Genomic DNA, 144,179 nt, shown 5'->3' on the forward strand with positions numbered 1-144,179 from the left:
GCCTCTGTATCTAGTGGCTGTTCTGTTCTCTGACCCCAGATAAGTTTAGTAGGGTGCACAATATTTTTGGAAACACAATATCACCACACTTGACTTCAAAATAAAGTTGCCCGTCTTTGTGTGTGTGGTAGCGATGGCAGAGGGTGGGGTAGTGTTGGATTCTCAAGACAGTACTTCATGCAGCCCTGGTTGGCCTGGAACTCCATATACATGATCCTGAGTTTCTGATCTTCCTGCCTCTACCTCCCAGCTCTGGAATCATAGGTGTGCACTACTCTGGCTAGGTTGTATTGTCTTCTTGTTAGTATTTCATTCTGAATTATTCTGTGAGATTCAAAAGCAACAAGTGGTAGAACACTATCTTTCTCTATAGTGCACCCACAAATCCTGAGTAACATCAGCCTTTTTCTTTAAGTTTTACAAATCCCTGCCTAACTTTGATACATTATTTTGGGTTACTCTATTACAAAGTGTACAACCATTGTCCAAGGCATATACTCCAGCTTGTTCCAAAAGCCAGAGGCTGATATGGAATCCCTCACAATTCCTAGGAGTAAGATATTCAGACAGAAAGGCTGCTCTCATCCTTAGCCACATGCCCACTATAGCCTTTACCCACTGTGTGTCTCAGCTGACAACCTCTTCAAATGTACACAAGGTCCCTTTACATCATCTTAGCTTAAGCCTTTGATTACATTTATTTATGTGTGTGTTTTCAGGTCAAAGCACAGCTTGTGTGAGTCAGTTCTCTCATTTCAATACATGGGTCCTAGGGATCAAATTCATCTTACTGGCCTCAGCCTCATGTTAGCTTGTGAAATGAACATGGCCACTACCCCAGAAAAAAGGAACCCAAATGGGTAAATAAACACCAAAAAGCAAATATACAGGGTTTTAAAAAATTACTTGAGTCTGGGTATGGTGGCATATGTCTGTGTCAAGCAATTAGACTGAGTGAAAGGATGATAAACCTCGCTGGTTGTGGCCCACGGTGACGGTTACCACATGGAAAAGTCACGGTCACGACAGAACACAGTGTTAGTTTTCAGAGCTTTATTAGGAGGAAAAAGCAGGGGGAGGGGAAAGAGGAGAGCCAGGCCTGGAGAGAGAAAAGATGGTGTGTGTAGGGGAAGCAGAGCGGAGTAGAGAGACAGCAGAGAGCAGAGAGAGAGGGTGGGGTCTGCTCTGGCTTTTAAGGAGCATACGTAGTCACCAGAACACTTTGATGATGTAAGACGCAAGACCCTGAAGTGCGAATGTGCAGTCATGTAGCTGGAGTGGTGAAGAATCCTAACACTGAGGCAGGAGGGTCTTCTGTTTAAGGCCAGCTGGGACTACATAGCAAGAGCCTGCCTCAATAATGTTAACTTTTATACTAGGAAACCTAAGTCCTTTTACCAGCTCACATCTTGACCCTACTTAGAGTAAGCCTCTTATTAAAAGGAAATTATTCGGCTAGACACTAACTTTTGTCTGCAATCCCAACATTCAGGAGGCGGAGGCAAGGATTTCCACAAGTTGGAAGCCAGCCTGAGCCACATGGTGGGACCCTGTTGAAGAAGGAGGAGAAGAAAGAGAAATACAGCAAGAAGGCTCAGTGGGTAGAGGTGCTATTCAGCTGGAGGATCTCAGTTGATTCCTAGAACCCACAAACTGGAAGTTGTCTTCTTATCCCGACACATGCCACACAGGAACTCACACAAATAAGCAGATAAATGTAATAAAAATAAGAGAGAAAGAAAATATTCAAATAAAATCCTCTGTGTGTGTGTGTGTGTGTGTGTGTGTGTGTGTGTGTGTGTGTGTGTGAGAGAGAGAGAGAGAGAGAGAGAGAGAGAGAGAGAGAGAGAGAGAGAGAGATGTGTGTCTCCAGACTCACACAGGTCACCAGCCTTCACAGTGGGTGGTAAGGCTCTTCACCTGTTGAACTATCTTACCTATCCCTTTCAATCAGGCTGGAGCATTCTAACAGGCCTGGGCTGGGCTGGGGGCATAAGCTTATACAAGAATACACACACACACACACACACACACACACACACACACACACACACACACGAGTCAACTGTGATGCCTGGCTGGAAGGATACTTATAGACCAGAGTTTTCTACTATACTTGATCTTAGCCAGAAGAGATGTACCTAGAGTTTTGAGACCCACTTGTGCAACATGGTAATATCTTTGTCTCAAAAGAAAATATGAAAAAAAAATCCCACATGCAAGAATGAACGCACGAACACCGTGCTCACTCTCTCTTCCTCATTCAGTCCAGGGCCCAGTCCATGAAGTGGCACTGCCCACATTCAGGGTGGGTCTTCCCATCTCACCCCAATTAAGACGATCCCCCATGCCCAAGGCCAGCCTAATCTAGACAATCTCTTATAGATATTCACTTTGCTGGTGATTCTACATTGTGTAAGTTGAGCATAGATTTGCTGACCTCTTGTATTCAGGGGGAGATATTATTTTATTTATTGTTTACTATTTAGGTCCAGGTTCTCAGACTTTGACTTTTAGAAGGTTAAATAGCCAGGCTGGTCAATACAACTCATACCTGTAATCCCAGAATTTGGGAGACGGAGGAAAGACGACCAAGGGTTCAGAGCTAGCCTCGGATACATAGTGAATTTGATGCTAGCCTGGGATATACAGACTTGTCTCCAAAACCCAACTAATAAAACCAAAAATAAAAACTGTTACAAGTTATCTTTGGAAGAGATGCAAAGATTTTAACTGAGTAGAAATGCAGACCTCAAAACTATGGTATGGCCTATAGTACAGCAGCTATTTTTTCATGTATGTGGATGTTTGCTTGAATGTATGCATGTGCATCATGGGTGTGCAGTGTCCTCAGAGGTCAGAAGAAGGCATTAGATCCCTTGGAACTAGAGTTGCAAAGGGTTATGAGTTACCATGTGGGTTCTGGGAAACAGAGCCAGAGTCCTCTGAAACCTCAGCCAGCGTTCTCAGCTGCTGAGCCATCTCTCCAATTGCATTCAGCAACTGCTTTATGTCTAAACCAGCACACACATTCCCACATGAATACTTTTCACAGTAGCTCTAGCATCCAGTTTGATCTCTCCTTCTCTGCACACATGCAGGAACAGAAGGAAGGAGATGTGGCCGTGTGCACTGCAGGTGATATAGTGTTCTGAATGTTTCCGAAAGGGTTGTTCTCAGATCCTTAGCTGGTGGAAGATGTGTCTATCTCTCTTACATCATCTCTGTTTATCTCCCTATCTGCACCAATGTCACCTCCATCTCTAGCTACATCATCTCTATCTATAGCAAGACATCTATAGTAATAATACATATGTATGTGCATATGAGGTTCTGCTATTTTACATAGCTCAAAATACTCTCTGAGAGGTTGGTCTAAAATCAACTCACGTTCTGGAAGACTTTGTACTGCAGCTCTATGTCTTCAGCTCTGCTTTGCAGTCAGTCTTAACTCTTTGCTCTAACCTAGTGAGCAGAGAGGAGGCTAGCCACCAACCACCATCCACCCCCTTGTTCGAGCAGCTGTACCATGCCCTGCACCTGTTTGAAAGACAGAAATCTGCACTGCTCCAGACACTGGCTCATTGTGTAATGCTCTGTTTTCTACTCTATGGCAGCGCATGTGGTTACAGCACACCTGCTCCAGACATTCCAGGCAGTGACATGTATTCAAGAGCTAGGCAGACAGAACTTCGGTCTACAGGGAGTACACAGTCTTCATGGGATAGAGAAATGAAAAATTGGGCAATTTGTACAAAATTACAGTAATTTAAATGATTTTGGTGGAGACTGAGGAGATGTCTCAGTCTTTAAAATACTTGCTCCTCAATTGTGAGGAGGACCAGAGTGCATATCCTCAGATATGTGTAATGGTCAGTGGGTGTGGCTGCCTATCTCTATTGCTGGATTAGACATGGAGATATGGGATCCCCAGAGCAAGCTACCTAACAAGACTAGCCACATCAGTGAGTTCTGGTTTGACTGAGAGATCCTGACTCCATGAATAATGTGTACAAGTAACTCAAGGTGATTCCTGACATTAGTCTCAGGCTTCCATGTACACATGCCCCCACCTGTGCTAGCAGACATGAATACATACACACACATACATATACAGACACACACACATGTACATACACCACATACACAAAAATGGGAAAAGGAAAATCATAAATTAAGATTCTTATTTCTTTTCAGACAATCTCATGCATCCTAGGCTGGCCTCGAACTCACAACACAGCTGAGGATGACTTTGACCTCCTGATCCTCCTATCTGTTCCTGCCAAGTGCTATGATTACAGATGTGCATCACTATGCCAGGCATTAGTTTAAAGGTCTTAGTTGGTTTGTTTTCTATTATAGAATGGAGCAAAACTTTAGTTCATAAAGCAGAATTAGAGTTCCTAAGGTCTGAGCTGATGAGGCCAGTTTTCTAGACAGAGAAGAACCAAAGCTATCAAGAAACTGAACCAAGTCTGGCCCAGGCCATTCCAAGGCACTTGCCTTCTAAGGTGGGACTAGAATAACAGAAAACTGACTGACTGCTTAACATTTGATCATTTCAGGGGCTTTAGTTTGTTTGTTTGTTTGTTTGGTTGGTTGGATTTTTTTTGGGGGGGTGGGTTCTGTGTTTTGTTTTTGTTTTTGTTCTGTAATGATTAAAGAATGCAAGAAATAAGGCAGAGGAACCATTGTAAGCATGAACTGAAGTTAGCCCACTGGGGGAATCTGGAAATTACATCTCATTTCTTTGGCTTCTTGAAAGGTCAAATAAATGGCTTAGGATTGATTTGATGACATGGAACTTCAGCATGGTGACTTTCCTTTGATGGTGTGTGTGTGTGTGTGTGTGTGTGTGTGTGTGTGTGTGTGTGTGTGTGTGTGTGTGTGTGTGTGTGTGTGTGTGTGTGTGTGTGTGTGTGTGTTCCTCTGCATGTATGCATGTGTGCAAGTACACATAGGAGCCAGAGGTCAACACTGGGTGTGTTCCTCAACCAATTTCCACCTTACCTTTTGAGACAGGGTCTCTCACTGGACTGGAGTTTTCAGATTTGTCTAGACTGGCTGGTCAGTAAGCCCCAAGGATTCTCCTGTCCCCACTTCCTCGGTGCTGGCCTTTCAGGCACGAGTCCACACTCAGTTTTCTATGTGGGGGCTGGAACTGAACTCAGGTCCTCAGCCTTGTGTGATGAGCTCTTCACTGACTGAGCCATCTCCTCACATGCCCTCTTTTTTACTTTTAGTCTGTTGGACGGCACACAGTACAAAAACATAGTCTAGAACGATGACCTCCTATTGTGATATTTATTTAACAAATTAATGAGCTGATTGTAACTGAAGTTTTCCTGTGTCCCACCTGGCTCATGGCCAGGACAAATCTCTCTCACCTGCCAGTCCTGCAGCTGCTTGGATCCAAGTAAACACAGAGGCTTATATTAATTAAAACTGCTCAGCCATTAGCTCAGGCTAACTATTGACTAGCTCTTACACTTAAATTAACCCATAATTTTATGGTTAGCCACATGGCTTGGTACTTTTTCTCAGTTCTGCCTTCACATCTTACTTTCTCTGTGGCTGGCTGGTGACTCCTGATTCAGCCTTCTGTGGGGCATTTACCCACCAACCCCACAGCTCCCCGAGTTTTCTTGAGTGTGAGCAGCAGGAAATATTAGATAGAAGGATTTATAGTGCGGAGATAAACAGATAGAAAATACAGGACAGCCTCTAGAGGGCCGGGAACCTATTCCAAAGGGCCCTGACTATCTCTGCCCTAGGGTATTTATAAAGATGCCAGGGGGTGGAGCAAAAAAACCTCCTTCCCCAGCACAGCCAAGTGCAGACCATCTCAGACACCTGCACTCAGGCCCATGGCCCTAATCATCCTCCATGCGGACCTGCTGGTCCCCCCCCCCATTTTTTTTTTTTTTTTTTTTTTGTGTGTGTTTCGAGACAGGGTTTCTCTGTGTAGCTTTGCGCCTTTTCTGGAACTCGCTTTGGAGACCAGGCTGGCCTCGAACTCGCAGAGATCTGCCTGGCTCTGCCTCCCTAGTGCTGGGATTAAAGGCGTGCGCCACCACCGCCCGGCCCCCCTTTCTTAATATATAAAAAATAACTCATTATTAATAGCTTACAGCAATCTCCATTGCTGTTATACCTCCCAGTATGGGAGTAGAGGATGATAAAGATGGCATTTTTCTTTTGGAGTAGGTCCAAGGTGACAACAGCAGTCTTAGCTGCCTCAAGCCCTTTCAAACCAAAAACTTAATGCAATCACAAACTTAAAGAATCCCTTAGCTTCATCATTACCATTAACAGGTTAACATAAATATTGCTAGACATAGTCACAATTCTCCCAATCTTACAACTCAAAGCAAACTCTTTACAGAACCATTTGAATTAACATAAATGGTGCTATATATAGTTAACCATTTTCGCAGTCTTACAACTTTAACTCTTAATCACTTGAATTTTCTTGCTAACAGAACAAAGGAAAAACTTCGATGTATTCACATCAAACAAATATTTCCTTAACTCCACAAGCCAGGGTGCATTAATACCAACAGGTTAAACCATTTCTGCAAGCGTAATTCAACCTTGATTCACTCACAATTCCTCCTTTTCTTTATAATTTTTTAAACAAAATCTCAAACATGGTTAGAAAAAAACCAAACTTATACAATTCCTACAAACCCATATTGAAAAGCAATATTCTCAATCTAACCATTAACACTTTGAAAACTTTTAGCAAAACATCCAAAAGCAATTTCTTAAAACATTTTACACTTTAAACTAATCTTAGTATACCCATTTGCATTTCTTACTAACAAAACATAACATTAATTCACTCTAATAAGAAGTTTTTTAATTAAGTAGAGTAAGGAATATTAATTCTCCCTGTTCTTTATAATTTTTTAAGCAAAATCTCAAGCCTAGTAAGAAAACCCAAACACTTCCGTTTAAACACTTCCATTTGCAACACAAAACCAGTTCCACAAATAATTCCATTTTTATCTAAAAATGGAACTGTTTTATGGAACTCTTTAACACAAACTCCTCATGAATCACCAGCATACATGCATACACAAAACTGCATCTTGAGTCGAGGTAGACACAGTAAATTTCTTCATTTAAACAGTTCCATTTTCAACACAAATTCCAGAAAACAGTTCCTAGGACACCACTATAAGTAAATTCAAAATTATCCCATCACAATGAAATCACTATTGTTCACTTCATTTCTGAAGTCCCAAAATTCAGACAATAAATTCTGGTATGAGCCTTCTAAATATGAAGAACTCCATAAGAAAACCCTTTCTGTAGTTTTATCTTAATTTTTTTTTTTTTAGGTTCAAAAAGCTCAAAAAAAGTAAATTCTGGTATCAGACTTCACCTTCCAAACATGAAGAGTCGGTTTACAGCCAAAACTTCCTGCAGCTAACAGTTTGAGTTCCCACAAGCGTCTCTGCAGCTTTCGTTCTCAAGCCAGAGACCTTCTTACTTACAGGGAGATCTTAACTGTTAGCTCAGGGTTTTCTGGGCTGCGTTGACTTTCCACGGATCTCAGCTGCGGATGCCTTGTGCTGGTTCTGGCGTCCGCCATTCTTAGCTTCTTAGCAGCTTCTGGAGCTTTTGAAAATCACTCAGACTGCCTGCTTTGCAGTATGCTAGAACACTAACTTCTGTATCTCAGGGTTTTTGTTTGTTTGTTTGTTAGTTTTTGTTTTTGTTTTTTGAGACAGGGTTTCTCTGTGTAGCTTTGGAGCCTTTTCTGGAACTCACTTGGTAGCCCAGGCTGGCCTCGAACTCACAGAGATCCGCCTGGCTCTGCCTCCCAAGTGCCGGGATTAAAGGCGTGCGCCACCACCATCCGGCTCTCAGGGGTTTTTTTTTTGTTTTTTGTTTTTTTTAAAAGATTTATTTATTTATTATGTACACAGAAGAGGGCGCCAGATCGCATTACAGATGGTTGTGAGCCACCATGTGGGTGCTGGGAATTGAACTCAGGACCTCTGGAAGAGCAGATGGTGCTCCCAACCACTGAGCCATCTCTCCAGCCCTAGGTTTTTTTGTTTGTTTGTGTTTTTTTTTAACCATGTACATTAAAGCATAGATTCACACTCAACATTTACACATTTTTACAAACTCACATATAACATATTAACATCTACTTATTTATACTCCTTAAGGAAACTATAGAACTACTTTAGCAAATATATTTCTTATTACTTCTTATATTCATCTTATACTTCTTATAGTCATTCCATCTTGTTTATTTCTTATTTAAACTTACATTTACAACTAGCATCTTTACTTCTTTTTTTTGTTGTTTTTTTGTTTTTTGTTTTTTTCGAGACAGGGTTTCTCTGTAGCTTTGGAGGCTGTCCTGGAACTCGCTTTGTAAACCAGGCTGGCCTCAAACTTACAGAGATCCACCTGCCTCTGCCTCCCGAGTGCTGGGATTACAGGCGTGCGCCGCCGCCGCCGCCGCCGCCGCCGCCGCCACCACCACCACCACCGCCCGGCAACATCTTTACTTCTTACAAGCTTATTACATGTCTTAAGACTACCTTAGATGCTTCTTGCAAGCTTATATTCTTAAAGAAACTCTATAGATCTGTTTCACAAACTTACATAGGGCTACCATTAGCATATATCCAACTTAGTAAACACCTAAATATTTCTTAACACTTAGAAGAGATTTAACATTTTCTCACAAGACAGAATAATTTTCTACTTCTTACTCTTAATTATCATCACTATCTCTAATAGAAAGATTGTCTTAACTAGACAGAAAGTACGCAAATAATTTCTAAAGTTCAGAGCTTATAGATAGCTTTGATAGTCTCAAAGTTCTTGATGGATTGAAATTAGAGTTATTCTTTAATGGCTCACTCTTAACTCTGGGACTTAGTGACCTCTGTTGCTATCCAGTTCAGGTGTTTTATAACAACTATTAAAGGCTACGTCAGTTTACAGCAAACCCAAAAGAAAGAAGAGAAGAGAAGAAAATCCTTGTAAAGAATACACTGTTTCTGAATCGCTTGACTGGCAGCTCAGTCAATTTCCCACAGAAGATAGTTGTCTAAATTGGAATGGGGTTCTAGACCCGCAGCTTTCAACAGATCTGAGAACATTAGAAACAAAATCTCAAACTCCTCAGCAGCCTGGGGGCCTCTTCGTTCCCCTACAATCCCCAGACTGCAGGAGGGAACCTCAATATTGAGAGATTGATTCAGCTGCTTTTCATACTCAAACTCTGATACAATTTTCCCTCTTCTTAATTTTTTTTTTTCCAGAGCCAAGGACCAAACCCAGGGCCTTGCGCTTGCTAGGCAAGCGCTCTACCCCTGAGCTAAATCCCCGCATTCCCTCCTTAATTTTTTAAAGCTGTATTTGCCATGAGTTCTTGAACAGTGCTGATGTTTCTAATAGATTTTTACTAGCCCAATATTTTCACCCAAACTGCTACTATTCAAAGGAGTCAAGAACATAAATGTATCTTTCATTAGCATTCTCTGAGGAAAAGCATTTTCATGATTTAGTACCCTCACTTCATTAGCTTTAACCCCTGCTGTTATTAACGGCTGTGATATTTAGCATCAATTTTTAAATAAGGAACTTTGAGGTGAAGCTACTATTTTGTAAGATTTTTGAAGTTTGATTCGCATCTGTAAAGCAGACATTTCTTTTTGAATGTCTGTTTCCTTGTCTCCTTATTAGATTTGCAAAGGAATTACTCATTGCAGGCTGTTTGTTCAAGAAAGTTTCTTCATATCTAAAACAACATTCAGAGTATAAACTGCTTTCTCTTGCTTTGCTCTTATAGGTAGATTTTTGTCTGATCTGAGTTCAAGAGGTAAAATTAAGCTTTCTAGCATTGCTTTGAGAAGAAACTTCATTCTGAGCTGAAAAAAAATTGGACAGTAACGCCATCTTTAGCTGAAAAAACTACATTTCCCAGAAGGCATTTCTCTTCATCAGCTCACTGTTACAAGCTAGCTTATGAACTTCATCTCCCATAGTTCTTTTTGGGTCCGAGAGTTAACTTCTAGTTCTTTTGCTTTAGAAGTTTTTGCTTTTGCAACGGGAGGTTTGAACCAAGCGTTTTAAGTTTTCAATTATGGGACATTGGGAGATTTCTGTTCTCTCCTCTGCTGGCTTCCACAGGTATCTCTGCTTTATAGGGCACTGGCCCCGGAATCAGAACTGTATCTGCCTCCTTAATGTGCATTGAGGTGGGCATTCCTTTTACCAACTTCCCTTGGGGCTTGTGTTTGCCTTAGCCAGTGAGTAAAAAACAAACTTTTACAACAGAGCTTTTCTATAGCTCCTTCAGAGAGATTTTTTTCTCCCACTGATTTTATTCTCATTTTGCTTGTTCCTCCCCCCCCCCCCCCCCAGGTATCTGTACCTCTGCTAGCTGCCTTTGGAGGTAGGGGCTTTTTTCTCCCCCGAATCTGCCTCAAATTCTAGCAGCTTTTTCAGGTCATGCATTTTCTGGGGAGGATTATGTCCCTTCTGTTTCTTCAGAGTCTTTCTCCCAGACAGTTCCCACTTTGGTCTCAATTTATCCCTTCTACCCCAGAAACATTTCCCAACGCCAATGACAGCTTTTTTGCTTCTGAATGTAGGGGCTTTAGTCCGTTTCTGTTTTTGGGGTCTGTGTGGTTTGCACACAGACTGCAAATCTAACAAGAGATGTTTTTGCCATTTCTAAACTCCCATTAGGACAGGTGTTTTGCCTCCTCAGGCCTTCACCTGGCCCAGTCCCCCATGGGTTGCATTTGTTTGTCTGGGTGCTCAAGGACAGAGCCTATGCTAGAGGCGATCCCCCCTCAAGGCTACACTCCCTCAGCTCACCGGGAGTCAGTTGAAACAAAGCTTTTCTCAAAGAGATGCTTTCTCTGACAGAGAAGAAAGCTTTACTCCTGGATAGTTCTGTTCTGCCCAGGCTGGGCTCTTTCTCCAGACAGCGTTCTGACTCAGCAGCACAACTGCTTCAGACACAGTTCAGCTTTATTTTTTTCCCGGAAAGGTCCTTTCTCTGGTAGGAACGCTTTTCTCAGATTTCTTTTTGCAGCTGTGAACCTATCAACCTGGGACTTGTAGGAAAGCGGATAACTGTGCCGTTCCCACAGGCTTTAGCTTTGTTTGTTCATTAGCCATCTTCCCCTGGGTCCTGCACCTTCCTGCCTCAGCTCTGTGCTCCAGGAAGTTTGCAACTGCAGGAACCCTGGTATCCCCTGAAATGCACTCCAATTCAGAGACGCTGGCCAGTCACCTCTGGGCTTTTGATCAGAAGCGAGGATACCATGCTAACAGTTTGTATCACTTCAGGGCATCTTTGCGTTAGGGCAATTAGGAGCACCTTTTGTTCTAAAATGTTCACTCAGAAACAAAACCCTTGATGCCTCAGCTCCGCTGAAACTGAAAAGCTTGGCTTGTTTGCTTTTTTCAGGTTTTCGGTTTTCTGCCCTTGGGCTCTGTAGCTCTTCACCCACACTCTCCCAGCGTTTCCCTCAGGGGACTTTGACCCACTGCCTTTTACTAGCTTGAAGAGACAGAGCTTAGCAGAGGTTTTTAGGAACTTGTCTCTTAAAGCTTGAAAAAGAACTTAGGTTTTGCTGTCAAGAGGTTTGTTGTTTTCCCTTAGAACTAATCACAGGTGGTCCCCATACTAATATCTTCAGGTGATTCCAATTTTTGTCCTTTTGAGAAGTTAAAGGCTTTAGTTTTTAAGGATTTTTTTTTTTTTTTTTTTTTTTTTTTTTTGGTTTTTCAAGACAGGGTTTCTCTGTGTAGCTTTGCACCTTTCCTGGAACTCACTTTGTAGCCCAGGCTGGCCTCGAACTCACAGAGATCCGCCTGGCTCTGCCTCCCGAGTGCTGGGATTAAAGGCCTGCGCCACCACCACCTGGCTGTTTTTAAGTTTTTTTAAAGAGAGAAAGATTAAGACTTCTTAGAGAGATTTTCCCCCAAATTTTTCAAGAAAAGCTTTAGTTTAAGAGAGATTTTTTCCCCCAGAAGAGAAAGACCAACTTTGCCCAAAGCTTCCCAACTTTAAACTTCTTGGCTTTTTACACCCACATTTTTGCCTCAGGGAGAACTCACTTTCTCCTGCCGCTTGGACTTAGCATTTCAGCTGTCCCCATGTCAAAAGCTCCCACAGGAAACTTTTTCTTCCCCATAAGCTCAAAGAGCAGCTTTTTTACTACCCGTAAAGCTCAAAGATTTTTCCCCCCAGTTTGCGTTCATAGCCCCCAAAGTTAGAAGACTGAAGAGTTTCTGTCTAGCTGCCTTTTTTTTTCTACACGATCTTACACTTCTAAGTTTTTCCTATACTATATTACTACACTATACCTTATATTTTTCACAGATAGAAATTGAGAAAGGGATAGAAGATAGAAAATTTTGACAGAAGAGAATTTTGTGCTGCAGCATCGGACATCCTTCCAGTCTGTTTTCCTTTTCTCTCAAGGATAAAAGCCCTGCCCCTCAAATATATTATATATATAATAAAACATAACACTGGCATGCCACTTTCCACTGGTAGGGCTGACTCACACTTTCGCCAAAAACTCTGTGATGAAACTATTATTTTCCTTTATGTTTTGTCCCTTATTACTTTGTCTTTAGTCCCTGTTCATTTGTCTTTAGTCCCCTTTTTTTCTTCTCCCCTTTTTTTGTCTTTAGTCTCTGTTCATGGCGCCATTCTGTGGGGGCATTTACGCACTGACCCCACAGCTCCCCAGAGTTTTCTTGAGTGTGAGCAGCAGGAAATATTAGATAGAAGGATTTATAGTGCAGATAAACAGATAGAAAATACAGGACAGCCTTGAGAGGGCCTGGAACCTATTCCCGTGGGCCCTGACTACCTCTGCCCCAGGGTATTTATAGAGACGCCAAGGGGTGGAGCAAAAGACCTCCTTCCCTGGCACTGCCAAGTGCAGACCATCTCAGACACCTGCACTCAGGCCCGTGGCCCTAATCATCCTCTATGTGGACCTGCTGGGTAAAGCCATGAGGAATCCCAAAACAGGCTCCCACAGCCTTCCTCTTCCCAGAATTCTCTCTGTTTATCCCACCTATTCTATACTTCCTGCCTGGCTACTGGCCAATCACCATTTTATTTATCAAGCAAATCAGAGCAACACACATTCACAGCATACAGAACAACATTCCCATCAGCTGACGAGGAAATAGACTCATTCAAGGCCACAGTGCATGTGCATGTGCACATGCATTCATGGTTGTGTTCATCACTGTGATTATATGTGAAGATATGTGTGATTGCATACATACTTTAGCTTGTCTCACTGTTTAATGTTCTGCATGTTGATATCAGATCAATACTCATGACTCAGCATTCTGTTAGATTAAGTTCAAGGCAAGCCATTGGTTTATTATACTCAAGCAAATCATGCTGAAGTTATAAACCAAGTTACCCTAGGAGAGAAAAGAGCCCAGTTCCCAAACAAGGCAGCTCCAGCTGTCACGATAAAGAAGCCTCCTGCATGGCGGCCTTTTGGTTTTGGCTTTCCTCAGCCCTTTTCTGCTATTTACTGTGTATCAGCCTTCCATCTGAGCCTTCTCACTCCTGCCTGGGGGACACCCCAAAAGGGAACCTGAAGTTAGCCTCTCTGTTTGGCAACTTCATACCATTATATACAGATATTTAGGCTTGTCTGTGAATCTGGGAACCCCACCTGAATTAGAACCAGGAAAAAAAACTCTGTCCTGTGGAATCTGCTAGAAACTCCTCAGCAGGTCCTGTAGCCTGAGCCACCTATGAGGTAGAAAAGCCAGAGTGGGACCTAGGACACGTGTCTCCCCAAAGCACCCAGGCATGTGTCCACTCAAGGCACCCAGGCATGTGTCTACCCAAAACATGCAGGCATTCATGTGTCTACCCAACGCATGTAGCACGTGTCTCCCCAAAACATGCAGGCATGTGTCTCCTTAGAGAATGCAGGCATGTGTCTCCCCAAAACATGCAGGCACGGTCTACCTGAAGCACACAGGCGTGTGTCCACTCAAGGCACCCAGGCATGGGCAGCCACAGGAACCAGCCCCCACTTCATCCTGGATTCCTTTACTTTACCCACTGCTTACTTTCTGCCTCTCCACCTTGGCCACAATTCTGGATAAAGACAAAAGTTTTAGTTCTGTTTTTTTGATCCCTAGGAGGATAAGGATGAGCTCATCTCTAAAAGTTTCCTTTTTCAGCCACCTTCAGACCCCACTGCCACAGTCTCATGTGGTCTCAGCCCTCAATCTGGGGAAGACAGCAAACTCTACCCTCTGTTCTCAGTTCCTGCTATGGACACCACTCAGCATGTAGCTCCAGACCCAGGTGTGGTGCTTAGGGATGCTCTGCAGGATATCCTGGTAGTGATGTGGAAACCCTCTGGTTAAGCTGGGCAGCTCACATCATATGAGACATAGCTAAAAACACTTACCCTCGCACCAAGTGCTTCCCAATTAGACAAGGATAGCCTGGGCCTTTCTGGAAAGCTCCTAAGCATGGTGGTGGTGCACGCCTTTAATCCCAGCACTGGGAGGCAGAGCCAGGCAGATCTTTGTGACTTCGAGGCCAGCCTGGGCTACAGAGTGAGTTCCAGGACAGGCACAAAGCTACACAGAGAAACCCTGTCTCGAAAACCAAAACAAACAAAAACAAAAACAAAAACAAAAAAAGAAGTGTAGGGGTTGGGGATTTAGCTCAGTGGTAGAGTGCTTGCCTAGCAAGTGCAAGGCCTGGGGTTCGATCCTCAGCTCCAAAAAAAAAAAAAAAAAGAGAAAAGAAGTATATAATGCTGGGCGGTGGCACATGCCTGTAATCCAGCACTCAGGAGGCAGAGGCAGGTGGATCTCTGTGAGTTCGAGGCCAGCCTGGTCTACAGAGCTAGTCCAGGACAGGCTCCAAAGCTACAGAGAAACCCTGTCTCGGAAAAAAAAACCATATCCAGCAGTTTCCCCCTCAATTACTTTCTCATCTATACACTCCACGCTCTGGCGTTTTAGCTTGTGTTCGATACAGGAAGGCCTGGTATGTGAGGTGCTGTTTATGGGCCTCTGGCCATTCACTGTCGTTTTAACTTTCACAGAGCTGTGTCCTAAGAGGACATCTGTCTGGCTCTTGTCTTACTTGCGTTGTTGGAACCAACATCTGGGATTTTTGTTGTTATTGCATTTATCTAGTTGGGAGGTCAAAGGATAACTTAGTTCTCTCCTTCCACTTTGTGCCCTCGGGGATCAAGTCGTCTATCTCACTGGCCCAGGAGAAGTTACTGACGGTTTGGGAAGTCTCCGTCCGTCACGGCAAAGTGGAAGAACTCACATCATGGACGGCCAGAAGCTCAGTGGGGCGGTTGATGGAGGGGACCCAAGCAGGATGGAGCCCTCAAGGGTGCATTCCCAGCGGCCTGAATCCACCGATGGATGGAGAGGATGGAGCCATCTGTCAGGTCAGAGTCCTCATGAAATGAGCCTCTCCAGGAACTGTTGACAGACACCCGGAGCTGTGCTTAACTGATGAAGTACCTCTCAGTTCAGTCAAGCTGACAACGAAGATTAGCCATAATAACCCCTGGAAAAGAAAAAGCTTAAATACTAAAGACAAGCAAATTCATCTCAGAAAGAGATGGGCGGTGGCGCACATCTTTAATCCCAGCACTTGGGAGGCAGAGGCAGGCAGATCTCTGTGAGTCTGCAGCTGGCCTGGGCTACAGAGTGAGTTCCAGGACAGTCAAAGCTACACAGGGAAACCCTGTCTCGAAAAGCAACAAACAAAACCAAAAACAAATTAAGAAAAGAAGTGTAACACTTACCATAATAGAAAGTAACTGTTAATTCGGATATAAGGGAGATCTAAGCCTAAATTGGAGGTGCTGAAGAAAGCTCTAGAGTGGGTGAAGGCCACAGCAGCATCAAGGAGATTTTCCCTTTTGGAGTAGAGGAGGGCACTGCTGGCCAGTGAACAACCTTCTCCTTCGCCATTTAGAGTGGTTGACCCTGCACCTTGCCAAAGGGACATTTGTGAGGAGCAGTGGGCTCTGCCTCAAAAGACCTCCCCAACAGTCATAACCTGTTTCTCCCAGACACCCAGGCTTCATACACGTGTGTGTGTGTGTGTGTGTGTGTGTGTGTGTGTGTGTGTGTGTGTGTGTGATTGACAGTCTTCCCATCATGCTGGGGTGTCTACAGGGACACAATGTAGAAGTGTTTCTTCATGCCAGGTGGAGTTGGCACACATCTTTAATCCCAGTACTCAGGATTTTTAAAAAAAGTATTCAGTTTTTCTCATGTTCCCCTTTTTCATTTTACCTACACACAGAAATATGCACACAACCCTTGGGTACTTTCCTTTTTTTCTTTTTTTCAGAGCTGAGGACTGAACCCAGGGCCTTGCTAGGCAAGCGCTCTACCACTGAGCTAAATCCCCAACCCTAAGTACTTTCAATTATTAACTAAAGTCATTTGGGAAATTGTCAAGTTTTTCTCTAAGGAATTTAGAAAGGATATTGGGTGGTATTGGCACATTTTAGTCCCAGCATTCAAGAGGGCAGAGGCAGGAGAATCTCTGAGTTCAAGACCAGCCTGGTCTACAGAGTGAGTGAGTTACAGGACAGTCAGGGACACAGAGAAACTCCGTCTTGAAAAATCAGGGAGAGAGAGAGGGAGAGACATACAGACAGACAGACAGAAGAATTTTTTTTTTTTGAACACGTGAACTGAGTCTGGAACTTTGGGTGTGAGCTGGACCCCACGGAGGATGCATGCTCTGCGTTATCATGGACTGCATGGAAGCAGAGAGGGATACTGGCATTCATTAGATGGGTCCAGGGATGACAGATATTACCTGTTCCTTCCAATAGGTGTCCGGAATCGAGTTCCAAATTACTTACCAACCCTCCGTCCATGTGTCTTCCTTCTCCTCATTTGTGTTTATCTCATTCACTGTCGTACCGATGTGGCTAGACCTATAACTAGAACTCCTAAAATCTGTGTGTAAGAATCTCCCTGGGAAAGGGAAAACAGAATAGATTTCTCTGGTATACTGGGAGTGGGAACAGGAGGGATCGTGTGTGTGTGTGTGTGTGTGTGTGTGTGTGTGTGTGTGTGTGTGTGTGTGTGAGAGAGAGAGAGAGAGAGAGAGAGAGAGAGAGAGAGAGAGAGAGAGAGAGAGAGAATGCTGGGAGAAACATCTGGAATTGGGGGCAGTTCGGGGGGTGAGGTAAAAATCTAGTACAATGGAAACCCCATGGAATCTGAAAAGGTAACCTTAGCAAAGACTCCTAGCAATGGGGGACATGGAGTCTGAACTGGTCATCATTTATAACCAGGCAAGGAATCCAGTGGCGGGATAAGGACAACAACCCAGCCGCAGAAACCTTCAACCTGGGACCAGAGTCTAGCAGAATCCTCTGCAGAGACCAGAGAGACTTCCTTCGGCAACTGACGGGAGCAGGTGCAAAGTCCTCCAACTAAATATTAGGGAGTCCTGTGGAGGAGGGAGAGGAAGGACTGGAGGAATGAGGTGGATCAGAGACACTGGGAGAACATGGTCCATAGAACCAATTGACCAGGACTCATGGGGGCTTGCAGATATCAGAAGGCCTGTAGAGGTCTGATCTAGGTCCTCTGCACATGTGTCATGGCTGAGTAGCTTGGTGTTCTTATTTGACTCTCACAGTGGGGGAGCAGCAGCTGTCTCTGATGCTTGCCTGTCTGTGGGACTCATACTGTGCTGCCCTTACAGCCTTGATGAGATGGTATGTGCCTGGGCTATTGTAGCTTGTCATGACATGTTTGGTTGACGTCCCTGGGAACCTGCTCTTTTCTGAGAGGAGGCTGAGGAAAGGTGGACCTGGGGGAGAAGGGAGGTGGGGGGAGGGGAAACTGCAGTCAGGATGTAATATATGAGAGAATAAAACAATACACTTTACATTAAAAAGTTCTCATAATCTATTTACCCTGACAAATGAAATTATGTGTCACATGTAGTAGCCCAAATTACAACTGTATAGCTCAAGATTTTCAGCAAATAATCACAAGGCCACTATTCAGACAAATTATGGCTAGGTGGCAGTAGAGCATGCCTTTAATCCCAGCACTTGGGAGGCAGAGCCAGGCGGATCTCTGTGAGTTCGAGACCAGCCTGGTCTACAGCTTGAGATCCAGGACAGACACTAAAATTACACAGATAAACCCTGTCTCGAAAAAAACAAATAAACAAACAAACAAACAACAAAAACAAAAAAGAGAGAGAGAAAGAAAAACACTTTTTGAAAAAACAAACAAAAACCATAAAGTGTACAGAATGATAGTTTTCCTATTCAGAATTCTAAGACGCCAAAGAAGACTTCAGTGCTGCATTTTAAGGCTGGGCTACAGAGCGAGATCTAGGACAGGCACCAAAACTATACAGAGAAACCCAGTCTCGAACAACAAAAGAAAACAGTGTGTTTATACAACTTGTGGGCGGGCATGTGTGTGCCACAGGAGTGTGTGGAGGTCAGAGGACCATCTCAGGTGTCCATCTTCACCTTGAGACAGGGTCTCTCTGGTTCACTGCGGCACATGCCGGCCTAGCTAGCCTGCAAGTTTCTTAAAATTCTGTCTCTGCTTCCTGTCTCACAGGAGTTCTGGGGTCACAGGCACATGCTACTGCACCGACTTTATGTGGGATCTGGGGACTTGAACTCAGGTCCTCACTCTTGCACAGTGAGAGTTTTGCCTACCGTCACCTTGCCAGCACTTACCATTTAAATTAACAGGTGAGATCCTTACTCTCCTATTTGGTTTATGATTTCTTAATTGGTAGAAATGGTGTGTGTAGTAAGACTCTATCAGTGAGGGCCAAATCAAAGCCACAGCAGTAATTTAAGCAGAGAAAATTAAATTTAAAAAATGGTTAATTACCCAGTGAGTACAAGCGGACCCTAGGACAAGGGTTGACAGGCCTTCTGTAAAGGGTCAGGTAGTATTTTGGGCTTTGTGGGCAAGAGTCACGGTCAAGGATATCACATACTACAACACTAAAAAAAATCCACATTTTTATTGATGAAATTCAAGATAAAATGAATACATGTTTCTAAAATCTGTATCTATTGTGTTGAGGGTACAGGGAGTGGGCGCATATCACACGTGGAGGTCAGAGAACAACTCGGGGGACTTGGTTCTGGATCCATCCACCAATTTGGGACCCAGGGATTGAACTCAGGTCGTCAGGCTTGGCACCAAATGCTTTTACCCACTGAGCCCTCTGCCAGGCCCACAAGTACATGCTTTGAAACACATTTCAATGAAGACATGTCCATTTTGTATCCTTGAGATTCCAATACAAGAACAACATTGTCAGCTCAAGAGTGCCAAGCAGGTGGCTGGCTGGGACCTGCATGTGGCGGTTGGCTGGCCTGGGGCTCCACGGGTGGGGCTGAGGGGGTACAACGGGTGAGGGAGGCCGAGGGTCCTCTCCACAACCTCGGAGATTTAGACTCTGCAGTTAGAACTGGGCCAGAGTCCACCAACAAAGACATTTGCCGAGGTGCACACGCTCCCCAACACCTCCCCATTTTTGTTACCAAGAAAAGGGCAAGCCAGGGAAAGGGGAGGAAAGTGGGGGGGGGGGGGGGGGCTCCTGCCTCTACTCTACAATGACCTTCTAGTGCCATCTACTGGAAGAGACTAAAAGGCCACATAGTGAAACCAGACTAGTGTGGAAGTCCTGTTTTAAGAGGTGATCATTTGTTAGCTTGGATAGGGACACTAAGTGTGATAAAAGTGGTTTTCCCGCTCTGCTTCTTGCCTTTACGAATGTCTCCTGGAAGGCTCATATGAAACAACATTCTGAATAAAAATAAAATAAATAAAAACAGCACATTGCAGGAGCTGGCTCTATCCTTTTACAGTGTGGGTCCCAGGGATCAAACTCAGGTAAGCCGGGCTTATCAGCAAGCCCCTTTACTCCCTGAGCCCCCTCACTCGCCCCATGAAGGTTGGTCTACTCCTCACTACCCTCTACCCACCCAGTTCTTGTCTCCTGAGACCATCCTACCAGACACTCTGTGTCTTTCTGTGTGTGTGTTTAATGCTTACTGTCAAGATTCTAATTTTTAGAGATTTTAGAGCAAAATCTTCTGCTTCACACAAACTCAAACTGTTCTGGCAAATGCATCTATTACCATTTCTTGTTTAATAGCATCTGGCTAATGTATCTTGAACAAAAAAACAAACAAGAAACCAGTTCTCTCTTGGCTGGGCCTGGCTGTGAACGCCTTCAATCTCAGTATTGTTGCTATGGTAGTTTCACACAGCACATGCAGATCTCTGCTCACCACATACCTTGGTGAATGCTAGGTAATCCTGCAGCCAATCTGACTCCGTCTATGGGCGGCAGGGTGCTTCCCATGGTGGCCTGTCAGAAGAAGGCTTGTGATTGGGGATGAGATGTAGCTCAGCGAGAGAACTCTTGCCTAGCGTGCCCAAGACTGCGGGGTGGGGGGTGGGAGGGGTAGGGGTGGGGTGTGTATGCGGCTTGACTGGTGTAGATCTCAACCCTCCTGTCTTCTTTTGATCTTTATCGATAGCAGAGGGGCTGAGTGGATGACAGGGGCAGCCTTCTGAATGGTGCCAATGGCAAAGGTGGCAAGTCCATGGCTCTGTCAGCACAGCCCAAAGGCCTCAGGCACGAAAGGCCCATCCCTGCCAGCACCAGAAGAGCGTCCCCATGCAGACTCCCAATTTCCACACCAGTAGAGCAAATGGACCATGACAGAAGCCTGATATCTAATTGTTTTGAGGTATCTGATCCACCCTTACCAATAGAACCAAGTTGTTGACTTTTGGGACCCCAAATGCCCAAACATCAGGAGCAATTGCCCAAGATAGCTTCATCCCACAAATCCCACTCCTCTGGCTCCTTCTTCTCTCTGTGGGACTGGCGTTTGCTTCTGGTGGGGTCTCTTCCATGATAGTGGGTCCTCTTTCTGGGCTTGGACTTCTCAGTTCCCACTGGCTGTGCTGAGGCCTTCCTTCTGCTGAGGTCTTCTTTGCGGGAACCCCTCTCTCTGTGGTGTTTCCTCTTGGGCACCCCGTGCTCCACACTGGTGGCTCCTCCCCACTCCTGGTGACGGGGCCTTTCCTTTCTGTCTTGACTGACTGGCTGGTTATTCTGATGATGTTTTAGAGAGTCCAGTCTTCGTCTGCAGTGAGGTACCAGGTTTTCCACTGTCGGCCTTCCGCAGGAAGTAGAGGATCTGGGGTGTTTTCTGGATGAGAGAGGTGGCCCCAGCATTGGAGGTTCCGGGCTGACACGGTCTCTTTCTTGGTGAAAAGATTCCTCTGCCGTATTTCTGAAACAGGTCCTTGGACGTAATCCTCTGGCTCTCTGCTTTCTAATGAAGTCTTCAAGCTCATGTTCAAAAGAGTCATTGGTCTGAGGCTTTTCCATTTCACTGACTATGAACAGATTTTTCTAGAAAAAAAATGGGAGAAGACCTTCTGTTAATGCATCATATTGCTGAAGATATTTTCTCTGTCCTAAGAGAGTGTTATGCTATATATTATACAGTAAATAGTGTGTAGTCACTGATGTTGGACATGAGTACTTCTGACGTACTGGGGATGGGAAAGTGTAATGGGGGAGGAAAATTATTGCTCATTTGTCTTGCTTTAAAAAATTTTGGGGTTGGGGATTTAGCTCAGTGGTAGAGCACTTGCCTAGCAAGCGCAAGGCCCTGAGTTCGGGCCTTGCTCCTGGGACTGACAGGTGGTTGTGAGCTACCTTATATATTTGCTGTGAACCAAACTCCCCTCGAGAAGTACATCCTCTTAACTGCTGAGCCATTTCTTAAGCCTGCGTTTTTTCTTTTTTGACATGGTGACTTGGTCCTACTAAGTAGCCTTAGCTGGCCTAGAACTCACTCTGTAGAATAAGCTGGGTTCAAACTTGTGTTCCTATGTCTCTGCCTCCAGAGAGCTGTGATTATAAGCACCTATCAAAGCTAGTGGGAGCTGGGCAGTGGTGGCACACACCTGTAATCCCAGCATTCAGGAGGCAGAGGCAGGTGGAGTTCTGTGAGTTCGAGGCCAGCCTGGTCTACAAATCGAGTTCCAGGACAGGCTCCAAAGCTACAGAGAAACCCTGTCTTGGAAACAAAACAAAACAAAGCTGGTGGGAAATGAGTCTTAAATCACTGCAAATGTTCGGATCTCTATGTATAAATAAATGTAATACATAGCGTGTATTATAATGTAATATATAGCGTGTACGTGTGACCACTTGATTGTGCATTCATTTGTGTGAACTGCATATGTATGTGCAGGCTAGAGGCTAAGCTCGGGTATCATTCCTCAGAAGCCTGGTTTTTTGAGACAGGGTCTCTCGTTGGGACCTGGGGCTTGCCCAGGATGGTAAGATGACTGGCCAGTGACACCCTGGGATCTTCTGTCTCCTCCTCAGCACTGGGTTACACATTCGCCACAGCTTCTCCTGAGGGCGCCGGAGAGCAAACTTGGTCCTCATGTATGCCCTGCAGAGTATTCTTTGGACTGAACCATCACCAGAGCTCAAGTGTGACATATACTAATGGGTAGAAGATTTATCAACGGTTGAGACAGGTTTACAAAATCAGATAATTTGGGCTGAAAAGATAGTTCAGCAGTTGAAAGCACTGGCTGCTTTTACAGAGGATTGTTGGGATTCCAGCACCCACATGGTAGCTCACACCATCTGTAACTCTAGTTCCAGGGAATCCTGTGACCTTTCCTGGCCTCTGTAGGCACTGCATGCAGATGGTACAGAGACAGGCACTCCAGCACACATATATACAAAATAAAAATAATTCTTTTTAAAAAATCAGGTAATTTTAGACCTTTTCTCTACCATAAATACTGTTCATGTATAAGACTAAGACATGCTGGGCGGTCGTGGCGCACGCCTGTAATCCCAGCACTCAGGAGGCAGAGGCAGGTGGATCTCTGTGAGTTCCAGGCCAGCTTGGGCTACAGAGCTAGTACAGGACAGGCTCCGAAGCTACAGAGAAACCCTGTCTCGAAAAACAAAAAACAAAAACAAAAACAAAAACAAAAACAAAAACAAAAAAAAAAGACTAAGGCATTTAAAGAAGAAAACAAAAAGAGAAAACCATGTAATTAAACTAAGCTGCAATTAAGCTGGGCATGTTGTTGCAGACCGTTAGTTCTTGAGAGGCAGAAGCTAGTGATCTTCATGAATTTGAGGCCAACCTGGTCTCCACAGCAAATTCCAGGCCAGCCAATGCTACATAATGAGACTGTGTTTTTTATAAAAAAAAAAAAAAAAAAGTGCTAGGATGAGGGCCAGCTACATTCAATGGGTCCCTGGGGGCCTACTCTGAACCTGACTTCATTTTACTGTATGGTTTTCCTTCCATTTAGCTAAGGTAACTGTTGGTTCTAACAAAAAGCCTGCTGTCGTGATGGTGCCTATCACACAACCCAATCCCTGCTCTTCTACCCGCTGGGCTAATTGTTGCTCTATTGTAAATAGAATTATAAATGCAACTAAGTGTGAAGTCAGATTTGTCATGCTGGCTTGAGATTTGGTCTCTTTCTTCCAAAAACATATAGTCACATGCTACATACCATTTTAATCAAGGACAGAATTCACATACAGTGGTGGTCCTGTAAGACTGTGAGCTGAGCTAGGGGGTGGCGGCGGCGGCGCACGCCTGTAATCCCAGCACTTGGCAGAGGCAGGTGGACCTTTGTAAGTTCGAGGCCAGCCTGCTCTACAAAGCTAGTCCAGGACAGGCTCCAAAGCTACAGAGAAACCCTGTCTCGAAAAACAAACAAACAAACAAACAAACAAACAAACAAAAGACCGTGAGCTGGCTCAGCAGGCCAAGGCACTTGCTGACAGTCTGATGTCAGCAGTTCAATACCTGGGACCTACAAACTGTCCCCTGACCTTCACATGCCCTGTGGTATCTGTGCAAGCATACACACACACACAAACACACACACACACACACACACACACACACACACGTGTCTTAGTTGGAGCACAAGCACTCTGGTCACATAGCATTTCTGGATAGATCATCCTCATTGATAAGCAATGCACAGCTATGCTGAGAACCATTTTCTATTTCTATTTTATGATGGATGCATATAATTAAGGGAGCTGCCTGGCATGATGGGAACAGTTTTGGAATGTGGTTTTATTTTTAACCATATCTCTAAATTTAGGTTATTTGTGGTCTTTAGGTCTTGCTAATGAAGCACCAGTGTTCTGGATACAGTGTGCCATGGGTATAGTCAGGCTCTGGGGCCACGGCCCCCACTCTTGAGAAGGCCTGACAGCCTAACTCTAAAGCAGATAAAGCTGAAGTTCCCACCAGGGACTGAAGTCTTTCTCCTTTCCCACTGCTCTTCCCTGTCCTCCCCCCTTTTCTGTGAGAAAGGGTCTCATGCAGAGCAGGCTGGCCCGGAACACTGTACTCAAACTCCAGCCTCTGCTTCTCAAGTCCTTGAAGGTATGTGCCACCACACTGTCCGGTTTATGTGGTGCTGGAGGGCACACCAGGGGTTCCTGCTCACTACCAACTGAGCTACACCCCCAGCCTTGGGTTTTATTTTTCCTGTGAAGAGATTTAAATGCAGTTCAGATTTGTTGAGGTGAAATGAGTTTCACTGGTCTCAAGTTGTTTCTTCAGTATGGAAAGATGAAGAGCAAACTTTCGGCAGAAAAACCCTTTGTCAGTAATGGAAAGGTGGCTAACACCCTGGTCTATAATAAGAAAAGTGCCAGGGAGAAAAGACTGCCCACATACAGGGGAGGTGCTCCGAAAGCCCGGGTGTGGCTGGGTTTCACTTCCTGATCCTACTCTTAGCCTCGTGGAACAGGCCACACTCCAAGATGTGACTTGTACTCTTGTGTCATATACTCATGCGTCAACCTGCCGGACAGTCTTGTTTTCGGTACCTCAGCTCCTCACGTGGGAGGCCCCCGTGGGTGAGTCAAGCAGGCATTTTATGGTGTGTTTCTGCATGGAGTTCCTCCGAGCCAGGTCCGAGGCTTGGCCTGGAGCACACACCAGAGCTTCCAGTTTTGTGTGATGACTGGATAATAATCGTTGACCCCACCCCAAAATGCCAAGCAAAGGCTGGGGGTGCAGCTCAGTAGGATGTAGGATGGCTACATTTAATCCCCAGAACTGTTGTGGCAATTCAGCAGACTCACTGTATCTGGAGTAGATATTACAATGAACAACCGTGTTTTTCTAGAAGAGCTTTGTCTTGGAAGAATCCGTGTGGAAACTGGTGATTGTTTTGCTGAAGAGGCTTTGCAGCCATTCCATGACTTTGGTCACAAGCCACCTCAGGCACACCTGAGGCTCTTGTATTATTGTGTACTGCAAACAACACATAATAAAGGCCTAGAGTCCTGGGGGCGTGGGAGGCTCTCCTTCAGTAAGACCTGTAAATTAGATTATGGACCTTGACATGAGGAAATACTTTGTGTAACTTTCAATAAATATGCCTTTGGCTGGCTGTTTGGGGTTCAGCCCATCAGAAGAGTCGGGACCTTCCTGCTGCCACATGGGCCTTAGGATTTCACCTTGGAGCCCCCCTTTCTTGAACCGACCCAGCCTTACTGTGCACCAGGACATGGCACTCCCTCCCCAGGCGAAGCAATTCTGATAACAGGAAAGGCCCCAGGGCTGTTTCACTGGGAAGAGGAGAAGAGATAAGGGTCGGCAGACACTGGATAGAGTGCCTATGCCCACTTCTTTCCCTACTAATGACCTTCTTTAAAAAAAAAACAAAACTGCTTAGACATTGGCAGAAAATAGACACCGCAGCTTCACCAAGTCTGGCCTGTCTACCTACTCAGCATCTGGTAGTTTACCTGCTGCCCTCCAGGTTGTAAATCTGTAATTCAACCCAACTCCCCAACCCCCAATTTGTTTTATTGCATTCACCTTTATTTTGTGTGGGTATGTATATACGGGGGAGACATACATATGCTATGGCACATGAGTGGTCAGAGGGACTGTGGGGAGTTGGTTCTTTCCTTCTACCATGTAGGACCAAACTCAGGTCACCAGCTTCGGCAGTGAGGGCCTTTACTCTCTGAGCCCTTTAAAATTGGACTTGGGCAGGGCAGTGGTGGCGCCCGCCTTTAATCCCAGCACTTGGGAGGCAGAGGCAGGTGGATCTCTGTGAGTTCAAGGCCAGCCTGGTCTACAGAGGGAGTTCAGAACAGACTCCAAAGCTACACAGAGAAACCCTGACTCAAAAAGAAAAAAAAAAAAAGAAAATTGGGCCGGGGCCATCCACTGATTCTCGACTTATCCATAGTATTTATCATTTTCACCCCGTTTAGGATCCAGGCTTCTTACTGACCATGAAACATGAATTGGGGTTGTCAGGAGTTCCTATCCCGAGCGCTTGCCTAGTCAAGATAAGCTAGGCTGCCCTCCTCCTGCTTCCCAGTCTTGTGCTCTATCAGAGGGAATACTGCTATATGTCAAGAGAAAGAAAGAGAAGATGCCAAGGAGAAGAACCCAAGAAATACTTAGTTGAGAAAAAGCAAGAAGGGCTAAGAAGAAAATGCCATGTTGAGACCAAATATTTCCCTCCGCTCAGTTTTCCCCGAGGCGGAAGCCCAGGCTGTGCTCACCACAAGGGAATCTCATTAGTCAGGTGCTCCTTCGCCTCCTACCCCAGCTGTCCTCAGGTAGTGAGAGCTGGTGGAGGCTTTTTACTGCTTCCCTACCTCGAGGCAGCACCATCAAGGTCTGATCTGTCCAAAGCTGGCTTTGAACTCACTGGTGACCTTTCCTGCCTCTACCCCCCAAGCACTGGGATCATAGGCATGCACCACCACACCCAGTTTTATGCAGGGCCAGGGCTCGGTGCATGCCAGACAAACGCACTATCAACTGTGTTACACCCCTAGCCCCAGCTCCATTTCCAGTATCCAAAATGCTCCTTCCAGGGTCAAACTGCCATATCACTGGTGGGCTCCCAGCTCCGGCTCATTGAGTCTGTTTCCAAACCCACCCTCAGAATAATCTTTCTAGTTTCCTCTTATTTGCTCACAGGTTTCCCTCCTTCAGAAGGAAGCTCAGTTGTCTACTGGTTGCCCACAGCCCTGTGGTCCCTGCGTCCTCAAGACAATTTTCCTCTTGTTCTGGCCCTCCAAACACACTGCCTCTGGGCACACACAGGCACACTGGTCTCTGAGCCTTTGTGCTCCGAGTCTCTAAGCAAGCACACCAAAGATTAATCATCACCCAGGACTGGGTTGGAATGCTACCTCAGTTCTATCGATCTCCACAACACCCCTCTGCTATCCCCTGTGGTATCACTCCTTAAGCTTCCCACGTGCAATGGGAATATGCCACGTGTGGTGGCACATGCCTGTAGCCCAGCACCAGGGAGGCTGAGCAGGATTTTGAGTTTAAGTCTAGCCTGGTTAGTGAGTCCTTGGCTATAGTCACAAACAGCTTATTCCAGCTCTTCCTTTCTACCCTGCTCCCTGCTGCTGCTGACAGCATTTCTGTCACCTGGGCCACACGTGCCCGTGCCCGTGCCCGTAAGGTCCTCCTGAGCAGAGAGTCTCTAGTCACCGGTTTCCTTACGATATCAATTGTGCCTGCCATCAACTAGGTGCTTCACAAAGAAACCGGTGAGGAAAAGTCCTGACCTCTCCCTACGTGTCGAGCCCCAGATCCGAGGAGCCCACCCTTCCAGTTCCAGCGTCCCTTGCTGTACCGGGGCCATGGTTTGTACTAGTGCTCCAAAATGCCGCCAAACATCAGCGTGAATGAGAAACGCGAGTTTGGGTCAGTTCTGATCTGGAACCATCACCTTGATAGTTTACTGAGAAAAACTGCCGCACACAGATAGATTCCTGGCCTTCTCGAGCTTACGAGCCTTCGGAGTCATTAACGCGGAAGACCTGTGGGTACCACAAAACACCAATGTCTACCTGGCTAGAATCTTCAGTAAGGGCCTCACACGAGTGGCGAATTACAGAGAGCTCCGGAAGAATCCCAGGTTCCCAGCTCCTCGGCTATTGCTGTTCTAGGCTGGCTGCCTGGGAGCCGGAAGGAGGCCACGCCCCTTCCTTTGTCTGGGTTCTGGGGCTTCCCTTCTCCACCTGTGGTTCTAGCTCACCCAGGAAATAAATTCAGTCTTGCCTGGCGGTGGTGGCGCACACCTTTACTCCCAGCACTCCGGAGGCAGAGGCAGGTGGATCTCTGTGAGTTCCAGCCTGGTCTCCAAAGCGAGATCCGGGAAAGGCGCAAAGCTACACAGGGAAACCCTGTCTCAGAAAAAAACAAAACAAAACAAAACCAAAACTCAATCTTTTTTTTTTTTTTAAACATAAAAACAGGTTATAATTCAAAAGTCCAGGGTTATTTGAAACTGGAAAATATTTTCTCTGTAGAAAATAATAAAAATGGTAACATTTCCCAATAAGCCCTTTTAAGCCAAATAATAGCTGAAGTATACATATAAATATTGGTTAGATTCTGGGACACAGAAGGGACCTATCTTCATCTGTTCAGAGAGCTATGTTCTACTTAAGTTGTGTAAGTGAGATTCCTATTCCTCTTCCCCTTCACTGTTTGATTTACAGCAGACATTTTTCTATAGGCTAGTCCATACTCTAAAAAGATTTTAGCCTCCCCTCCTGAAAGTATGGCCAGCATATCCTTTCATCAGCTTGATACGGTACAAATTCTTATCCTAATAGTGAAATGAATAAACCCAATCTTACACCTGAAAGGGACTGAGGAACACCCTCAGTTCTGTAAGGATTCTGTCCTTAATTACATCATCAGCCTGGGATGGCGGCCCAGCCTAAAAAGCAGGCGGGCCCTCTGTGTGTTCCTTTTCTCTTTCTGCTCTCTTCCCTCCACACGGTCTCTCTGGTTCTCTCCTCTCTCTCTCTCTCTCTCTCTCTCTCTCTCTCTCTCTTCCTCCCTCCCTCCCTCCCTCCCCCCTTTCTCTCCCAATAAAGCTCTAGAAAGGTAACCATAGCTCGTGATTCTTCCGCCAACCAGCACACTCCTCCATTGGCACGGCTGCCAGCCACCAGCAGCGTTCGCTTTAACCAACAATTTCACTGCCTGAAAACAAAAAAACAGAATGTAGCCAGATCAACACTAGTCAATCTTGTCTGGAGTCTATCTTGAGAAAGTAAATAAAATATCCAATTTTTAGCATACCCTACTCCCACCCCTGCCAAGTACCTCCCCTCCCTCCTCATCTTTCTCCTATGAGACAGTCTCATAGCCTTAGTTGCCTTCAATTTTTGTTTCTGTTTTTGTTTTTTGAGACAGGGTTTCTCTGTGAAACAGTCCTGGTTGTCCTGGAACTCACAGAGATCTGCTTGCCTCTGCGCCCCCACCCCCACTCCCACCCCCCAGTGCTGGGGTTAAAGGTGAGTGCCACCACTGCCCTGCTGACTTCAAATTCTTTATGGAGGATGATCTTGAACTCCTGAACCTCTCTAGATCCATTTCTTGGGTGTGGGGATCACTGGTCTGAGCCAACAAGTGGATTTATGTGGTACTGGGGATTGAACCCAGAGCTTCTAGCATGCCAGCTAGGTAAGCACTCTTGCCAACTGAGCTGCAATCCTTTATGCTGTACTTTAAAAAATATTGTCAAATTTAGCAACCAATCTTACAGGGTTAATTTTTCTTATTCATCTTTTGAATTATAATTACTAACAATTATAAAATATAGTGGCTTTCATGGTGACATTGTTATTTATGTATGCATCATAATCTGATTCAGTCCTGTCTGTGGATGCCATACTGGGGGTGGCTGTGCTGAAACACTCTGACCTCAGAACAAGGCTATGTTCAGGGCAAAGTTATCTCTGTCTTCAGGCAGGATCGTTACCTAGTCAAAAGAGTTCATCTTAAACCCTAGTTACAAAATGCAGATGCCAGTGTAGGATGGGTGGATGGTCATGCTTGGCATTTCTGACACAGGGCAAGACTCATTGCCTTGGGGCCAGACTACTGCTAGCCACAGGAAATCCCAACTGCAGCTGTTCCGGAACACCGAGACACTGAAACTTGCACTTCCAGCTCAGAGTCCCCTTCCTAGTCCAGCAAAAGCAGCTCTCTGGCCCTCTTGTGCCACAGTGTAGCTAATGAACTCTACTTCGGAGTTCCTCCCACAAACTCACACTGAGTCCGTGTCTCCGGTCTCTGCATGGCAGCACCCCCTTGAAACTCCCCACTTTTGCTCTCCACCCATCCCTTTCCGTATGTGCTGTAATAGTCCTTGGATTTTCAGGTTATCCTTGTTTTGTTTTCTTAAAAAAAAAAAAAAAAAAAACTGGCCAGGCGGTGGTGGCGCACGCCTTTAATCCCAGCACTCTGGAGGCAGAGACAGGCGGATCTCTGTGAGTTTGAGGCCAGCCTGGTCTACTGAGTGAGTTCAAGGACAGCCAGGGCTACCCAGAGAAGCCCTGTCTCGAAAACAACAAAAACAAACAAACAAAAACAGAATTCAAGTATTAAACACAAGTTCCACAAAGAGGATATAAGGGTAATTGCTTTCCTAGTTCTAACTCTGCTGTGGTTGTTTTTGTTTTGGGTGGTGGATGAGTGTATAAAAATATTTGATAGTGAAGTGTAAACTCTAATGTGAAGCTCCACGACTTCTGTCCAAAATGTCTGCTCCAATTGTATAGAAGTTCATTGAGTTGTATAGTCTTTGTGTCTGGTTAAGTTTGGTGTGCGATTTTTTTTCAACTGTTTTTATAATAAAGTTTCAGAAATTAAAAATAAAATTGGGAGTGTATTCTTTGCTTATTTGTATGTGAATGTGAGTGCGCTCGTACCGTTGTGTGCTTGTGGAAGTCAGGGAACTTGCAGGAGTCACATCTCTCCTTCTACCATGTGGGTGCTGGGGATTGAACTCAGGGCATCAGGTTTGGTGGTCAGTGCTTTCATCAACTAAGCCAATTCCCTAGCACCTGGTTTCTTAAACAGGTCTTATTCGGAAGCCTGGAATGGTCTAGAACTCACTCTGACGCACAGCTGACCTCGGTATTGCAACAATCCTCCTTCCTCAAACCTCCAAATGTAGGGCTTAGAAAAACAATCAGCTGGGCAGTGGTTGCACACACCTTTAATCCCAGCACTCAGAGGCAGAGGCAGGCGGATCTCTGTGAGTTCCAGGCCAGCCTGGTCTCCAAAGCGAGTTCCAGGAAAGGCGCAAAGATACACAGAGAAAAACCAAAACAAGAAAAAAGAAAAACATAATCAGGTACATTCCCCCCATCTCTCCCTACCCGTAGCCATACTGATCAAAGTTAGATGGAATCTCATTGTCATTGGATTTGCATTCCCTGATGGCTAAAGATATCAAATATTTTTATTACATATTATTGTCTGCTTGGATTCCTTTTGAAAAGTGCTTCTCAAATCATTTGCCTATTGGTTAAATCACTCATTGTTTTGTTGTTAAAAAACAATTTTATTTGAGAACAGTCTTACTCTGTAGTCCAGGATGGCCCTTACAGAATCCTCCTGCCTTAGCCTTATAAACACTGGGATTATAGGCATGTGCCACCCTGCCTGACTTAGAATTCTTTTAATATTCTGGTCATTTCATTAAACATCTATGGGATAAACAGCTGGCAAAGATTTTCTTATTCTGAAGGTTTTGTCTTTTTTATGCAGATTCTTAACATTTTGATGATATGGTCCTCTTTGCCAGTTCTAGCTTTTATTTCCTAAACTAATGAAGTCCTAGTTGGAAATCATTTCCCCTGCTGAGATCTTGAAGTGTTTCCCCTATGTTTTCCTTTAACACTTTCAAAGTGTCTGGTCTTATATTAAGGCCTTTGATCTATTTTTACTTTTTCTACAGAGTGCAAAATAAGGATCTAGCTTCTACTTTTCTTTTATACAGATATGCAGTTTTAACTAGCACCTTGTGTTAAGGAGGCTGTGTTTTCTTCAATGTGTTTTTTGGCAGCTTTGTAAGAATCAGGTGGCTGTAGATGCATAGGTGTATTTCTGGACCCTCTAGGCTGTTTTATTGGGCTCTGCTTCCATCTCTGTGACAGTAGCATGCTATTTCTGTTACTATGACTCTGTATGAAATGAGGTATTGTGATGTCTCAGCAATGTACTTCTTGTTTTGTTTTTTGAAAACAAAGTCTGTCTACATAGCTCTGGCTGTCCTAGAATTCACTATGTAGACCCAGCCTGTCCTTGAATACATAAAGATATGCCTGTCTCAGCCTCCCAAGTGCTGAGATTAAAGGCATGTGCTACCAGGCCCAGCAGCATTGTATTTTTGTCTCAGAGTCCTTTGGCCATTGGGGTCTTTTGTGCCTGCATGTCATTTTTAGGATTGTCTGTGAAGAATACCATTGACACTTTGGTAGGGACTGCACTCAGTATGTATGACCATTTCAGCAGTATGACCATTTTACAAAATTAATTCTCCCTATTTATAAACACACAAGGCCTTCCCATTGTCTAGTCTCTCTCTCTCTCTCTCTCTCTCTCTCTCTCTCTCTCAGACAGGGTTTCTCTATGAAACAGTTCTGGCTATCCTAGAACTCACTCTGTAGACCAGACTGGCCTCGAACTCACAAAGATCCACCTGTCTCTTCCTTCTGAATGCTGGGATTAAAGGCGTATGTGTGCCGCCACCACCACCACCGCCCAGCATTGTCTAGTTTCTTAATTTTAAAAAGTTGACTTGTAGTTCTGTGTATGTGTCTGTGCATGTGAGTGCATGTCTGAGGAGGCCAGAGGCATCTGGACCCCCTTGTGCTGTACTTAGGGGAGATGGTGAGTTGTCCTGTATAGGAGCTGGGACCTAAACATAGGTCCTCTTCAAGAGCAGTGTGGACATGCTTTAACTCCTGAGTCAACTTTTCAGCCCCTTTCAATTTCTTTCCTCAGTGTTTTATCATTGTATTAAAATGTATCTTTACATTTGTATGTATGCATGTGTGTGCTATAGTGAGCATGTGAAGGTCAGAAGACAGCTTGTGGAGTCTGCCTTTTTTTTTTTTTTTTTACATAAGATTTCAACTTTTATTTCGTATCATTTTACTACAACTTCATAATTCATTCATTTGTTTTTTAGAGGGGGCACACATCACTGGGCATGGCAGCACATGCCTTAATCTCAGCACTATGGAGACAGAGACAGGTGGATCTCTGAGTTTGAAGTCAGCCTCATTACGTAGTAAGTCCAGGCCAGTCAAGGAAACATAGTGAGATCCTGTCTCAAAACAACAAACAAATTAAAAAAACCAAACACACATAAAATGTTATTTTAATTGGGTAACAGCAAGCTGAAAGAACATAGAGACTTGTGTAGCATGAATCTTAAAGAGTCTTATTAATAAAACAAACTTGGGCCAGGTATTGGGGTGACCGCTGGAAGATCAGAGAAGCAGAACAAGCCACAACCACCTCATTTTGCCAGTTCCTCAGTTGATCCTGTTTCCTCAGACTGGAAGCCTCTGAGTCTTATCCAAAATGAATTTCAGCTGAACTGCTGCTCAAAAGCCTAAAAACTTAACCAGCCAAATGCTTCTAGTTTCTGGTCTTCACGCCTTATATATCTTTCTGTTTTTGCCATCACTCCCTGGGATTAAAGGATCACTTCCTGGGATTAAAGGCATGTGTCACTATGCCTGGCTGTTTCCAATGTGGCCTTGAACTCACAGAGATCCAGAGGGATTTCTGCCTCTGGAATGCTAGGATTAAAGGCGTGTGCTACCACTGCCTATCCTCATGTTTAATATTGTGGCTGTTCTCTGACCCCAGGTAAGTTTATAGGGTGCACAATATTTTGGGGAACACATTACTACCATAGACTTGTCTTTCTAAAGGCTGGATATGTAGCTCAGTGTCTGTCCTCTTCTACCTATGGGCTGAGAGGATCAAACGCGGGCTGTCAGGCAGAGTGGCAAGTGCCCTTACCTTCCAGGCCACATCTCCAGCCCTCTTTTGTAATTTTTATTGTAAAAGTCTTTTACTTTTTTGAAAGTTATTCCTGTTTTTAAAGGATATGTTGAATAGGATTATTTTCTTGACTTCTTTCTTACATTACTAATGCATAAAAAATAGGGCTTATCCAGGTGTGCACCAGCACACCTTTAATCCCAGCACTTGGGAAGCAGAGGCAGGTGGATCTCTGTGAGTCTGAGGCCAGCCTGGTCTACAGTGTGAGTTCCAGGACAGCCAGGGCAGTTACACAAACCCTGTCTCAAAAACCAAACCAAACCAAACCAAACCAAACCAAACCAACCAAACAAACAAACAAACAAAAAAGGACTTATTTTTAGTACTATTTCTCTTTTTGAGATCACATCTTCTGGCTATGCATTCTAGGTTTGACTTGAACTCACAATCCTCCTGCCTCAGCCTCCCAAGTACTAAGATTATAAGCATACACCACCACACCTAACAACTATTTGCTTTTTTTTTTTTTTTTTTTTTTTGAGTTGTCTCATGTAGCCCAGGCTGGCATTGGCCTCCTGACCCTCCTGTCTTCATTCCTCAGGTGACAGAATTGCACACCTACCTACCCCTTTGGTCTTCATGTTTTATCCACTCAGACTCACCCTAGACCCATTCTCCAGGAAGCAGACAAAGAAACTTCAGAGTTATGATCCTTTGCTTCTACCTCCCAAGTTCCAGGGTTAGCACCATCATGCTCAGACAATCATGGAACTTTTTTTTTTTATTACTGTTTATGTACTGTATTATGCTTAAATTTGTGTATATTGAGCCATCCTTGCACTTCTAAAACAAAACCAACTTGATCATAGTGTATTTTTTAAACATGCTTTTGAACTTAATTTGCAATCATTTTTATTACTTTTTGCATTTATGTTCATCAGCAATACTGATCTATAGTTTTTTCTCCCCCCCCCCCTTTTTCAGACAGGGTTTTTCTACATAGCCTTGAGTATCCCAGAACTCACGGAATAGACCAAACTGGCCTTGAGATCATAGAGATCTACCTGACTCTGCTTACTGTGTGCTGGGATCAAAGGCAAACACCATGACACCCAGCCTATAGTTTTCTGTTTTTGTGTTTCATTGATCATGTTTTGGTAGGTATAATACTTCACAGACATAATTTCGTCTCCTAACAAAGAAAGCTTGGGACCAGATGGATTTAGTTAATTTTTACCAAGCCTTTGAAGAATCACTATCAATGCTTCTCCAACTATTCTATGAAAGACAGGGAAGGAGCTCACCCCAGATTAATTCTACAAAACCAATACTAAACCTACCAAAACCCGAGAAAGACACATGATCAGCTGGACATGATGAAGCATGCCTGTAATTCTAGAACTTGAGAAGTGAAGGCAGAAGATCAGGTGTTCAAAGTCTTCCTTAGTGCTGAAGGCAACCTCAACTACCTGAGACCCTTTACTCTCTTCTCTGTTAAACAGTTTAAAAATCCCATATCATCTATATCTATCATCTATCAATTTATCATCTATCAATTTATCAATATCTATCATCTATCTATATCTATCTATCTATCTATCTATCTATCTATCTATCTATCTATCTATCTATCATCATGTGTAGGGACAGAAAGAATGAGCAACCTATGAAGATTCTGATAGGTGTAGTTGTCCATACCATTTACTATGACATTCTGTCGCTGCTAAGGATATGTCTGGTGTGGGCCTTCAGGTTATGCTTGTTTAGGGCTGGGTCATCAGTTTCAGACTTTTGTCTTATTGAGTATGAATGTTTTGCCTGTGCACTACATGTATTTCTGGTACCTGCAGAGGTCAGAAGAGGGTGTTCAATCTCCTGGGACTAGAGTTATAGACTGCTGTGAGTCCCCATGTGGGTGCTGGAAATTGAACCCAGGTTTTCTTCAAGAACAAGTGCTCTTAACTGTGGAGCCATCTTTCCAGCCCCATCTTCCATATCCTTTTTTAGGTTCAAGTATTCACCAAAGTCCAGGTGGGACTAGGTTGTAGCAAACAGTCTACAACCTGCCCCGGATTTCTCTCCAGGAGAAATGAGGTAATTTATGTCTCCAGAAAGGATATGTTTGCTGGGCAGTGGTGGCGCCTTAGGAGGCAGAGGCAGTGGATCTCTGTGAGTTCGAGGCCAACCTGGGCTACAGAGTGAGTTCCAGGAAAGGCCCCAAGGCTACAGAGAAACCCTGTCTTGGAAAAAACAAAAAAACAAAACACCTCCCCCCCCAAAAAAAGAAGAAATGCTATATTTACTTCTGGAAGCTTTAAGTCTGTACACTTGGAGGCAGTGTGAAAGCAGGAGCTGTCTCACTGTCTAGAACAAGGTTTGTTAGCATGTGTACCAGTCAACAGGGTACATACTCACTCTGGTGGCCTGCAGTCTGTGTATCTAGATGTGGCATTACACAAACTGGTGGTGTATCCCTGGAATGTTTCAGAGAAAGCAATCAAACCAACTTATTTGACGGAGTTCATGGAAGCCAAGCCTGTTGTGGGATAATCCTTTTGTACACTATGAAGATGTGTCTCTGCCAAGGCACCTTCTGATTGGTTTAATAAAGAGCTGAGTGACCAGTAGCTAAGCAGGAAAGGATAGGTGGGACTTCTGGAAAGAGATAAGAACCCTGGGAAAAGAGGCAGAATTTGATAGCAAGACACAGGGAAATCAGACGTACAGTATGGAGGAGAGGTAAAGAGCCATGTGGCATAATGTAGATTAGCATAAATGGGTTATTATAAGAGCTAGTTGGGAACAAGCCTAAGCTAAGGCCAAGATCTCATAATTAATAAGTCTTTGGACTATTATTTGGGAGCTGGCAGTCCAAAATAGTCTATACAAGCCCTTTGCCAACTCTGGTCTTAGTCTTTCAGACCTAGGCCCTGTGTGAAACCATGTGACTAGTCTTGATTCTTGTCACAGGACCACTGATGACCATGCCCCTTGCTCACTTCCTCCCAACAACCCAAATTCCCCATTGGGCTGGTGAGAGACATTGCTCCTTATCTATATTTGTACCTAAGGGGCCTTCTCCCATCCTGTCACTGAAGCAATATATCTACAGGAACCTTGAATTGTGATTGTTCACTATTTTCTGGTCCTCTGAGCAGCCAGTCTGGGACGAAGTACTTCTGGTGAGCACTTCTCAAGACTGCATAGCACTCTGAGGTTTTGCTGGGCGATGTAACGGACTTCTCCAAAGATGGCTTGTCTGGAGGACAGTTTCAGGCTAATCCTCCTGGATTTAAAAATTTCTAAGGGCCAGTTTTGTTTTTTCCTGCGGTTAGGACTGTAGTTTGATGTTACTGTGAATGGCTGGCACTCTGGCTTACCTTACACTTGTGGTCTTTGGTTCTTTCTTCCTGGCTTGGGGAGCAGGGACAACTAAATTGCAAATTGCTTTGTATATCTTTGCATTTCTCTGTGGTAGTTAGGCTTCTTCTCTTCTGATTTCCAGACCTTTCTGTCCTCTTCATTGCTGATTCTTCTCACTTGCCGAGTTGTATGAAGAATAATACTATTCCCCATCTTGTACTTTGGATTAGCTTTTTGTTTTTGTTTTTTTTTTTAACATGATACTTAGGACATTTTCCTAACTTTTGACCAGGGTTTCTCCACCTCTTCTATTTTGGTTCAAAGTTTCTTTGTAGTGGAGACTGTCCTTTGCACATACGATATTTGACAGCAGTGTCAATGAAGGCTCAGCTTCAGTCAGTTTTACATACTTTGTGTTTCAATGTTGAATGGGGTTGGAGAACAGGACATTTTAGGACAAAAGCCTTCTGTCCTAATTTTTTAAAAATTGTGCTAGCCAGAGTGGCTTCTTCAATATGATCAATACATATTTATAGTCTTCTCTTGTTCAATACCTATGATTTTAGTTAAAATGTTTTAAAGGAACTGCACGACATATTTAGTGTCATTTAATATGCAATTGTATGATGCTAATTGTTGACCTTGAGTCATTTTGAAGAAATTATAGAACCTTGTTGTCTTGGTATTTGTACAGCATTGCCAAGGATAGAATAACATATTCTTTTTCATAAATCCCTCTCATTAGTTTCATTTATTTGGAAAAATTATGGTGAACCACAGATTTTTATCATAAAATATGAGTAAGACGGGTGGTGGTGGCGCATGCCTTTAATCCCAGCACTTGGGAGGCAGAGCCAGATGGAACTCTGTGAGTTCAAGGCCAGCCTGGGCTACCAAGTGAGTTCTAGGAAAAAGGCACAAAGCTACACAGAGAAACCCTGTCTCGAAAAACCAAAAAAAAAAACAAAAAAAAAAAACAAAAAAAAAAAAAAACCCAAACCCCCCCCCAAAAAAAATTAAAAATAAAATAAATAAAATAAAAAATAAAATATGAGTAAGCCTGATACAGTAGGTAAGGGATTTTTACAACTTTTTAGTGTGTTCTACCTCCAAAATCTTTTCTCTTTATTATAGAGTGGTTATTGCTTTTCCCCTACCAAAGGAAAATCACTAGAACAGAGCCACTGACACAAAACAACATCCAGAAGTTAAAATACTTTATTATTATAAACATTTTCAGAATATAAACTGATTTTGTGTGAAGACTCTGAAACTTTTAAAACTATATGTAAGATAAGATTATTATAATGTATTTCACTTTCCAATCCAGAAAATACTGCAAGTTAGATCTACAAAAGGTTATCTAAATTGTTTCATAGAGAAAGCCAGTGAGCATAAAAATATGTGACTCAAAACTAAAACAAACCCAACCAAGAAACAGATTCCACAAAGTCTGTTAATCCTCCAATTTTAAATAAATGATCTCCCAAGGGAAAATAATTCCACTACCACAGCAATTTGGTGAATCAAAGCAGAGCCACTCTTTTCTTAAAGGGAAATTCTATTATATGTAAGAAAAATTATTAAAGCTTTTAGGAAATAGGAAAGGAATCTGCATGTTGGAAAGCAAGCATACTAAATCCCTCACGTTCACTTCATTAGAAGTTGAAACTTCTGTCCACATAGGAAAGTGACATGAACATGAACGCACAGAACCAAGCTCCTCAGATGCTTTCAGTTGAGCCTCAGGAGAACTGACTTAGGAGCTTCAAAATCCAAGGATAGACTGGTCCCAAAGCATCTCCTCCTCTGTCCTTTCTTCGCCTTGTTCCTTTTTCTCCTTTCTACGCTTACGGTCCTCTTTCTTAGAGGACACATCTCGGCCTTTTCTCTCTTTTCGGTTCTTAAGCTTTTCTGTACCGTCCTGTAGAGTTTCTGTTTCTGCCTTTGTTTTCTTTCTTTGGATGCTCCTGTGTTTGTTTAAATCCATTTCCTCTGAACTCCTTTTCCTCTCGTGTTTGGGCCGTTCTTCCTCCTTTTCTCTGCTCTCCTCTAGATGTCTTTTCCTCTTCTGGTGCATTTGTCTATGACTGGCTTGAGGGTCAATGGTACTGTGTCCTGAGCTGAGGTGCTTGTGAACTACAGATTCTACACTATATGAGCCACAGCTGTATTCTTGCTGACTAAGGTTGAAGGGGACTGATTTTTCTGAGAAGCTGTCCCTGGTAAATTGACAGTAGCTCAGAGAGTCTAAGCTCAGCTTTCCATGAGCTGGTAACCACTGGGGCAAGCGGTCTTCTGTCTGTGAACTACTGCATGATCTTGGGTAGGTATGGTTGGTTCCAGATGGGAGTCTTTGATCAAACATGCTATACCTGGGTCTGGAATCAAACTCTTCTCTGTACCCACAGCTTTCCAAATAATCCCCTCTCATTCTTCTGAAACACGTCTTTGGCTCTAAGCCTCTGGCTTTCTGTACTTTAATATAATCTTCAAGTTCATCTTGAAAAGAGTCATATGACTTGTTTGAATGCTTCATTAGGTTGACAAAAAGGGATTCTCTATAGAAAAGATGGGAGAAAAAAATCTTACTAGATTATTTTGTTCTGAAAGATTCATTGTTCTTAGAAAGGTTAAAGTAACAAAAGGAAGACCAAATTAAAACCTACTTCAGCAAGTGCTAAATATTTTGGTACTATATATCAAAGACTAGTATCAAAATGGTCAAATATCTCACAAACCATACACAAATAACTTCACTATTCTTCTACATTGGGAGAAAAAGTATAAAAAGGGAGTTGACACATGGGATGTTTTCATACAGCTGAAAATGTAAGGCAACAGGGATGTGTGAATCACGTCTGTGGCAGTGACCTGATCTCAATATTAGATAATTTCTAAAGCTGTGATGACTCAGTTTCCTGTATTATTGATTTCTAAGACAAGTAACAGAACCACAGTAAAGTAATTTAATCTTTAAAATCCTGTTTACTCAAATAAATGTATATACTTACCTGACTACAGTACTCTAAGGCTTACTAATAAAAGAATGTGATGTTTGTAAAGTGATTTAGGAATGCTGGAGACGATAAAATCAGCTACAAGATGAGAACTACTCTTAGGGATAGGGTGTGAAGGAGGATGAAGGGACAGAATAGAGTTCTGTGGCATCTGTACAGCACTTGGATTCCCCTCTATTACTTCTGACTTGTATAAAGGCATTCTAGAATGCCTTTTGGTTTGTTCTTTCCAAGAACAGTAAGTATGAGGTGGAAACAGAGGGAAGTGGAGATGGACACAAGAGGGACAGAACTCATGTAGAAACATTTCAGAAGAAACTCACACATTACAGAATTTTTATTTGATTTTTTTTTTCTTGCTAGGAGGGATCAGCAACGATTCCTAATTCTCTTTCTTTCCCCCACATCAAAATACATTTCTGGGGATTTATTTTCCCTATAAAATTAGGAGGCAGCAGCAAAACCCTATGTACAATTGAATATTTCTTCCCTTTAAAAAGTACAATCCAACAAAGCACTCCAGAGTTACAAATGTGCAGTGATTATTCTGAAAACAGGAAAATGGTCTAACTGAAACCTATTTTGGTGAATTATAAAAATTAAATTTGAAAAACATAAAAACTCTGACTAGGATAGCAACAATAAACATGACGAAACAAAGGCATACTATGTTTTTTTTTTTTTTTTTTTTTAACCAGAGCTGAGGACCCAACCCAGGGCCTTACGCTTGCTAGGCAAGTGCTCTACCGCTGAGCTGAATCCCTAACCCACAAAGGCATACTATGTTGACACTTCAGAAGAACATGTATACAAATGGTCAATAAACACAGGAAAAGATCATTAGATGTAAAATGAGTGTGAGTTCAAACCACAGTGAAGGATTGCTTCACATTCCCTGGAATGACTGAAAGATTGACAGTGCTTGGTGAGGAACAACTGCAACCCTGACCTCTCAGGCAGGACTGGTAAAGGAGACAATCACTCGGAAAACAGTTCAGCAGCTACCTAACTAAGTTACATACACACCTATGTAATGACCTAGTCAAAGCACTCAGAGGCATTTACCCCAAAGAGAAGGATATGTCTGAACAAGACTTAAACATGACTGTTCATAGTGGTTTTATTTTTAATAGCCCCAGAAAGGAAAAAAAAAAAACAAAAACCACCTAAATGTAAACCAATAGGTAAATGGGTAAAGCAACTGATGGTCTAATTACCTAATGGAAAAAACATTATCAGTGATAAAAAGCAGAAACAGTCCCAGCATCCACCCACTGACAAGTGGACAAAGCAGATGAACCTTGCAGAGACACTATGCCAAGTAAAACAAGCCAGTCCCTAAAGATTTCAGATGGCACATATGTGAGTGAAACCTTACCGTTATCAGGCTGAGAACTTGATGGTGAAATGTGATCATATTCAACCATTAACTGCTTCAGTATTTCAGCACCAATGCTCCACAAAGTGAAGACTACAACAATCAGGGAGCTAAATCTCGGAGTAGAGAATACATCTACTTTTTCTAATACTCAACTCTCATTCACCTGAAACCAAGCACAGTTTTGTCACATAGATTAGCGTTCATACCCAGGCAACCAACACAGATCACCTACAAAATATACCTTTATTGTTTTGTTGTCAGTCTGAAACTTTTTTTTTTTTACATTGTATGTGTGTGCACGCGCATGCGTGCAGAGGTGTGTACACGTATAGAGGTCAGAAGACAACTTGCATAAATCAGTTCTTCTACCATGTTGGTTCTAGGAATCAAACTTAGACTATCAGGCTCCAGAGGCAAGATTCTTTATCCACTGAACCATCTTGCCAACTACTAAAAACTTAGCTTTTGTTTATTTGTTTCACTTTTGAGACAGGGCCTCTCTACATAGTCCTGTTTGTCCTGGAACTTACTATGTAGACCAAGCTGGCCTCAAACTCATAAAGATCCACCTGTCTTTGCCTCCAAGTGCTGGGATTAAAAGTGTGTACCATCATGCCCAGTGAGCATTTTTTTTAAAGCCCTGAAAAAACCATTTTGATTAAGAATGTATTATATCTATTATCATCATCCTTGCCCTCCATTCTGGTTTCTCCAGACTTCCTTAGTCCTGCAGGAGCTCCTCTTTCTAGTAACCTTAATCCCCTAGGGACCTCTGGGTGCTGACCCAGTGTCTACCTGGTTCTTCTCTACCACCTACCCACTTCAGCTATTTCTTCCAGTGCATCTCCATTCCTTTATGACATCCACTGACTTTCAGACTCACTCTCTATTAGGGAGCCCTAGTGGCCACACTAGGCTGGATTCTCAGATCAGAGCACTGCTTTGAGCCTTCCTCTCATCGGAGAAGCTTCTTGCAGTAGATGAGAATCAGCACAGAGAAGTACAACTGGACAATGTGTGGAAAGTGACACTTTGGAGAACTCAGTCTTAAACAGGATGTCTTCATTAAACTCCCATCTTTAAGGTTCAGGGATCAACATGGAAGAGAAGTCAGAAAGACTGTAAGAGTCAGGAGTGAAGGAGGACTCCAGGGAAACTTTCTAGACAACAGCAGGACTGATGCACACAGGAATGCAGACTGCGGTAGCATGCACAAGATCTGCACAGGCTCAAGCCAGATGGGATCTCAGCCCTGAAAAGGGAAAGTGGACATAAAGTTCCGCTCCTAAACAAGAAGCTAAATGTAACTGATACCTGCTTGGAAGGGGAAAATTAGTCTTCTCAATGGAGTGTCACTAGGTGTATCAACCACACTCCATAGCAGGTCTCATGCCCAGGAGTACTTGGCCAATAAAAAAAAAAAAGTCCATGTTTTTGTTTTGGCATTTTTTTTTTTTTTTGGTCACACTTCTTTGTTTTGTTCTCATCCCCCACCCCCCCTTCTCTCTCTCACACACACACACAAACATACACACACACACAGAATGCATGAAGTTGGATGGGTAGGAAGGTAGGGAAGATTTGGGAGAGGTTGGGGGAGGTGAAGAAGATGGTCAAACATAGTGTACTAAAATGTTTAAATGCATTGTCATAATGGTGAGATGCTTCAGTTGGTAATGGTGCTTGCCACCAAGCCTAAGGATCTGAGTTTGATAACTCATATGGTAGGACAGAACTGACTCTGGTTGAGTTCAATTCTAACCTCCACATATTCACACCATGGCATGCATGCCCCCCCCACCCCACATTATGATGTTTGCTCAGTGGGTAATATGTTTGTCACATAACTACAAAGACTGAAGAGTTCAAATCCCAAGAATGCATGTAAAGGCAGATACACTAGCATGTGCTTATAATCTATTAATCCAAAATTTTATTATTATATTCAGAGTTTTAACCAGGTCAGAATGCTATCTAGCATTAAGAAAACAATAATAAATGCTATCAAGGACTTTGGGGGAGGTATGCATTGCTGGTAGGAATATAAGCTTGACCAGACACTATGGAAATGTGTATGAAGCTCTTAAAACAAAAAACCCAAGAAACTAGGAACTACTGTATAACCCAACTTTCCCACTGCTGGGTATCAACCTCTATGACTCAAGCCAACATATTTACTACAGCACTGTCCACAATAGCCAGGTTACAGAATCAAGTTCTCCATCAACAGATAGATGGATAAAAAATGTGGTATATACTGCACAACAGAATTTTATGCAGCCATAAAAAATGAAATGTTGTTTGCTAAAAAATGGATGCAAATTAGAGATCATCACATCAAGTGAAATAAGCCAGGATCCTGGGCAGATACCGTTTCTCTTATTTGTTGATCCTAGATTGGACATATAAAGGCACACACAAAAAATATTTTTTTAAAACATGTATTTTCTGGCCATTATTAGGCAAAATACAGCCATGTGAATAACTTCAGGTTAAAAAAAAAAAAAAGCTCGGGGCTGGAGAGATGGCTCAGAGGTTAAGAGCACTGACTGCTCTTCCAGAGGTCCTGAGTTCAATTCCCAGCAACCACATGGTGGCTCACAACCATCTGTAATGAGATCTGGCACCCTCTTCTGGCCTGCAGTCAAACATGCTGTATACATAATAAATAAAGAAATCTTAAAAAACAAAAACATTAAACTCAGAAGGGGCTGGAGAGATGCTCAGCGGTTAAGAGCTCTGGCCACTCTTCCCAAAGGACTCGGGTTCAATTCCAACAACCACATGGCAGCTCACAACTGTCTGTTACTCCAGTTCCCTCACCCAGACATACCTACAAGCAAAACCCCAATATACATTAAAAAAAAAAAACCTTAAAAAAAAAAACCTTAAAAAAAAAAACCAGAAAGTCAAAGTGACTTGCCCAACAATTAATGGCAAAATTGAGACCTGACTCCAAGTCCCCTAAACCCAAAGCTAAGAAATAACTACAATCTTTTAATCTTTAAATTAAAAAACTTTTAATCTCAACCACATATGAACTACGATGTAGTTTCAGACAAGATAACCAATGGATAAAACCAGATGAGGTGGTTGGGAAGCTGGCTCAGTAAAGGGCACCTAGGGCCAAGCCCAGTCACCTATGTCTGATCCCTGGGAACAACAAGAAAGGTGAAAACCGACTCCAAGGTGTCCCACCAGGTCCCCTCAGTGTACCCCCCCCCCAGGTACACACCTACATGCAAAATAAATATGTATGCGTATGTGGGAACCACTTAGATGAGCTCTTTAAAAACAGCACAACTGAATTTTATGTTTCATTAAAATAAATGTACCTAGTACTTTTGCATCTAAAATACCAAGATAGAGAGATGAAGTTTATCTAGGTCTCTGAACATTAAGACACCAGAGTAGGAAAAGACTATTATACACAGATAGTAGTGCTTAATGGCTATCCCCTATCCCCTGCCAGGACACCATTATACAGACAAGATACAGAATGGAAGCCACACCATCTAAGGGAAAACACTGGACAGGGACTCAGACTTCATGTACAGTAGTGGTTCTCAAACTTCATAATGCTTTGAACCTTTATACAGTTCCTCATTGTTGTGGTGACCCCCAACCATAAAATTATTTTCGTTGCTACTTTTTTTTTTTTCTTTTTCTGGAGCTGAGGACCGAACCCAGGGCCTTGTGCTTGCTAGGCAAGTGCTCTACAACTGAGCTAAATCCCCAACCCCTCGTTGCTACTTCTTAACTGTAATTTAGCTACTGTTGTGAATCATAATGTAAATGTATCTATGTTTTCTAATGGTCCTAGGTGACCTCTGCGGAAAAAAGAGGGGTCTTGACCCACAGGTTGAGAATCACTGATGCACAGGTATATTCCCATCTGTGACTAGCTGAGAGTCACAACTCATCTGGGTCAGTATCTTCATCTATGACCTAGTGGCAAGCCCACTCAGCAGTTCACAGCTCTCTTTCCATGATTTGAAGCCTCAACTTAAAAGGTTATCAAAGGGAGTATCACCTTTACTGTAGTAGAAGCCACTGATGAGGTAGCTACAGCAGAAGAGGTGTGAGGGGTGAGCTTTAGAGACAGGACCCAAGTTTGAGTTTAAACTCTAATTATCCAAATAAGTCAGCACACTTTTTTCTGAGTCAGGGTCTTTATCCACCAAAAGGACAATAACATCTACCACAGGGTTCTTAAAAGAATTAAGTAAAATGGCATAGATGAGGTTTATTTGCTACTTTTTTTGTTGTTTGAGACAGGATTTCTCTGTATAACAGTCCTGGCTGTCTTGGAACTCACTTTGTAGACCAGGTTGGCCTTGAACTCACTGAGATCCGCCTGTCTCTGCCTCCTAAATGCAGGGATTAAAGGCATGCGCCACTACGGCCTGTCTTATCTATTTTTAAAAGCTTCCGAAAGATACAGTCTCTTTATTTTCAACCTATCTCATAATGAAAAATCTTTGATCATTCAAACAGCAACACCACTCCACAGATGTCTTTTATAAAAACCTGTCTGAATTCACTCCTGGTATCTACAGAGTAAATAGGCTGTTGTGTTTTCAATCTTCAGTTGAAGATATTTCATATACTACCTCAAATTTTAATTTCCCAACTGCTTACAAGGTTATAGTAGTAGCTTTTTACTAATGAGAATGTCAATTTTAACATAAAAATGTTATTCAAGCCTAATAGGTAATATGGTAATTTTCTTTCAAACTTAAAAAATAAATTACATTTGTTTATTGTGTGTGTTGGGTGTACATGCCAGAGCAGGTGTGTGGAAATCAGGGTATGTAACTAGCTGGCATCAGTTCTTTCTCCTTCTACCAGGTGGCTCCCAGGGATTGAACTCAGGCCCTCAGATATGGAGGTGCAAATCTTTACCCACTGAGCCATCTCTTAGGCCTCCTTACCTCAGCCTCATGAGTACTTGTAATTATAGGTGTGTACTATCCTACTTGGATGGAACATTTCCTGTGGTCCAGAAAACATCACTCTAAATGAGAAGGTACCTGGAAACCAATGATTAGGCTCTATGGAAGTGGGCTGGGGCACAATATTGAAATATGGACTAAGATACTGAACCTGGGCACTTTTTGGTAGCAAACAATCTCAAGAAATGAAGTAAATTTATTAGTCACTGATTCTAACTACGCTGAGACCTCCGTATATCCCTGTGTTCCAAATTATTGGATTTAATCAACTACTGATTTAAAAAGAACATGTTCATAGAGAGTGAGAAAACTTATTTTCCCTGTCATCATTCCCTAAACAATATAGTTTAACAACTATTTACCTAATATTTATACTGTACTGGGTCACTGGATATTTCAAGTAATCTAGAGATGACTCTAGTGTATAGGAGAATGTATAAAGGCTATATACAACTACACTAATTAAGACTTGAACATTTGTATATTTTGTTACAAGAGGTAAGGAGTCTGGAATCAATTTCCTGCAGATAATTAAATACAACTGTATACTATTAATGTTCTATAAAAATCACAGGGAGGAACCACAAACCCTCTTCACCTGTGGCAGGCAACCTTCTCCTACAGTTGGTAAAAATGTGACCATATAAATTTCATCAAAAATGCAAAGCCATACAAATTCCTCAGGCTAGTCATGTTGTATATTAACTTTTAGGACTTGGGCTAACTTTTCCTTCTTCATAGTAAATCTTGCCTCACTATATTTACATGGTCTACAGTTCAATCATAAGTACCTAACTATTGAAATTTATTTTACACATGCTTACCAGTTTATGAGCAGGACTTTGCTACAGTTTGACAAAGCCCATATTGGAAACTATCCCCAGTACAAGTTAGGTGAAGCCTAATGGGAAGTATTTAGGTCATGGGGTCATCAATTTAAGATTGGATTAATGCTAGTTATAAGAGCTTGAAGCTGAAAGTTTAATTTTTTTCCACATGCAGACTCTTGCCTCCCTTCATTAAGATGGCTTTCACCAGAGGCTGACATCTTAAAATAGAAATCACCAGACTCTAGAACTGAGGAATCTTTTAAAATAAAATAGTGTGGGGCTAGAGAGATGGCTCAGAGGTTAAAAGCACTGACTGCAATTCTGGAGGTCCTGAGTTCAATTCCCAGAAACCACATGGTGGCTCACAACCATCTGTAATGAGATCTGGCGCCCTCTTCTGTGTACATAATAAATAAATAAATCTTAAAAAATAGTGTGGTATTTGGTTATATCAACATGAAACAACTAAGGACAAATGCCAATTATTTAACACCAAAATTGTACTTTATATGCAGGTATTCATTTCTGTTGTTTGAGATGTAGTCTCATCACTTAGCTATTGATAATATGGAACTATTTTGGACAGGCTAGCCTCAAACTTCAGAACTTCCTGTCTTTGCCTCCTGAGTGCTAGGATTATGGGTATATGCTAAAATGCTGCCTTTTATGTACTTACTTAAATTGGAAAAGTGGTGGTGTTATGAAGAAATGTCCATGGCATAGTAAAAGAAAAATGCATATACTTCCAATTTTAGTATCAACAACCCAATACATACAAGAAAAAAAAAATTAAGGGAGGAATTACTGTAGCTGTGTCATGATTCATTCACTTCTTTCCCCAGGGATGGGGGGTGATGGTAGAAGGTAGGTAGCACCTAGATCTGAGCAAAACCCTGAACGGTATTTGCTCAGAGGAAACTCATCTTTAAAATTCCCTTTTAAGATATCCTTGGCCAGCTGGGCGGTGGTGATGCACGCCTTTAATCCCAGCACTTGGGAGGCAGAGCCAGGCCAGCCTGATCCAGGACGGGCACCAAAACAACACAGAGAAACCCTGTCTCGAAAAACAAAAAATAAGCAAAGATAACCTTGGCCAAGGATTACTAAAACATGGCCCATCTCTAGGAGACATAGAACCCTGAAGAATGTCGTAAGAGCTATATAACTCCCTAGGGCACATGGATATACTCACAACCTGTGTGAAATGACCCAGTGAATCTCACTTAGAAACTATCCATTATTTTGGGCCAGAGATAAAAGTTTGAAATATCTTTCACTTCCCAGATACCACTTTATTTCATTTGGGTTTCGAAATGAACTTTTCTTTGAAATAATTACTCATTCTTGATACTAATACTGCTGACTCATGGAAGCTGATTTGGTTCAATCTTTTTTTTTTTTTTTAATGTATACGTCCTTTATTATCAATTTGCTTTTGCAACCTTGGAAGGCGCTTCCTCACCTTCACTAAACCTCGACAGATTTTAAATAATTTAAGCTTTGTTGAGGTGGAACTGAGCCATGACAAGGTGCTAGGAACTGAATCCAAGTCCTCTATGAGTAGTCAGTACTCTTTAACCTCTGAGTCATTACAACAAACTCTTTTGCCTTGAAAAAGTTGTGTCTAACTGGGCAGTGGTGGAGCACACCTTTAACCCCAGCACTCGGGAGGTAGAGTCAGGCCTAACTCTGTGAGCTCTAAAGAGTGAGATCCAAGACAGGCACCAAAACTACACAGAGAAACCCTGTCTCAGGAAACAAAAAAACAAAAAAAGTTGTATCTAGTGCCTAAGTGTGAATGTAGATTGGTGAAGGCACTTGCCACTAAGCCTGATGATCTGAGTTCTATCCACATCCACAACATGGAAACATAGATTTGGTTCAATCTTGTTAGCTATATTTTATTGAAAATAACTAGATATAAAGCAAAGGACAATCAGACTGCAACCCATAGATCCAGGGAGGCTACCTAGCAGAGGTGACCCTAGGATGGCAGTGGCTTATAATAAGTTTTGGTTTTGCCCAGTCACTGGGCAAGCTTTAGTGAAACATTTCACTATTAGGATAAAGAATTTGTACTGTATCAAGCTGATGAGAGAAAATGCTGGTCATACTTTTAGAAGGGGAGGCTAAAATCTTTTTAGAGTATGGACTAGCCTATAGAAAAATGTCTGCCATAAATCAAACAGTGAAGGGGAAGATGAATAGGAATCTCACTTACACAACTTAAAACATAGCTCTCTGAACAGATGAAGATAGGTCTCTTCTGTGTCCCAGAACCTAATCAATATTTATAATTCAGCTATCATTTGGCTTAAAGGGGCTTATTGGGAAATGTTATCATTTTTACTATTTTCTACAGAGAAAATCTTTTACTGTTTAAAATAACCCTGGACTTTGGAATTATAACCTTTTTTTTCTTTTTTTTGAGCTTAGGATCGAACCCAGGGCCTTGTACTTGCTAGGCAAATGCTCTAACACTGAGCTAAATCCCCAACCCTATAACCTGTTTTTAAGTTCAAGCTATCTATTATTTCTCCTACAGCTGTACATAAAATGTTTTTATATTTAAATAAAAAAAGGACAATGTTTTTGAGGGGGTACTTGTTAGGGAAGCTCCAGTGGGGTTCCAAGGGGGAATAAGAGGATGGATATGATCAAAACATGTTGCATTTATATATATATATATATATATATATATATATATATATATATATATATATATAGTTTTAAAGGGATAAATAAAAATTCTATTACCCCCCCCAAAAAACAAAAAACCGGAAAAGCATACCTTGAATGGGGGTCTGTTACATGTATCTGTACTATAGTTTTAACTTTTGCAAAAATGAAAAACTCTGTACTTATGCTGGTTATCTTTAAACTAAGCCTGACTTCCGCACCCGTATACAGGTTTAAAAGGCTTGCTTTAAAATGTGTGCTCAAAGAACTGTGAAGTCAGAAACGTTTTAGAAAGAACTTGAATATACTGTCTTGCAATTACTTTGAATTATTTAAAAATATGTAGTTTAGCTACATTTGACTGTAGTCAGTAAGGTAAAAAGGTTTCCACAACTTCCCTTGATTCCAAATTAGTGCACACAAAGTGACCGTAATGATACTGACTCTTCTTGGGACAGGATTTCACTGTGTTCAAGTTGGCCCCAAACTCATGTGATCCTATTAATCAGCTTCCTGCTTAAAAAAAGGTTTTACTCGTCCAATTTCCAAAGTGAGAATGGAACTGTAATGACTGAGGCAGAATAATTTGGGTTTTTTTTTTTTTTTTTTTTTTTTTGGTTTTTTGAGACAGGGTTTCTCTGTAGCTTTGGAGTCTGTCCTGGACTAGCTCTGTAGACCAGGCTGGCCTCGAACTCACAGAGATCCACCTGCCTCTGCCTCTTAAGTGCTGGGATTACAGGCATGTGCCGCCGCCACCACCACCCGGCCAGAATAATTCTTTTCTAACTTCTGGAGGGGTATCCTAACATGGCCTTACACACAGACCCGCACATACACATTAAGTTCCAAGCATCGCCTTTTTTTTTTTTTTTTTTTGTCTACCAGCATAACTGGAAATTAATAACTATTCAAATATTTTCTTTTTCTAAGACAAGGTCTCACAGTGCAGCCCAGGTCAGCCTTGGACTCCCGAGCCTCCTGTCTCAGTCTTTGAACTGCGTTACATGCCCAGTCTAACTTTTTTAGGGGGTGGGAGTAGGTGGGAGGCAGTCTATGTAGATCAAACTGGCCTAAAACTCAAGAGATCTGTTTGCCTCTGCCTCCTTAGTGTTGGCACCATACCTGGCCCTAGCCTACCTTTTATAGCTATCAAAAATAAAATATATTGAGTTCTAAACCAGGAACAGTGGTGTACTCCCAACACTTGCAAGATGAGATGATTGGCAAGGAGTTCCAAAGGCCTGTAACAGTGACTAGGTAACCTTTTAAACTGTTGTATCTTTGATCTTAACTCAGATTTTTTTGGATGCCATCAAATGGCCATTAAGAGTACAAACTTCCATGTTCTATGATTACTGTCCCAGCACACAGTCACACCATGGAAGAAATACAACCAACAGACTGCTAAAATCAGGCCCAAACTGTAAATCTAATCTACACAGGCCTTCAGAGTTTGGTTAGTGTAGGGTTCCTCAACCTTGACAATACTGTTCTAGGTAGAATAAGTCTGTTGTGTATGTGGGGGTTGTCTAGTGTATTTTAGAGTGTTTGTGGCATCTCTGTCCTATACCAAATAGATTACCTATAGCACTTGCTGACCACATTCTTCTATCCAGTGGCAACAAGCAACAGTGTCTCTAGACCTTGCCAAATGGAGGATGGGGAGCTTGGGACACACATATCGTTGGTTGAGAACCACTGGGCTAGTCCAATTACTTCACTCAGTAGATGACATAACCCCAAACCAAAAAGTACAGAACTTTCTTAGGGTCATACACTTGTAGAGAAACTAGCAATAAAACCTATTCTTGGTGAAGACTCCTCTCTCACCTGTATCATTTTTACCACCTATAAGTAGTACAGAGGTTACTGCTAAGTGAATTATCACTTAGTCTTTCACACATATTAGAGTCATTGAAAGGAAAGTAGATGTGGAAACAGGCAGAAAAGCTGGTCTTGTTTTCCCATGAAGAGCTGATTCTAAATCATCCTGTGATCTGACCTTAGAACTAAAAAGAACTAAAATGTTGACATAAGCTGTCCAGACATACTTGGTGACAGGCAGGAAGTTTTAAAGGCAAAAAAGGAAAAAAAAAAATCAGATTAAAAGCTGGGCGGTGGTGGCGCACGCCTTTAATCTCAGCACTCAGGAAGCAGAGCCAGGTGGATCTCTGTGAGTTCAAGGCCAGCCTGGCCTATCAAGTGAGTTCCAGGAAAGGCGCAAAGCTACACAGGGAAACCCTGTCTTGAAGGAAAAAAAAAATCAGATTAAAAACAAAAAACCCCAACAAACCTCAGTCAGGATATTCTAGGCTGACTGAATATTATTTATTTTATTGTAATAAATTTCCAGTAACATCTGTACTGAATAGAAGTGTTCATAAAAAAGTTTTAAGGATAATACTATTTTACTTCTGTACTATTTCTCCAAAATGAACTGTGTAAAAAAAAGGAAATAAAACACAGATATGAAAAAAGTTACTTTCAGTATTATGTTTACAGATATTCTAGAAAATGGAATCTAAATTATCCTGCAATAATCTGGCTTCTATTATCTTTCATGCTGAAGAAAGGAACAATATAAGGCAACACAGCAAGTGTTAATTTTTTTTTTTTTTTTCTGGGTGTTTTACTGACTCTGGGTGTTTACTGCAGTGGGGATCAAGTGCCACGATATAAAATTGTTTCCAAAACTGCTTTAAACAGCTATTTCACAGGTTCAGGCTGTCTGCAGGTGTGCAGTACCCACAAGAACCAGTATTTCTACTGGGATAGTCAACAACCTTTTGTATTTCGGTAAATGTGTTGGTGAGACTAGACTATCAAAACTCTCCAAACCTCCATCCATATAGTGACTTAACCACAATTTAACACGGCCCCTAGCAGGCTACAAGTCCCCTGCCCCACATTAAGGAAAAACTCTGGCTGTCAAGTTTACTGTTTATTTCGGCCCTCACCTGATGACGGGTCTCTGGTTTCTTTTGTGTTTGTGATGCTCAGGGCCTCGGGCATGCTAGACAGGTGGTCTACCCGTAGCAGAGACCACTCTTTATAACTTTAAAATGCTTACAACCTTACACCCCACCCCACCTCCTTCCCCACCTGACTAGGTAGTGTCTCACTAGGTAGCTCTGGCTGCCCAGGAACTCTCTCTAGACCAGGGCGGCCTCCCGCAGCACCCCCCCCCCAGCAAAGGCTCTTCCGGTCATTCCAGGCTTGTTTCCCACAACTCGGCAGTGCCTTTCGTAGACTATGAGACCATTTCTTAGGGTAGCAGAGGCGCCGTCTCCGTCTCTGTGGCAGGCCGGGCGCCTAACTTCCACAATCCCCAGATGGCAGGAGCAATAATGACTAAGCCTCTGCCCCTTGGCACCACCTCTCCAGTCTCCTTCCTGCAAAAGGCCCGAGTCACCCCGGGGGCACCGAGAACCCCGATCCTCAGCGCCCCCACGTTGGGCAGTACACACCCAAAACTCGAGCCATAACGTCAAGGTACGTTTGTGCTTTTTTTTTTTTTTTTCTTTCTTTTCCAGAAACTTGTCTTCCAGGGTCTCCGGAAGCCGAGCCAAGTCTCGGGGTGAGCCCCTGCGCCTCACCTCTGCTCGCCCCTGGGCAAACGTCCAGCGCTCCCTAAGGGGGGCCCGCCGGGAGGCCTACTCTCCACTCCGCCACACCGAGGCCGCCCCGGCGGGGGGGGGGGGGCTTCCTCCCGGACGCCCGCTTCCCTCGGCCCGGCCGCCTCTCCTCCCGGCCCCGCTCGGCCCTCAGCCTCGGCTTCCGCGCCAGGCGGTGGCGGCGTCCCTGGGCCACGGCGCCGCGGAGGAGAGAGAGGAGAGGAGCGCTCCGAGGGCCGCGCCCGGGGCGTCGGCCATTTCGCAGGCGGGGCCCCCGGCCGGCCTTCCCTCGGCCGCGGGAGTGGAGGGCTGAAGCTCGGGCCGCCCCCGCCGCCGGGCGGGAACTCACCTTCTCTGAGGCAGGGGCGGGCGTCTACTACTACTGTCCCCCTCCCCGCCAACAACGCCGGCCGGGGGTCAGAGGCTGCGGGGGAGGTGGCGGAGAGGCAGGAACGCCGCCGCCGCCGCCGCCGCCGCCTCCGCCGCAGAGCAGGCGGGGCGGGGGGAGGAGGCGGAGACCGAACTTCCTGCGGGGAAGTCGCCGCCGCCACCCGCGGCTGACTGGACGGCGCCAGCGCCATGGCGGCGGGGCGCGCCGGCGCGCGTGCGCAGCAGCCCCCCCCCCCCCCCCGCAGCCTGCCGGCCCCTCCCTGCCTAGCCACGCCCTCCATGTTTGCTCCGCCCCTTCCCTCCGTTTCGGCCTCCGACCCGCTCGGTTGCTAAGAGGAGCGGTGTCTGTCTGGGTGGCCTTTCCTTTCTCGTCTCCCCCGGGGAGCCGGAGCGAGTCTGGAAGTGTTTGGATCCACCGGCCAAGTATCAAAAAAAAAAACCAAACGGGCCAACAGAAAACCCGCACACCTGCTTTTTCTGCTCTTACTAGTAAAGTGAGTGAGGCACAGCCCCTGCTCGTGATACTTTGCCGGGATAGTCCATACATTCCCTGTTTCCCTTTCAGGTTTTATGCGTGTATGAGCACGGTACTCTTCAACGCACGCACGGCATGATTATATCCAGCCACCCCGCCCCTGGATCACTGCACTGGTTTGCACTTAACTTTCCTCCTATCATGTAAATACAACATCTCACGAACACTGCTAAAGTGTCTTTAGCTTTCTTCCCATTTTAACTATTTTGTGTGGAATGGGGTGAGGGTGGGGCTCTTTATACCAGATGCACTCCAGAGGTCGAACTCAGCTACCTGGAGCTTGGTAGCAATCTCCTTTACACAAAGAACCATGAGTGTGGAGGGTCGCACTTTGGCCCAGGCTGGTCCCAAACCAGTGACTAAAGGGTTAATCACCCAACAGCCTCAGGTGGACTCAGAAGCTCAGCGTTAACTCAGGGAGCTTCTGATAAGGCAGCTTCTGATAAGGCGATCCACATTTACCACTTCCTGACTGCAGGGGAACTGACCTGCGGATGGAATCTCCCATCCTCAAAGCTGCCAAATTCCTGTGCTACCAGAGCCCAAAGCCCCACCGCCACTTGCTCCACATGCATAGTCTCACTTCCCTGAGAGACTGCAAGCCCTTCTGATTACACATCAGTTCTGTTGCTGGAGATGCCTGTCTTCCCTTCATTTCCAGATCCCTTTCTAACAGTAACAACCCTCTTCTCTCAGCCTCTCAAGTGCTGGAATTACAAGGGTGAGTCAGAAAGCTCCACTGGGGTTTCTGTTTTTTAAGACTGAAGACTGTGTTTCACTCACAGGCTGGCCTGGGAAACAGGTCCTTCTGCCTCAGACTCCCAAGGGCTGGAATTACGAGCACCTTTACCCACTGAGCCATCTCAAAGGCCCTGATTCCTGTTAACACTATACTATTGTGTAACCCAACGTGCTTCATTTGCTTCCTTCTCCAGAAATTGCCACCCCCTACTTCCTAGTGAACTCTGGTAGAAGGATCACCTAGCCTGCACAGGCAAGCAATCTGTGACTGAATCCATGCCACTTTCATAAGACAGGGACGGAAACTTTTGATTGTGCTGTAATATAGACAGAATATAATGGGCTATTTATGTGAGTACTTGATGTGCATGAACTTTTCTCTCTTCCCCCACCCTTTAAAATATTTATTTTATTTTTGAAATACTCTATTATATAAAACAAATAAACAGAAACATGATGGCCTTAAAGATTTGTTTTTAATCGTGTGTGTGTGTGTGTGTGTGTGTGTGTGTGTGTGTGTGTGTGTGTTTTGGGGGGTATGTGTGGGTAGCCAAGGAGGTCAGCGGCATCAGATCTCCTGGAGTCACAACCAGTTTTAAGTGGTCTGATGTGGATGTTGGGGACCTAACAGGAGGTACATTGCAAAAGCAGCACCGAGTTCTTAACCTCTGAGCCGTCTTCCCAGCCCCTCGCTTTTATTTTCAATGCCCTTATCCCTCTAGAATTAACACTCCTTTATTCAGTCCCTGAACTTTCTTTCTGTGTCTCACACGTTGCTTCTAGAATGAATGAATGAGCCTGTGCGTACTCAGAGGAAAGGAGCTCTTCCGGGCCTCTTTCCTGCTGTCAGGCTTTCTGAGCATTCTATTATCAGACTCAGCAGGGGCAGGCAAACATTTTCTGTTAAAGGTCAGCAGTAAGCACTTTTGGCTCTGCTGGTCGTGTTTTCCATGGGCTACCGTCTGCCACTGTACTATGAACACAACTACGGGAGATAGGTAAACACATGAGTACGTTTGTTTTCTGATACAGTTATGTTTACAGTAACTGAAATTTGAATTTTGTCTAGTTTTTTTTGTTTTTGTTTTTTTGCCACAAAATTCATTTGATTCCCGCCCCCACTCCCCTCACATCCCACCCATTAAAGACAGTAAAACTAATTTTAGTTCACAGCTGTGAAGGGCCCTGGATGTCTGTTTTAAACGAACTTTGGCACCAAGTAGAAGGGAAGTTGGAGGGTTGTCCTTTTCACGAGAGACAATGTAAACGCTTGCAGCTCCCTGGATTTGCCACTAGATGGTAATCTTTGCGAGCGCCCAGCTCAGCCAGCGGGGGGTTGGCAGAGGGGACACATGGTAGGTTTTCCAGGGTGTGGTAGCATCCCTATACTTGTACAGGTACACTGAAAACTTATCACAAACCATATTGGTAAACTTTCCCCTTTACTTCTGACTTCCATACCTATCCATACATATTCCCAAAATTGTGACATATACAATTGAGGAAACACAATCCACGTCCTGAGGTGTCTGAGGTGACCAGTTTAAAGGTTTGGAACAACAACAATGTATATACATAGGGGTCAGTTAAAGCTTTAGGTGCTACAAGAAGCATCTGGAAACAGATCCTATGCAAAATTCAGGTTAGCAAGACCAACTCTTTCGTACCTTCAGAGGCTGTTTACCCAGGAGTGCTGGCAATTCTGGCAACTTGGGAGGTTACTGCCAGAAATCACAAGTTTAAAGGCAGCTTGAACTATATATATTGAGACACCGTTGCAAAACAGCAGCCTTAACAGCAGTAGCTATCTGAAGTCAGGCCTAGGTTTCGTGACGATCTACCCCTCTCTCCAAAACAGGCCCTTGTAATCTTCACACTATCTTTGTCTACTTTTGAGGATATAGTTCAAGCTGGCACCTCTCCACCACCTGCCCGGGAGTAGAGCCAATGCCCACTGTCTCACTGATGTTGGCCAGAGATATTATATGTCCTTGGAAGCAAAGGACCTTAGACAGTGAGGAATCTCTGCTCATCTCCAAAACAGAGGGATAGTTCAGGTAGGTGAAAAAATTATTTAGGGTCACCTGAGTCTAGAATTCTGCTCTTTGATATTTATTTTTACTAATTTAATATTACTTTTGTGTGTCTGTATGTAGTAGATATGTGCACATAAGTCCAAGAGCTCTCTGAAGCCAGAGGTGTAGGATCTCTCAGGAGATGGAGTTAGAATTGGCTGGGAGCCTCTGAACATAGGTGCTGGGAACTTAACTAGGGTCCTCTGCAAGAGCGGAACAGCCCTCTGAACTTCCGAGCCATCTCTCTAGCCTCTAGAACTCTGCATGTTATCACAGGGAAGGCTTTAAAACACTTTAATATATACTGGATTTTTTAAATGGATGTGCCTTCTTGTTGACTAAAGGAACATTAGATTTCTTTTAGTTAGCACCTCTAAGAGATACTTACTGTATCATTAAGTCACGTTCCCCATACAATTCCTCATGCAAGATTTGTGTACCCAGAAGTAACCTGCATTTTTAGCTTTCACTAACATAGTGAATATATTTGGGAGTGCAAAGATCTGGCCACTTTCAGCCTTCTAATGTAATTCTTCCCAAACATGTGAAAATGAGCCCATTTACATCCAATCATCTCTAACATACTTATTATAAGTTAATTTTCATTGTCTTCTCTATTGGGGTAAACTAATAGTTTGTTCTCATTGTGAGCTAGTAAACAACATTCTTTCTGAATTTCATTTAAGATTTGTTTTTTGTTTGGTTTTGGTTTTGTTTTGTTTGGTTTTTCCAGACAGGATTTGTCTTTGTAACAGTCCTGGCTATCCTGGGTTTCGCTCTGTAGACCAGGCTGACCTCAAACACACAGAGATCCACCTGCCTCTGCCTCCCAAGTGCTGGGATTAAAGGGCATGTGCCACCACTGTCCGACTGTTTGTTTTGTTTTGAGACACGGTCTCATTGTATAATCCTGACTGGCCTGGAATTCTCTATGAGAAATGATTAATTATATTCACTGTAACAAGAGACAAATTAATATTTTATGTTAGATTCCTATTGATGGGGTAATAAACTATTATAAACTTAGTGACTTAGAACAATGTAAGTTTATAACCATCCACAGTTCTGGTGAGCAGAAGCAGAAATGGGGTCCCCTTGACAGGGCTGAGTTCCTTTTGGAAGCTCTGAAGTGGGAATCTCTTTCTTTGCCTATTCCAGTTTCCACACGTCTCAGGGATGTCTTGGCTCATGACCCACCCACCCCATCTCTGAAATCATCAGGCACTTTGCAGTGACTCCAACCCTCTTTCCTCCATGATCATCTCCTTTGCTCCTGCTTTCTTCCGATGAGGATCACTGTGATTACATTGGTCCTACTAGGGTAATCTCCCTGAAAGATCCTGATTTAGTCACATTTGAAAGTTCCTTCTGGCATGTGTCACAGTCCATTTGATGATCTCCCACCTGAATATCACAGCTCGGTTTATAAAGAACATGCTTTTCGACTCATGATTCAGAAGGCTGGGGAAGTCTATGATAGCTTGGCTGTATATGGAGAAGTCCTCTTGTTGGTAGGACTTTCTGCAGAGGTCCAAGTTGGAGCAGGACATTGCAGTGTGGGACAGAGCATTCCCACTCACATCTTTCCTCTGGCAAAGCCACAGCACTGTCAGATTAAGGTCCTCCCTATGGCCTCATTTAACTTTTATTACTTTCCACAGAACTTTCAAATACTACAACTGGATTATGTTTACATCCTCTCTATACCTCACGAGTCTATTTCAACATGAATTTTGGTGGATTCTGTAGATAGCATTTGTAAGGTGGCATGTATAGTTCTGGGGATTTGAACTTGGACATCTTGTAAGGGCTGTCTGTCTTCCACCACATCGCTCTCCTGTGATGAGATGAATAGCCACAGACAAAGCTAAAGCTCAGAGCCTTCGTCTTTCATCTCTGTCTCAGGTCGGGTAGATGTCTTCCTTGACCGTGGCTTAGGCTGAACATGTCCCAGTACAGCATCTAGAGTAGGTTTGAGGCCTTGCCAGACTGAGCACTGTCCTCAGAGCAGTTGCTGCACAGACTGTGAGTTACAGAGCAATGTTGATACAGGACATTTATTGGAAGCTAGCTGGGTTAAAAAACTCCTTCATAGTTTCGCTTTCACCCTCTTGGCATCAGTGATATTTAGTTTTTGGTTTTTATTGTCTTTCTTATATGCCCCCTCCTCTTAGAGAGAGGGTCATCCTATTTAGCCCATGACCTCAAACTCACAATCCACCTGCCCTAGCCTCTACAGTAGCTGGTGTGGTGGATTGAATGAGAATGGCCCCCATGGGCTCATGTTGGAGTGTTTGGGAAGGATTAGGAGGTGTGGCCTTGTTGGAAGAGGTGTGCCATTGGGAGTCAGCTTTTGAGGTTTCAAAAGCCAACAACAGACCCAGTCTATCTCTCTCTGCCTCCATCTTGCAGATAAGATATAAACTTTCGGCCGGGCGGTGGTGGCTCAAGCCTTTAATCCCAGCACGTGGGAAGCAGAGGCAGGCGGATCTCTGTGAGTTCGAGGCCAGCCTGGGCTACCAAGTGAGTTCTAGGAAAGACGCAAAACTACACAGAGAAACCCTGTCTCAAAAAAACAAACAAACAAACAAACAAACAAAAAGATATAAGCTCTCAGCTACTGCCCCAGCACCCATGCCTGCCTGCTACAATGTTTCCTGCAACCTGGTCATGGACCAACAGTTTGGAACTGGAAGCAAGCCCCAAATTAAATGCTTTCTTTTTTAAGTTGCCTTGGTCATGGTGTCTCTCCACAGCAACAGAACAGTAACTGAGACAGCTGGGATTGCAGGTGGATAGCACCACACCCGACCATGATGCTTCCCTTTTCAGGCACTAGTTTAAAATGCGTGGAGTTGCTTTGCTTTTTGGGATATATCTGAAATCAGGGAGATTCTCTAGCTCCTGTGTTCCAAGAATCAGGACATGCTGGATGACAAAGGGGGTTGGATGTGTTTCCAAGGCTCAAAGGAGTTTTGAGACATGCAACCTGGCTGAAGATACATTGGAACTTCTGGGTCATCCTGATAACTGGGGGAGGATGTGACAGAATGAAAATAAAGCGAAGTGGCCACCACTGAATGAGTGCTTAGGAGATGCCAAGAGCTGAGCTATCCTTGCACACATCACCCCATGTGATGCTCACCGCAGCCCAGTGCAGCAGAGATTTCCACCCTTGTGTCACGGGTTCCATTTTCAGGTGGTAGAAGCAGGCTCAGCACACATGAGCTACTACTGCGTTTGCAAAGATCTGGGGCAGAGGGTCCTCTGTAAACCAGTGGGTCTTGGTTTGTTTGTATTGCTATAACAGAATGTCAGAGACCGTACAATTTATAATGAGCAGACATTTGTTGGCTCACGATTCTGGATGCTGATGAGAAACCTTCTTGCTGCATCACAGAATGGCAGAAGATCCCCTGTGGGCAGAAGATGTGGTGGGAGAGGCCAAACTCATTCTTTTTTTACAGGAGTCCATTCCCTTGATAATGGGATTAATTGATTTATGAGAGCAGAGCTCTGATGAACCATCACCCTTGAAGATGCTGCCTCTCCAGAGAGCAGCACTGACTATTGTTATGTCCGGAACTCAGAACAAGTCTCACTCATTACCTGTGGCTCCTCTCAGTGCTCCTTCCCTCCCCCCTCTCAGGGCTGGGCTTCCACTTCCCTTCCCCCAGCCTGGTCCTGACCCCTGTCTCTTGACCTCTTGGCCTCTTGCCCTGGGCCACCTCTCAGTCTGGAGCTCCTCTCTTGCTCTCGCTTCCCTTATCTCTTCTCATGTCTGGTTCAGTGTGCTGGCCATGCTCAGCCTGGACTCTTCCCTCTGCCCGCTTCCTCCCTTATGTCCACAGTAACAATCTTCTCCATGCTTCAGGAGCAGTCCTTCCTTCTCATATTATTTCTTTTTTAAAAACATTCAGTTACGTTTTCTGACATTTGAACTTTGAGGGTCAGACTCAAACCATAGCAATCGAGACTCTAAACACTCCTGGGAACTACAAATACTACATGGAAGCTAAGCCACAGTGCAGAATCTGCAAGGGCCTTTCTCTCGACCTCAGTGAGCTCTGCCTGCCGGCCAAGGAATGGTGTTAAATTCGTAGGAATTTTAGAGTTCTCCCTGTAATGTCCTCCCTCCTGGGTGGGAGGAAGGGCAGAACACATTGATATTTTCCTGACAGCAGACATCTGCTTGAGGGGAGTTGGATAGAAAGACAAGGATGGGTGCTGTTAGTTTCAACACCTGCCCTCTCTGGATCCAGCTCTCTGCACCATCAGTGATGTTCTAAGAACGGGGCACCTCTGACCTCCAATGCTATGTGCTGCTATGAGAGACCCAGGAGAAGGAAGCCCCTTGAATCTTAAGAGTTCTGGTATGTATGTGTATATGCCAAAGGCCCACTTTTATTTCTGCTATTTATTTCTTGCCATGGTGGGAGACTGGCGGGGATGGGGCAAGGGGCATCACTTGAGAAAGTCTGGGTCTGACAGCTGAAGGGTCCCAGAGCAGCCAATGTACCTTGCCTCTTCTCTCTGACCATTCCAGTTGTCTGCTTTTGATTGACAGAGGCATCCGGAGGCTAAAAATATCCTACTGACCAAGCGCTCCTGATTTCAGCTCAAGCTGAACATGACTGCAGTCCAGAACATGGGACATGCAGGGAGTTATCCTCAAACAGGTTTTCAAAACCCATCAGGCTGTGACACGAGCCTGTGGTCGTTTCCTTTCTTGGCGTCTTTTCTGGGTGGTGAATGAGACCTTTGTCAGGTCGCTGTTCATTTGCCTTTTCCCTCCAGCAACAGTGGTGGAGGGGGAGGTGAGGGCCTAGCTCCCGAGAGGAGTGGGGAGGGGAGGTGGCCTGTCCATTTATAGACCTGCTCTCTGGGACAACGGAGGTGCTAAATATCACCAAGGACAAGAGGCTTGGCTCAGTGCGAGCCACCCACTGCACGGGCTGACAGAGTCGGAGATGACCAGAGGCAGCATGGAGAATGTGGAGGTCTTTACTTCGGAGGGCAAAGGCAGAGGTCTGAAGGCCACGAAGGAGTTCTGGGCCGCCGACGTGGTCTTTGCGGAGCGGGCTTATTCTGCAGTGGTTTTCGACAGGTATGGCATGCGGGGAGTGGCCTTCTCCACTGCTGGTTTGACTGGTGCCACGCTCAGGTTCAGGTTCCCAAAGTCATCAGGGGAAGGGATCCAGTTCATAGGGTCCTAGATTTGTAATGAAAATTTTATTACATTTATTTATGGGTGTGTGCAGAACACACACATGCCAGAGCGTGGAATACACACCTGCCGCAGTGCATGTGGGAAGGCCAGAGGATAATTTTTGGTGTTAGTTCTCTCCTTCTACCTTGTAGGCTCCAGGGATCGAACTCAGGTAGTCAGGCTTGTTGGCAAGCACCTTCAGCTGAGCCATCTTGCTGGCCCTTCAAATTGCACTTTTTTTTTTTTTTTTTTTTTCCTGAGACAGGGTTTCTCTATGTAGCTTTGTACCTTTCCTGGAACTCACTCTATAGCCCAGGCTGGCTTCGAACTCACAAAGATAGATCCGCCTGGCTCTGCCTCCCGAATGCAGGTATTAAAGGCACGTCTCCACCACTGCCTGGCCCAAATTGCACTTCTGATCACTCTCTGTTGGTATTTCTTTTCTGCAGGGAGTCATTGTCTCTGACTCTCTGTGGCCCCTATCAGAGTGGCAAAGCTGAGCCGGGGCCTCTAGGCACTTTCCTAATCACAGAGAACATGCCTGAGAGGCTGTGAGGGGGTGGGTGTGGGTATGGGGGTTGGGGTGGGTGGGTGTGGTGCAATGGGAAACATTTTCTTACAAAAAAAAAGAAAAAAAACCTTACTTTTAGTTTCTTTGGAAATACAAACAAGGCTAAATAAACCTGTATAAACCCATTATAAGTCTGTATAAACCCATTAGAATATAAAACATTGGTTGGAACTTTAAGAAATTAGTTCTAATTATTAGCAACACAAGAATCCATTTACTTCCAGATATTAGCGTCTTGCCCAATGTACCTGAGGGGTAACTTGTGTTGTACTTCAAATCAACCTTTTCCAGAACATCCTTATGTCATATCATACATTGATTTGCACTGAGCAAACTGGTTAAGCACAGTTTATTTGTTTAGGTTTTTGCTGTTGCTGTTGTTGTTTTTTGTTTGCTTTTATGAAATTCTGTCAGCTTAGAGCTTGCTTTTCCCTTTAAACAATGTTTCTGAATCTATCCTTGTGAGGACAATAAGTGTACAGATACTTCATTTGTTTTATTACTTTAAATGTGCATGTGTGTTCCTGCATGTAGGTGTGCATGTGCTATTATGCACATGGGGAGGTTAGAGAATAACTTTCTGGAGTCAGTTCTCTCCTCCTGCTATGTGGGTTCCAGGGCTTGAACTCAGGTCCTCAGCTTTGGCAGCAGGACCTTTACTGCTGAGCCATCTTGCTGGTCCTGATACATCTTATAAATCCCCAGATATCTAGTTAGCTCAACTATGTGTAGAGCTTTCCATATTGATCCATGAACTACATGGGATATCCTGTAGTAATGCTTATGTAAATATTCCTCCTTATAAGTATCCGTACAACATTTTACTCATCTATTTTCCAATCAAGACACATTTGATGAGTTCTTATTTCTCATAAAGCAAAATATTCCTGCAATTAAAATGTGTTCCAGTATTCACAGGTACACGGTGTGATTCTTCTTTAGGGCATCAGTGCTCACAGGTACACAGTGTGATTCTTCTTTAGGGCATCAGTGCTCACAGGTACACGGTGTGATTCTTCTTTAGGGCATCGGTGCTCACAGGTACACAGTGTGATTCTTCTTTAGGGCATCAGTGCTCACAGGTACACAGTGTGATTCTTCTTTAGTGCATCAGTGCTCACAGGTACACAGTGTGATTCTTCTTTAGTGCATCAGTGCTCACAGGTACACAGTGTGATTCTTCTTTAGGGCATCGGTGCTCACAGGTACACAGTGTGATTCTTCTTTAGGGCATCGGTGCTCACAGGTACACAGTGTGATTCTTCTTTAGGGCATCGGTGTTCACAGGTACACAGTGTGATTCTTCTTTAGTGCATCAGTGCTCACAGGTACACAGTGTGATTCTTCTTTAGGGCATCAGTGCTCACAGGTACACAGTGTGATTCTTCTTTAGGGCATCAGTGCTCACAGGTACACAGTGTGATACAGCATGTGCGCTTAGTACAGGTATGAAGTCAACTAGATTCAGAGTTAAAATATAAAGTCACAGCAACACACAGATGCCACATGCTGCTCTAGGTTTGGTCTCCACCATCGTGTACCTCAAAGTCCCCAGAGCCAGTATAGCCAGATTCTGTCTCAAGACTCTCGAGTTGAGTGGTGTGTTCCAGTAATTTTTTTCTTTTTTTCTGAGATGGGGTCTCACTATGTAGTCCTGGCTGGCCTGGAACTCACAGAGCTCCATCGACTCTGCCTCTCCTTACTGAACTTTGGATTAAAGGTGTGCACCACCACACCTGGCTCTCAGGAGAGAATTTTTATTAACTTGTTGGGCACCTCCTTCCGGCTTACTTCATTCGGTTTACTACAAAATGGTACTTTTCCTAGAGGACTTATTTTTTCCATTTAATAACTCAAATGTCTTCTGTGTTTACCTTTGAGTCTGTGTGCATGTTATGTGTGAGTGTGAGCATGCCATGCCATGGCTGGTGTGTGGCAGTCAGTAGACAACCTCAGGTGTTGATCCTCACATTTCACCTTGTTTGAGGCAGAGTTTTTTTTCTTTTTCTTTTTTCTCTTCTTTCCCTTCTTTCTTTCTTTCCTTCCTTCCTTCCTCCTTCCTTCTTTCCTTCCTTCCTTCCTTCCTCCCTCCTTCCTTCTTTCCTTCCTTCCTTCCTTCCTTCCTTCCTTCCTTCCTTTCCTTCTTTTTTGACACAAGGCTTCTCTGTGTAGCCCTGGTTGTCCTGGAACTTGCTGTGTAGACCAGGCTGGCCTTGAACTCAGAGATCCACCTGCATCTGCCTCCTAATTGCTAGGATTAAAGTCACACCACTCTGGGCAAGGCAGGACAGGGTCTTTTGTTTCCTCTGTAAATGGCAGGGAGAGTGGCCTAGGAGCTTTTGGGGATTCTCCTGTCTCCATCTCCTAGGAGAGCTGGGATTACAGATGTGTGCTATGGCATCTAACTTCATGTGGGACATGGGATTCGAACTCAGGTCCTCATGCTCTGTGAGCAAGCATATTGCCTGCAGTATCATCTCCCCAGTCCTTGTTTTGTTCCTTTTTATTGTGATACCTAAGCTTTAAGCTTCTTTTTTGTTTGTGAAATGGATATGCATGTTGGAGTGTGCATGCATTTGTGTACATGTGGAGGCCATAGGTTGCTGTTGGGTGTCTTCTTCAATTACTCTTTGTGCTATTTATTTGTTTATTTTTTTTGTGCAGTCGTGTTTTGCTGCATGTCTGTGTGAGGATGTCAGGTCCTGGAGTTACAGACAGTTGTGAGCTGCCATGTGGTTGCTGGGAACTGAACCCGGGTCCTCTGGAAGAACAGTCAGTGCTCTTCACTGCTAAGCCATCTCTCCAGCCCCTCTATATGCTATTTTCAAGCCAGGATTTCTCACTGAACACTTAGCTCACCAATGCAACTGGAACTGATTTCTAGGAGACCCCAGTGATCCTCCTGTCTCTGCCTCCCCAGTTCTGGGATTGCAGTTTCTATGGGTGCTTGGCATCTGGACTAAGGGCCTCATTCTTCTGCATAAGCACTTTACTGACTGATCCGTCTCCCCAGCCTCGTGTTTCTTTATCTTAATTTAGTTCCTGTTGCCATTACCGTTCTTAATTTTTCATGCTCAGGAGATTAAGTCAGTTCTGTGTTAAGCATGATGAGAAGATGAATGGTTTTATTTTTAACAATGACTTGGGTGGGAGTTGGGGATTTAGCTCAGTGGTAGAGCACTTGCCTAGCAAGCGCAAGGCCCTGGGTTTGGCCCTCCGGGGAAACAAAACAAACAACAACAACAACAACACAATGACTTGGGCTTTGGCAAGGAGAGGAGATACATATCTCTTTCTCTGATTGTCTGTCACCACCATCACCATCATTATTTTCATCATCATGACCACCATCACTACCTACACCAGCATCACCACCATCCCAATCAGTATCACCACCATCACCATCATCCCAATCACTATCACCACCATCACCATTATTATTATTATTATTATTATTTTGCCAGAGCTGAGGACCAAACCCAGGGCCTTGCACTTGCTAGGCAAGTGTTCTACCACTGAGCTAAATCCCCAACCCCACACCATCACCATTATTACACTCACTATCACCACCATCCCCATCACAATCACCATCACCACCATTACAATCATTATCATCGCTACAAGCATCATCGTCCCCGATAAGGAAGAGCTCATCACTGAACCATTCTCCTGGCTGAGTTTCTCACACTAGACTAGATTTTATGACTTGCTTCATTTATTTAAGAGCTCCTGTGGCTCAGGCTTGCCTCACCCCATGCTGAGGCTGGCCTTGAGTTCTTGGTCCTCATGACTCTACTTCTCAGGTGCTAGGGTTATGGACATATGCCACCACACTTGGCTTATAATTTGCTTTTAAAATTGTTACTGCTTTTCACTCTGCTTTTTACAAATTTTAGCTTATAAAAATATTTAATCCACTAAAAGATGTCAGGCTCCAACGTATTTTCTGGGGATGCCTAGATTCTTTTAAAGCCTTGACACTGAATTTTCATTGCTTTTAAGTGGCAGGGTCCTGGAAGTTCTGTCTAGAGACAAAGAGGGCGATCGATTCTCCAGGCCCTTCCCTATCTGCTCAGGAAGACTTGGTGAGGATGTTGTACGCAGAATCAGGCCACAGAAGGGAACAGACTCACATGACCCAAAAGAGCTTACAGTTTGAAACTCTGTGGGTTGCAGTGGACTAAAGTGTAGCAAGAGAGGGGTGCTAAGCTAATAAAATGGAGCCCACGCTGATTAGTATTTTAATTTAATATCAAATATAAGAAAGGCACAGCGATGATGGCTATGGGTAGTGCTAAGAACCCCCAAATTTCAATTCTCCCTCCCTTTTCTGAGATAAGATTTTACTATGTAACCCATGTTGTCCTCCTGCCTCAGCTTCCTAAGTGCTCTACACCTACCTCAAGTGTGTGTGTGTGTGTGTGTGTGTGTGTGTGTGTGTGCGCGCACACACACACATAAGTGCCGTTGCCCAGGAGGTCAGATGAAGGCTTCAGACTTCCAGGAGTGGATGCTGGGAACCAAACTCTGAGCTTCTGTAAGAACAATAAGTGCCCTCAACTGCTGAGCCATGTCCTCAGTCCTCTCAACTCTCCCCATTAATAATAATAATAATAATAATAATAATAATAATAATAATAATATTCTAGATGTATGTATGCATTTAATTATTTATTTATTTGCCAGAGCTGAGGATTGAACCCAGGGCCTTGCGCTTGCTAGGCAAACGCTCTACCGCTGAGCTAAATCCCCAACCCCAAGATGTCTTTAATTTAGAGTTAATTTAGCCTCTGGTTCTCCATGGATCCTAAGCTAGAGAAACATCCACAAGTGGAAGATCAAGGTTTATGTGGATGTGCATATGTTATTTTTATTTCCAAGGGGAAAGTCAATAGCTTTCATTGCTTTCAAATGGTCTTCAATACAGAAGTAGAGACCAATCGGGTTTGTCTATCCCTCTCTGACAGACAGGGAAACCGAGACCTCAAGGGATATTAACCTTCCCCAGGTCACGGTCACAGGGCAAGCTTGAGTGTCTCCATTGTGTCTTGTCTAAGTCACCACTTCTTACTGCTCTCCACAAACAAGTGTGCTCTAAGCATTGCCTGCTTAATTCTTTCTTCTTCATGTCAGTGCAATCAGTATTATTTAGTGCTAGTAGAAGAAAGGGCAGGTCTGGAGACAAAGTTCAGACAGCGTGCCTAATGTGCAGGAAAAGGCTATCAACTACTAACTTCAGAAGAGTCAGAAGTTGATTCTGGAGCCAGAGAAAGGTTAGGTCCACAAACCAGGTAAGGAATAGATAGGAGTACGGTGGTCAGTGGCATGCCATCTTAGTGGGTCAAGAACTAGCAATGCAAGTCTGAGGAACTGAGTTCAGATTTCTAAACCCAGATGTGGTAGAAGTGTGTCTGTAATCCCATAATCCCAACTCCTCTACATCCAGATGGGAGGTAGAAGCAGGAGTCCTCAGGAGAAGCTCACGGGCCTGGGGTTGTCCTCTGAGCTCCATGGATCTGCCCTGGTGCTTGTGTACCCACACTCACATATGAACACACACACACACACACATACACACACACACACACACACACACACACACACACACACACACACACACACACACGAAAGAGAAGAGAGAGAGAGAGAGAGAGAGAGAGAGAGAGAGAGAGAGAGAGAGAACCAGGAATATACATGTGATTAAAAAGGGGGAAAGTGCTTGTAGTAATAAAATCAATTATAATCTTCTGTTGCTGCAGCAAATCCCCACAACCCGGTGACCTTAATGAACACAGGCTCTCTGTGCATTCCAGGCTTAGGAGTCTAAAATGGGACAGTGACTCTGTTTGCTCTCCTTTGCCAGCTTTTAGAGGCTACTCCTAGATAGGAGGAAGGCTCACAGTTTTCTTTCTGCATCTTTTATATTTTTGAACTTTATGTGTATGAGTGTTTTGCCTGCGTGTATACCTGTGCACTGTGTGCATGCCTGGTGCCCATGGAGAACAGAAGAGGGTGCCAGATCCCCTGGAACAGGCAGCTGTCAGTTGCCATGTGGGTGCTGGCAAGTGAACCCAGATCCTCTGCCAGAGCAACAAGTATTCTTAACTTGTCGTTGGAGAGAGATGAGGCCTCTCTCCAGTTTGAAAGCCCGTCTCCTTAACCACATGTGCAAAGTCCCTTGGACACATTATCAGGTTCTGGGAATTAGGACCTGCACATTTTCAGAGACCTTTTCCAGCCCTCCACAACCATACCTTATTATAGAAATTTTCTAGACTAATCCAGTTCATCACAAAAATATATTAAGAAGAAAGGACAGTTACTGGATTTTTCTTTTAAATTCATTTTTTTATTAAGAAAAATTTTTGTTCATTTTACACATCAATCAAAGATCCCCCTCTTCCCTCCTTCTGCCTCTTTTAAATTCTTTTTCTTTCCTTTTTTTTTTTTTTTTTTTTTTTTTTTTTTGGTTTTTTGAGACAGGGTTTCTCTGTGTAGCTTTGCACCTTTCCTAGAACTCACTTGGTAGCCCAGGCTGGCCTGGAACTCACAGAGATCTGCCTGGTTCTGCCTCCCGAGTGCTGGGATTAAAGGTGTGCACCACCACCACCCGGCAAACAAATCTTTTTTTTTTTTTTTGAGCTGAGGATCGAACCCAGGGCCTTGCTCTTGCTAGGCAAGCACTCTACCACTGAGCTAAATCCCCAACTCCTTAAATTCTTTTTCTTTCTTTCTTTCTTTCTCTCCTTTTTTTTTAAACTGTGCTACAGGGTGAACCCAGTGTCTGCACATAGTAGGCAATGTTATACCACTGACCTATATCCCAGTGTCTGCACATAGTAGGCGATGTTATACCACTGACCTATATCCCAGTGTCTGCACATAGTAGGCGATGTTATACCACTGACCTATAACCCAGCCCCCCACCTTTTTGTTTTGTTTTACCAGAGTTCTCGGTATGGCTCTGGCTGTCCTGGAACTCACTCAGTATATAGATCAAGTTAGCCTCAAACTCACAGAGAGTTTCATGTCTCTGCCTTCTGAGTGCTGAGGTTAAAGGTGTATGCCACCACCGCTCATCATCCCTCCCAAATGACTCTGGTTAAGAATTGAAAGCACCCAGGAGTTGTGCATATTTCTATGTGTAGGTAAAATGAAGAGGAGGACCATGAAAAAAGTTGAATACTTTTAAAGAAATTGCTGTCAGTCAGGCTGTTTTTGGAAATCAAACCAGTTATGAGCTTTCTTAGGCCCAGTGGGGACAGCTGGGCTTTTAGCTGGCGTGTAAACCTGTGGGAGAGACAGGATCAGCCCTGCCATACACAGTAGCACACGTGTGGCTTCTAATCTGGTAACAGCTGGTGAGTGGGTGGGTGGAGGCAATCAATGTTATAAATGGAAATAATTTAATAACAGGATTAGAGAAATTCTTGAGCAATTAGTTCAGAAAATGAGATAAGTGTTTACTGAATCATTAGGTTTTTCTCTTCAGTGTTTAAACTTGTTGAGAATAACTGTAATAGATTTAGAATTATGCCTTTCATTTGGCCATGCTTGAGTATAGAGGCAAGATGTGTTGACATACCACACAAACTGTTGTGAGTTATATTGCTAAACTTTACTAAATCATAGAAGTTTGCAAATAATTGACATTTTATTTTATTACCAGCTTTTAGAGAGAAGTCTAGAGCTCAGGCTGGCCTTGAACTCTGTGTTCAAGAAGGCAACTTTGAGCCACTGGTCTTCCTGCCTCTACCTCCAAATGCTGGGCTTACAGGTGTGTGCCATCATGTTCGGCCCTATTGCTTAATATTTTGAGTCAGGGTTTCACTGTGTAGCTCAGACTGTTGTGGAGCTCTAGATCCTGCTGCATTTGCCTCCCTAGTGTTTGGGGTCACAGACCAGCAATGACTGCCTTTAAAACCTGGAATAAAATGACAAATTCCTGGCAGAATGTGGTCACTTTTCCTCATTCCCTCCTGTGGGTGTGACGTGAACTTAGAATGAGGGGTGTCAGCTGGAGAGCAGAACGTGTCCAGGTGTGACTATGGGTGTGAGCACCATCTCACCCCGTGAGAGCTGTTGTGGAGCAAACACCAAGAACTGTGGTATAATTTTCTTATTTGTGTGTGTCTAGGCATCTCTCTGTGTGTGTGAATGTGGGTGCGTCCATGCCGTGATACACACGTGGGAGTCAGGTATCCCCTGACCTGGTTCTGAAGTGAACTCCTCTGCCCAGCTCTTTCCTGGTGTTTGTCAAGAGGACAGCCTTCACGCACATCTGGTCTGAGGGCTGCTTCTCTGGAAAGCACCTTCCAAAGTCAGCTACTTCTTCAGATCCTGTAGACGGAGGGGCCTGGGGACCACTGCCTTTGGCATGTGTTAGAAGAGAAGGCTTTGGGTTCATCTATATCCTGGCACATTCGGAAAGGATAGCTTTGAAGAGCAACTATTTTTAGGCACATTTTGGGAGAGAGGCCTTCGGTTTTGCCATATGTTGGTGTGTCTCAGAAGAATGGTTCTCTAATACTGCTTTCTGGTTCTCAGAATTAATTTTTAAAAAATATTCATTTTATCTTTATATGTGTGTGGATACCCACAGAGGCAAATAAATAAATAAATAAATAAAAAGGGTGCTAGATGATACCTGGCATTGTGTTTATAGGTGGTTGTGAGTCATCCAGTGATATAAGTGCTGAGAACTGAACTTGGGTCTTCTGGAAGAGCCAGCGAGTGCTCTTAAGTACTGAGCCGTCCCTCCAGACCCACTTAAAACTTTCTTGGTGTATTCCAGAGCAGTGTTGCACAGGCATGACTTTTTAAGGAGAGACTAAGAGCAGATGGCCTCCCGCTGCAGACAGACAGGACCTTCTCTGTGGCTGCTGGCCCTTTCTCCATCATTTCCCTTTCTCTTCATGACGGATGTTCGCCCTTTGGAATTTCGTTGTTTCTTTTGGCTTCTTTGATTTTATTTTCTTCTGTTCTCCCAGGAGCTGTTGTGAGGTTTGTTTCTCTTGCTCCAGCTTTTCTTTCCCTGAACTGTTCTAGTGCACGAGGTCCTGGCTTCCAGGGACTGCTGAAGCACACCCTTCCAGATGAGGGGAGGTGTGTGGTGGAGCGTCCGTCCGTTGAACTTGGTCTTTCTGCATTGTCTTGCTGTAGAGCCTTCCTGGAATTGCTCTGACCTCCGCAAGCGGCCTTTGCCCCTGGACTGCTGTAAGGCTGCTGTGTGGAGAACCCTAAGGCTGGGGAGACGCTCCCTCTGGCTCCTGGCGTCTCTCTTCTGTTCTGGGCAGCATCTCTTCTGAAGCTGCCACTGACATCATCTTTAGTGGCGGTGTGGGAACTCCTAGGAGGCACTGTTAATGAGTTTTTCTGAACTGCTATTTATCTGCTTAGTGTCACTCTTCTGGCTTGTGGAAGTTGGTGTTTTAATAAAAGTGATGCTAAAAATAAATAGTCAGGGATGTGGGGGTGGCTCAGTGGATTCAATGCTTGCTGCATGTACATGAGGACCCGAGTCTGAACCCCCAGCACACAAAGGATGGGGCAGTCATTTGTCTCCTTCAGGGAGTGGAGACAGGAGCATCCCCAGTGCTTGCTGACCATCCAGTCTACATGAAACAGTGAGTTCCAAGTGCACTGAGAAATGTCTCAAAAAGTAAGGTGGAGAACAATAGAGGAAGACACTGGATGTTAAACTCTGTCTTTCCATGCAACACACACACACACACACACACACACACACACACACACACACACACACTGCACAATGCTGGCCATGGTAACACCCACCTATAATTCCAGTATTTGGGATGTTGAGGCAGGAGGGTCACACATTTGAGACCAACCTTGGCTTCATAAGGAACAACAAACAAACAAACAAACAAACAAACAGGGCAAGACTAACAAAGCCAGACAAACAGACTGTCCTTATGTTTGAACAAGGACGCTATACTGCCTAATTTGTGCCTAGGTATATAACAGTTATTACAAACCTGGGCCCAGAAATGCCTCAATGATTGATATAGACCACAGAAAGACTGCATCAGGCCGCCACATGTGCTCACCTACTCTGATGGTTTCATTTTGCAAATATGCCTGCAGTGACTCCCCTTGGCCTAAAGGATAAGGAGGCAGCCCTCAGAGTGGCCGCCCCCAGCCTCTGCAGTTTGGTCATCTCTCAACATCATTTCCCAGAACGGGGCATCCTCTGAGCTCCCCTTCCACCAGGTGCCCCCTGTTCCCAAGCCTTTGACTTCCATCAATACCTCTTCGCAGAAGACCTTGACCTCTCTGGGTACAAACTCAGTCCACCTTTAGACAGTTAGAACAATGCCTCTTTACCGTCTTGTGGATTGAGTTTCTGGATGCCTTGCCTCCCTCCCCCTGGGGGAAATAAAGTCTCCCTTCCTTGATTCTTATTACAATTCACCTCCATCTTCATACATATTTATGTGCCAGCTCATCCTGGGGTCTGCTAGGAACAACATCTACGTGTTGTTTATCTTTAATAACCCCTGTGATGATTTGAATGAGATGTCCCCCTTATTAGCGGACATTTAATTTGGTCCCAGTTGGGGATGCTGTTTGAAGATGCTTAGGAAGCATGGCCTTGCCGGAGGAAGTATGTCACTTGAGGAAGACTTTGAGAGCTTGAAGACTTGCCCCATTTGGAGTTCACTTGTGGTTCTAAATGTGAGCTCTCAGCTGCTGCTCCAGTCACCATGCCTGCCTACTGCCATGCTTCCCACTGTGGTGGGGATGGGCACTTATTGTTCTGGAATGGGCTTTCTGTGTGCTAGACAAGTATCTACCAATTGAGCTACATCTCCAACACCCAGGCTGAGATTTTAAGCATTTTGGAGACACAAAAGCCCTGTTGGCTCCAGGGTATTTTTGCAGGGGTGTTCATCCACCATGCAGACATCTTGTCTGCATCTATCTGTTCTGGCTCGTTATTCCCAGACAAGGAACTTCACATAGCTGCCATTCTTGACTCTGACAGATGACAGACCCCAGACAGGGCTGCAGAGTGAGGAGTGACTGGAGACATTCCTCCAGGGCAGAGAGTACTCCAGGCCTCTATCAAAGAGGTGCCTGCCCTGTATTCTGGGAGCAGTGGCCGGGAGCAGGGGTTTATGAGACCGATATCCCTGTGAAGACAGTGATCACTGGCTCTCTTAAGAGCATATGAGAAAGAGAGTTGCAGGGCTGGGGAGGTGGCTCAGCAGTTAAGAACTCTAGCTGCTCTTTCATAGGCTCTGGGTTTAATTCCTGGCGCCGGCATGGTAGCTTACAACAGTCTGTACAACTCTAGCTCTGGGGGGTCTGACACCCTTTTCTGACCCCTGTGAGTACCATACACATACCTGGTACACAGACACACATGCAGGCAAACATATAAATATACAAAAAGTTAGGACGAATGGCTAGAAGTATCACTTTGAAAACTGTGAAGTTTGGTGAAAATGGGAATTACTACCTCCCGTGAACAGAAGTTAGGGATGGAGACGAGCCTCGCTGAAGGTCACCCACTGGAGTAAGTGCTCTTTCTCCTGGACTCCAAAAGGAATGTGGGAACCTGGTGTCTTTTGGACACTCTCCATCACTGGGGGATAAGGTAGCGGTGGTGGTATTTCTGTCAGGGAAGTGTCCTTGTTCCCAAATAGAGGTTCCCCTACCCAGCTGTCTTCCTTTCCCATGGCTGCCTGCGAATGTGAGGGCCCTGGAGGAGAGAGAACTTGAATTCCCTGGCCCAGTCTTGTCTTGGGACATGGGATGGGCAGAGTGGGATGATGTGTGTAGAACTTGTGCCCAGAGCATGTATGTATGTGTATATATATGAATCACATATATGGTATGTTGTAGCAAATGTAACATTAACTTTTCATCATCATACAAAAATCCATACAAATCCAAAATGTTTTGGAGCCTTATTGTTGCTTCTCTAGTCTAATGCTTTATGCCATGTGGTCATCTTAAGCTGGTGAACTCACAAGGCATGTACTCTCTCTCCCTCTCTTTTTTTCCCCCTGGAGCTGAGGACCGAACCCAGGGCCTTGTGCTTGACTAGACAAGCACTCTACCACTGAGCTAAATCCCCAACCCTAGGCGTGCACTCTTTAACCGTAGTAAAGTTGGCTGCCAGTCATGCTGCTGCTTATATCTTGATGATGGAGGAGACCCAGACGTTTGCTATTTAAGACATGTTTCCCTCAGTAGATCTATTTCTTAAATAAGCGTTGAATCGAAGTTACATATACAATATATTCTAAACCAGAGTTGAGTCACATATGTAGTATGTTGTAGCAAATTTAAATTCCTATGTGTTGTAGGTTTTAACTACAAGCCATTTGCTGTAAGTTTCTAGCCAAATTTTGTTACAGGTTTTACAGATTCTTTTAGCCACACCCAGTGAATTTACAAATCCCAAGATAAAGACACAATAGTCTTAAAAGATTTCTTGAGAGCAAAGGATGGAGAAATCATAGAGATCAAAGTTTGAGAGTGGAGAGTTGTAGAGCCTTAGAGATAAGAGACTTTGGGGTCATTTGTTTGTGTGGTGGCAGAAGTTGTTACAGTCTGCAAGAATTTGGAACTTGAATGCGCCATCTTTGGCCATCAAGCTATATTAAGGTCAAACCATTTTCAGTAAGACAGTGAAGTGAGGCTTTAAGAAAATCTCTGATCCCCCTCCTCACCTCACCCCCATTCTCCCCTGCTCATCAACACCTGAGGCAGGTGGGAGAGCTGGTCCTGAGGTCAGAAGGGCAGGACAGCTGCCTCTACCTGCCACAAGCTGCAACACTCTGGAGAGCAGGCTCTGCACCCCTAGGCAACACAGCAGAGCCAATCCTGCTGGTGGAGGTGGGGGTGAACCGGCTCCGAAACTGTGGGCATGAGAGATCTGTCTCCATTACTCATCTGTCATGTGGCAGCATGGGCGGGAGAGACATGTGTCCCCATCCCCATCAAAGCCTGAGGCAGGTGGGAGAGCTGGCCCTGAGGTCCTAAGAGCAGGAGAGCTGGCCCTGGCCCCTCATCTGCTGCAGCACTCGGGAGAGAGGCCCCCACGCCACACCTGGGCAACACAGTAGAGCTGGCCTTGAAGATGTAGATGCAGAAAATCTGCCCTTGAGGACATGAAAGCCAGAGAACTCTCCCTGACCCTTGCTCACTGATGCAAAGGGTGAACTGGCCAAGGCAATGCAGAAGAGCTCACCCTAGCGGTGAGGACAAGGGAGAGCCGGCAGGCTGACCAAACCCTACAACTACCCAGGCCCAGAACCAGGGCTATGGGTTGGCTCACCCCAATATCCACCCCATGTGTGGTCTGCTGGATCCATAGACCCAAAGCTGCAGGATTTCCACAACACAGGGCAACAACAGGATATCCAAGAAGAGTCCCAGCGAGGGCCCAGTGTCGATAGTGTAGCAGAAACCAGAGGTCTCGAACCAGACCAATGACTCTTTGCAATGAACACTTGCAAGTAAAGGTATATGGACAAAAGGGTTTACTGCGTGACTCACTATGACACACTACAGCCCCCCCCTTTTCTTCTTTTTTCTCTTAAATCTTATCTGGGGGTAGAGGTGCTGCAAGGGCAGAGGGCGGATACACAGGGATGGGAAATGAATCCAGATGCATGATGTGAAAGACACAAAGAATAAATAAAATAATAAGATAAAAGAATAAATAAAAAGTTTTAAAAAGATACTTTAAACATTAAAAAAAAAATCTCTGTGTTCAAGAAAGGAATTGAGTCCAAGGAGAAAATGAGGAAAAGTCACAAAAAACCCCAAAACAACAACAATAACAAAACCAAAAACCAAAAAACTCTGCTATAGGTAGAGTTAAGCAGCTAAGAGACAGAGTGGCCTAAGGGACCAGGAGGAACAAACTGGAACTCCACCCACGGGAGCCACCAGGGGTAGAGAATCCACGCACTAGCAGGCAGCTCCTAGAGGGAGGCAAGGAACTTGCAATGTACAGACCAAAATGAACAAAAAGAGATTGAGCAGGTAGCCCCATGGGGTGAGGGTGGGGGGCAAGGAAAAGACAGAAGAAGACCCAAGAGCCTGTGGAGAAGCTGTGGAATTTAGTAGGCAGCCTCAGAAGAGGTGAGGAAGTACCAGGAAGGAGCGGAGGCGGTAAGTGCCATGGTAACAAGAATTTCAATCCCGGGCATCCCCAAGTGGACTGAGAGACTTGTTAGAGAGAGATCTCTAAGAAAGGCATCCCTTTCCATGTGATCAGGGTTTAGTAGGGCAAGAGGAAGCTTCCTGGTACACCAGTGTGGCTCTCATAGCAACAAAACAAAACAAAACAGGGGGCTCAGTAGCACCCAGCAGAAGGGGAAAGACATGTGGTTAGAGCAGGTAGAGGAGGAAACACCTGGGAGGAGTAAGCGTCTTAGGAAGTAGAATTGCCTGCATGGTGGGGCCCTGAGGGGCATAGCAAGGAGATGCCCGTGTGATGGGTACCCTAAAAGGATGTAGAAGGGAGATGCCCACCTGGTGGGCAGCCCCAAAGGGCATAGTAGAGGACACTTACTGAATAGGTGGGGAGAGGTGGATGGATAGTTAAGGTGGAGGGGAGACGCGTTGAAGAAGCTGACTGTAGAATCAAATTTGGTGGTGGCCAAACCCAGCAGAAGCAAATGATCCACACATACCTTGGGAGAGTCAAGTCAGCAGCTTGGTTCAGAGCAGCAGAGTTCCTTGGGGAGGGAACTTACCTAAGCCATTCCCATGGTTTTGGCAGCAGATGAAGGAGGAAGAGAGAAGAAAGAAAGAAAGAAAGAAAGAAAGAAAAAGAAAAGAAAGAGAGGGAGGGAAGGAAGGAGGAAGGAAGGAAGGAAAGGGAAAGGGAAGGGAAGGGAAGGAAAGGAAAGGGAAGGAAAGGGAAGGAAAGGAAAGGGAAGGAAAGGGAAGGGAAGGAAAGGGAAGGGAAGGGAAGGGAAGGGAAAGGGAAGGGAAGGAAAAAGGACGTGACTGCTCCTAGGTATGGCAGAGAAGAAAGCTTATTATGGATAAAAATAGAGTGTAGGCAGAGGCTGGGACATCTAGGAGAGTCCGGAGTGGTCACGACTGGGCCACGTGGGGAGAGGGGGAGAGAAAGGAGAGGGAGAAAGGGAGAGGGTGAGAGGGGAACCATGTGCAGCAGCCTGGAGGTCAAAGGTACAAAAAGAGTGGGTAACCAGAATGTCTGCATTATTTACAAAAGAACCTCACGGGGAAGGGCAGCCCGGCCCCTGGACTGGAGAGTTCAGGGTAGAGGGTGGGGTATGCCAGCCACACTCTGTAACAGGTAGGGACTGAGGGATGCTGGGAGAATCTGGAAGTCAGGTCCTGTTTGAAACTTAACAATGTCCTGGTTTCATTTCTGCTGCTGTGATCAAATGCCTTGGCAAAAACAGCATGGGGGAGGAAGGGCTTAAAAATTACATCATTTCAGGAAAACCAAGGCAGAAACTCAATCCCATCACAGTCAAGTGCAAAGAGAGAGTAAGCACATCTTTGCTTTCAGCTAGCTGGCTTCTCTTTTATAGTGTTCGGAACCCACCCCTCCACCCCCATTAAGGAATGATATCATACACAATGGTTACGTCTCCTTACATCAATTAATTATCAAGATGTCCTCCACAGACACCCCCACAGGCCAGCCTGATCCAGTCAATTCCTCACTGAGACCCACTTCCAGGTGATTCTGCATTGCTTCCGGTGGACAGTTCAAACTAACCAGCACAGTGAGGAAATACTCTTGAGCTGGTGGGGATCTTGATTCACAGCTTAGTGAGTGACTGCAAATGCTCCCCAGTTTCTCAGCCATGGGTGAGAATCTCAGGGATCTACCTACAGTTTTTTCCTGGTCAAAGTCACTCTGAAGACATTTGGGTCACACAGCTGGAACTTACTTCTAGGGATATAATATAGTGACAGTTTGTGGTAAGCAGATTGTTTTGTAATTGTGCTCTATTCAAAGAGTATTAAGTCAGTTCATGGGCACCTAGAGGCAATGCCAGTTAAGGCGCATTCCTTCCGTCTGTGTCAGCCTGGGAAACCTTGTCCCAGTAAGCCTCAGGTTGTGTGGACCAGAGAAATGCAGGACAGAGCAGGACATCTGGTTCATCCTTGGTACAGGCAACAAGTACAGAAGTCAAAAGCACTTTGTAGTTAGAATAGGATGATCAGAGCTTCAAGGTCATGGGCTGGAGAGATGGCTCAGAGGTTAAGAGCACTGACTGCTCTTCCAGAGGTCCTGAGTTCAATTGCCAGCAACTACATGGTGGCTCACAACCATCTGTAACGAGATCTGGTGCCCTCTTCTGGCCTGCAGTCATACATGCTGTATATATAATGAATGAATGAATGAACAAATAAATAAATAAATAAATAAATCTTTAAAAAAAATTCAAGGTCACTCATGTAGTCAATTGGAGGTTAGCCTGGGCTATGTGAGACCCTGTCAAAATACAAAACAGGAGGTGGAGAGATGGCTCAGCAGTTGAGAGTGTGTACTACATTTGCAGAGGACCTAAGTTCAGTTTCTAGTACCCACATCAGAAGTTCACAAATGCCTGCAACTCTAGCTCCAAATGATCTGATGTCATGCTACCTGAATTCTAGTGCACATACTCAAACAGAGGCACACACACACACACACACACACACACACACACACACACACACACACAATTTCTCAAAAAGCAAAGGTAAGAAATGAGCAGCCCTTGTAACAATGAGAAAATGGGGCTGTAATACTTCTGATTTCCAGCGGAGCATTACAGGTTTGGTTTGCTTTTGCTTTTGACAAGGTCTCACTCACCGGAGGTATGGAGTTCAGAGGACTGGCAGCCAGAGTGGGTACCGGAGGTATGGAGTTCAGAGGACTGGCAGCCAGAGTGGGTACTCCTCTTTTATCAAGTGGGACCGAGGAATTGAACTCAGCCATCAAGCTTATGTGGTGATATATTGTGTACCCCAATAAAGCTCACCTGGGGATCAGAGGACAGAGCCAGCCACTAAATTAGACATAGAGGTCAGGCAGTGGTGACACGCACCTTTAATCCTAGGAAGTAATATAGCAGGATGCAGAAAGGTGTATAAGGAGTGAAGAAAAAGGAACTCGCTCTCTTGAGGCTGAGGATTTTGTAGAGGTAAGCTGGTGGCTGGCTGTTCTGCTTCTCTGATCTTCCAGCTTTCACCCCAATATCTGGCTCTGGTTTTTTATTATAAGACCTTTTAAGATTCGTGTTACAGACTTAGTAGCAAGTGCCTTCATCAGCTGAGTCACCTCATCAACCCTTAAATGTTATTAAAAAAATTAAAGCATGTGTACTGCTATCGAGTTGTGCCCACAGCCCCTAGTATTTAACATCTGAAGCACAGGAACTGATGAGAACTGTGTTCCATAATTTTTTGTTTAGTACAAAATGTAGGTAAAAATTTTAATGTATGCGATACAAATATGTGTATATGAATAAAAATGTGAGGAGATGCTGTTAGAATGTTCTAAAATATCAATTTGGAAATGAGCTACCAGAGCAGTCCTAGGGGGCCCCTGAGCAGATAGATGTGGACTTATGAGTGACGGGCGGCATGGTTGTGCCTACGTCTAACCGGTACCTCTTCGGATCCTTTCCTGGTCTATTCCTTTTCCTTCCTGGCTTAAGTTTGTATTCTGAGCAGGAGGCGGGCACTTGTCCCTCTTCTTTCCCAGCCTAGGTCAGGCTCTCAGACTCGTGCATGACTCCAAGTTCAGAATACCAGTATGAAAGATGACCAGACAGTTCAAAATGACAGGGTGGAATGCCACACTGAAAGCTGCTGGAATAAATGTGAACTTCCTCTTCCAGTTAGACAACCGAGGGCCCTGCGTGGCCCTCTGGCAGGGAGACATGCTGGCTATCTTTTTTTTTTTTTAAAGATTTATTTATTTATTATGTATACAGAAGAGGGCGCCAGATCTCATTACAGATGGTTGTGAGCCACCATGTGGGTGCTGGGAATTGAGCTCAGGACCTCTGGAAGAGCAGTTGGTGCTCTTAACTCTGAGCCATCTCTCCAGCCCCCTGTCTTAATGCAGTGGTGGTCAGAGCCTATCATGGGGGTGGACTGGATGCTTTGTGAGATGGATGTGAGCCTTCAGGGGGCGCAGCAGAGTTCTAGACCTGGCTGTCTCCCAAAGGGCCCACATGGTGAAGGCTTGGATCCAGCCTGTGGCACTGCTGGGAGCAGCGGATCCTTTGGGAGGTGGGGCTTGATGGGAGGAAGCAAAGTCAGTCAGAAGTGTGCCTGTGAAGGGGGTGCTGAGATCCTGGCCACTGTTCTCTGTTTGCTGCCCAGCTGCCAGAAGGTGAGTGACTTCCTCTGCCAGGCACTCCTGTCATGATTTAGTGTCTTGACACAGACCTAAAAGGAAGGGGCCAGTTGACCATGGACAAGAACCCCGAAGCCATGAGTTAAAACTTGTCCTCTTTGTAAGCCTTTCTTCTTTTAAAGTAGATTATTTGGGGGCATTTTAAAATTATGTGTGTGTGTGTGTGTGTGTGTGTGTGTGTGTGTGTGTGTGTACATATGTGTTCGAGCATGCCATGATGTGCATATGGAGGTCAGGGGACAGCTTGAAGGAATTCTTTCCTTCTACTTTGTGAGTCCTGAAGATTGAACTCATGTTATCAGGCTTGGTGGCAAACACTTTTATCCACTGAGCCCATGTCTGCAGCTTATTATTATTATTAATACTGTGCTAGGGATTGAGCCCAGGACCTTGCCTGTGCTGAGCTGGCTACAGCCGAACTGCAATAGCCCACTCCAAATGCATACATGGAGAGTAGCTCTACTGTGAGGTCTTGATTAACCCTTCCTCCTGAAGGCCCCACCTCCAAACACACAGTCTAGTTGTCTCCACTGTCTTAATACTTCTACAAGGGAATTACAGCTCACACATTTAGACTGTGCCTGAACTGTAGCAGAGCACATGGAAAGGGCACATTACTGGCAGATGGGAGACCTGGGTTAGTTCTGGCTCAGAATATGGCCTTTATCATTTTGACTTTAGACTTCCACTTTTCAAAATGAAGTTCTCATTCCAAATGTGTCTTCTAGATGGAATTAGTTCTTGAGCAGATGATTTTAACGGTGGACCAATGTGAATCTGTTTTCTTTCTCATTTTTGTTGTTGAGGCTGGCTTCAAACTCTCCACTCCTCATCTCTGTCTTCCCAGTGCTGAGATTTTAGCTGTGCCATCCAGCCAGGCTAGATCTTTCCTTTATGGCTTACCTAGTTTGTGGTAATGTGTTATTTGCAACAAAATATGGGCAAAGGCATCCCCCTCTTTTAGAAAATGATTTTTAAAATTTTTTTAAAATTATGTGAATGTGTATAGATCAGGCTGGCCTCGAATTCATGATCCGACTGCCTTTGCCTCCTTCAGCAAATTCTACTGGCCATGCGCCACCACAACTGGTGTGAATGTGTGTTTGTGCATGTGAAAGTGGGTGACCTCTGAAGCCAGAGGCAGCAGATCCTCTGGAGCTGGTGTTACGGGTGGTAATGAACCACCGGCATAAATGCGGGGACCTAACTTGGCTCCTATGCAAGAGCAGTATTTGCTCTTAACTGCTGAGCCGTCTGTCCGGCCCGAGCGCTTCTCCTTGACTTCATTCTCCCCTCTCCACTTGCAGCCTCGTTAACTTTGTGTGCCACACCTGCTTCAAGAGGCAGGAGAAACTCCACCGCTGCGGGCAGTGCAAGTTCGCCCATTACTGCGACCGCACGTGTCAGAAGGATGCTTGGCTGAACCACAAGAACGAGTGTTCCGCCATCAAGAGATACGGGAAAGTGCCCAATGAGAACATCAGGTCAGAGCTGGTCCCCAAGGCAGGGCATGGGTGGGACTTCCAAATGTCAGGCTGGGATGGCAGAGGTGACAGCATTCCCAGCCCTCAGGTGCCAGGCTGAGTGTGTATGTCTCAGGTCCTTTATTTCACTGTCTCCTGTAGGTCTCAGAGGGACACTGGGTGTCTTATAGCAGTGATTCCAAATTGTAGCTCCTGGAGAGGCCCACAGGCCCCCGCATAGTTCCTCACTATTTAATTAAAAAAAAAAAAACAAAACAACTGATCTTCCAAACTTTGAAATTTAGACAATTACATGTTGTGAAAAATCAGGGTTTCTGATTTCTCTGGAGAACAAGAATAAGAATGAAGCTCTGAGGAGACGCATTGCAGCTTGACAGCACGAGTCTCTTTTAAGATGTGATTTCTAACTCACTGAGCTCACCATACAGTGGTCTTCTTGCAGCCCAGGCACTCGAGTTGATGATGCAGACCTCCACATGGAACCATTGCTAGGAATCTCAGGACCCAGCACGAGAGTTCCAGCTGAGAGCTCCCAAGTGCTGGTAGCTCTTCTGGAAGGTGTAGGTGCTGGGATATGGGCAGGCGTATAGGAAGTCGGACTGACCTAGGAGCAAAGGGGGTGAGGATACTGATAATTAAAAGCATTTGCAAGGCATACGGGATATGACAATCAAGAATGGAGTCATCTCCTGGGAACTTTTAGGAATCTACAGGATGAAATTCCGTCAGCCCCGCCAGCCTCCTTGTTCTATATACTGGAGTCATATTCTTCAAGACCCTGAATGACTTCATTTCCCAACCTCTTTCCTCTGCACAGCTCCCACTGACCACATCTGTTATTGACTTGACATCTGTCCCCCCTTGCTCTCTCTTCTTGGGACCATATCCCCGGGATTTAGACGCTACTGACCTTTCCCAAACTTTATCCTGAACATTGTTCTCTCCTATGCTGCCTGGGCTCTGTGTAGAAACCTTTTGATTCCCAGGTACCTGGAGAACCTAGAAGGGCACATTTCTAAGACTAATTCTGACCCAACAGAAAGAAATAGGGCCTGCACTGTGCCAGGCAAGAGGAGAAATCTCTCTCTGCAGGAGCATGTCTGCCTGGACCACCAACACCCAGGCAGCAGGTGACAGTGTGACACTAAGGGTCTAACAGTCAACAAAGAAGCCCTTGGGGGTGAGGTATACCCCTCCGTGTTAGACTCAAAGGTCATTAGGGTCCCTCCTGTCCTATTTTGCCTTCCCTCCCTCAGGATTTAGGCCCAAGACCCAGGATGCTGCATGTCTCTGTGTCCCAGACCCCGCGTGACTTGGCTCCTGCCTGTCTGTCCAACTGCCTTCTGTCCCTACTCCTTGTCCTCTCTGCTGTGGCCACCTGAGCTTTCTTGCTCTGTCTGTTCCGGGCCACAGAATAGCATGTCTGCTCTTCCTTCAGGCCTCAGAGCCAGGCCCTCTGTCCAGTCTAGTTACTATTGCTCAGATGTATTTCCTGGTTCACAGCCCTGATGACCTCTCTGTTTCTCTGTCACATCACTCTTTTACTTTCTGCATAGCACTGAGCATGACTTGCAAATGCTCTTGTGAAATCTCACACAGAGCAAGATGCATCTTGATAGAAAGAAGTTCGTCCCGGACACTGTGCCTGGCATGCCATAGGTGCTGGTGCTTGCTGAATGAGTGAGTGAGTGAGTGAATGAATGAATGAATGAATGACGAGTGTGTCTCAGTCTCTCGAATGCTGTCCTCCCCTCTCTTCCCAGGCTGGCAGCCCGTATCATGTGGCGGGTGGAGAGAGAGGGCACTGGGCTCACAGAGGGCTGCCTGGTGTCCGTGGATGACTTGCAGAACCACGTGGAGCACTTTGGGGAAGAGGAGCAGAAGGAACTTCGGGTGGACGTGGACACATTCTTGCAGTACTGGCCGCCACAGAGCCAGCAGTTCAGCATGCAGTACATCTCACACATCTTTGGCGTGGTATGGTATTGAGTCCCCTCCAGCTCCCCTGCTCTGTCCTCTGTGTCTGTCTCCTCACACCTGTCTCCTCATTTTCCCCTTTGGGAACACAGAGTTTCTCATATGGAAGGAACCTACAGCTGCCCTGGCTTCTGTTTCCATGACAGTGGCCGCTAGCCCAGGCAGCTAGAGACATGAAGTCTGTTCTCTTGCTTCCCAGGTATAGTAGGAATACCTACTGCTTCTTCTGGTTCTGAACCCAGAGGCAGACTCCTAAATATCACATTAAAATAAACCCAGAATCTTCCAGTATGATTTCTTATAATAGAGGGGCCACAGTGACACTGGTTATTATCCAACTAAGAAGCTTCCAGAAGCAATCTGGCCAGATTGAGGAGAGAAGGCCAAAAGTCTGGAAGAGAAAGAAACTTAAAATGATGCCATTTTATCCCACCATATTTTTTCTTTCTTCATTTTCCTATCTGTTGACTGACCTATCTATCTATCTATCTATCTATCTATCTATCTATCTATCTATCTACCTACCTACCTATCTATGTGTCTTGCCACGTAGCCCAGGTTGACCTTGAATTCCCAGACTTCCTGTATTCACCTCCTGATTGCTGGGATACAGGTGTGTGCCACCTCTCTTAGCTCAGGGTATTTGCTCTTATTTGCTTTGGACACACACACATGCACCCCCCCCCCACACACACACATGTACACATGCACACCACAGAGCGTGGAGAGGTAAACCAAAATGGAGATTGAAAAGGACTCCTGAGACTAGATATGAACTGAGGAGCCAACCTTCCTATCTGTGGCCTTATTAGGCTGAACTGGAAATGTCCAAGCGGTAGTGCTTTGGTAAACGTGGGACCCCCTCATGGCACTCATCTTGTGGAGCATTTGAAGTCACACAGAAAACAGGAATGGGTTTACAGACTCCGGGCATCTTCAGGATGGGAATGGGCTCTCTCTAAAAACATTTGATCAATTTATTATTTAGCAATTTCATACATGCATATAATATATTCTGATTACTCCTGCCCCACACCTATTATTTCCCTCCTATCTGGGTTACCATCCCCTCTCCCATCCTTACCAGTCCCTTTCTCAGATTCATGACTTTTGGCTCTGTTTTGTGACTCCTTTATTTCAAGCAGAAGGCCCTCTATTTTTCCAACTCTTTCAACACATAGGGTGATTTTCTGTGCTGGATATGTGTCTGTTGACTGCTCTTGTCCTGTCCTCTGGCTAGATCAACTGCAACGGTTTCACTCTCAGTGACCAGCGAGGCCTGCAGGCAGTGGGCGTGGGCATCTTCCCCAACCTGGGCCTGGTGAACCACGACTGCTGGCCCAACTGCACGGTCATATTCAACAACGGCAAGTGAGTGCCCCTTTGTCCAGCTTGTGCAGTGGGGATGGATCGCACACAGTTTTCCACTTGACTTCAACCCACGTCAGACTTCTGAACTTGACCTGCCATAGATATCCAATGTTCAGCGACTCACAGTCTCGGTTCAGACTAACTGTGAGGAGAGGAAGGCCCTGGGGTGGATGTCAAAGGCTTCTACCTGGTCAATTCTTTGAGGCTGCCTAGATGCGTTGGATAAATCATTAACTCCTGTTCTAAAACTTGGGATCATTTACCTAGAGCCAAAGCACTAAAGAAGGATCCTATGCTAGCTAAGGTCTCACAAGAAATTAGAAAGCACGTTCAAATAGTTTACTCAAACAGAATTTAATGAAAGGACAATTTACTGGAGTGTGGGCAGGATTTAGGAAGGATCAGGGGCAAGGGGCTCCTTGCTGAGCACACACTGTTCCTAGACTTAGCAGGCCAACGGAGAAAGCTCTTGCTGCAGCCAGTGAATGTCTGAGCCATGATAAATTTCCTTTGGCTGAAGTGTGCTGTAAAACTGTGCCTGCACAGAAGCTAGTCACTTCTGGGCTTAACAGCTCCAACCGTGTTCTCCTCCTCTTGGCTAACCTCACCCAGAAACCAAAGAGCAAAAGATCCTGGGTGATGCAGTCCAGCCCTTTGCCCCCAGGAAGGCACAAATCAAAGACACGTGGGCAAACACTTGGGTCTTGGGAGTGGGGCACAAGAGGAAAGGGATCAATAAATAACCTGGGGCCTGATTGTGCATGGCTCAGGCTGGAGAGATCTGGAGGGTGGAGCCTGAACAGCGTGCATTGCCTTTACTCATTAAGAAGGTGTCATTACCATGCAAGTCAACTCTGAGCCATCAATCAGCAGCTTTCCCCCCAAAACTTCCTCAAAGCCAGGGACAGTGACTTCTGGGTCTCAGCTGAGAATCAGGTTAAGTGGCAACATGACCAGGATTGTGATTTCTTATTTCCTTTCTGTTTCTGACCTCAGCATCTAGCTGTTGAGAACGATGACAAAAGTCAGGAAAGCTTATTTTGGACTCCGAGAATAATATTTTCTAGCAGATTGTGTTTCTCTGTCTAAGCCTCCAGCACAGTTGACCTAGACCTCATGGAGTCTTTCTGAGAGGGTGTGTTGCTCAGGTTTAGCCCGGTTAGCAGAGTGAATTGTATTTGGCCATGCGCAACTTTGAGATGTCTCTTCTGTAAGTGCCTGTTACCCAGGGCCCCTCTTGTCACTGTGTAATGATCTGGGAGCCTAGGACCCCTCCTTCAGGGCATCTCTGGTGTCTGCTATAGCTTCTTTGCATCTACTAATTGTGAGTGGCCATGTGTTCCCTGGGTTTGTTGGCTTTTATGTAAGAGAGGAGATCATTACAGTCATTGCCTGTCTGCCTACCACACAGGAAATAACCCTGGACATGGTATTAGTGGGCCAATTTTAACCACAACAATATGCAAGCTCTACACATGCAATTCAGAGCTCTCCCCAAGAGAGTTATCCAGAGAGGCCATGTTCATCCATCATGCTTGTCAGTGAGACAGTAACAACATCACTATATTTTTTTAGCAGTCTATTCTCAAATGTGTCATCTCATGACAGCCACATTATGGGAATCTGAGTGGAACACTGAAGCCATGGGAAAGGAAGTCAGTTGTTCAGCTGTGAATCCCTCTGTCACTGCATTTTGTAACTCCTTCCACCATCCCAGTGTGCTTTCCACCGTACCAGGCGGCATCTGGCAGGGGAGGGAGGAAGTTGGTTGTGACCATCAATGCTCTGATTGCATCAACCCAGAATGCTGTGCACTCTTCTGGCTGTGGTGGAGCAGCTGATGGTATTGATTTCCTGTGGGTGTCTGTTTTGTCTTTCAGTCATGAGGCAGTGAAATCCATGTTTCACACGCAGATGAGGTGGGTCAGTCCTCTCACACACCCTGTTTCTCTGACCCATCTCCCTCACTTGCCTGGCTTCCCAGGACCAACCCTTCCTGACTCCTTGGCTGCTGTCATGACGTGGCATGCCCTGCCCTGCAGTGTCTTGGCTTTACTGAATGGCAATTTTTTCATGCCCTTGAACTCACTGCTTCCTCCTCACGCACCTACCACTTGCCTTGTCTTTGCTTTGTTTCCTTTCTCCCACCACCCCACCCCGCCTTTCCCTCCTGACTTCTTTGTGTTTACCTCAAAGTTTGAACCTTTCTTGTTTCTAGTTCATCATTTCAGCCCCAAACTCCATTGTCTCCCTTGAACTCTGCTGACCATGAAACAAGAATGCTTAGTACTAACCCACCAAAGAACTGTGTGATTGTCTGTAGACCCAGCTTTTCATCCACGCCAATAACACCCAGAGCTGTGATATTTTGGTAAATATGTATTCGTAGTATACTTTTTACTGATCAAAACTATGAACACATGGCTTAGGTAACATTTTACTTTTTCTTTAAAAGAAACAAGAGATAGTTTGTTCTGGAACCATTTTGAGTGTTCATGGCCCAGGAATATAGATTTAGGTTACCCTAAATTCCATGTTCCAATATGGTAAAAGTTTCATGAAGTTTTTGTTTTTATTTTCTTATATAGTTTCACAGAATAAAGAAAGTCACAGACCAAGGCAAGTTTAAATTGGTGGGTACAGCAGAGAGGCAGGTATGGTAAGATGGGGGAAGCTTTTCTATAGTCCCAAGATGCTATCTAATAACATTCTTAGCTTTGGGGCTCATAGAAGATAATAGTCTGCTTAGTTTATTTATTAACTTAAATAAAGTCTAAAAGGTTTCTATCTATAAGTCACAGGATATTAGTTCTGACACAGAGGTGGTCAAGGAATGGCTGTTCTGGAGGGCTAAAACTAGCCTAGATAAGGTAATTGACCTCTGGACCTGCCACATTCCAACCGCTCCACAACCCTGGAACTCTACCCAGCCAGTCAGTCTCTGCAGGCTCGGAGTCTTCATTCACGGTTCCCCTTTCTGGACAAGCACCACATTTTGGACACGCAGGGGTGTACATTGTTTAGTAAATATTATAAGGTCCCTCATAGTTAGGACTGCTCATTCCTAGGGTCTGATCTAGATGAGGCTGAGTAATGGGTAGGAGAGCAGGCGTCAGGAGAGAGGAACAGCTGGAAAAGGACATTAAGAAAGAACATCCCTGGATCATGTCAAAACCATTACCCATCATGATCTGGATCTGAATGTTTTTACACTCTTTGTGTCTGACATAGTACTTGCATGTAACATAGGCTGACAATATCTAAAATTAAATAATCAAGAACACAGTTTGGCCTAATAGGGTGAAGGTAACATGGAACAAACATTTCCAAAATAACCAAAATTTACATTTTTTAATGAGTTTGACTATGTAGTCCTCCTTGTATTTACAGTTATTTGTACTCTATGAACTATCTTATTTATATTTAAATTGTTTGAAATTGGACTTTAGAAGGAATCATTGTAGGATTATCTCCCTTTTTATTAGTAAAAAGGAAATATTGTTTAATTAATTAATTTTTTTTTCGAGACAGGGTTTCTCTGTGTAGCTTTGTGCCTTTCCTGGATCTTTCTCTGTAGACCAGGCTGGCCTCGAACTCACAGAGATCCACCTGCCTCTGCCTCCTGAGTGCTGGGATCAAAGGTGTGCACCACCACCGCCTGGCTGTTTAATTATTTTTTAATCCTGGCTAATTGTACTATAAGACATTTTAGATACAAATTAAATCAATATACACCAATACTGAAGGTGTAAACCATGATGGATGTTATTATTAGAGATTGATGCCATTGTCTAATTTGGATAAGAATAGTCAACCCAAATCTTTGGATAGCTCTAGCCAGAGTAAATGGAGTGAAAGTTTAATTTAAAAACTAGATGTTTTGTTTTGTTGTGTCCAAATTATACTTAACAATGAGGATGTGTATATTTATGTTTTTTTTTTGCTTTGCACCTTTCCTGGAACTCACTCTGTAGCCCAGGTTGGCCAAGATCCGCCTGCCTCTGCCTCCCGAGGGCTGGGATTAAAGGCACGTGCCACCACCGCCCAGCCTTATATATTTATAATATATATGTATTTATAAAAAACAATGAAAAACTTGAATCTTTCAAACATTAATTTTGAATAAGGTGGGGCTAAGGGTAAGCAAACAGTCGCAACCAAAAGCATGATCAAATGAAAGAGCACAGTATTTTAACTTCCTTAAAACCAAGGTTAGTATTATTTTATCATTTAGAAATATAACAGGTAGAATAATGGATGTCATAAACAATTTTTAACAACTAATTTCAAAAATACGTAAGAAACATAAAAAGTGAGAGAAATGCTTACTTAGTACCTTGGAGTACTTGCTGGTCAGTGGCATTGGAGATGAACATACACAACATTTTGAAGTCCACACTGATGTGCTCAGATGATGTGGGGAAGCTTCTTGTCTCCTGGATACAGTCCTTGATTTTTATCAGAATGGAGTCTTTGATGTGGTATCTTTTTTTTTCTGATAGAATCATCTAGGTTCTTGTCTTTGCTTTTTGGAAGACTCTGTAATTGATTTTTAATTATTAAAGTTAAATTTAAAAACTTAATTTATTCTCTCATATATTACAAAAGTTATTTTTTTTTTACAATCATCATGCATTATTTGTCTATCTACTAGATCAAGTTTGATTGACCTGGATCCACATGTCATTCCTTACTGACTGGGTCCTGATGGGGAGGACCAGATGATGAGAAGTTAGGAGAGAAAAGCTGGGGTCAGGTGGTCTTGTACAAGCTGTGTCTTATACCAAGCAAGTTTATTAAGAAGTACAGAATCTTATACATAATTTGCAGGAGAAAAATAGCACAGAGTCAGCAGAAAGCCACCATCCAATGGGACAAAGTCAGCAGGAAGCTAATCAAGCAGGGCTGCAGGAAGGGAACACAGGATATCTCCAGGGCATCATAGACCCAGTACACGGTGGCCTTGGGACTGATAACTCCAGTCTCTTTAGGGAGAAAAGCCAAGTTCCCAGGAATAGAAACGTTAACTCCTTTGAGTCTCTGGTCCCAGCCGCAGACTGTACCTTGTTAAGCCTGCCCTTGGGCAAGGACATAGACTAGATTCTTCCTGTCCTGTCATCAGGGCCTCCGAGAAAGGCTTGGGCTACCTGACTCTCAACATTTTATAAACGGATTTAAACATTTGTCCACCAAGACAAGTTTCATAATCACTATTTGAGTTTGGAATATTCTAAATAGGCATAACTCTTGTATATACATACACTTAAAGCAATGTCTGGCTATTCAAAAGCAAAGGCTTCTGACAAGTTAAATCACAGGTTTTACATGTCCATGTAGTAAAAGGATACTAAGAACAAATCAGTCCTTGAAAGAATATCATAGAAAATCAAGCATTAATTTTACCTCAGGGTATTGAATTAATCTTAAAACTTTTATAAGCTTTTATTTGGTTTTGACTAAGTCACAACTATATTTTTTAAAACAACCTTCTACAATATACTTTAAGATTACTACTACTACTACAAGATTTAGGAAATAATTCTAGTGAGGTAATTTTAAATGAAAGTTCAGGAGGCTATAATCCAAATCACAGAAAACATAGGAGATCTTAGATCTCTAAAAGTTATGAACACAGGTAAAGCAAATTGACTGTTTTCTCAACCAAGTTTAAATTAATTACTCGTTAAAGATTCTAGTTATTATAACACGTAGCTTGAAATTTTTTGTTAGACAAGCATTTACTTTTATAAGTGTTTGTGAGGCATCCAGAGCAGGGTAATATAACTTGGGCATCTGTAACTTTAGTATTATTAGTATTATTAGTATTTATTAGTGTTTGTGAGTTATCAAAAGTAGGATAAGCATCCAGAGCAGGGTAATATAACTTTGGCATCTGTAACTTTAGTATTATTAGTATTATTAGTATTTATTAGTGTTTGTGAGGTATCAAAAGTAGGATAAGCATCCAGAGCAGGGTAATATAACTTTGGCATCTGTAACTTTAGTATTATTATTTAAACTAAAAAAAGATGGATAATTTTTTAAAATATGTCATTATGTTGTACTACACTAAGGTGATCTGTAATCTCTAAGAAGTCTGGGTAAGCCTTAAAGTGATTTGTTAAATTAAAATAATTTTAAAGGTTCTTTTCCTTATATAGATCTAGCTAAAATAAGGATCTTGAATAACCTGCTTGTTTATGCATTTGTTTTTAAAGAGGCAGTAATGATCAAAAATATCCTTAAAATGTTTGTGTTCATATATATGTAAATATATTCATATATATAGATATACACACACACATAGAAAAACCATATCTAAAAGAACAAACCTAAGTTATCCTCTTAGAATAAAGAGTTTAGTATTTCAAGGGAAGGTAGTCGTCTACTTGGAAAAAAAATGTGTTCTACAGGAGGAGTAATCACCTCTCTAAGTTAATCTATATATTCAAGTGGTATGGACCATGTATAGAACCAGAATTGGGATAAGGGTCGAGGAAATCACATCTTGGCCAGATTATGCATGGTCTGATTTGTTTGATTACGTAGTCTTGTCTTTAAGAAGCAGATCTAAATTATTTATTTATTATTTTTATGTGTATGGATGTTTTGCCTGCATGTCTGTGCACCATGTGCATGCAGTGCCCATAGAGTCCAGAAGAGGGCACCAGATTCTGGGACTGAGCAGCCATGTGGGTGATGAGCATTGAACACAGGTCTTCTAGAAAAGTAGCCACTGCTCTTAACTGCTGATTCATCTGTCCTGCCCAGATTTAAAATTTTTTAAATTAAAAAACTCATGTTAATTGACCCAAAGAAAGTTTTAGGGCCATTTGCCATCTCTGTTTGTTTTACCTATGTGGTCACATTTGATTAAGTACACTTTCTGTCTTTTATCATTATTATGTTTCTTAAAATTGTAGTTTGACTATGAACCAAAATGAAGTTCAGCCAAGTTCACATCTTTAGTTTACATGACCATTTGTTTACAAGCCAATTTGGCAATAAATACATTCTGTAAAAATAAAGAAACCACAGCCATTTGTAGACAGATAGTCTATATAATATATATATATTTTGAGCTGAGGATCGAACTCAGGGCCCTGTGCTTGTTAGGCAAGCGCTCTACCACTGAGCTAAATCTCCAACCCCATGTGATATATTTTAATAAACCAAGATTATGAGCATTACTATTTGTTGGGATTATATTTTTTATAACCCTCATTATGAAAAGGAAACTTAGCATAGAGATCTTTAGTAGACATATATCTAATAATTTATATATAGTCCAATTATAATTAAAAACTTACATTTAACAGTTCTTTAAGAATATTTTGAAGAAATCATATGAATTTTATGTTACCCATTATAAAAATGGGATAAAAATGTATATCTATTTTAGGTATCTGTATTTAGAATCTGTTTTGGAAGGAAATCCTTATCAAAATCTATGTTCATATCAATAAAGGTTTATGAAACATTCAATATTCCTAAAAATACCATTTTAATAGGTTGTAAGATATTTAGAGTGCTCACATTTACAAAATAGTATATACTTATTAGGCCTTAATATATGATCACAATATTCCAATTTAATCTGCACTTGCACTTTAATTGGGAATACCAAAGAACAATTTTAGCATATAACAATAATGAATTTTTTTTGGAGCTGAGGATCGAACCTGGGGATTTGCACTTGCTAGGCAAGTGCTCTACCACTGAGCTAAATCCCCAACTCCAACAATAATGAATTTTAAAAGAGAAGTGTCCACACATGAAGACAACAAAAAAAATATACAAAAACATTGATCATAGATAGACTCTAGCACAATGACATGACAGTAAGTGCTCCCAGTTTAGAAAAAGGAGAAGTTTCTCTATTTCCTCACAGTGTGCTAAAAGACTTAGTCATGTAGTTCCGAGTCATGTAGATCAGAGTCATGCAGTCTTAAGGGTCTCTCTCCCTCTCTTTAAATAGCTGAGAGGAATCGTGTTTTTGTTTTGTATGTTTTTATTGTGCCCTGACTTGGAAGTCATAGCTTGTGCCAAAGCCTGGTCTGGCCATGCTTCCACAAGAAGCCAATTAAAAGAGACAAATTAAAAGTGGAAAGCAGAAAAAAGAGTTATTTTATTCAGATCACACTGGGAAGTTGGGGTGAGGAGAACAAAGAGATCCCGCAAATGCCTCAAGTCCATCTGTAGGCTCCCAAAGATGAAAGTTTAACCAGAGGGACAGGGACATGCATGTGCAGGCAAGCGGTCCTGGTCCAGGTGCAGTTCTGCCCTCCACGGAACTATCATCATCTGGTCTTTAGTCTCATCCTGTAGGTCGTTAGAACTGTGTGAAATCTCTTTCAGGGAGACAAGTTCCCTTTCTGGCCTTCCCTCTCCCCAGAGAAACTCCCATATCCTTCAGGTCCACTCTTTGAACAGTCTGATAGCCAGATTGAGAGATATGAGTGCGTCTAGAATGTCTTTATATCTGTCAGCCCTGCTATCAGGGGCATCAGGTTTTATGAAGATGTTCCCCAGAAAATCTATGTGTTACTGCATCTGACCCAGGAGCAGAGCAAGGATGGGTCTAGGAACATTTAGGGCTTCTTGTTAGAAAAACAGATGCAAAGAACAGAGAACCCATGTTTAACAGGACACACCAGTCAAAGAACAGACGGGAACTCACCAAGATGCTTGAAGAGGGCTCTCAGCATAAATTCCAAGGAAAATAGCTTCATTGGTTATCTTTAACTGCCCCAGGAGGTCCCTTAAGCTGGAGGGACCTGGACTCAGGACAGACTGAGGTTTTGTCTTTAAGGAACGTTAGGACTGGTTTGTATAGTCAGAGCACTTAACTGTGAACGTGAGAATTAGGAGGAAAAAACTGCTCAAGGAAAAGTATAAGACTGGCAGGGGACAAAGCAAGGCCAGAGGGAGAGGAGAGGAGGCACCGCCTCTAGAAGTCACCCTGGGTTTTGATATAAAATCTAAAACAATAATTTTCAATTTTAATGTCTAACACACATGTAGAGTTTTTAAGGACCTCTTTATTATGACTTACCAATGTTGCCAGTTTTTGACAGATATTTTATGTTTCAATTACAGCAGAGTGCCTTTTGGTAATTTTTTTTTTAGAACTTCATTGCCTAGGACTTGGTTAAACATGCAAAACAAACCATTTGGGAGGTAGTAAATTGAATGAGAATGCCCCCCACAGGCCATTTACTTGAATGTTTGGTCCCCAGTTTGTAGGTGTGGCCTTGTTTAGGAGGTGTGGCCTTGTTTAGGAGGTGTGGCCTATGCCAAAGACAAGAGACTCTTGTTCCCTTCTCCCAAAAGTGTGGTGAAGTCAGGGTAGGCTTTGAGGTTTACAAAGCACATGCCAGGTCCAGTTTTGTCTCCCTTTGCCTGCAATTTGTGGACCAGATGTGAGTTCTACTGCTCTGGTACCGTACCTGCCTGCCTGCCACCATGCTCTCAGCCATGACGGTCATGGACTAACCCTCTGAAACTCTAAGCCAGCTCTCAACTAACTGTTTGCTTTGTAAGTTGCCTTCGTCATGATGCCTCTTCATAGCAATAGACTAGTAACTAAGGCACGAATGTTTATCTTTAGATCTCCCCATTTCCCAAAGAGTTGCATGTTAGTAACTATCTCATATAAAGCTAGAGTGCCTGACAGAGAACATGTCCTCCTTTTTGGAAACCTTGTTCCCCATAGTTATATATATATATATATATATGTTTTTATTTTCTCCTAAAAAATTGCCTGTCTGTGCTAGCTAGGGAATGTGTGTTTTGCGTCAGTCTTACATACTGCTTTTGAAGTTGACCTTCTCAGCATTTACCCTGAGACCCTGTCCCACTGGGTCTCAGGATACCACATGTTTATAGAAATGTGAGGGGGCTCAAGACAGTGGGTGATCAGTCCTTCATTGTGTGTCCTCTTGGGTGAGCTAATACAGTTCCTTCAACCCAGGAATGGGACATGTTTGTCTGGTTTCCCCAAAGGTCATTGTGCACCATTGCCCCTGACATCACCACACTTTCTTGGGGGAGGGAACAAGTTCCTCTTGTTTTTGGCATCTTTATCAGTGAGTGCTCATAAAATTCCCAAGCTAAAGTCCTGGTAAGGTCACAGGAAGAACAGCAGAAAAACACAGAACTATGAATTTGAGAGGTGTCAGGAGATGAGGGCCGAATAATAATAAATCAAAAAATTTCAAAGACAATGAAAACCAAGACAAACAAAACAAAAGCCAAAATGTCTTCAAAATTCCAAAAGGGAATGAAATGCTGAAAACAAGCTAAATAGAATCCAAAATGCCTTTAGAGACATAAAAGCAAGCAAGGCAATGAACTAAACCAAATGTCTAGACTTTCAAAGCAAGCAAGCAAGCAAGCAAGCAAGCAAGCAAGCAAGCAAGCAAACTAGATACTTCATCCAAATACTTACAAAGCAGAACACAAACAGCATCTTTCAAAGTAGGATCCTTGTTAACCAGCTCAAGATAAACAGAATGGACTATTGAGCAAGCCAAGGGAAGTCTAGAACCCACCCCCTCTACAACCCAAGAACTCACCAGCAATTCACCTGAGGAAGTTGTTAATGCCAAAGATTTGAGGGTAAAGACCTCTGACCCAAACCATCATGGCCAAATTAATTACAGCAGTTAGTTAAGGCAAGCTTTTATATTTGTGTACACAGGCTGGCTACCCCTAAGGTGGGGTTTGAGAGGTCAGCATTGGATGTGAGGAAGACAAGGCTTTTATAACTCAGGGATAGGGGGTTTCCAAGGGGGGCAGAATACTCAGGGTTACAGGAACAGAATGTAAGCATAGTAAGTTGTTTGTAACAAACTTTTGAATCAAAGACATCATTGCAAGGCGGTTGTAACAAGGTAATAAGGTAGTCATAATAACCTTTTGAAACAAAGATAGTGTTTCAAGATGGTAATTATGACTTTTTGAAACAAAGACATGGTGGTTGTTTCCTGGAATAGGCAGAGTAGAACCATATGTAGTTAGGGTTATAGGTGGGGCGTCCTTGAGAAACAGAGGTTTAATCATAAACAGGAATAAACCTAGCTTGTCTTTACTCTAAGATGGCCTTTAAGCCTAAGATGGAGGCAGGCTGGTTCATCAGAAGTACCAGCCTGGTCTGGACTCAATGGGTTCATGCCTTTACCTGGCTTCTGTTCAGGTGATTCCTCTGGTGAAAAGTGGATCATTTTCAGAATCTCATGTTGTGGTGCCATATTTATTGATTCAAAACTACACAACTCTCCTCTTTTTTATTATTAAATATGTTTATTTATTAAAACTTTTTTTTTCCATTTTACATACCAACCCCAGTTCCCCCTCCCTCCCTTTCTCCCACCTCCTCACCTCCCTCCTACTCTGCCCCCATCCACTCCTCAGAGTGGGTAAGGCCTCCCATGGTAGTCAACAAAGTCTGGCATACCAAGTTGAAGGAGAGCCTAGCCCCTCTCCATTGTATCAAGACTGAGCAAGGTATCCCACCACAGGGAATGGGCTCCAAAAAGTCAGTTCATGCACCTGGGATAAGTCCTGGTCCTGCTGCCAGGGACCCCACAAACAGATCAAGCCACACAACTGTCACCCACATTCAGCGGGCCTAGTTCGGTCCCATGTAGGTTCCTGAGCTGTCAGTTTAGAGTCAGTGAGCTCCAACTAGCACCAGTCAGCTGTCTTTGTGGGTTTCCCCATCATGTTCTTGACTCCTTCTTTTTTTTTTTTTTTTGAATGTCGAACATCATTTATTGGAGGGAGGAGGTCTTAAATACAGACTTATAGCATAATGGGGGAACCCCAGTTGGCAGAAGTTTGCTTCTGATTTTTTTTTTTTTTTTAGCTGAGGATTGAACCCCGGGCCTTGTGCTTGCTAGGCTAGTGCTCTACCATTGAGCTAAATCCGCACTCCCGCTCCTGATGTTTTACAATCTTGCATCTAAGCAGTTAACGCCCAATATGCTGGATTCATAGAAAAGGAGCTTCCTTTAAGCATTCAGGAGGGAAGAATTTCACAGGGAATTAGCATAGGGAGGATATCAAGGTCAAGGTCAGCAAGCAAGGCAACAGTTACCCAAAACCAGGGCCAGGGACCTACAGGTCCCCCCTTTTACTAAAAAATGAGCTTCTGACTTAGGTTGCATGGGACCTCAGCAGGTCACCTTACCTGTCATGGAGACACCTGTCCAGGCCACACAGGCATTCTGTCTTAGGTTGGTGAGCGCCTCCCAGGCATTACCCTTCTCTGAATACTCATTATCATACAGGCTCAATTGTGTGAGAGCTGCAGAGTTAACTATTGCCAAAGATCTCTAAGTGGCGCTGGGCTTGCAATCTGTGTGTTCGACACAGAAAAGACCAACAGAAGTCTTAATCCACCCATAGCTGGTAGGTTAAAAGCAACTGAGCCATTCCCTTCCTTAACGAGTTTTACTGCAAATTGGAGACCTTGTAAGATGGTGTCCTGAGAGCAAGTGGAACTTGAGTTTGTAAATTTATAGCTTTCAAGGCCAATTGAAATGTATATAACTATTGATTTCAATTTGTCATGCCCAATAGAATGAAAGATTAATTAACTGTGCTGTACTTTTGCTGCCAGGGTCTCCACTGTGCTAGCTGTAGTAACCAGTTATGAAATGGCAATCCCCGAAACAGTAATAGCCATGGTTGCCACTGTTATACCAGCAACAATGGCAGCAGTGATGTCAAATTCTCTTCAGGAGCATGTGGGTATCCATTGGCATGGACGCAACTCCAGGAACACGAACCGCTAAGGCCCATTATTCTTGATCCTAGCATGACCCAAGCTGGCAGCTCTTAATATTGTGATGTTTCATTAAGGGTTGCTCAGTAATTGAGTAAAACTAGATCTTATTCTTATTATAAGCAACAGTCATCCTAAGGTTCTCCATGTCATTCATATATATATATATATATATATATATATATATATATATATATATCTTTATGGTTCTGTGGGTTGCAGTTTGATTGTTCTTTGCTTTCTATCTAGAATCCACTTATGAGTGAGTACATACCATGTTTGTCCTTCTGGGTTTGGGTTACCCACTCAGGATGTTTTTTCTAGTTCCATCCATTTGCCTGAGAATTTCATGCTGTCATTGTTTTTCTCTGCTATGTAGAACTCCATTGTGTATATGTACCACATTTTCTTAATCCATTCTTCAGTTGATGGGCATCTAGGTTGTTTCCAGGTTCTGGCTATTACGAATAATGTTGCTATGAACATAGTTGAGCATGTATCTTTGTGGTATGGTTGAGCATTCCTTGGGTATATGCCCAAGAGTGGTATGGCTGGGTCTTGAGGTAGTTCGATTCCCAATTTTCTGAGAAACTGCCATACTGACTTCCACAGTGCTTGTACAAGTTTGCATTCCCACCAACAGTGGAGTAGTGTTCCCATTGTTCCTCATCCTCTCCAGCATTGACTGTCATTAGTGGTTTTGATCATAGCCATTCTGACAGGTGTAAGGTGGTATCTCAGAGTCGTTTTGATTTGCATTTCTCTGATGATTAAGGATGTTGAGCATTTCTTTAAATGTCTTTCAGCCATTTGTGTTTCTTGTTTTGTGAATTCTCTGTTTAGCTCTTTAGCCCATTTTGTAATTGGATTGTTCGGTATTTTGATGTCCAATTTCTTGAGTTCTTTATATACTGTGGAGATCAATCCTCTGTCAGATGTGGGGTTGGCGAAGATCTTTTCCCATTCTGTAGGATGTCTTTCTGTCTTATTGACTGTATCTTTTGCCCTGCAAAAGCTTCTCAGTTTCAAGAGGTCCCATTTATTAATCGTTGTGCTCAGTGTCTGTGCTGCTGGTGTTATATTTAGGAAGTGCTCTCTGGTGCCAATGTGTTCAAGAGTACTTCCTACTTTTTCTTCTATCAAGTTTAGTGTAACAGGATTTATATTGAGGTCTTTGATCCACTTGGACTTGAGTTTTGTGCATGGTGACAGATATGGATCTATTTGTAATCTTTTACCTATTGACATCCAGTTATGCCAGCACCATTTGTTGAAGATTACTTTCTTTTTTCCATTGTATGGCTTTGGCTTCTTTGTCAAAAATCAGGTGTTCATATGTGTGTGGATTTTCGTATGTTGAACCATCCTTGCATCCCTGGGATGAAACCTACTTGGTCATGATGGATAATTTTTTTGATGTATTCTTGGATTTGGTTTGCCAATATTTTGTTGAGTATTTTTGCATCAATGTTCATGAGGGAGATTGGTCTGTAATTCTCTTTCTTTGTTGCATCTTTATTTGGTTTGAGTATCAGGGTAATTGTAGCTTCATAGAAAGAGTTTGGTAGTGTTCCTTTTGTTTCTATTGTGTGGAACAATTTGAAGAGTATTGGTATTAGATCTTCTTTGAAGGTCTGTTAGAATTCTGCACTGAAACCATCTGGTCCTAGGCTTTTTTTGGTTGGAAGACTTTTGATGACTGTTTCTATTTCTTTAGAGGTTATTGGCCTATTTAAATGGTTTCTCTGGTCTTGATTTAACTTTGGTATGTGGTATCTATCCAGAAAATTGTCCATTTCTTCCAGATTTTCTAATTTTGTGGAGTATAAGTTCTTGAAGTATGACTTGATTACTCTCTGGAGTTCCTTGTTGTCTGTTGTTATGTCTCCCTTTTCATATCTGATTTTGTTAATTTGGGTGCTCTCTCTTTGCCTTTTGGTTAATTTGGCTAGGGGTTTGTCTATCTTGTTGATTTTTTCAAAGAACCAACTCTTTGTTTCATTGATTTTTTGTATTGTTCTCTTGGTTTCTATTTCGTCAATTTCAGCCATCAATTTGATTATTTCCTGGCATCTATTTCTCCTGGGTGAGAGTTTGTTTCTTTTTGTTCTAGCAGTTTCAGTTGTGCTGTTAATTCATTGGTATGAGATTTCTCCATCTTCTTTATGTGTGCATTCAGAGCCATGAATTTTCCTCTTAGTACTGCTTTCATAGTGTCCCATAAGCTCTCCTCTTAAAAGGGATAAGAAATATTCTGGAGCCATTTTGAGTGACCGTGGCCTGGAAACACAAATTTAGGTTATCCCAAATTCCACGTCCCCTGAACCTTTTTTTTTTAAAAATGATGACCACATAGGTTTTGTTTGTTTGTTTGTTTGTTTTTGTTTTTGTTTTTTTGCTTGGGCTGGGCTTAAAAACCCTTTAAGTGGTCTCTGGATTTAAACAACATGTTGTATTCCAAAGTTTGGGCTTTGGCATGAGAAGCTGGAGTGGTAGGCTTATTTGTGTCTGTGTGTACTGCTTGTGGCTTTGGACAGCTCTCAGCATGTCCCGGGCTGGGGTTCCAAACCTGTTAGTGTGAAGGTCAAAAGCAGGAAGTTGAGCTGTAGGCATGAGAATCAGGAGTTCCAAGTCATCCTATGGTACAAAAATGGATTTGAGACAACCTGAGCTATATAAGACCTTGTTTCAAAACAGATACAACAACAACAACAACAAAAATAACAGTAAACAACAGCAAGAAAGCAACTCTCCTGACCTCCCTAGTTCTAAGCCTCCTTGATGCTTGGCTATGTTCCTAAGTCTGCAAGAAACACTTGGATGAGTTGCTGGCTTGCAGTTTGGTTAGCTCCACTGTAGAACTGTAGAGTACAGGAGATGGATGGGGTCTGCAGCTGGTGGGGGGGGGAGTGGGAGGAGGGGAATCAGACTTGCCTAAGGAAGCTGGGTGGAGGAAGGAGCCGGGCTAAGCCTTCAATGCTTTGCTCCTGTAGTGATTACTTTAACTACTGTTCATCTCTCAACCCATGATTCTGAATATAGACAGTTCCTATCGAAAGGTGGTTTGACTTAACAGTTCTTATGCTTTATGGTGACAACATATATGTAAGGATGTAACTTTGACACTTGTCACTTTTAGTATAGCGATAACAACTATGGGAGACGAATGTCATCCCTTCATTATAAAACAGGCTTGTGCTAGCTGATTTTGCCTAACTATGGCCTGCCTATTGATTGTGCTCTGAGCACATTCAAGGCAGCAAAGCTTAGTACATGAGACGTATTAAATATACGCTTACAGTATTTTCAGTGTGTCGTGGACTTACTGGGGCACACCCTGCTATGTACTGAGAAGCATCTCTAGTGTAAAATGGGATGGGGATCCATGTGTCTCCTCCTTCCCCTTCCCTCACCTCTACTCTCTCTTTCTTCTTTCCAGTTCTAGGGATCAAACCTAAGGCCTCAGCTGTTAGACAAGCAGTCTTCCCCTGAGCTTCATCCTCAGTTCCATCTCTATTTGTTATTGAGACCACCCATCACTAATCTGCCCAGGTGTGCCTCTGTTGTCCAGGCAGGCCTTGAATTTACTGCCTAGTTGTTGGAATAGCTGAGATTATGGGCATATTGTCATAATGAAGTGGTGTAAAGTTAATTCATTTTTGGGAACTTTCTTTCTCCTCCCTTCCCTCTCTTCCTGTGCTGTAGTCAGAAGTTTCTCTGGTCCTGCCCGGCCCCACCGTTGGGATGACTCTCTCCCACCTCTGTCCCAAGTAAACCACACAGAGGCTTATATTAATTATCAGCTGTATGGCCTATGGGTCAGGCTTCTTGCTAGCTGGCTATTATAACTTAACTCAGCCCATTTCTATTAATCTATATGTTGTCACGTGGCTGTGGCATTACCTCTCTGCTGGCATGATGCTCCTTGGGCAGCAGGCTGGCGTGTCTCTCTCCTCGCTCCTTTCTTCTCTCTGTATAACTGCTTGGATTTCTTGCCTGCCTCTAAGCTGCCTTGCCATAGGCCAATGCAACTTTATTTAATCAACCAATGTGAACAACATACACTCACAATGTACAGAAAGACATCCCCCAGCACTGTGCCTTCTCCTTTCTCCTTGTCTTCATTTCTCTCCTCCTTTTTTCCTTACCTGCTCCCCACTCCTTTCTCTTCCTTCCTTCCTTCCTTCCTTCCTTCCTTCCTTCCTTCCTTCCTTCCTTCCTTCCTTCCTTCCTTCTTCCTCCCTCCCTCCCTCCCTCCCTCCCTCCCTCCCTCCCTCCCTCCCTTCCTTCCTTTCTTGATATAGGGTCTTGCTGCATAACCCAGGATGACCCTGAGCTTCTTCCCATGTAGCCCAGGATGACTTCAAACTCATAATCTTCAAGAGGGCTGGGATTACAGCATGCACCACCACACTTATTTGCTCTTGATTTTTCCACTCCACACTATTTAAATAACTTGATATACTTAGGTCTTGCATGGGAATCAGAGTTTCTGAAAGTACCAACCAATTTGCTACTAAACCACACTGGATCATGACATACCACTATGTCATGCCCAAAACATAGACTATGGAGGCTGGGGATATAACTCAGTAGAAGAATGCTTCCAATTTGCCTTCCTATTGCATTAAGGCACTAGCCATCCACTGTCCTCACTGGCCCAGGAGTGGCCCACATAGAACATCTTAGAACATTAGTGGAGCTCTAAAAACAAGGTCCTTCTCCATCTATCACAGACCCCGGAGGCAGCTGAAAGCCATCTGCCATTAGTCTGAGGTGCACAATGGGTACCTGCATGCTAATCTTGGCTGTCTCCCTAGTGCTCTGGGATCTTGAGGGAAATGACTTATTTCTCTAATGTCCACAGCCTTCATTGTGAAACGAGGGTCCTCTACAGCTTGGAAATAGCAGGATTTTCTGCAGAGCCATGAGCAGGGTCACACTCTCCCCCCCCCCACTTGTCCTTTATCACTTCAGTTACAGCTCTTAGTGAAAATTGGCACGTGTCCCTGGAACGCCAGAGCTCCAGCTGCCTGGCACCACTAGGGATTAACATTTAAACCGGGCTCTATCCAGACAGCCAATGGTCTGCAAAGGCAGCAGACCACATATTCAGATGCCATCACTGCCTGGAGGTTATAATGTGTGTGGGAGGAGCACAGGCAGTCAGTCACTCCGGAGCTCAGTCTTGTCCTCAAGTCACTGGTCAGCCACTCCTCTGATGATGTCTGAGCCTCTCCGGTTCTCATTCCTTGCACTCATTCTGTGGACGTTTGGACCAAGGCACTTCATGAAATACCGGGGGTAGTTAGTGTGCCAGTATTGACCTTGTACTGCTCACTCACTGGGCATCTGGGCTGTGTGTATCAGTGCTGCTACCTTAGAATAGTGTTATCAGTAACATGAACATGCAGATTCCTTTCTGCGATACGGAGTCTAACTGGATCTTCTAAGACAGAATATGAACAATGAATGCCCTTACCCTTTCTCCCTGCCCCTTTCAAAGGGGACAAAGGAGTAACAGGAGGGTGGCATTCAGTGTCTAAGGCTCCATACAGTTGTTTTTATACACATTCATTCTCTCTCTTTCCCTGTCTTTAGTGCTGGGAGCCAGCTCAAGGCTTCATGCATGCTTAGTACACACTCTTCTACTGAGCTACACTCCCACCCAGCCCCCGACATTAGTACATGCCTTCCACTTATGGGAAAGGCTTTGCAACCTTAAGTAGTCACCCCAGCTGTCTGGGCCCTCACATCCCTGTCACTCAGTAGTTGCTTCTTCATTTACCTTCTCAGAAGACATGGAAGGGGGCCTCTGAATCTCTCTGGTGTGCTGCAGTCTAGCTTTTCACATGGTGCTTGACAGCCTTTCTGGGAGGTGCTGACCAAGACTCTCTGCCCGGCAGTGAGGCTCCAGGCTTCTGGGGATACCGGAACGCAGTGGAGAACTGAGCATACAGGCCTTGCCTCTACTCCCCCCTCCTCTTCCTCCTTCTCTTCTGCAGTCTGACTTAGTGGTGGTGGAAAGTGCATGGCTGAGAGGCACTCTGCTGGCTTAGCTGGACGGATGTCAGTTGTTCAGGGGCCTTTTAACTTCAGCACCTTCTGTACTATTTATTATACAGTAAGGTGAGTAGTTTTCTGACTAACTGGAGGGCCATACTTAGGCTGAGAGAAAATAACAGATAAATAAAATTAAGATACTGTTGTTATTTGAGGCCATCCTGGTCTACAGAGTGAATTCCAGGATAGCCAGGGTGGTTACACAGAGAAACCTTGTCTCAAAAAAAAAAAAAAGAAAAGAAAAGAAAAAAAAGAAAAAAAAGGAGAGAAAGAAAGGAAGGAAGGAAGGGAGAGATAAAGAGATACTATTGCTAACAACCAGTTAGCACCACCTTCCAACAAGCACAAAAGTGAGTCAGGCTAATGGCCCCTGCCTTTTTATATTCAGATCCCTCTGGTGGTCTTCAGTGAGCATTAATTCCCCACATGCTGTAGGCTGAACCGTTGAACGGAAGCCTAATGTACAGGGGGATTAAGGTCTAGCACAGAATGGGCCAAGATGGCGGCAGCTCAGCGTGTGTGTGTGTGTGTGTGTGTGTGTGTGTGTGTGTGTGTGTGTGTGTGTGTGTGTGTGTTACAGAGGATGTGATCTCCAAACTAAGGAAGTGACTTTTGGATCTCGCCTTGTTTTCTCTTTGTTATTATTCCCACCCTGTTATAGACCGGTAACCGAGTGTATGAAACTGTGGGCGTAGAAGCTGTGAAGGACTTTAAGGCCAAGCCCAGTCCTTTATGGGGCTTCTATTTGAACCAATTCCAGACAAGCTAACTGAACGGAGCTGATGTGACATCAAATGAATGCAATAACTCTGCGTTGGGTTGTGAGCTTTCTGGAGGCATGGGCATTTTCTCAGAGCCTTCGTGGAAGCTGTTGTCTTTGAGGCTGGGTTCCTGGAACCCCTGGAGAACGCTGATCAGCATGGGTTCTGTTGACTCCCTTTTGTCCCGCTCCAGAATTGAACTCCGGGCCCTGGGCAAGATCTCAGAAGGTGAGGAGCTGACAGTGTCGTACATCGACTTCCTCCACCTCAGCGAGGAGCGCCGGCAGCAGCTGAGGAAACAGTACTTCTTTGACTGCTCCTGTGAACACTGCCAGAAGGGACTGAAGGACGACCTCTTCCAGGCAGTGAAGGAAGACCCCAAGGTACACAACTCTGCTTCCGGGGCCGAGGCTGCCTTCCCAGGAGCTGGGCAACAGTGGGGCTTATATCCTTGAGGAGAAGGTATGGGGTGGAGCACAGAGCAGGGCGGGCAGGTCCCAGCTGATGCAAGGTGGGGGAATTTTGAAGAAGCCAGTCTTCCCTGGGTAAGGAGACCAATGGCCTGACTGTACTGTTATTATGAACACTGGACAAGATGACCTGTACAAAAGGGCCTGCACCCAGGCACCCAGCAGGGTTCAACTCCCCACCCTGCCCTTGTGCAGGTTAAGTAATATGGAGAACTTCAGAGATCAAAGTTCAGTAGGCAAAGGATTTGAATATGGTTTTCCTAGTTCTGTAGAGAAGGGTACTATGGACATGGGGCGGGCTTGCCAAGGGGATGCCAGGAGCTCAGCTGAGCTGAGAGAGAGCTGAGATGCCAGATGACAGGGTGTCCAGTTAAAGCCACATGTCAAAACTGAAACTGAAATATTTCGATACTTACAAGCAGTATAAACAAGAAGCAGAAACCAGAGAGGGTGCCAACCCGTGCTCATCCAGTTCCTCCTCTGGAGCACACAGGGGTGGAGGGAGAGGCAGCACAGGCATGGGGGTTACTGTTCTCACTGTTGAGAGAACTCTGTCAGAAGGCTCAGGCAGCTTCTAGATCTGTGATTAGAGAAACAAGGGGAAAAGATCCCGGGAATAAAATACTTGGCTACCAAGTCAGAGTGGGAAAGTGTCTGCAAGGCTTCCTCTTCTCCCCAGTAAGGAGGACTCAACGGAAGTACGCGAGAGGTTAACGGGATGCTTCTGTCTAACTGGTACTCAGATGCTGTCTGTGGGATACACATACATGAACTTCTAAACTCCCCTCTGACTGCTGTGTGTAGGAGGAATGTGCTCCCAGTCAGAGCAGAGGTGCTGGTGAATTCTAGGGTGCTTGTCACATGACCTGTCTCATGGCTCCATTACCTAGTGGGGTATGTGCTTATTAATGTTTATAAAACACCCCACCCACCTCCTATCCACCCCCTACCCACCCCCTAGCATCTCTCCTTTTCATCCCTGGGCTGCTCTACACAATTTTCTGGCCAATAACCTACTTGTAGTCTTACTATATCATATAAACATTTTCACCAAGAAATTCCACTTCTAAGTATATAGCCAGAAGAGACACCTACACATTTGCTATAAGATACATGGTAAAAATAGACTGTGGTGGTGCTTTTAGGAACAATAAAATACTGGGGGGAAAAGCCCTCAAATCAATACACATATGGAAATATATGAACAGGAGAAATGCCCTAAACCATTCAAACTCATGAAGCAGTGTCTAGATGCAGGTCTGCAGTGAGATAGATCTGTTCCTCAGGGGAAATGAGTGAAGGGGCCCAAGGATGCCATGCACATATGTTAGATTGCTAGAGTTGCTATGTCTGATGCCCCAAACTGGGTAGTGTAAACCTCAGTGTAACCTGTCTTACAGACCTGAGAGCCAGAGGCCCACAGTTCAGCGGTTGACAGGCTATGCAGGAAGGGTCTATTCTAGATGTTTCTCCTGCACTCCTAGGAAGCTCTCTACTGGTGTCTCTTTACAGCTTCCCTTTTGCTGTCAGGTTTTTTTTTTAATAAGAGGACTCTGTGTGTGTATGTATGTATGTATGTTTGTATGTAAGTGTGTGTGTATGTATGTATGTTTGTATGTAAGTATATGTGTGTGCATGTGGAGATCAGAGGACTGTGTGTGTGTGTGTGTGTGTGTGTGCATGTTTGTATGTAACTGTGTGTGTATGTATGTTTGTATGTGTGTGTGTATGTTTGTATGTAAGTGTGTGTGTGTGTGTGTGTGTGTGTGTGTGCGTGTGGAGATCAGAGGACAATGTGCAGGAGTCGGCTCTCCTCTTCTACCTTGTGGGTCCCAGGGATTAAATTCAGGTCACCAGGTTTGGTGGCAAGTGTCTTTACCCATTGAGCTATCTTGCTGGCCTTAAACTGGGTTCTTTATTGAAGTAAATAAATGAAATCAAAATAAAAGGAACTCAATCTGGACGTGGAGAGATGGCTCAGCAGTTAAGAGCATTGGCTGCTCTTCCAGAGGACCTGAGTTCAATTCCCAGCACCCACACAGTGGCTCACACCTGTCAGTAATGGAATCCGATGCCGTCTTCAGTGTGCAGATATACATGTAGACGAAACTCTCATATACATAAAATACATATCTATCTTAAAAAAATTAACTCAACCTAAATATTTGGACAGGAAAGATTAAGTACACCTTTACAGTTTTCTAATGAAGTAATTTGAGGTAAAGTCTTGCTGTGTGGCTTGAGCTATCTTGAACTCATTATCTAGCTCAGACTGACTTCTAATTCATCATCCTCCATCTCAGCCTTCCCAGTGTTGGGGCTGCAGGTGTGTGACATGCTCAGCTATTGTATCTTTTTAAAAAAGTCATTACAATGTAGAAAGACTGTAAAAACAAATAAAACAACAACAACAACAAAAACCCGAGAAAGAATGGGGAGGTCTGTTTTCTAGTTCCAGCTATAACCCTGAATGTCTGAGCCTGGGCAAATCTCTTCCTTTGGGACCTCTGTTTCCTTGTCTGTAAAATGGAAAGCTGGAAGAATTGAACAGTGTTCCCCTCGGCTTGAACTATGTACTGTGTCATCACAATTGTCTTAATTGTCTTGTTCTGTTTTTTATGAGGCAGTGTGTCATGAAGCCCAGGCTGGCCTGCACTTGCTGTGTAGCCAAGGAAGGTCTTGAACTCCTGACTCTCCTACCTCAGCCTCCCGAGGGCTGTAACTACAGGGCTGAGCCACCATGCCAAGCTTGGCTGTTTCCTTTCTCTTCCTTTTAACACTTTACGGCAGCCCTGTAAGCGGTCCCGAGTTCAGCACACCAGCAAGACTGTCAGTCAGTACCAGAAGCTATACTACCCCCTTCCTGTGTGCACAATATCCCTTAGGAAATACAAACCTAAAGTTTTAAATGAGAAAAGAAAAACAAAACATAAAACACCTTCCTCAGTGGCACCTCTGGACACTGTCTCTTTATTCCGATCAGGTTTTTCTTTCCTTTCTCTATCCTGCAAGGCTACTTTTCCAAGGTCAGGAACAAGCATCGCTCAGAACTGTCCTCTTCCTTCTTCTCTACCTCCTGCTGCAGCTACTTTTCCCCTTCTCTTTCAGCCCCGCCCCTTACCTAGCTCCTCCCACTTCCCTGGCTCCTCCTCCTGCTGCTTCATCTAGCTCCTGGGGCCTCTCTTCTAGCTCTCCCTTTTCTCTTCTTGCTTCTCCATCTCCTTCTTTGGACTTTGAGACATTTGGCACTCCCTCCCACCAATACAAACAAACAAACAAACAAACCAAAAAAACAAAAAACTAATTGTATCCTCATGGGAACTGTTTTTGTAACTGTGGTACTTACTTCCTTATCAAATATACCAAAACCTAGTTTGATAGGCTTTAGCCAGATCACTAGACTGCTTTGTCTGTCTAATGTGGGAAGCCGGATGAGTCCGGCTTTCAGAGAGCTGACAAAAATCTCCCATATTATCCTTTTGATTAAGGAATGACTAACAGCTGCATGCTAAGACAATTGGAAGGTCTGCATGACCATAATCAGAAGAGCACTCTTAGTAAGCTCCAGTGGCCACTGGAGTATGATTTTTGGATCAGGCCCTCAGCTTTACTCCTGTTCTGGCTAGTAATTATTTAGTAATTTTTTTTATTGGTTTCTTGAGACGGGATCCCTTGTAGCCCAGACTGCCCTTAGACTCCAGGTGCTGCTGCCCTTTACCTCCTATGTGTAGGGGTTATAGGCTCGCACTATTGCAGCTGGCTCCACTTCTGTGTGTTTAAATCAGTGACTCAGATGAAGACAAAAATACAAGGCCTAGCTGTGGACTAGGTAGTTGACTTGAAGCAAATAATTTTAAGACAACAGATCCCAGTCCAAAATCCCAGAGGAAACGCACGTGGAGTCAATGTCAATTGTGCAGAAGCCCAGCAGTGAGGCAGCCTTCCAAGGACTGGGTGGTGGCAAGGTTCTGAGCCTTACTCACCAAAGTGTGAAGAGGGAGCTGGAGAGATGGCTCAGTGGGTAAGAGTATTTGCTGCTCCTCCAGAAGACCTGAGTTTCATTCCTAGCACCCATGTTGGGCAGCTCACAACTCCCTGGAAGCCAATGCCCTCTTCTGACCTCTAAAGGCATGTGCACACACCTGGCATACACTCACATAGACACATACACACATACACACTTAATTGAAAAGATAAAACAGGCCTAGCTCAGGTTGCATAAGCCTATTTAACAATCTATATTGAAAACGCACTCGTGTGTGTGTGTGTGTGTGTGTGTGTGTGTGTGTGTGTGTGTAGTTTAAATAGAGTTACCCAATTTTGAGTGATAATGCTCCCCCCCAAAAAACCCCTGTAGACTGTCTAACAAAAACTCCAGCACCACATACCACATACAGGAAACCTCTCTTTGAGATGTGGATCAGGAATGTCCAACAGCCTCCAAAGACAGTACAGGCTACTGCCATTGTCCCTGGTTGTCTCCCAGCACTTGAAGGTAAGACCCTCTTACAGAAGTCAGCACAGACTTCAGACACAGGACTTGGAGGGATTGAGCTGGACCAGCTCTTGTAGGAAGATCCTATGCAATCTTCTAAGGGAGAAAAACAATTGGCAGTTCTACCCACACGGGAAGCCTACAAACAACAATGACCGGCCCAGCAAAATATCCTCAGTGATGTAATAGTGCCAGCTTTGTCTTGGTGGTAACCAACAGATGTCTAATTGGACTTAAGGCCTGATCACTCGGATAGAATTCATGTCTGGTACTGTAAATCTAGCCAACCACTCATGGCTGGAGAGATCAAGAACCCCAGAGGAGAACCTACTGCTTTCCTAAACCAGTATAATTTCTGACCGTACCCTAAATATTGATCCTTATATTCAAATGAGTGTAGTTCTCATTCCTCATCAAAGAAACTTCCTTTTGTCCTGAGAGAGTCTATGACAGTCAACTGGTCAAAATGCAGAGCATAAGTGACGGTGGGGTGACCATCCCCAACTGATATACCCGCAATGCAGTCACTACACCCAAGGCTCAGGGCAAATTACAGAAAGGGGAGCAGGAAGATTGTAAGAGCCAGAGAACCAGGATGCCTGCTGTGAGATAGTGTCTTCTAGACGTGACAGGGTAGCTGCTCCCATTAAATCTCAACCATGTGGTTGCCTAAGCAAGACCTGCATAAAGACAACAGTCAATATACCAGTGTGGACAGGGCAACTCTTACAAGGCCTTGCCCCTAGATGAAGAGCCACAGGAAGTCAATGGCGGCTAAGGGAGGGAGAGTCAGTTTTCCCCAGGGATGAGCTTCCTGGTAAGTTATTCAAGCCAAGTGGTCATCCCCAAACACTTGTGAGCAACACTGAGAGGGAGTGGGGAAGTACGGGAGGGATGGAAGTAGGGAGAAGAGGGGAATGATATGAATACAGTGCTCATGTGTGAAATCCTCCAAAACAAAAAACTTTAAACTAAGAAGTGGAGAAGAAGAAGCACGAGGAAGCAGTTGGAAAAGCCGCAGGGGTCTTTACCTACTTGGAGAAATGAGACAATCATAATGGGAAGACTGTGATCCTGCATTACAGTGAATGTCAAAGATGGCAGACACTTGAAGACAGTTTACTTCTGTTTCTTTTTGGGTAGTAGTGGGATTGAACCTTGGGTTTTTATGCATGCAAGGCAAGTGCTCTACCATGGAACTACATTCCCAGCCATCAGGAACTCCGAGATAAAATGGGCTGCCTCATGAGGTGATCTCAAACTGGATATCCCAATCTTTCCTAGCCCTCCCCGGAAGTGGTGAAGGAGACGGTACAACTCTCAAAGGATACACTGGAAAAAATAGACAAGGCTCGCTCTGAGGGTTTGTATCATGAGGTGAGAGCACTTTTAATAGAGGATAGTGATGGGGGAGAGGGTGGAAAGTAAGGGAGGTATGTGAACAGAAAGGGGAGACTGCTGAACAGGTTGTGTTTCCTGGAAGGCCGTTTCTCTCATACCCTTCAGTCTTAGTACCCATTAAAGGCATATTCTCAGTGATTGTTCAACCCAATGAAATCTGTTCAAGGAGAGCAAACATTGCTGGATCCATGTATTAGGGGTTGGAGGAAGGCCCATGACAGCTCAGGTACTATCAGAAATGGAAGAATGACAACGGCCTTGGAGGACAGCGAGGGTGATCTGCTAAGCATTCAACTTTGGCTCCTAAAGCCCCATAGATTCTCATCTGGCTCTATACTGTAATCAACTGTGTAAACACCTTGTGCCTCTCCTCCAACCAGGACAATGTCTCTAAAATCTCTGCTCGAGGGATCTAGGCATCAAGGCTTCATAGCTTTCATAGGCTTTCAATGTATAGTCAAGTGGTCTGTGGTGATAATGCTGCGTTAGTTTTTGGAGACAAGGCTATATGTAATGCAGGCTGGCCTTGAATTCTCTATCTGCCTGAGTATGGGAATCACAGGCATACACCACCATACCTGAGAAGTTGCTTTGAATTCATCTCAACAGCTTGTTGAAAGTCAATTCTTGTTTCTTGCCCTCTAAGCTTAGATCTGTAACAAATATCTAAATTATTCCAGTATAATAAAAACTTGGGAGTCAGAAATTAAAGACAGAGACTTAACAAATCCAAGGACAGCTGACCCTCCCTCCACTTTTTTCCCAAAGCACCTCTCCCAGAAATTCTCCCTTCTCTTTCAGTTCTTTCTAGCAGACCTCCTCAGGCCTCTAAGATCTCTATGGCTAATTCCGGTCGGCCAATCACTGACTCGGTCCTTTGATCAAGGTGGCTTCATTGGGACAATAGAATAGCTGTACGAGCAATTCTCCTGCCACAGGAACCTACTCATTCTGAAACAGAACTGATGCACCATGAATCAATGGCTTCCCCCAAACTCATTATGCAGCTTGGATGAGCCACGGGTGATGGTTACTAGGGTGTGCTAACATGGCGGTTAATTTCACTTCATGTCTCTTTCATTTCATTCCTTTTCTCCTTTTCCTTTACTGATTCATCCATTGCACATGTATGAACCCTTACTAGGGTGACCAATGCAAGACACTCTCTTTATCCCCTCCTGGAATTCTGTCAGGTGAGAGGAAGCCATGAAAATGAAGTTTTATGCATGGTAAGGAATCTGTGGCAAAGGCATGTGTTAGGAACCACATGGGTGGGGCTCCATGGCTCCATTCCTTTGACTCTCGCCTCTTCACATCTACCTCCCAACAACACAGACTGATGACTAACCCTTGAACACATAGGCCTTAGGGGTGGGCACTTACCCACACCATATCAATGTATTTACATTGTATATATCTATACATATGCATACATATGTGTACATATATACACACTAGTGTATGTGTAGACAGGCACACATATATGTGTGTATGTAGTTTCTACAGCTCTGCTGCATACTGACTTCGAGTAGGCAAGCTTCCTCACTTTGTTGTATCATCTTTATGGCCCAACCCTACCATTTCCCATGCCAGTGTCTTAGCCAGGAAGGTCATTTTGTTAGTTCAAACCACGAGCCTTGCCTTTTCCCTTCTTTCTCCAGCTTTCAAAGGGCGCGTCTCGTGCTGTCTTGCCATCCACCCGTGAGTTAAGCACATACTCTGGGATGGTGGTGATGAAGCTGTGTCTCCCCCTAGGTGGTGAAGCTGTGCCGGGAGTGCCTGGAGAAGCAGGAACCAGTGTTTGCCGACACCAACCTCTATGTGCTTCGGCTGCTAAGCATTGTGTCAGAGGTCCTCTCCTATCTCCAGGCCTTTGAGGAGGCCTCGCACTACGCCAGAAGGATGGTGGACGGCTACATGTAGGTGATGGTCTTCAGTCTCAGGTGGTCTCCCAGAAACCCTCTGTTCCAGGGACGCCAAAGAGATGGCACACATTTGATTGCTCCTCCTACACCTCCATGGCCATGGTCACAGTTGTACTTCTCCTTACAAGTTAAGCTTTTATCGTGGTGTCCCAAGCAGCAATGATTGAACAGTCAGGGGTGAGACTCAGATGAGGCCTGGTTGTAATCTCTGATGTGTTTGGTTTTACTTCCTTATTTGTCATTTGAGTGGCATCTTCTGCTTTATATTTTCCTAAATGAAGCTTGATTTTAAATGCTTGAGGAGTTTTTTATTCTCTCTCTAATAACCTATGACCACCCCTATAACACATTGGCCTTGGGGGTGGGCACTTACCCAAACCATATCAATATATTTGCATTGTGTATATCTTTACATATATACACATGTGTGTACATATATACACATAAGTATGTGTGCATATGTATACATATACATGCATGTTTTTCACAGCTCTGCTATGAAGAGAGAGAGGTCATTCTCACTTATATATGGTAATATGCTGCTTTCTCATTTCCCCTTCACCAATGTTCTCACTTGCCTTCTATGCTCACATGAGCTTAGGAATTTGTGTTTTCTGGTCAGATGAGTAAGTTTTCATAAGAAGGCTTTTCTTTAGGATGCTGCTCATTAAAAAATGCAGGTAAATGGACCAGCATGCTAGGAAGGAGCCCTGCCAGGAGAAGAAAATACAGGACACTGAAGTTAGACTTCCTGCCTTGAGCTTCTTTTCATGTTCCTCAGAGAACTGGGGGTGCTCCAGATGGTACCTGGGTCCCTGTGCTCAGGCTCAGAGGACAGCTGTGGCCCTCTTTGTCCATGAAGCCTTAAGGGGCTTGGTGGTCCAGGTCAGAGTCCCAACTCTCCTGGCCTCACTGTGTAGAACACTGGTCAGCTCTGTGGATTTCAGAACCCCACAACAAGCTGCTGGTGCCTCACAGCATGAGTGGGAAGACAGGTGGACTAGATCAGTGAGAATACTGGCTTTGGCGTCATTTCCATTGGCTGTGACAGAATGCCCTGACAAATCAGCTTAGAAGAGGAAGGGTTTATTTGAGCTCACAGTTCCAGGTCACAGTCCACCATTGCAGGGACGCTGAGGTCACATCCCACCCATGCTCAAGAGCAGAGAGGAACGAACGAACGAACGAACGAATGAACGAATGCATGCAAGCTTGCTCTTAAAAAGTTTAGGGTCTTGGGTTGGGGATTTAGCTCAGTGGTAGAGCGCTTGCCTAGCAAGTGCAAGGCCTCGGGTTTGATCCTCAGCTCAAAAAAAAAGTTTAGGGTCTCCTGCTCAGGGAATGGTGCTATCCACAGGTCCTCATGATGGTTGCCCACAAACATACCCATAGCCAACCTACTCTAGAAGATTCCTCCTCATTGAGACTCTTTTCCCAAGTGATGCTAGGTTACGTCAAGCTGACAACGCTGTCAGGCAGAGCACTTTAGGAGTTGTTCTGTGCTGTGCAGATGTGAGGAAGGCTGGGACGATGAGTCCCATTTACTGTCTGTGCCTCTGCAGGAAGCTCTACCACCATAACAATGCCCAACTGGGCATGGCTGTGATGCGGGCAGGGCTGACCAACTGGCATGCCGGTCACATTGAAGTGGGGCACGGGATGATCTGCAAAGCCTATGCAATCCTCCTGGTGACACACGGACCCTCCCACCCTATCACCAAGGACTTAGAGGTAAACAGCATTCTGGGGGTGGGCAGTCGCTGTCTTATTTGAAGATCTCTTGAGATGGGAGTCCTGGCTCATCTGGATTTTGCTTTATGGAAGTCTGTAGACTGCTAGCCAGACCAGAAAGGAATTTAGAATGCTTTAGCCTTACATATTTTCTCCAGGTTACATATGAGGAAACAGAGGCCCAAGGGAGGGGAGTACTCATCTATTGTTATCCAGTGGTTTGATGGTAAGTTCAGAGACGGCTAATTGTGTATCTAGTATATAAAGATATATATATATATATATATATATATATATATATATATATATATATATATATATATATATATTATATCTAGCTTGTCAAAGGCAGTCTCTGTCAATCTTACCTACTATGGTGTCCTGAGACTCTGAACAGCTAGCTCGCTCTTCTGCATATTCCGGTAGTTATGTGGGAGAACCAAGACTTGTTGTGTGTTATTCGCTATCATCTTCCCAATATGCTGTGGTTAAGTCTGTTCACTGAGGTCCCACAAACACAGAGTTCAGGATCTAGGGCTCAGATCCCGGTCCTCAGCCAACAGCGAGAAGACGCATTCTCTGGGGAAAACAACTTGGCAACTACCGTCTCATGGGTCTAAGTCCCTCTCCCTATGATGCTAGGCATGCTGCTACACCATCAGTCTACAATTGTGTCTCTCCCCAACCCTTACACACACACTTGTTTCTGAGGGATAGAGTTAAAGCTTACTGACCAGGGGTCATTTATCCAAAGGTATGTCAGGACCGTGTCTTGGGCATGTGCCACTCAGTGCTGTTATCTGTGTCCCACAGGCCATGAGGGTGCAGACAGAGATGGAGCTGCGTATGTTCCGCCAGAATGAGTTCATGTATCACAAGATGCGGGAGGCTGCCCTGAACAACCAGCCCATGCAGGTCATGGCCGAGCCCAGCAATGAACCAGCCCCGGCTCTCTTCCATAAGAAGCAATGAGGACCTTGTTGGAGAGTGGGGGGCAGTGTGGTTGGGGAGCTGGGGAAATCACTACCCTGGGACCCCACTGTCATTTTGGTTCAGTTCAACTTGGTTTAGCTCTATCTCACCCCAGACCAACTCTTTCTGTATGTGTCAGGTGCTAGGTTCCACCATCTAATTAATAAAAAAAAGCCCCAAATATAAGTGGGCTAGAAGGACAAATGTAAACAAAAAAGGCACAGTGTAATAGTAAATGTAATGGTGAACTCTATGGAGAGGGGTCCAGAGGAGGTGAGTGTGCGTGCGCGCGTGCGTGCGTGCGTGCGTGCGTGTGTGTGTGTGTGTGTGTGTGTTGACACCTGAGCTAAGGGTGGCAGGTACCTAGAATCTCAGATGACTGCTTGTCTATCTGTGCGGTGTCTCTGGGGCTGCTGGTCTCACTTATGCATGGGAATATTTAGGGGTTAACAGACTGGGATGGATGATGTCCTGTATCCTCAGGCTGGTGTGGAGTTATTAACAAAGGACTGGGGCTGTGTTTGGCCCTTTGAGATCCACTCAGAGACAGGAAAACCCATTCAGGATGGTGTCTAGAAAGAGGCAGACAGTCTGTTCAGACCACATGTGGTCTCAATTCCTAGTCTGAGCTTGAAGCATACTTTTAGAAATAACTCTAGAACACACAGAGAAGGAATTTTTCCCTGTCTGTCCTACTCACCAGGCCTGTAGCCCCTTGTGATGTGAAGAAAAGCTGAAGTTTTTCTGCCGTTGGCTAGTAAGAGTGAGAAGGCCTTTCAGGGCAAAGCTGAGGGTGTGCATGTCTGCTGGTGGGCCCAGCAGAAGTGGGTTGTAGGGGTTTCGAGCCTGGGTAGTCTGCACCAGCTTAGGCTTCGTCGTTGGCCCCAGCGAGGCTCTGCTCTCTGTGGTGAGTGACTGTTAACTTCCTGTGCTTAGTGTCTTTTTCCTGTCCATGCTCTGGGGGGCTTCTGGCCTTCCTAACAGAAGGCCGTTCACCTGGGCTAGGAGCTCTTCAGAAGTGTGCCCACTTGGTTCTCACTTGCCGAGACGCCTGTTTCCATCTGAGAAACGACGGCCCAAGGATGACCTTTCAGTTTCTGGGACCCCGGCCTTCTCACCAACATGGTGGGGGATCATGAAGTGAATTCCTTTAGTGGAGGGTGTCACCAAAACTGCTGCTCCACCTTGGGCTACCATTGACCAGAGCTCTAACACCGCGAAGTCACAGGATCCCCACTAAAACACAAATTTATTTCTGCCTGAAGTGTTAGTTCCTCCGTCCCCACCCTTTCATCCGAGAATGATCCTCTGCTCCCCCCTGAGCCATGCCCAGCAGCTGAGGCCTCTGAAATGGCACCCCCTTGAAGAAGATTAGTACCTAACCCTTGGGTCTTCTGTGAGGATTTGTGCTTCTCTAAAAGGCTGACAGTTACTTCAAGCTCTACCCCTCAGGCTCAGGGACAGCATTCTCCTTGGGAGTCCTGCAGGTGTGTTCACACCATCACTCCTTGTCCCCAGTGTGGACCCTGCCCCAAGTCCTCTTCCGTTCTCTGTCACTGTTGTGTAGTACCCATTTTCACTGTTTCTTCTCATCCTCCTAAAATCTGTTTTCGTCAGGATTAGTCACGGTGTTTGTGCTCCTCCGTCTCTCTCTGGACTGTAGACCGGGTTTCCCCTCCTCACGAGCTGTCTGCTCCTGCTCTGGACCCCTTGCCTTCCTGGGCCCTCCAGAGCATCTTCTCGGTCCTTGCCATTCTCCCACCATGGGGCTTCTTTTCTTTTTCTTTCTTTTCTTTCCGTCCCCTGTTTATTTTTTTTTTGAAACAAGATCTTTCTACTTAGCTGTGGCTGTCCTGGAACTCACTATGTAGGCCAAGCTATCCTCAAGCCCACCGATATCTGCCTGCCTCTGTCTCCGGAGTACTGTGATTAAAGATGTACGCCAGCACGCCCAGCAACCACCCGGCTTCTTTGAGGACCCTTGGACCACCGTCTTCACAGCTGGGGGTTCTCTGCAGTTTTTTCCTGTTTCTCTTCTCTTTCCATTTCTTCTCAAACCCACTGAACACTGGTTTCTACCGTTGCCCCTCTGTTAAAATGTCTCTTTTCTAGTTCCTTACATTATCCAGCCTCTCTGTTAGCAGCACAGCCCAAACTTGGTTTCTGTGACCCCATTCCTTTGCGATGAGCTTCTGATGTGGTTTCTCTGGCCTTCTGTGGTCTTGTTTCTCACCTGCCCCTGATAGGCCCCTGAGTTGATTTTGTCCTTAGGTGACACTTTATGTAATGACTACATTGAGGTTTCTGGTTCTCAGGTCTGTTATCTGATCTTGCAACTTGAGCTCCAGCCCCTCACATCCTCTTGGGTGCTCTGCAGGCACCTCAAAGTCAGCATGCTCCAAATGAGACTCCCCCAACACCTCTCCTAACACCTCATCCTTCTCAGAACACCACCCAAGAATACCACCTCCTCCATCATGTTGTGGGTTCCTGAAGGCAGGGCCACATCCCTTTGTTCATCTTTCTGTCTCTAGCACAGGTCCTGGAACATGATGGTGCTCACTAAGTGTATATTGAGTGAATAAATGAATGAAATATTTATCTCAAAGTTAAAGAGTTACACAACTAGGTATTTTGAGTATTTCTGTTATTGCAGTCAGCGAAGCCTATTAAGCCCCCTGTGTTTGTGATACATGGCTTCGTTCCTTCTGACAGCCTTTCCAGAGGAGCATGGTCTCATGGACTTTCCAGGGATGATGGATAGGACTTCATCTGTGATGTCCAATTTAGCAGTCAATAACAGCTTGTGACTACTAAACACTGGAATAATATTAAGGACATGAAAATTTAATTTAATTTAATTTCAATTAATTTATGGGTTTTTAAATTTTGTTTATTTTGTTTTGTTTTGCTTTTTGTTTGTTTGTTTGTTTTTTGTTTCTCTGTATAACAGTCCCGGCTGTCCTGGAAATCACTTTGTAGACCAGGCTGGCCTTGAACTCACAGAGATTCACCTGCCTCTGCCTCCCAAGTGCTGGGATTAAAGGTGTGTGCCACCACAGCCAGGCCAATTAATTTATGTTTAACTAGGGAAGGTGGCCAGTGGCTATTGCATTAAACTGTAATTTTAGAGAAATGCCTTAGTGTTTCTCTAAGACACCAAGAGCACGGATGCTGATAAAAACCACTTAAGTTTGCCTTCTTCACAGCTATCCTGATACCAGATTGGTTACACCTGCCTCAGTTTCTCCATTTCTCCCTCTGCCTAGGTTGGCAGTGAACACTGGATTTTTAAACTATAAATCCCTTAGGATAGTACCAGGCCTATTGGCAGTGTATAAAGGGAATGCTGTAGTGTTATACTGGTTGAAACCACATTTCTGCCAATGCTTCCATTTTCCCAATAGAAAGGTAAGGAGTGGATCGTGGTGTGCTGAAATTGGCTTTGTCAGCTGTGGGAGCAACTGTGCACGTGTCTACAGCACCATGCTTACTGATACCCCACTGACAGATAACTTGAAGTTGGCCATGGCAGGAATGTTAAGCCCATGCCCATTGTCTGAAGCTTGGAACACCCATGTTAACCTATGAAAGGGGAGTGTCAGAATGTTAAAGGAGTCCCTGTTTAAACTGGAGTGGAGACTGTACTCTCAAACCTCTAGCCCTCAGAACCACACTGAACATGGAAGAGTTGTGTGCGCCACCCGCACTGTGAAACCGCCTGCATCGGCCCTGTACTGGCGAACCCCAGCACTAACCAGACATGGTCATCATCTGGTGACTCTCTTAGGGTCTGCCTCTGTAAAGATCTGAGGTGGGACACTGTGGTGGGACCTTCACCTTGTCCAGATGATTTTCCTTCAGAGTATTTCATGTCATTTCACTTACAGCGAATACACCCCTCAGTAAGTACCTGCTGTCCCCAGGGTCAAGTCCAGACTCCTTTCTGGAGTGAAAAGATTCACTGTAGAGATTCAGTTCTGTCTGTCTCCTCTCATGTATGCCCCCTTCCATCATATCCGTTTGCAAAATAGATGATACCTTCAGATGTTCTCGGACCTTCCATGACTCTTTTCTGATGTGGAACACTAGAAAGCTGTGAATGCTCAGCATGTATATAAAAAGTGATCCAGGACCTGCGAGATGACGCAGTGGGTAAATGTGCTTACCACTAAACCAGACAACCTGAGTTTAACTCCCAGACCCCACAGAGTGGGAACAGACTCTTGCAAGCTGTTCTGGCCTCCACAAGTACACCATGGCACCTGCACACCCCTTTCCTCAAGTAAATAGATAAAATATAAAAATAAACAAATGAAAAAGTACTCAGAAGCTCGGGCATAGACCACATTAAAGTCTCCCCTCCTTTACCCTACCAAATCACTTTCTTTAATTTACCCTTATGCAGTCAATTAAAATAAAGAAGAGAAACAAAAACAGAAAGAAAAAGGAGGCAGCTATTTGGTGGACATACTTAACATGGATTAGCCATGAAAATGTTCTCACAGGAATGAGTGTGTTGGTGAAGTGTCCATAGGCTAGGCAAAGGTGGGGCATTAGCATGTGTGTGTACACATCTGTGTGTGAATGTGTTGGGGACAGGGGAGCCAAGGTGAAAATGGCAGATTCCATCAATGACTGTTTGTTCAGGCACTAAGTTCTCTGGGCACCTGCACAAAATCCAAGTTCAGCATCTCCTAGGGCAAAAATATACAGCCCCTCCCCAACCCAGAGCTAGTCTCAATGCAAGACCCTGTTAGGAGTCATTTTGAGGAATACTGCCTGGTCCCTAGAGACTTTGCTGAAAAACCTTCGAAATACTTTTTCTAGCCTCAGAGCCAAAGAACTCAGTTGTCAGCTGTGGACTCCGCAAGCCTCTTCCCCCCGCACGACACTCAGCTTAGTTTCTTGGTCAGAACAGTGTCATCACAGTGCTCTAGTTCTACTCTGATGCTGTGGCAAACACCACGACAAAGAGCAATTCAGAGAGAAAAGGGTGTGTTGTAGTTACAGCTTCCAAGTAACTGTCCACCATCGAAGGAAGTCTGGACAGGAACTCAAGGCTGGAACCTGGAAGCAGGAACTGAAGCAGAGGTCATGGAGGAGCGCTGCTCACTGGATTGCTCTCTCTGGCTTGTGCCCAGCCAGCTTTCTTACACGACTCAGCCCCACCTGCCTACAGATGGTGCTACTCACTGTGGGCTGTGCAATTCCACATCCATCATCAGTCAAGACAATTCCCCACAGACATGCCCAATCCGATGGAGACAGTTCTTCAGTTAAGGTTTCTTCTTCTTATGTCACTTAAAGTTTACGTCAAGTTGATAACAAAACCAGTTTACACACCCTATTGGCCATTCCTGAGGAATCTGAGAATAGTATTTGCTTTGCAAATCATTTCAGAGCTCCTTACAAGTCATGAGAGAAGGATCTGTACTATGCATTTTACAGGAGCTATAACTGTGAGCCAGAATCATAAGTCAGTCAGCTCAACTATATCTACAAGCCAAATACTTCTTAAATCATCTCCTTATCAAACACATAAATCCAGAAAAGTAGTTGCTTGCAAAAGAGTCAAACAACATAAATTATATAAAAAGCTCTCAACCTTCTAATTCTGTTCCCATACCAGAAACACTGTTAGCTGATGCACCAGTTATGGAGAGGCTTTTCCCTAGGCCCCCATAGGTATATATTAACAGACAGCTTTACTTCCTGCCTCCACAGTTTACATGAAGGATATTACATTGTCAGTATCATTCTGAAACTTACATTGGACAAGGTGGTTATAGCCTATAATCCCAGCATTTGGGAGATGGAACCAGGAGGATCAAACATTCAAGGTCTTCTCCCACTACAAAGTAAGTTCAAGTTCAGCTTGGGCTACACGAGACCTTGTCTTCTTCTGTAATATACTTTGTGCTAGAAATCTTTCCATCTCAGTACACTTAGAATGACACCATCATTTATAACAGATGATTTCTAAGAGCATGGAGCTACCACTGCCGGTGGCCATGTCAGAGGCCATTGAAGTTCAAGGTGTCAGCCCACTAGGAGGCAACTCTCTGATGGGTGAATCTTGGATATAGGCAAGGCTTAGAGACCACAGACCCCAGAATGTCTTTTGCTTCTGCTGTGCCTTTACACGTTTGCTGTTGATATCTTTTTCTGGTATCTGACATGGTGTGAATGGGTGTGAGGAGATCCCCACTGTCTATAATGTAATGTGTTTATCTCATGGAAATATCCTGTTCTACTGGACATTTTCATCTGTGGATTATTGTGAAGATGACTCCTTCCTAAGTTGTACTGTCTAACTGATTATGGTAATAATAATGCTAGTTTATACAGAGTTTTAATGAATACAAATAAATACAAGGAAATGTCATACAGCTAGGGCCTATGAGTTTCACCTGAGGAGCTGCATAGCTTGAAGTTCAAGTTAATTATTAAGGAAAACAATTGAGTCCCCAGGAACCAGGCTGGCTCTAATTCTCTTAATGCTGAAAGGTATTGTCACAGGTTTTGGTGTGCATCATTAGCTGAAACAAAGCCTTAAAATAACTTCAGGTTAGAGAAGACATTTTGATAATAGCTTTGAAACGAAAAACCCCCAGAAAACAATCTAAAGTTCACAAGGACACACAACTGAGTTATAGATTCATTAGGTTAGGGTCAAAAATATAAAGTAGCTCAATTGTTGTTAGCTGATGCACTTTTCTTGCTAGGTTTGGTTGGTGATCAAAGATGATGATTAATTCCTTGTGCCCAGTTTTGTCCTCAGTCTCCTGATATAAGAAACTATTGATAAATGGGTATGCACCCTAAAGACTTAAAGTAGAGCTGATTGATTCTTTTTCATATATAAAAGTTTAGGTTTGTGATTCCTTTAAGATTTCTTATAAGATTACCTTTCAAGATAAGTAATAAAGTAATTGGCCCTTTCTTTGTAACTGCAAAACTGCAGCCTGCCAGTAAAAGACCTGACTGAGAAAAATACTTTGCTTGCCTACCTGGTTAATCTATTAATTCATACCCAAACAAGTTGCTTGGGTATGAATGTATATGGGTTCTTAGGATTTATTTTTTCACCTGTAATACACAAAATGTTTAATTATGTAAGAGAGATGAAAAACATGTTTTTACCTATATTCATCATAATCATTCATTTGAAAACCAGAATGTAACCATGTTGTAATTTTTATATTGTGTGAAAGGTCTTGCTGGGGTATATAAACTGTAAAGAAAAGTATAAAGATAGAGCTAAAATATGCTAGAAGGAAAATATCAAGAATGAGAGTTAGAAGGAAAACACCAAGAATGAGAGAAGGAAATTATCCGGGAAATATAGAATAGAGAATACAAAAGAAGAATAAAGAAAAGGTCTGAAGGAAACCATCAAGAGAATGTGTGTCTTTTTTCCTAATCCCCTCAGATAAAAAAGTCTAGTTTATCCTGACTCTATGGATTTCCCTTTGAACCCTGTGCTGCTGAAGGCTGTTTCCCCAGGCAGCAATACAACAAAACAAAACAAAACAAAACAAACAAACAAACAAAACCACTTAATCTAAGTCCTCTTTTCTTTCTTTTTGAGGATTTGTTCTATTTTAAACTTTCTCTGTCTCTGTGTCTCTGTCTCTGTCTCTGTGTCTCTGTCTCTGTCTCTCTCTGTCTCTGTCTCTCTCTGTCTCTCTGTCTCTGTCTGTCTCTCTGTCTCTGTCTCTGTCTCTGTCTCTCTCTCGTGTGTGTGTGTGTGTGTGTGTGTGTGTGTGTGTGTGTGTGTGTGTATTAGTGAAATTATTAAGGCCACTCCACGTAGTTAAAAGGGAGGTTTATTTTGTGGGGTAACTTACAAATGAAGGGATAGGTTGCAGGGTCTGGGAAAGGTATGTCGCAGACTGGTGGTGTTCTCTGGAGAACTCTGCTCTGTCTGCCTTCAGCGTCCAGGGTCCTGGAACCTTTTGATCCAGGCGAGCTCTCTCCTTTTGATCCTGGGTCATCAGCGTCCTCTCTTAGCCCCGCCTTGTAGGCGTGACTATTACCGAAGCCTCAATGGGGGTTGGAACTTCCAGGCCAAGGCTGGAATGGCTACCTACTACGTGTGTGTGTGTGTGTGTGTGTGTGTGTGTGTGCATGTGAGTATATAGACACAAGTGCAGGTTCCCACAGAGGCCAGAAGAGAGCGTCTTATTCCCTGGATCTGGAGTTAAGAGGTGGTTGTGAGCCTCCATATATGAGTGTTGGGGCCAAACTTAGGTCTTCTGCAAGAATAATAGGTGCACTTAAACCACTGACCCATCTCTCCAGCCCCTTTGCTCTTCTTTTCCATGTGGTGTGTGTGGGGGGACATGCATTTCATGGTACATATGTGGAGGTCAGAGGACAACCTCAGGTACTGATTGGCTTTCACCTTCTACCTTATTTGAGACAGGTAGCCCGTGAACTGGTCCATGAGCATCTGAGGATTCTCTTTGCCTCCCTCTTCCTGTGAGGGTGTGGAGATCAGCCACTCTGTTGGGCTTTATGCTGGTTCTGGCAACCTGAAGTCAGGTTTTCAGGCTTATGATAAAAATGCTTTACCCATTGAACAATCTCCCTAGCCCTATCTGTTTCCACGTCATGTTGTTGCTTTTCTGTTCAAACACAGAGCTGCGTGCATGCTAGGCAAGTGCTCTACTGCTGAGCAATGTCCCCAGCCCATTTGCTTGCTTGCTTATTTGTTTTTAAAGACATAGTCTCACTATGTAACCTAGGCTGGTCATTCTGCCTCTGCCCCTAAGCTGGCATTGTAGGAGGGTGTACCACTGCACCCAACTTATGCTTGCTATATCCTTTATGCTGTCTGTACATGTATACAATACTTCTTCAGGAAGAAGTACAGTGATGTTGTGGGTGCTAGGGACATCACTGAAAATGTTAAGGGATGCTGTCAAATGGTGTCCAGTATGGGCTTCACTAGTTTATATCTCTACCACTGAAGGTAGAGCCATTCACAATACTTTTACAAACTTGGGTGTAAGCAATGTTAACTTTGGCTAGCTCTTTTATACTTGGGCACCTCATCTTACATTCCCACCTCAGTTATAATTATAGCAAAAATAAACATGTCCTTGACCTGCTTTGTTGGTCATTTATTTTAATTTGTGGAAGAGTTTTATATTCTATAACCTTCATTACATAAGCCACAAGTGTGCTCTCCCACAGTACTGCTTTTCATGTTTACATTATCTTTTTGCCATGCAACCTTCAAATTTTGATGGTTAGTTTGATGAAGTCAAATCTTTTCCTTGTGGTCTTTGCACTTTATATAGGAAATGCAGTGCTAGGGAAATGGCTCAATAGTTGAGTGTATACGACTGTTGCAAAGTGTAAGTATTACAGCTCTGAGGGGAAAGGCTTCCCCAGTGGATGTTACAGCTCTGAGAGGGAAAGCTTCCCCACTGGAGGTGTTGCAGCTCTGAGGGGGAAGGTTTCCCCAGTGCAAGAGTTGTAGTTCTGAAGGAAAGGGCATTCTAACAACGGAGAGCAAAGAATACCCCAAACTCACACTGCACAACAAACCTCACGTAAAAGATTTACTGGGAGGGAGAAACCCAGGAGGGTGACGGCCTCTGCTTGAGTGAGAAGCAGCAGAGAACCGAGCAGAAAACAGGGCTTATAGAGGGTTTCTTTAGTGGGGAGCTTTCCAGGGTGGGGATTGGTGGGATGTCAAATCCTGAGCTTGGGGATAATCCAGGGATTGGTGGGATGTCAAGTCCTGAGCTTGGGGCTAGTACAGGGATTGGTGAGATGTCAAGGCTAGGGACTGGATTTTCAAGTCCTGAGTTTGGGATTTGTACTCTATAGGGCAGAGCCTAGCTGCTTGCATCTGGAGGAGCTGGGTCTGGACGTTACTGCCTTTAGAGTGTTCTGTGGGCAGAGCCTGGCAGTTGGAGGTCCTCAGGAGCAGGACCTGGGCACTCATGCACTTTGAGGGGCCTTTATAGTGGACTCCAGTTTCCAGCAGCTACATCAGGCGGATCACAACTGCCTATAACTCCATTTCCAGGGAATCTGACACCTTCTTCCAGCCTCTGAGGGTACTCCGGCACAGGCACACAAAGATATTAATAATTAAGACTTTAAAAGAAAGTCGTATGTATTAGAGGCTATCCACTACCACATGTTTTTCTTTTCTTTCTATTTCTTTTTCTTTCCGTCTTTTTTTTTTTTTTTATTTTATTTTAAAGACAGGGTTTCTGAGTGTATCCCTAGATGTCTTGGAACTCACTCTGTAGACCAGACTGGCCTTGGACTCATAGAGATCCACCTGGTTCTGCCTCCTGAGGGCTGGGATTAAAGGCGAGTGCCAACATCATCTGGCTTCTTTCTATTTCTTAGCTGTTTTGTTTGGAGGTAGGGACTCATCTAGCTCAGGCTGGCCTCAGACTCCCTGTAGTTGAGGGTGGCTTTGAACACCTTGAACCTCCTGCCTTCACCTTCCAAATGCTGGAATTACAACCATATACTATCATTCCTGGATGCTATGTCTACTTGCAACATTTCGTATTTATTTACTTAGCTCTTCAGTCTAGAATTTATTTCTGTGACTGGCATGTTGGTGTATGCTATTGGTTTTTATTTTCTACTGTAGCTGCTTACTCTTTACCGAGGCTTCTACAGGCTAGGCTACTTCTGGTACTGAAAGACTCCAAGGGTGGTAGTGGCAGAAGTGGGCAGCAATTCGGTGTCTGACAACTGGATGATTTTATGATTGTTCTCTAAATCGAGTGGCTTGAGCAGCAGCCCTCACAGTTTTGGAGGTTGGAAGTTTGAGATCTGGTGTTGGCAGTGCCAAGTTCCCTCTGAGAGCATCTGGTCCAAGGCTCTGTTGGCTTCTGAGAACTCCTTGGTGTGTGTCAGCACAATGCCAGTCTTCACATAGATGTTTCTAGGGTATGTCTCAATAAGGACATTGGCCATATTGAATTAGGAGCCCGCCATATTTCCCCTATGGTCTTTGATAGCTGCAATAACGTGTTTCTAAATAAGGTCACATTCTGAGTGACCGGGCATTAGGATTTCAGTGTGTGGATTTCTGCTGGGTAATTCAACTCCTATCAAGCTCCCAGGACTGGGACAAAGTAGTATTCAGGGGGTTGGTTCCACTTTCTGCTTCCTGCTTCTGCCCAGGTCGTGGGAGGAATCCCACCTGCTCTGCTTTGGTATATTAATTCCTCAACAAGAGAAAAAGTTGATCATTTGGTAGCTGAGTGCCCAACCTTTGGGCACTTCCCAATGACGGGTGGGTCACACGTGGCTGTGTTCATGGCAGCGGCTCTCCCTGGCCTGCCTGGTCTTCCTCATCCCTGTCCTTCTACAGAGACACCCTGAGACTCACTGCATCCTCCTTGTGCCAGTTCCTGTCAATGGCTAACAGAGAGAGGGCACACTGCGCACGCCACACATCCGGCCAGACTTGGCATTCTTTTCAGGGACACCTGAGTCAGAGGTTGGTATTCAGGGTCTAAGCTGGTAGAGTGACACAGATTATAATTACAAAGTTATAAGTGATCAATGCTCACTGAAAACACCAGGGCTTGGGGTGTAACTCAGTGACAGAGCTTATGCTCACATGTGAGAGTCCTTGGGTTTAATCCCCCCCTCCCCCCACACAATTAAAAAGAAAAAGATTAGTGGTACAATGAGAAGCCATCAAGAAGAAATGCTTTCAAAACAAAGTTGACTTTATTGTATAAATTTTACACTGTAAAAGAATATAAAATGCAGCTTTGTTTAAATTCTCTTGCTGATTCTCTTGTAGACAAGGTCGCCCAGTGTCATGGTCTGAAAGTCAGAAGAGAGATTATGAAATATTTTGTTGATGATGAATTGTAAAACAAACAAAAAATGATCTCCTCAAGTGATCCCAAGTGTGCTAACATGTGAAGCACCTTTAAAAATATTCATTTTCTTTATGGGCAGAGGAATGATGGGCATCTTTTTCTGAAACACCATGCTGTGTCTTGTCACTTCTCTTGTTCATGTGGAGGGCTGTCCTGCCAGCCATTGAATTATTTCTTAAATCAATGACAGCTATAGAAAAACCATCCAGAGCAGTCCAATCCGTTGTCTCAAAGTTTCATTGAGATCTATTACTGCCCATTGACTGCCTGTGGCTGAACACAGGATATGTACACGGATACACCGGGCAACTAGAATGGAATATAGTAGGGGCTTTATAATTTTCCTTTTAAACTTGTGAATGAAGCACATGAGAACACTAGCCATGGGTTTGCATGCAGGATGCTTACTGAGCATGCTCAAAGTCTCAGCATAGCAAGAAAAACAAAACACGCCAGTTTCAGGGTTGTAGGTGAATGGTCCTTCCAGCCCTCTCACGACTCTGATTTTGTGTCTTAGGTTATCAAGTGGAAAAGGAGCTCCTTAGCTCTGGCAATCACACCCTGGGTTGGAGCCCTGGTTTTATCACATCAGCTATGTGGTCTTGGATAGGTTGGCCTGATTATGAAATCCGTTGTCCGAGTTTCCCATAGAAGACGGAAGACTAGAGAAATGCATCTGGACTCTGTCCAGGGCAGCTCCTCTCTGCTCACCGCTCTGTTGTGAGAGTGAGGGGCAAGAATGGGGACTGAACCTTGCTTCGTGTTGACGCCCTCTCTCTCCATGGTTGGGAGAGGTTTTCACTTGCCCAGATGATGTCACTCGGACAGGTGGCTGTTTTCTGTGACCCCCTAAAGTGCATTCTGGGTACAAAGGAGAGCTAGAAGACCTGACCTTGGGAGGAACACTACCAATTATCATGTAGGCTATGGACAGGATGTTACCAACAGCGAGGCATGGAGGATGATTGCACGGGAGTACACACTCAGGGTGTCATTCATTAGCACCCATAAACTGGGTAGAAGTATGACTTTACGCCAAGGCTCCATGGGCAGAGGCATTCACTAGACCTGAGCTGTGGAAGATGGCAGCCTGTGTGACTCGTTGGTTAGTGCTGAGACAGAAGGACAGGCTGTGGCTGTTAATCACTCTGATGTCATCAAATAGGAACAGCAATGAGAGAGCCAAGCTTTTGTGCAGGTCTTACCCTGAGGGGAAGTACTGCTGCAGGAAGCATGGAGGCCTCCTGGGTAGGAGATGTGCAGATGGAGTGAAGTCTGGGGACATCTCTGGGTTGAACGGACTTCTGTCCTATAGGGAGGTGTGCGGCCCCACCCCAGCAGAGACAGGAAATAGCAAGCTGTGTTCTGCATATCCTGTCCTGTGTCTCAGCACACCAGGTACCTCTCACCCCATCCCGTTTAGGTGCCGTTGGCATGGGGAAAGGCAGGAAGTGGGCAAGGAGGAGAGGCGGAGGGGGTGGGAGTGGCTGACTCTGGAAGTGGAAGGGCAGCCTGGAGGTGGGAGTGGAGGTGAGAGGCACCAGGTACTTAGAAAAGGCGCCCCTTCCTCAAGACACTGCTCTTCTGTCTGTCAGAACATCACCCTGATGTCCAGCCCTGGTTTGGTCAGAACAAGATGGCTGCAGATGTACTGAGTGCAAATCCCCACTGTCTACAGTGTGAACAGCTTCCTTTAGGGCTTGATAGTGAACAACTGGGAGATTAGCTCAAGAGACGGACCTAGTTCTAGGAGACCCGACCGCCATTTGACCAGCTCTTCTGGTCATAGTCTTACTTTTCCCACATAGAAAAGTGGTGTTCCAAAGATTCGAGACAATATGTATTAACTACACGGCATATAATTGATCCCTTAAGTGGAGGAAGACACTGACTAAAGTCAAGATCTTGGGGAGGAAAAGATGGACAATGAGAGATGTCATACAACTGCCCCTCACCCTTTACATCTCCATTCCCCACAAGCTGTGGGATGGCAAGACCAGAGTGCCGACTTACATTGATGATTGTGTCGCCGTTGAGTTCGGTCACGGACTTCACGCCTTTGAAACTTGTCACCATCTTATTGTCACCTTCCATATTAACCACTGTCTGCAGGGAAGAGAGGTCATGACCCATGAGCAAAGGCCTGGCAATGACGCTATGAGGTCACTTCCCCGCATGGTGACCATTGGCAATATGTCAATGTCCTGTTCCTCTCTAGTTCTCTAGCACTGAATGGAAATTGAGTGTACTTATAAATGAAAGAGAATGTCAAGCCTGCCTAAGTGCTTCTCCCCTGAAAAAAAATTGTAAAATAAAATATAAAATCCTATTTCTCAAGCTTATAGAGGGAGGTGGCAGCAGAACTCTAATCACCAGCCGCTGAGGGGACACACTTCGCTTTGGCAGATCTTTAGTCTTTCCTTTTGTGACACCAATTCTAAGCCTTATACATCAAGGACAGTGGTAAACTGAAGTGGCTGGGCACAGTGTGGCACTTTTAATTCCAGTGCTCAGGAGGCAGGAGCGGGAAGAGCCTGAGTTTGAGGCCAGTCTGGGCTACATGGCAAGATGCTGGGGGAGGGGGAGAATAAGAAGAAAGGAAGCAAGGGAGGGAGGGGAAGCAAGGAGGGGAGGAAGCAAGGAGGGGCGAGGGAAGTAAGGGGGGGAAGGAAGCAAGGGAGGAAGGGAGCAAGCGGAGGGGGAGGGAAGCAAGGGAGGGGGAGGGGAAGTAAGGGGGAAGGGAAGCAAGGGAGGGGAGGAAGCAAGGGAGGAAGGAAGTAAGGGGGGGAAGGGAAGCAAGGAGGGAGGCAAGCAAGGAGGGGGGAGGGAAAGCTAGGGAGGGGAAGGGAATGTAAGGGGAGAGGGAAGCAAGGGAGGGAGGGAAGCAAGGGAGGGGGGAGGGAAGCAAGGGAGGGGGGAGGGAAGCAGGGAGGGGAGGGAAGCAAGGGGGGGGAGGGAAGCGGGAGATGGAGGGAAGCAAGGGGGAGGGAAGCAAGGGAGGGATGGAGGGAAGCAAGGGAGGGAGGGAAGCAAGGGGGGAGGGAAGCAAGGGGGAGGGAAGCAAGGGAGGGGGAGGGAAGAAAGGGAGGGATGGAGGGAAGCAAGGGAGGGGAGGGAAGCAAGGGAGGGGAGGGAAGCAAGGGAGGGAGGGAGGGAAGCAAGGGGGGAGGGAAGCAAGGGAGGGGAGAGGGAAGCACGGGAGGGGAGGGAAGCAAGGGAGGGATGGAGGGAAGCAAGGGGGGGATGGAGGGAAGCAAGGGAGGGATGGAGGGAAGCAAGGGAGGGGGAGGAAGAAGTAGAGTCAGGAACAAAAGACATAAGGACAAAAATCTGCCTTCCCAATGGGCCATTGGAAAGCCCATGGCACCCCACCCAATCCCCCTCTGCTCTTCACCTTGACATGTGAGAAAAGGAGAAAGAAGAACAACCTGAAGAGGCAGTGACTCCTGCTGAGCCTGAGGCACAAAGCTGCCAGGAAAGGCAGGAGTGGAGAGAACAGAGGCACAGTCCACTGGCTTCCCTGGGGGATGCGGGCTTCCTAGGGAGGGGCAGATGGCAGGACCCACAGCACCTGGATCTCTGTGATCACCTGTCCATTGCTCACACAGCCCATGGCCAGCTGGCACTGCCGCCTGGAACCATTGCCCCAGGAGGTGAAGCTCCCTGGCTCAGGAAAAGGTTTTCACTGACTTGCCCCAGTTCCGGGCTCTCCCTGTAGGACCTGAGAGCCTGGAGCACTGTGCCTGAGGGTCCTGCTCTGTGCCCCATTTCCCCCACATCGTCCATAGAGAGAGCCCAGATGTTTCATGGTATCTGAGACACTGAGAAGTCTGTTCTCAGAGCTCTCTGTGTCTCTTGCCTGAAGTGGGTTTAGTGACATGATCTCTATCAGGAGAATTTGGGGGAACAGGAAGTGGGACTACATACCTTGACCTTTTCCCCACTCATGGTCTCCAGCTCACACTCCTCCCCCAAGGTGAACTCGTTGTGAAGCACTTTGGGCCCATAGGTGATGGTGAGCTTGACATGCTTCCCGTTATGCTCGATTTCTGAAATCCCCTTGATGTCCTTCCCCTTCTGGATGAGATCTTCAGGCAGACCTGGAAGAGCCCATGTCAAGTTAGAGTCTGGGGGAGCAGTGGAGATCACTGTACATTCCTGAGGTACCACACACTTCTATAAAGCAGACCTGTGAGCTTTGGTTTCTGACAAAGTCAGTGGGCTGCTACTATTTTCCCAATTATTATTAGCTTTTGAGGCAGAGTAGCTTGTAGCCGAGGCTAGCCTTAATTCACTATATAGTTGAAGGTGACCTTGAGCATCTGATTCTCCTGCTTGTACCTCCCTAGTGCTGGGATTACAGTTGTGTGTCACCATACCAGGTTTCTATGGTGTGGGGACTGAACCCAGGGCTCCATGAATTGCTAGGCAAGCACTGATCTGCATTCCCAGCCCCATCAATTCACTTGTGATAAAGAACCTCATTTGGCCTGAGGCCCTTTCCTTTGTGGCTCTCTGCTTTTTACTCACCCTCCCTCCCAATTTTCCCCTTGTTTAGTGGCCTTGTTCTTAGAGTGGGAACACTTAATCCTCCAGGATGTTTATCTTCCAATTTAAATGGTCCCACACACAAGTGTAACCATGTCAGGCACACTTTCTGTGGCCTCTGGAGTCAAGGCTCTTGTGGGTAATGTCCATAAGTCCTTTGCCCTAGCATAGGGCTTTGCAGATTTCAGAGCAAATCCGTGCTTTTACATGAATGGAGGTGCACAGGAATCATGAATTCACAGCAAGAGTAGAGAGCCCTTTATAAGGCCAAGGGGTCCTTGAATTTGTGAGCTGTGACTTGTCCACACAAGAAGCTTTGAGTCCCAGGATGACCTGAGTGTCCTCCTTTCCCTGCTCTTGCTGTTTCCTGTCTTTTCCCTGTCGCCACCCTCCTTCGTCCCACCTCGTCCTCTGCCCACAGGACTCTCTCTTTCTGGAATGCACTCTTCTCTCCCTGGTCCCAGGCTTGGCCTTCAGCACCAGGCTTCCCTCCTATACCCTGAGAGATGTAGGCCATTTCACTAGGGTCTCTGGGACCCAGCACCTGCTTCTGACTCCAACTCAAATATTTCCGATACAGCAGCCTTTGTGGCTACTTCTCCTCTCTCAGCCTCAGCTGTCTCAACAGTGATCAACTCAGTTTTATGGTGAGTACTAAACGTGGGCATTGCAATGCCTGGTATAAAGTCATCCACACTGAGGGACACGTCATTGCGTTTATCTCCAAATAATTGGTCAGTATTGTAGCGCTTTGTCTCCAAACGTTGGTCAGGGTTGCAGCTTATCACACACTCTATCTCCCTGGCATATGTACAAGCATAGAGCTTGAGGTATGGTTGGTCTTGAACCAATGACTCCTAGAAAAGTGAATGAATGGGTGAGCGGATGAACAAGGTCATGATGAAGTACCAGGACACACACGTCAATCCAGCTCAGTGTCGTTTCCACCGCTCCTGGTGGCCTTGTCCAGTGAGGGACAGTGTAAGTAGCAAGGGACCAGGAGAGTCACTAAAGCACTCCTAAATTTGGGATAGCCTGGACCCTTCCTCAGCATCAGAGCTTGATTAGCTGCTGAGAGCAGAGCTAGCCCCTCATTGCCGTTACATCAGCTTTGGCATCCCACCGAGCACTTACCCATTGCCTTCATGAAGGGCTCAAAGTTCTCTTGGCTCTGCAGTTGGTACTTGCCGGAGAAGTTCATGGTGGCGATGAGGCTTCCTTTCCACAGCTGACCACAGCAGCTCTGCCTGCCAGGCCACCCCCTCTTGGCTATTTTATAAGGGGCTTCTTCCTCCTCAAATATAGGCCATAGGTCAGTGCTTGTCGATTTCTTTATGGCCAGGTTCAAACATTAACTCCTGAGAGCAATGGTCAACGATAAAAATCAGAATGGGCAAGGCAGAGGTTTGTTCTAATTCAGCAAACATTGGTGAGTGCCAGTGAAGTACAAAGCTCTCTGTAATATCGCCTTTATGGTGACATACCACCGCTAATGCAGTAAGTGTGTGTGCATGAAATGGATGTACACAGATGTATATGTGCAACAGACATATGTGAATCATGTCTCTAACAATGTACACATGCATGTACACATAGGTGTACATGTGTGTTTGTACACTTGTATGTATGCATATATTTATATACATGATGTAGCTATGTATGCACACACATATCATATAAATATATAAAAACACATTCATGTATATGGGTGTTATGAACTCGAAACCCTTTCCAAAGAACCTTATGTTTGTTTCTCAACCTTTCATTATCATACAAACAGAATTTTACATACATGTCATCAGTCCCTAGAGCTGTTTTGTCCTTTTTTTTTTTTCTTTTTTGCCGGAGCTGAGGACAGAACCCAGGGCCTTCAAGAGCTCCACTCTGAGCTAAATCACCAACCCCCTAGAGCTGTTTTGTATTCTGAGAATTCTTCCTCAGTGATTCCGGGCAGTTCCACAGTCCAGGCAGGCCTCCCTTTTGAAGTGCCAACAGGGTATCACTGTCAGCAGGTGTAAGTTCCTTACAGCAGCGGTGTAGACGATTAGATGTGTTTGTTTGACAGAGACAAGTCAAGGGAAGGAGAAAGCACTGCCTGCTGACTTGCCCCATCCCTGCCTCAAGGCAGGAACAGAGAACTGAGGTGATCCATGGGAGTTTGGTCTGACTGGAACTGCCCTTGGGCAGAAGGCGTAGGGATGCTTCATCCCCTGTGAAGATGAGGATCTTTATCCCCCAGATCTTGTGTTTGAGGCACTTCTCAGCAAGGGATGCTTTACACCCCGGTTCTCTCTCTGTCTAGTCTTTAGCATCAGGCTCTGCACCCACAGCCTTCAGCTCTCTACCTGGAGGCTACATAGACTGTTGTAAATCAGAACCTGGGGTGTGCCATGCCTCAGTTTTAAACCTCTGATGGTCTCTAGTGCTCTAGCGGTCACAGGTCCCAGATGAGGTGGAAGGTCCCTGGGTCTGCTGTCCTGGCTGTGACGACTGCTCTCAACAGAACTTGCACTCTGCTATCACGAGCTCCCACTTTTGTCTTGGAAAGTGACTGTCATTGTCTAGACTTCTAGTGTGGCTGCTAGGCTTGCAGAAGCCAGCTTTAGTCAAACCCCTTTCTCTGGAGGTCGCAGTCACAGGGCCAGCCAAAGGTGTCAGGGGTCTCCACTCTGTCTTGGAGTTTGTGTCTCTTCTTCTGCCCTTTTCCCCTTCTCCCAGCTAGGGGAGCACTTTATAACACCCCCACCCATCCTCCTCCTCCATTCAGCTGGGCTGACGTCTCAGCATCCTTCTCCACTGTGCTCCTTCCTCAGTATTCCCAATGTCTGGCACATGGGATGAATTCAATCAGTGATGGTTCAGCAAAGAGAAAAAAGCATCAAAAGATAACGAGGCCATGGCTCTTGTAGTTAGGAGGCAATGAGAGATATAGAGTAGTCAGATCAGCAAACCAGTCCTGTAATCAGTGAATCATACGAGTCCAGAAACAAGGAGACTGGAGGGCAAGTGTGCATGTGTGCACGCACATGGGCGTGTGTGTCCTTCATGTGGCTGTGGCTGGCCTGAGAGCCAGTGGACAAAGCTGTGAAAAGGATGGAAGTTGTTGCCTCAGCCTGACAGCCCGCTCCTCTCTTCCCACACTTGGTATTGTTTGTTTGTTTGTTTGTTTGTTTTCCTGTCCCCCTGCTCTGTCCTCCCATCCTGTGCTGAGCCCGCTGTGGGACATTTTTATATAGAGTCCTCTCTGTTCCTGGACCCTTCCCCCCCACTTGCATCATCACCAAAAAGATCAAATGCTTATCCAGCCCATCTGCCCAGCAGCTCTCTACTCCACCCAGAAACTTCCTGGGTTACAGTGTCTTCCTCTAGGCCACAAGGCTCTGGTCCGGCAGATCTGCGGTGGGGATGGGAGGGAGGAATTTGGATGGATGAGAGCTCATGCCAGGGGCACCGATGCCCCAGGAAGACAGCTTAGGGCCAACAGCCCTGCCAGTTTATAGTAGGGGTATATCTATCACCTCAATACCCACACACAGACTCCTCAGAAGCCCTGGAGTTTGCAGCTTCCGGTCCAGCCGAGCATTTAAGAAGTCCTTGAATCTGTACACCACATGCCCAGTGCCGTGCCTTTCTCAATCATCCCTGATAGGTGGTGTTTATATGCACGAGTTACAGGAGAGGGTCTTCTCTTTGGCATGATGGGAGCAGGGGCATCAGTTGAGGGCAGTATCACACAGATTGAGGCCCCAGCACAGAGAGCCACTCCACCCTGCCTCCCCTGCTTAGCTCTCTTCCAATAGTGTTTAGGACATGAAGTACATCATGGTCCACACGTTGAAATAATCCACGGGAGAAAGATACAGACAAGCATACAGATTAAGCCAGTTAAGATTCTATGAGTCCTTTAATTTGGGCTGGCAACCAAGAGTGAGCCAAACACCTCGTAGTATCTTGGTACCAAAGCCCAGAGGGACAGCATTTTAAAAAGTAAAACTCACAAAATCATAAATTATATCAAAGCTAACTGAGGGTAAGACTAACCTTGAAACATTTATTTCCAGCAGAACATAGTAGTTATTTCAAACATGAATACTTACCTATATCTTTCTTCTGTTAGTTTAGTTTATATTGTGTTTGTATAAACTTGATACATCCAGAGCACGGCCAGCGCCATGGAGTCTCATACGTGTTGCCAAGGCAGATGTGACTATTGTGAGATAGAAGGCCGAGAGCTGTCTAAGTAAACACCAAATGGGGAGTCGGGGCAAGATGGCATTACCTTGGTCACTCCAGCATCAAATTTGAGCTGTCCCTGAGCATTCTTGTGGGTTGAGAATTTATGTCCATTTATAGTTACCTAACCCTTTGAGCACAAGGCAGGAATGCGCAAAGTGGCTCAAAGGATGATGGGAACATGAAGGTGTCTTCCTGCTTGGAGCCTGGAATGTGTATCTTTTGATGTGACTTACACTATGAAGGGGGCACTCTAGACACTGATCTCCAAGTGGGGCACTGAACTTTTGTATTTACATATATAGTGAATTTAAAGGTATATTCTATTAAGAAGTTGCAGTGCAATTTTCTTGAGGGATTTCCCCCCACCTTTGTATATGTGTGCACTTATGTGTGTGCGCGTGCATGCGTGCGTGCGTGCGTGCGTGCGTGTGTGTGTGTGTGTGTGTGTGTGTGTGTGTGTGTTTGTTTGTGTGCATGTGTGTGCGCGCGGGCGTGCACATGTATAAATGACTGGGTGAATTACTTGGAGAAGCTTGTTTGAAACTCCATCCTGGGCAGCAAGCACCAGGATGGAGAAAACAGCCACTCTCTTGTGCAGAAGCCTAGGAAAGGCCTGGAGGGAGGCAGGGGGCCGGTGAGGCTGAGGGCACTGCTCTAGTGGCCGCCCAGCCTTCTATCCTCTTGCTCAATAGGCTAGATTCACACAAACAAGTGAATACACACGAATAGAGGGACCAGTGAGAGTTTAGAGAACAGGCCACTAAGGCACCTCCAGCGAAGAAAGCAGGGATTCTAAGAAGGCCAGTGTGGGCCTGGAGCCTAGTTGTTTACTTTGAATAGTTCCTTTGCAGTTGTTGGCCTGGGGATATGGCTCAGAATGCTTGTCTAGCATGCACAGGGCCCTGGCTTCCATCCACATACCATATAAAGTGGATGTGGTAACCATGCCCATAAGGAAGTGGAGGCAGAAGGGTTAGAAGTTCAAGGTCACCCTTGGCTACATGAAGCCAGACGGCTATATGAAACTCATTTGTGCCCAAGTGGAAAATGATCAGGGACTTAGTTTTGTTTCTGAATTGATGCCATGGAGCTGATGGAGCTTGTGTAGAAGCAGTTCCAGGAACAGAACGCCCATGGGGATCCCCTCCCCCAGAGGACCCCCAAAATTAAGAGAGGACCTTAGGAGGTTCAGGCTCATTTAATCTGAGTCACAGGTGGCCCTTGTCTATCTGGTGACCATGCAAGGGTGGAGCCCTGTGATGCAGCTGTGACCATACCTGAACTCACTACATCTGTCGTAGAGCGCCACTGCCACAGAGGTGTGGGGTCAGTGAAGCCTAGGATTTGGTGTTTTGGTGAGCCACGACGGCTGCACAAACCTGATTTGTGGGCTCACTGCAGAAGGTAAGGGCAGCATGCCAGCATAAAGTTGGGAATTTGAGTGGTGGCTCTTTAGCACTCAAAAGCTGGCAGCAGCAGCCGTGGCCTTCCACGGGTCCATCTGGTCCCCTAGCTTAAGAACTGGGTACAGTTTGAGTTGGCGGTGGCGGCAGCTTAGCCCAGGAGAAGTTCTGTGTCCTCAGAGGATGATCAGTTTTAAGGCTCGGCAGATGCCATCGGTTCAGGTTCTGAAGACTTCCACATTTTGTTGCAGGAATACTACCTTATGTGCGAGGCTGTCCTCAGCAGCCAGATGTGTCAGACAACTTCCTTCCGGGTCAGGCCCGCGTGCTGCCACTAACCTGCCCAAAAGGAGCTCCTGCCCCTCACTCAGCTCTCTTCACCTAGCACCTGTCCAAAGAGCTGGTGCAACATGATGGGGTAGCAGCCTGGTGCGCACATGGTCCCTATTACAAGCCACAAAGATGGAAATAGAAGGAAGGAGGGGAAGAGGAGAGAAGGAGGGAGGGGGGCCTCGGAGCTTTGCAGTCTAATAGCAATGTAAAGATCACCAAGGGAGTTATGGCGGAGCCACCCCCACCCAGCCCTACCCATCAAGTTCTTCCTTTGGGAGCATCTGTGGCAGTGCCCTCTATATATATCACGCTCTCCCATGCACCCTGCAGCCTATGGGATGTTACACTCATATAAAAGCAATATCTGACATATTTTTATTTTTATCTTATACGTGGGTCTTCATCCCTTGACCATAGATACCAAACTGCAGCTTTCTGGAGCCCAAGGTGGTCATGGGACAGAAAGTGTGAGCTTTCTTCCATAGGACAAGTCAACATTAATCCCAGAGGCCTCTGGGAAGGCCTGAGTCTTGAGGAATCTGAGGAAGAGTGGGACACGTGAGCAAATTTCTATTGGAACCTCTGATCCAATTTCTATTGGCCTCTCACTTCCTGCTTACCCATCTAGGCAATGCCAGCAAATGGTGACCAATTCTGGGGACATGAGGCTGGTCCAGAGCGTGGCCTGGCAGGTAAAGATGCAACAGATTCCCTGACAGATGGACAGCCTAATAGGAAGAAAAGCAAGTAAAGCAGGCTGGGAGATTTAACAGGATGCACAACCCACAGATCTCAAGCATGGTCATTTATAGAGACCCTTGATAGCTTTCTTAGGTCAAGATCCTGGGTGAGGAGGATGTGTGAGTCTTGAGGCCACAGAGGTTAGTAGCTATTTCAAAAAGCGATACTGTGTGGGCATGGTGGCTCACACCTATAACCCCAGCACTTGGGAGGCAGATGCAGGAGGATTTCCTTGTGTATGAAACCAACCTGGACTACAGTGTAAAAACCTTATCTCAAAAAACAGACAACAACAGCAGCAACAACAAACCCTTCAAAAACCAAAAAACAAAAAAACCCACAAAACAACAACAAATCCACCAAAATCGGGGCTGGAGAGATGACTCAACCCGTTCAAAGCGTTTGCTGCTCTTCCAGAAGACCTGAGTTCGGTTTCCGGCACCCATGCGGGGTGGCTCACAACCACTTGTAACTCCAGCTCCAGGCAATCTGATGGCCTCTTCTTGTCTCTGCGGCCACAGGCACACACGTGGTATTAACTTGCCAGCAGACACATGCACAGTAAAAATGAATAATAGTAATAAACAATGTAAAGTACCAGTTGTGCACACTTTTACATAAAAATTAGGTGAGTGCAATGACATCTTCCACCTACTCCCTGATCAAGCATGAGAGGAGACAAAGCTCCACTAGAGTGACCAAGTTCAAGTGACAGTCAGGAAAATATGCAAATTAAAAACAAACAAACAAACAAACCAAGCAACTCTAATGCCACAGGCGCAGCTTTGGAGTTTGGTCAACTCAAGACTGTCTCCTCTTCCGGTCCCACTAGGCACGTCTGTCCTCACATGGCCTCATCAGATGGACAATGTGCAGCCTGTGGAGAGGAAGGAAGGGACATACTCTCGGCAGTCAGAATACAGCCGACATTCTTGTAGCGGCAGGCACTTCTGCACTTGTATGTGACCCCGGAGTGCCTGTAGTGCCTGTGTGCCCATTCCCTGCACTTGGGACACAAGTGGTGTCTGGGGAGCCCATGCTTCCCCCAGACCTGGGCTGTAGAAGGAAAGAGCTTGGGTTAAGGTACTGCCCTTCTTATGGCCACAATGCCACCCTGGAGCCTCATCGGGCCTCTGCTTTCTTTATCTGTTAAATGGTCAGAATATTCTTTGCTCTGTGAAAACTGTCTTGTGCTTTGGGAATGCAAAGCTTCAATCACAAGAGGTCAAGACACTTGGCCTTTGCACTTGCCAGTTTCCTGGTGGGGTCACTGGTCTGGGACCCAATTGTAGTTTATCTCCTGGCTTGAGGGACCTTGCTTCCCATCGCCCTGGGCTACTGGGTAGTGTCTCCGATCCCAGGTTTGTTGATCATTCAGTTGGATCTTTTGCAGGCCTGTGCCCGAGTCTTTTGCTTACAGGGTATGTGGACCCAAGCTGCTGGCCACTTGAGTCTATGTCCAGGTCTGGCAACAAGCCCAAATGACCTGATCTCACTGCTTTTCACTGAAGCTTTTAGTTCTCAGAGTTCCTAGAACCTGCGGCGGGGACAGGTTCCTGTTAAGGCTCGACCCCCACTCTCCAGCCAGGTTTGGGGGAACAGGGTACTTTCCTTAAAGAACTTCCCAGCTGCTGGGGGTGTTGCTCTGTGATGGAGTGTTTGCCTAGCATGCACAGCGCTCTGGGTTCACTTCGCAGTTGCCCTGTGGCAGCTGCATGGAATCTCCCTGCAATGCTCTGCCCTGGAATGAGGCCCGCCTGAACAGACCATGGGCAGGGGTAGTTGTTTTTATGCTTTAGACATCTGTCTTCTTGGAAGAGCTCACTGCGGGACAGAAGTCAAAGCAAGCGGATGCCAAACCACAGGTGCAAGTGGCCGGGAAGGTGGTTCCCGAGCAGGGTGATAGATGATAGCTCTGTAACTGTGACAACCTGAGTTTAATCCAGGGAAGTGTTGAAACAAGACAAACACGGTGACCCCAGAATCCCTTTGGAGAGATGGAAGGTGGAGACCGGCGGTTTGGCTGGAAGCCTCTGGGCCAGCTTGCAGGAGTACACAGCATAGCAGCAGGAATGAGAGAGATCCCCTCTAAAAAGGTGGAAGGAGAGAGTCTATCCTGAATGCTGTGCTCCGAGCGCCACATGCATGCCGTGAAGCATTTGCACCTGCACACACACACACATAAGCAAATAGGTAAGTTAATAAATAGACAAATATTTTAAAATCACAGGCAGTGGCACTGTAAAAGGAAACTATACCGCATGAACTACGGAGATAGGGCACTCATTGTGGAATTTGTGAGAAGAGAAACAGGGTTTTGAACCCACACCAACAAATATTAATTCAAAATCAAACATGTGTCGAGTCTCATATGTTTCCAGCATAGGTCAATTGTTACAGGGAATTTTTTTTAAAGCCTCCTATTGAAGACTGAACCCAGGGCTTCGTTCACACTAGGCAAGCACTCTACCACTGGGCTACAACCCCAGCCTTGTTTCTGAACACACAACAGACACATTTGCACTGAGCAAGCTGCCATGCCATTAAATGTCCAAGAGTGCCTACTGTCTTAGGGTTTCTATTGCTGTGACAAGACACCATGACCAAAAAAGGGGGAAGAGGATTACACTTCCACAGCATTGTTCACCATAGAAGGAAGTAAGGACAGGAACTCAGAGTAGGATCCTGGAGGCAGGCACTGATGCAGAGGCCGTGGAGGGCGGCTGCTACCGGCTTGCTCCTCCCGCTTTCTTATAGAACCCAGAACCACCAGCCCAGAGATGGCGCCACTCACCATGGGCTGGGCCCTCCACCATTGATCACTAAAGGAGATAATGCCATACATCTCATGGAGGCATTTCCCCAACTGAAGCTCCTTCCTCTCTGATGACTCCAGTTCGTGTCAAGGTGACACACAAAATCAGCCAGCACAGCTGCCTAACCTTGGCTCAGGGTCCAGACTATTATGTTGTTGTGGTAGTTTGAATAAGGATGGTCCCCATAAGCTCATATATTTGAATGCCTAGTCATCAGGGAATGGTACTACTTGGGGAGGATTAGGAAGTGTGGCCTTGTTGGAGGAAGTGTGTCATGGGGGGTGGGCTTGGAGGTTTCAGAAGCCCACGCCAGTCCCGGTGTTGCTCTCTTCCTGCTGCCTGTGGATCCAGATGTAGGACAGTCAGCTACTTCTCCAGCACTACTGTAGGTGGGTTTCTCTGTGTCCAGGCAGCCACTCCCAAATAACCACACTGAGGTTTATTATTAATTACAATGTTTTTCTGAAAGCTCAACTTTGTTACTAGCCAATGCTTACATTTTAAATGAATCCATATTTCTTATCTATGCTCTTCCATGTGATTTGGTCCCTTTTCTCAGTATGGCAGTTCATCTCTAGTTATCCTGAGACTCCTCCCTTCTTCTTCCCAGAGTCCTTTTAAGTCTGGTTCTCCCTCCTAGCCTTATCCTGCCTAGCTGTATGCCAGTCAGCTTCTTTAGTAAACCAATCATAGTAACATATTTTCACACAGTGTAAAGGAATATTCCACACACCATGTCTGCCTACAGGCTGCCATACTCCTCATCATGATAACAATGGATTAAATCTCTGAAATTGTAAGAAAGCCCCAATTAAATGCTTTCTTCTGTAAGAGTTACCCTGGTCATGGTGTCGCTTCATAGCCATCGAACACCTGCTAAGCCAGTTAGCAAAATAATTTGACTATGCACACTAAGCTTTCTGTTCTTATAAAAACAAACCAGTTTAATTACAGAAAGCAAATACATTTTTTTCCTGTTGTCATTCTTTAGCATATAGGTAGCAAAGTATCTTTTGATTATTTTGTGCTAGGATGCTTGGGTTTTTTTTTTTTTTTTTTACATTCCT

General features: G+C 44.7%; 4 protein-coding genes across 6 annotated transcripts; 1 reads left to right on the forward strand and 3 right to left on the reverse strand.

Annotated features, from left to right (window-relative positions):
* Nucleotides 1-20,047: 20,047 nt before the first annotated feature.
* On the reverse strand, nt 20,048-21,464 carry LOC118580846 (zinc finger matrin-type protein 1-like). The gene has a single exon (XM_036182840.1). The coding sequence runs from the start codon at nt 21,452-21,454 to the stop codon at nt 20,870-20,872; it is 585 nt and encodes a 194-aa protein (XP_036038733.1). The 5' UTR covers nt 21,455-21,464; the 3' UTR covers nt 20,048-20,869.
* Nucleotides 21,465-38,525: 17,061 nt separating this feature from the next.
* On the reverse strand, nt 38,526-54,417 carry LOC118580422 (lysine-rich coiled-coil protein 1). Of its 3 annotated transcripts, none has more exons than XM_036182129.1 (3): nt 54,154-54,417; nt 41,724-41,889; nt 38,526-39,886 (listed from the first exon to the last, which is right to left on the reverse strand). In XM_036182129.1, exon 3 carries the CDS (start codon nt 39,862-39,864, stop codon nt 39,094-39,096), a length of 771 nt encoding a protein of 256 aa, XP_036038022.1. In that variant the 5' UTR covers nt 39,865-39,886; nt 41,724-41,889; nt 54,154-54,417; the 3' UTR covers nt 38,526-39,093. The 3 variants fall into 3 exon arrangements, with proteins under 3 accessions (XP_036038022.1, XP_036038024.1, XP_036038025.1); XM_036182131.1 differs by lacking the exon at nt 54,154-54,417 and adding an exon at nt 53,787-54,140; XM_036182132.1 differs by lacking the exon at nt 41,724-41,889.
* Smyd1 (SET and MYND domain containing 1) lies at nt 48,366-117,429 on the forward strand. The gene is made up of 11 exons (XM_036181923.1): nt 48,366-48,375; nt 53,547-53,682; nt 83,018-83,194; nt 84,958-85,171; nt 86,412-86,542; nt 88,423-88,461; nt 106,350-106,539; nt 112,406-112,498; nt 114,278-114,441; nt 116,010-116,178; nt 116,992-117,429. Exons 1-11 carry the CDS (start codon nt 48,366-48,368, stop codon nt 117,148-117,150), a joined length of 1,482 nt encoding a protein of 493 aa, XP_036037816.1. The 3' UTR covers nt 117,151-117,429.
* Nucleotides 117,430-128,845: 11,416 nt separating this feature from the next.
* Fabp1 (fatty acid binding protein 1) lies at nt 128,846-134,826 on the reverse strand. The gene is made up of 4 exons (XM_036180406.1): nt 134,718-134,826; nt 132,963-133,135; nt 131,049-131,141; nt 128,846-128,976 (listed from the first exon to the last, which is right to left on the reverse strand). The coding sequence occupies exons 1-4, from the start codon at nt 134,782-134,784 to the stop codon at nt 128,926-128,928; spliced, it is 384 nt and encodes a 127-aa protein (XP_036036299.1). The 5' UTR covers nt 134,785-134,826; the 3' UTR covers nt 128,846-128,925.
* Nucleotides 134,827-144,179: the final 9,353 nt, after the last annotated feature.

This window comes from Onychomys torridus, chromosome 3 (assembly GCF_903995425.1).
Source record: "Onychomys torridus chromosome 3, mOncTor1.1, whole genome shotgun sequence".
In the NCBI taxonomy this organism is placed as follows: Eukaryota; Metazoa; Chordata; class Mammalia; order Rodentia; family Cricetidae; genus Onychomys; species Onychomys torridus.

Coding starts and splice junctions, on each gene's coding strand:
- LOC118580846 (XM_036182840.1), bottom strand. CDS start 21,454: ATGGAAAAGCCTCAGACCAATGACTCTTTTGAACATGAGCTTGAAGAC.
- LOC118580422 (XM_036182132.1), bottom strand. CDS start 39,864: ATGAAGCATTCAAACAAGTCATATGACTCTTTTCAAGATGAACTTGAA.
- Smyd1 (XM_036181923.1), top strand. Junction 83,195..84,957: donor GTGCCCAATGAGAACATCAG/GTCAGAGCTGGT, acceptor CTCTCTTCCCAG/GCTGGCAGCCCGTATCATGT. Junction 88,462..106,349: donor ATGTTTCACACGCAGATGAG/GTGGGTCAGTCC, acceptor GTCCCGCTCCAG/AATTGAACTCCGGGCCCTGG.
- Fabp1 (XM_036180406.1), bottom strand. CDS start 134,784: ATGAACTTCTCCGGCAAGTACCAACTGCAGAGCCAAGAGAACTTTGAG. Junction 133,136..134,717: donor GCCCTTCATGAAGGCAATGG/GTAAGTGCTCGG, acceptor GGGCTCTTCCAG/GTCTGCCTGAAGATCTCATC. Junction 131,142..132,962: donor TGAGTGGGGAAAAGGTCAAG/GTATGTAGTCCC, acceptor TCTTCCCTGCAG/ACAGTGGTTAATATGGAAGG.